The sequence below is a fragment of the Drosophila innubila genome, chromosome X, assembly GCF_004354385.1.
Source record: "Drosophila innubila isolate TH190305 chromosome X, UK_Dinn_1.0, whole genome shotgun sequence".
Classification (NCBI taxonomy): domain Eukaryota; kingdom Metazoa; phylum Arthropoda; class Insecta; order Diptera; family Drosophilidae; genus Drosophila; species Drosophila innubila.
In genome coordinates, this window is record NC_047626.1 from 35,955,467 (window position 1) to 36,099,645 (window position 144,179).

Below are 144,179 nucleotides of genomic sequence, written 5' to 3' on the forward strand. Positions count from 1 at the left end.
GCTAATTAGAAAACTATAATAGACTAGATTTTTTACCTAAGTTTCAGGGTTTTTTTTACCTAAACATGATTGCTGAAATGATCAACAGTTTTAACAGCTGCAGACTGCTGCACCTAATTTTAGTCAATTTTCACAGAAGACGATCCATGTTTTCAAATAAACTCAAATTTACTGTAGTCTACGATAGTCTCACCAAGTTTTACTCCACCAAAGGTTGCTATTTTAAAACACAAATGAATAATATAACACATATGCACAGGTCACAAAAAATTTTTTTTCTTTAAATACATACCTTTAGCTTCAATAAAAATAAAAAACAAGTTGATAACAATCCAATCTGGCAATTATTGACGACAATGTGCAAAAATCGAAACCCAAAAGAAAATGGGTACTTATTCGTACTGTCTTTGCGCGCGCCTTGCATAGAAACGTATACATGCTGTCTCGCTCGCACGTTCGATTTCCCATGCAAATGTAATTATTGAATTAAATGTAATTTCGAAATAACTTCTCTAATTATGGGTCAATCGCTTTGAAATTTTCAGGGTCGTTTAATACGCATACTTCTCAACTGATTGTTCAGTTAGGGAGTGCTACGTCGTAAATTGCGACTGTAAATCGTTTTGTGCAATTTGTGGGCGAAGGGGGCGTGGCATCCAAAATTGGAAACAAACTTGACCTGCGTATGGTATTCACAAACCTGCATTCCAAATTTGAAGTCTCTAGCACTTATAGTATCTGAGATCGACGCGTTCAAACAGACGGACAGACAGACGGACAGGGTTAGATCGACTCGGCTGTTGATCCTGATCAAGAATATATATACTTTATGGGGTCTGCCACACCTCCTTCTGCCTGTTACATACATTCTGCCAAACACATTATACCCTTTTTTGCCCATTTTCAATGGGCTCAGGGTATAAAAAAGGCGGGAAGTGCTTTTTGTCACACCTGTGTTTACATATGTTGACTTTGAAAGCTCACACCTGACCAAAAATATCGATTAAAAATGTAAAGATAACATGCTGCAGCTAATTTTGGTCAATTTTCACAGAAGACGATCCATATTTTCAGATAAACTCAAATTAACTGTAGTCTACGATAGTCTCAACAAGTTTTACTCCACCAAAATTAAGACTAACTTACAAAAAGGTTGTTACAAAGGTTGCTATTTTAAAACACAAATGAATAATATAACACATATGCACAGGTCACAAAAAATTTTTTTTTCTTTAAATACATACCTTTACGTACGTACCTTTTACAAGTTGATAACAATCCAATCTGGCAATTATTGATAACAATGTGTGCAGCTATTAAAAGGCGGGAAGTGCTTTTTGTCACAGCTGTGTTTACATATGTTGACTTTGAAAGCTCACACCTGATCAAAAATATCGATTAAAAATGTAAGGATAACATTTTTATGCTAATTGAACATTTTGCTATCGGCGGGAAATTAAATTTTGGTAGATTTCAAAAATCGAAAAATTTCATTTCGCTACGCTAGATCGGCCAAATCGCCAACTGCAACGTGGCCATTTTCACTTCAACTGTTGACATCAAGCGTTTACACTCACAATGGCGTTTTTCGTGTTGTCAATTTGCAGTCAACGCAACAGTTAACTGAGCTGACCGCTGTTTACACTAGGATTGACCACGTTGGCATCAAAATTGTCTTGTTTGTCAACTAGTTAGTTTAAATGCACCATTAGTTGTCAGCTCGAAAAGTTCTTATGCATTACGGCCTTTGAAATTTGCAAAAAAAAAAAGAGAATTATTGATTTGTGTAACTGTTTACGATGGGTTAGCCCGCGTTCAGTTTCTGTCTAGGTATCGGATTCGGTGAATGCGGTATTTGCACTAAAAACGTCAACAGCATCAATTTACAATCATGCTGTAAAACAGTGCCGAAACAAGAGGATCCTAACACATTCCGAGAAATTACTTGGCGCACTTGTCAATTTTTTCAGACCGAACCAATACATCACTAGAAAAATCGAGAAAAAAAAGACAGAAGAGCAAAAAAAGAAAACCGCCGCAGTACATAAATGGGGTGTCGAAATAATAATCAGTTGGACACCCCGCGGCGGTGCCGTTCCTCTGATCTTGAGCCGCATGTCCTACTGTGCGTTGTTGCGGCGTTTGCCTCGCATCAAAACGGATTTCACTATTTGACATAAAAAGTGAACAAACGAGGGCGGCAGATCAAGTGAAACAAGGCCACAAAACCAAAAGCAAACATGCACACAAAAGGTCATAGATAATGGGACATTAATTAGTCCAACTATGAATTTAATATTGTTATTGTTGTTGGAAACATTTGCCTTAATACATCCTTGGTAGCTTAGGGAAGTTCTTGGGTGATTGTTTTACTCACAGTAGACTGGCTTGATTACAATCGTCGTATTGGCGTATTATACTTATATATTCAATATAAGTCAATTTAAGTCAATGCACAGGGAATCCTATTGTCGAGTATGCTCGACTGTGGACGCACCTCACGGTGAGCGAAGCAAGCCGGAGCAGGGCACCTGGTGTTTGTTTTATAAATTTGTTATTTGTTTGACAAGAAAAAATCTAGGGCTCGTAACTGTTATACATAAGTCTTAAAATAAAAAATTGCAATTTAACAATTACTTACAAATCTTCATAAAATTCAAAGACTTTTAAATATTAAAAAATATTAGTTTACTTGCCTACAGCGGCTACCTTAGGCTTAGTAGGCAAATTAACAGTAGAGCTCTCTTTCGACAGACGAAGATGACACTTTACAAGACCCTCATCATTCCAGTGCTTCTACATGGACCGTGCGGAAGCTTGGGGGGGCCAACAAAATTTGTTTTCTTAATATCACCACAAACCTCTAATTTAAATGTCATTTTAGGTATGTTTTATATAATAAATAAATTAATTTAAAATATATTTTATTAAGATTTGTAAATTTAAGAAATCGAGCTTTCAAAATAAAATCTATCTTTTATGAAGTAACATACAAATTGACCTACTTTATTATACAGGTATGTTTTACAAATTTGTTGCAGCAAACAATTCGTTGTCGAAGTCCTAGACAAGAACAATGGCTTAAAATGTCAAAAATATTAAAATTAAATTCAATTGTTTTCTTAATTTAACAAAAGGACATTAAATATATTTTTAATTAATTTTTGTTGTAGCAAATATACCAATAATGAAAATAACCCTTCTTTGTGTAACCGCAAATCACACAAAAAAAAAAAACCTCTACACGAGGTTAAGGTCTAGTGACAAAAGTATATTCTATCCCCAAAATCTCTGATATTCAATTTTTGACGAACAAAATTAAGTTTAATATACAATTTTTAAATAAAAATATAAATTATTAAAAAAAAAAAAAAACAAAAATATTCATTCTGCACTGTACATAGAAATTAATTTTTGCGCACTGCAGCATGCTATGTTTATTTTTTTTAATAATTTATATTTTTATTTCTAATAATAAAGAGAAAAAAACTCATAAATTTAATATGCGCTGCAGAAAGACACAACTAGTTTAATTCATTTAAACTAGTTCAAGCCCTCATTGTCAAAAAACAAAACTAAACTGTCTGGCAACACTGGGTGTTTCTGCAACGCAAAACAAAACAAAATGTCTGGCAAAACTGGTTGTTTGTGCAACGCTAAAGCAGTCAGCTACACTCAAGCTCTGCCTGCTACACCCGCCTTGTTAATACTGTCCTCTCTCCCTCCTGTATATATTCAGTTAACAGGCTATATTTTCCAAGCCCCTTAGCCAAAACACTTAAAACTTTACGTATTACAATGTATTGAAATTAAACAAAAATCGTTAGCGCCACTTTGTCATAAATCGCCAAAATGTAAGCTAAAAACCCTTATTTGACCTGTAAAATTTTACCTGACTACTTTACAAAAAAGTTGAAAGATACGCCGGCTTGGAAACTGTTGAATTGTAGTGGGATTTAGCGTTTTCCAGCTAAAATAGCGGTAAATAGCGGAACAAAGATTTCAAGATTTTCGAAGGGAATTAGAGAATGGATATGGTGCCCCAAACGACGAAAAACATTTTTTTTCTATGGATTTTCCGATTTTCAATAGCTTTACTTTTCCTTAAAGCTTATGAATATATCTGTAATTCATCCATACACAGTCTAAGATTTAAGCCAGCAGTTTAAGAGCTACTAATTCTTGAATTAAGAAAATGTTGTTTTTTTTTAACCTTTTTTTTAGCTTTCTTTACTTTAAAATTCAAGGAAAACTTTTATATCTATGCATGTTTTTCTTGATTTTTATGACTTCCTTGTATAGGCATGACCTTTAGTATGAACATTTTTTGTGTTTTTTTGAGATATCCTAACCAAGCTCACAAAATTTGAATTTGTTATTGTCTTACATTATGACCAAAGTTGGTTGAAATCGATCGACTATATCATATAGTTGCCATAGGAACGATCGGTCGAAAATCAAGTTTTAGTATGAAAAACTTTTTGTTTCTTGACATATTTTTACTTAACTGACAGAATATGCATTTAAGATGGTCATTTGAACTATTAAATTTTTTTCTTTATATAAAGCTATATTAATGGAAAGACGGCTAAATTATTAGGACATGAAGATGCCATGTGCTTCCATAGATTTTAACGGTAAACATACTTAACGATGGGTAATTAATATAGCTATATATATAGAAACAAATATAATAGTTCAAATGACCATCTTAAATGCATATTCTGCCAGTTTAGTTAAATATCTCAAAAAAAAAAAAGTTTTCAAACTGAAACTTGATTTTTTACCGATCGTTTCTATGGCAGCTATATTAGAAAGCTATATTTGAATCAGATTTGACACCAGAAACACAAACTGTTAGCTTGGTTGATATATCTCAAGGAATTACAACGTTATTGTAAGAAACGCTATTTCGACTTTTCCTTGAATTTTAAAGTAAAAAATTTAAAAAAAAAAGCTAAACAAAAAAACATCATAATATACTTAATTCAAAAATTGATGGCTCTAAAACTACTGGTTTAAATCTAAGACTGTGTATGAATGAATTATAGATATACCTATTTAATAGCTTTTAAAAAATGAAAAGCTTTCGATTTTTGCACTCACAAGTAATGATGACAAATGTTGGCGCACCAATTCAAATAAATTAATAAGAAAAAGAAGGCCAAATTTAGAACGAGCATACTCGGCTGTCGGAGACCCCGTACTTACTATGGCAAAAATTAATAATGGAAAAAATTAAAAAATATTTAGCTAACTTAATTTATTATTTATTATTATTCTATTATTCTATCATATTGGTAACAATGTCTCATAAAACATAAAAGATTTTCATACTTAGACTTGATTTTCGCCGGATCGGTCCTATGACAGTGATATAGTGGTCCGATTTGAACCAACTTTGGACAGGATATATAAAACCAAGTTTTATGCATATTTAATCAGTTTGGTTACGATATCTCATTAAACATAAAAGTTTTTTATACTAAGACTTAATTTTCACCCGATCGGTCATATGACAGCTATATGATATAGTTGACCGATTAGAACCAACTTCGGTAAGTATGTATAAGACTAACTTAAATGCATATTCTATAGGTTTGGTTACAATATCTCATAAAACTAAAAAGTTTTTCATGCTAAGACTTAATTTTGGCCTGATCGGTCCTATGACAGCTATATGATATAGTGGTCCGATTTGAACCAACTTTGGACAGGATATATAAAACAGTCATATACTTATTCAGTTTGATTCAGATATCTCATAAAAAAAAAGGTTTTTATACTAAAGCTTGATTCTCGAGTGATTGTTCCTATGGGCGCTATATGATATAGTGGTCCGATTCATAAGAGAAACAAACTTGACCTGCCTGCAATATAGCTTTTAAATTGTTCTTAGAATTTGAATATGAAATTTTTTTTTCGATTTGTGGGCGATAAAGGGGGCGTGGCCGAATTTTGAAACAAACTTGATCTGCTTACAATAAAAAGAAACCTACATACCAAGTTAGGTGTCTCTACCTCTTATAGTCTCTGAGATCTAGGCGCTCATACAGACGGACGGACAGACGGACATTGCTATATCGACTCGGCTATAGATGCTGGACAAGAATATAAATACTTTATAGGGTCTGCCACGCCTCCTTCTGCCTGTTACGCACATCTTCGTTAAAAAACCCAATAGACCCCAGTACTTTTTTTTTAAGTACGGGGTCTAAAATTTGAAAAAAACTCTGTCATAGAAAAAAAACATGTTTTTTGTCGTATGTGATCCCAAATCTATTTAAATAAGTGGGTTTCGTTCGTATAATAGACAAAATGTTCAAATTTGTTGGCTAGTGTAGACTGTGAGATCGATTCTCCAAAACGCAAAAGTATTCATGAAAAATTATAAAATTTGCAAGCTCACCTCTAAAAGTAAAAGTTTTAAAATAATGCCACAGACAAAAAAACAGTTGTTTTTTGCCCCATAGGTAGGAATAACCCTACACGTGCAAACCTAAAATTTACTTAACATTTGATTTAGCTTGTCCAAATACATTTGCCAGGCATATTTGCCTGCATTAATGATAAAGTTACAATGTTACAAAAAAAAACCCCTACACGAGGTAAAAGTCTAGTGACGAAAGCAATTTCTAGCCCCAAAATTTCTAATATCCAATTTTGTGACGAACAAAATTCAGTTTAACATAAAAATTTAAAATAAAAATATAAATTAATAAATAAAAAAACAAAAATTATAAGGCAATACGAGATTTATTATTTGTAAGTTTGGTACAGTTAACTTAAAAAATAAAAAAGTTTTTCATACTATAGGTTGCTTATCGACCGTTCGTATCGATCGTTCCTATGGCAGATATATGATATAGAGCTCCGATTTCAACCAAATTTGGTAAGGATGTAAAGGGTAATTAAAATACACAATTTATGAGTTTGATTGAGATATCTGCAAAAACAAAAAAAAATTTCATACTAAAAATTGATTTTGTACCGATCGACCCTATAGCAGCTATATGATATAGTGTACTGATTTGAACCAACTTCGGTAGAATGCATAAGACCAATTTATATGCATATTCTATCAATTTAGTTAAAAAAACAGAAAAGATTTTCATACTAAAACTTGATTTCACACCGATCGGACCTATGACAGATGTATGATATAGTGGACAGATTTGAACCAAAATTGGTGAAGATGTAAAGGACAATGTGAAATACACAGTTTGTGAGTTTGGTTGAAATATCTTAAAGAATAATTTTCCTACTAAAGTTAGATTTTCGACTGATCGTTCCTATGGCAGCTGTATTGAAAAGTCCACCTAATTGAATTGGATATATAAAACATTACCAGATACACAATCTGCGAGATTGGATGATATGTCTTAAGAAACAGCAGAAGTTTTCATACTAAAGGCTGATTCTGAACCGATCTCTCCAATGGCAGCTATATAATATAGTACACCGATTTGAACCAAATATGGTCAAAATGTTTAAAGTAACAACAAATTGATATTATGTGAGATTGGTTAAAATACCTCAAACAAAATGCCGCTCCACAAGGAAGTCATCAAAGTCGACAAAAACTTGCCAAGACACAAAATTATATTATATCGCCGTCTCTTAATAGATTTTAAAAAATCATATCTTAAAAGACGTGTTATTAATGCAGCTACGCAAATAAAATGTTCTGACTGACTTTTCCTTGAATTTTAAAGTAAAAAAAGCTTAAAAAAACATAATTTTCTTAATTCAAGAATTGATGTCTCTTAAAATATAGATTTAAATCTTAAACTATGTATGAATGAACTATAGATACATTCATTAGCTTTCAGAAAAAGTAATGCTTTTGAAAATCGGCATTCGGCAGTTTGGCATTCTCGAGTAATGATGATAAATGTGGGCGCACCTCTGAAAAAAATGTTAAAAAAAACCAAATTTAAAAAAAATTGAAAAAAAAATCTCACCATAGAAAAAAAAATGTTTTTCGTCGTTTGGGGCCCCATATCTCTCAAAAAATGTGGGTTTGGTTCTTGTAATAGACAAAATGTTCAAATTTGCTGCCTAGTGTAATCACCTGGATCTCAGAGACAATGAGAGCTAGAGCTACCAAATTAGTTGACAATACTGCTATGTTGCGCACGCAGATCAAGTTTGCTTTAGAATTTTGCCACGCCCCCCAACTTTCTTGTAATCGACAAAATACTAACATATCCAATTACAAGGCAAATTTTTTATAAAACCTAATTTAAAATAGGTAAAGATTTCAAATTTCGCACACGTATAGATTACCATCTTTATGATGTATGCTAAAATGCGATCGGATAATAAAAAACGATTACATTAAGCAAATAATCTTCGCTTTGCACGCCGTGGTACGCACAATCTGTTATAATAACATAATATCATTTTAGTTATACATGTTATATCAATGTTATATTAACATAGTACAATTTATGTTAGACATGTTATATGAATGTTATGTTAATTAATTTTATGTTAATATACATTTCTTCTGTTAATTCAATTATTCATTAAATTCTGTTAATCTATAAATGTTAAATTTGCATATATTTAATGTTTGTTTGATGGTAAATATGTAAAATTTTCTTTTATTTTAACATACTTAAAGTTAAAAGTGTCAGTTAAAATAAGCCTCTGTACGAATTGAAGTTTTTTAAGTATTTATTTATTTAATTAATGGTCATTGAATCTAACTGTCGCGAAGATGTAGTTAGAGAGCATATAACTGTCGATTGGGCTCGACTGTAGTCTTTTCATACACCGCGAGTGAAGCGAGCCGGGGGTAGGCGAGCGTAGCGAGCAGGGGCTCTGCAACTTCCAGCGTTGCCATACTTATGTTCATTTTATATTTAACCATGCGCACGGCAGGGGCATCTGGGAAGTTGCAACTGATGAATGAAACTCGTTACTCGGGGGTTTTTGGGGTCGCTGATTGCGAATTCGAAGTAAATTTTTAAAAATTTAAAATGGCGGATCCAATATGGCGGACTCTTTTTTGAAAACTTCATCGGATTTGTACGAAACTCATTACTCGGCGGTTTTTTGAGTTGCTGATAACGAATTTAAAATCAATCAATGAAGTTTTCAAAATAGTGGACCCCATATTGGTTTATATGAGTTATCTCGAAATCCTGATGTGCTGGGGTAAAATGGACTTTGGATTCGGATTTAGCGACCCAAAAACCATATAGCAAGCATAGTGGGACACCCAGATCAGAACAACACTTTTTTTTGTGTGGATGTGTAATCTGTAAAAAAATAAACATTTTAAATTAATTATCGTTTCTTAAAGATGCCTACTATAACTGGTGATTGGGAGAAAATAGCTAAAGTTTTTGAGGACCGTTGGAATTTTCCTCATTGCATTGACGCTCTAGACGGCAAACACGTTGCGATTCAAGCACCGGCAAATAATGGCTAGCAGTATTTTAACTATAAAAGAAACCAACAGTATAGTTTTAATGGCTATGGCTGACGGCGTATAAAAACTTACTTACATTGACTTTGGAGCATATGGTCGTTATTCGGATGGCGGTGTTTTTGCACGGCATTTGCAGAGATTATAAAAATTAATATATAATATATATTGAATATAATTATAAAATATTTATTATTTCAGTTGCTCATTATCAAAAGTCCTAGAGCAAAACACAATAAGCTTGCCTGAGCCGAAGCCACTCCGAAATGGAACCGAACCCATGACATATGTTGTTTTAGCTGATGATGCGTTTCCGCTCAAGTCATATATAATGAAGCCATTTGCATTTAGGCAGCAGGATATGAATCAAAGGGTTTTTAACTATAGACTTCCTTGCGCGCGTAGCATAATTGAAAATGTGTTTGGAATTTGCGCGGCACGATTTAGAATTCTTCACCAGCCTATTGATCTTCATCCATCGAAAGTAGCGAAGATTGTATTAGCAATTTGCGCACTTCAACATTTTCTAATGGATCGAAAGAGTGTTTATGTAAACTCCCAAGATTTTGACAGAGAACTAAATGGGCACACTACACCAGGTCAATGGCGAGCACAAGCAGACGGTAACGGTCTTATGGAGTTACAAAAAACGAATACTGGACGGACTAGCATAACCGCAACCTCTATACGAGACAACCTTAAGCAATATTTTATCTCGCAAGAAGGAGAGGTGGACTGGCAATATGCTGCGTGCGGCTATCCACAGCCAGATTTGAATACAATATAAATGGAAAACTCACATAACTTTAAGTCCGAGCGTCCGAATCCATATCTAAAATGGGTTGCAAGAACAGCAAGGAGTTGTAAAACAGATTTGGTGGCTTCAGAATAGCAGCGGACTTTTTGTCGCTTGGACTTTGTTATATGCATTCTTAATTACATAAATTGTCATTTAATAAAAATTAGAACTTATTATTAATGATTTTTAATTGCACGAAATTGTTGACGCAATAAGCTCCATTTATTAGAAACATCCTCTTTTGAAAAATCAATTTTTTTGCAATTTCTTTCCGTGCCATTTCCCGTTTGCTAAGGTTTTTATAATCTGCGTTGGTGACGTCCTACAAAATCGCCTTTCCCTCTACTCTATCAATTAATTTTAAGTCCAATTTGCAACTACTTTTCTGGATCGTCTTGTTTTTTTCGTCACCTATTAACACAGTTGATGAATCCTTGTCGTGGTCCAGCTCAGCAAAAGTATCATCGATGGAGGTGTCCAAATTTAGAATAACTTTTAAGGAAACACTTTTACTTACAAATCGCAATTTCAACAATTAAGTTAGTCTTGAATTGGAGATGGCCAAATATCGATGTGCCATTAATGGATAACTTTCGATAGTGATAGTCTTCAGCTTTTAATACCGAAAATATCTTAGTTTGCATTCTTATATATAAATTAATATATAATTAATGTATTTGACAATTGGTTTTATTAAAAATTATTATGAGCTTCAATAAAGCTGGTGGCTAAATCAATGTGCGCTACCTTTAATGTGTACACATAGTTTGTCAACGCATAACAAAAGAACTAACATGAAGTCAATTTAAATTGTCATTGTCAACGCAGAGTGAGCGATTTGGCCGATTTAGCGTAACGAATCGAATAACTCATAAACCAAAAGATTCTTATAAATTTTTTTTTTGTATGCATTTTGACCCAAGAGCCCATTAGAAAAATAATTTATTAATTTAAAAAAAAAAAACTTTTAATTTTTTTTGAAAATTTGACAAGTTTAATATGTAAGAGTCGGTGCTAAAATTCGATTCCGAATTATTGGGCTAATTAGAAAACTTTAATAGACTAGATTTTTTACCTAAGTTTCAGGGTTTTTTTTACCTAAACATGATTGCTGAAATGATCAACAGTTTTAACAGCTGCAGACTGCTGCACCTAATTTTAGTCAATTTTCACAGAAGACGATCCATATTTTCAGATAAACTCAAATTAACTGTAGTCTACGATAGTGTCAACAAGTTTTACTCCACCAAAATTAAGACTAACTTACAAAAAGGTTGTTACAAAGGTTGCTATTTTAAAACACAAATGAATAATATAACACATATGCACAGGTCACAAAAAATTTTTTTTTTCTTTAAATACATACCTTTAGCTTCAATAAAAACAAAAAATAAGTTGATAACAATCCAATCTGGCAATTATTGATGACAATGTGTGCAGCTATTAAGAGGCGGGAAGTGCTTTTTGTCACAGCTGTGTTTACATATGTTGACTTTGAAAGCTCACACCTGATCAAAAATATCGATTAAAAATGTAAAGATAACATTTTTATGCTAATTGAACATTTTGCTATCGGCGGGAAATTAAATTTTGGTAGATTTGAAAAATCGAACAATTTCATTTCGTTACGCTAGATCGGCCAAATCGCCAACTGCAACGTGGCCATTTTCACTTTAACTGTTGACATCAAGCGTTTACACTCACAATGGCGTTTTTCGTGTTGTCAATTTGCAGTCAACGCAACAGTTAACTGAGCTGACCGCTGTTTACACTAGGATTGACCACGTTGGCATCAAAATTGTCTTGTTTGTCAACTAGTTAGTTTAAATGCACCATTAGTTGTCAGCTCGAAAGGTTCTTATGCATTACGGCCTTTGAAATTTGCAAAAAAAAAAAAAGAGAATTATTGATTTGTGTAACTGTTTACGATGGGATAGAATTAAGGTTGTTAGCCCGCGTTCAGTTTCTGTCTAGGTATCGGATTCGGTGAATGCGGTATTTGCACTAAAAACGTCAACAGCATCAATTTACAATCATGCTGTAAAACAGTGCCGAAACAAGAGGATCCTAACACATTCCGAGAAGTACTTGGCGCACTTGTTAATTTTTTCAGACCGAATCAATACATTACTGGAAAAATCGAAAAAAAAGAGAGAAGAGCAAAAAAAGAAAACCGCCGCAGTGCATTTGTTAAATGGGGTGACGAAATAATAATAAGTTGGACACCCCGCGGCGGGGCCGTTCCTCTGATCTTGAGCCGCATGTCCTACTGTGCGTTATTGTGGCGTTTGCCTCGCATCAAAACGGATTTCACTATTTGACATAAAAAGTGAACAAACGAGGGCGGCAGATCAAGTGAAACAAGGCCACAAAACCAAATGCAAACATGCACACAAAAGGTCATAGATAATGGGACAGTAATTAGTCCAACTATGAATTAAATATTGTTATTGTTGTTGGAAACATTTGCCTTAATACATCCTTGGTAGCTTAGGGAAGTTCTTGGGTGATTGTTTTACTCACAGTAGACTGGCTTGATTACAATCGTCGTATTGGCGTATTATACTTATATATTCAATATAAGTCAATTTAAGTCAATGCACAGGGAATCCTATTGTCGAGTATGCTGGACTGTGGACGCACCTCACGGTGAGCGAAGCAAGCCGGAGCAGGGCACCTGGTGTTTGTTTTATAAATTTGTTATTTGTTTGACAAGAAAAAATCTAGGGTTCGTAACTGTTATACATAAGTCTTAAAATAAAAAATTGCAATTTAACAATTACTTACAAATCTTCATAAAATTCAAAGACTTTTAAATATTAAAAAATATTAGTTTACTTGCCTACAGCGGCTACCTTAGGCTTAGTAGGCAAATTAACAGTAGAGCTCTCTTTCGACAGACGAAGATGACACTTTACAAGACCCTCATCATTCCAGTGCTTCTACATGGACCGTGCGGAAGCTTGGGGGGGCCAACAAAACTTGTTTTCTTAATATCACCACAAACCTCTAATTTAAATGTCATTTTAGGTATGTTTTATATAATAAATAAATTAATTTAAAATATATTTTATTAAGATTTGTAAGTTTAAGAAATACTTTAACTTACTTCAATAAATTTAAAACCTTATTATATCTGCACAATATTTTTCTCATTTAAGAGCATTGCTTGCAGAGTTTCAGAAACAACACCTTTTGGGTTGCTTCTAGAGATTTGTAGAACACACATTCCTATAAGCAATATTATTTCTAAGTTAAATAAGTCTTTGTGGTCATTTCAATACTTTATATAGGCTAAAATTATTTCTGAGACTAACCTTTCTTGCGCACTCAGCATTCATGTTCCTTAAAAAATAAAGATTTCATTGTAGAGTGGCTCATTTTTTTAGCGACAAAACGGTTGTCAAAATCGTAATCTACGACGAATTCTAAGAAGGTTTGCCAATAAATCATCGGTCTTAAATCTAAATCGAGCTTTCAAAATAAAATCTATCTTTTTTACTTCATACAAACTGACCTACTTTATTATACAGGTATGTTTTACAAATTTGTTGCAGCAAACAATTCGTTGTCGAAGTCCTAGACAAGAACAATGGCTTTAAATGTCAAAAATATTAAAATTAAATTCAATTGTTTTTTTAATTTAACAAAAGGACATTAAATATATTTTTAATTAATTTTTGTTGTAGCAAATATACCAATAATGAAAATAACCCTTCTTTGTGTAACCGCAAATCACACAAAAAAAAAAACCTCTACACGAGGTTAAGGTCTAGTGACAAAAGTATATTCTATCCCCAAAATCTCTGATATTCAATTTTTGACGAACAAAATTAAGTTTAATATACAATTTTTAAATAAAAATATAAATTATTAAAAAAAAAAAAAACAAAAATATTCATTCTGCACTGTACATAGAAATTAATTTTTGCGCACTGCAGCATGCTATGTTTATTTTTTTTAATAATTTATATTTTTATTTCTAATAGTAAAGAGAAAAAAACTCATAAATTTAATATGCGCTGCAGAAAGACACAACTAGTTTAATTCATTTAAACTAGTTCAAGCCCTCATTGTCAAAAAACAAAACTAAACTGTCTGGCAACACTGGGTGTTTCTGCAACGCAAAACAAAACAAAATGTCTGGCAAAACTGGTTATTTGTGCAACGCTAAAGCAGTCAGCTACACTCTCAAGTTCTGCCTGCTACACCCGCCTTGTTAATACTGTCCTATCTCCCTCCTGTATATATTCAGTTAACAGGCTATATTTTGCAAGCCCCTTAGCCAAAAAACTTAAAACTTTACGTATTACAATGTATTAAAATTAAACAAAAATCGTTAGCGCCACTTTGTCATAAATCGCCAAAATGTGCAAAATGTTGCCATATTTTATTTTGATTTTATAAAATATTAAAAAAAAAAAATTAAAAAATAAAATCTTGCTGAGCTTGAACCCACGTTACCGTGTGCGTGAGTCTACGACACCATCCTCGGCACTTCCTAGGTTCTGAGCCCGCTGGCTGACCAAACACTGCTATATGTAAATCAAAATAAACGAGAACTTTGACCTCGAATTTAACGCACTTGCACTCCGTCTTAAACGCCGATTAATTTGTCATATCTGTGTTGTGTTAAAAATTCAAACTTGTAGCTTTAGCCGTTTGGCCTGTAAAATGCTCAATGAATGAGGACAAAGAACTTTATATATGTAGATAACATTTTTTTTAAAGAGAAACAAATAATTATATTCACGATGCCAGCTGCCCCTGCAATGGGACTTTGGGAAAATCGCCAGATTCGGCGAAAACAAATCAGATCTGGCGGATAAATTCTAGATTTGGCAGAAAAATTCGAGATTTGGCGTGCAAAAGCGAATCCGCGAGTTTTGGTTGAGGTAACGTAAAATACAAAAAAGGTTTTTCATACTTAAGCTTAATGTGAGCCCAATTGTTCCTATGGCAGCTATATTATACAGTAACCCGATTTTCACCAAATTGTAAAATATCGTTACATTTAAAAAAGTATTAAAAAAATTAAATTAAAAATAAATTCTTGCCTATTCTGGCTCTTGATCGTGCGCCTGCACACACCTTTGTCTAACACACCATCCTCTTCACTACCTTGTTACTGAGTCCGTCGCCTGACCAAACACTGCTATATGTAAATCAAAATTAATGCGAACTTTGACCTCGATTTTGACGTCCACAGCATGATGAAATAAGTATTATCCCACAAAAAAAACCTTTACACGAGGTGAAAGTCTAGTGACGAAAGCAATTTCTAGTCCCAAAATTTCTGATATCCAATTTTGTGAGGAACAAAATTCAGCTTAAATTAAAAATTTTAAACAAAAATATAAATTAATAAAAACAGCGAAAATTGTCATTGTGTATTTTCGCTTTTTTTTTTATTAATTTATACTTTTATTCAACATTTTTAATTTAAACTGAATTTTGTTCGTCACAAAATTGGATGTCAGAAATTTTGGGGCTAGAAATTGTCAGTTTGTTTGTCTGTTTGTTTCAAAGCGCTAAAGAAGCTTAAATGTAATGATGGGGACTTATTCCTTTTCAAAAATCTAGAAATGTTTGTTCTACGACTTTAAAAAAAAACCGCTAGTTTAGCGGGAAAACGCTAAATCCTGCTAAAATTGAAACCTCAACAGTTTTCAAACCAAAGAAGCTACAGATATGTTCTATATATATTGGAAAGGTGGGCTTTTATGTGTACCTTTAAACTTAAAACTCAAGTACTAAGGTAAAGTTTTACAGGTGAAATAAAGTTTTTTAGCTTACATTTTGGCGATTTATGACAAAAAGGCTCAAACAATTTTTATTAAATTTTAGTATGTTGTCGAACGTAAATTTCGCGTTTTTTGGTATATAAAACATAAATTTTGGTTGAGGGGTTTGGAAGATATTACCTGTTAAGTGAATAAAGACATTTTTCTATCGGTTTTAGTACGAAAAACTTTTTGGTTTTATGAGATATCTCAACCAAACTGCTACAATATGCATTTAACTTGGTTTTATATATCCAAAGTTGGATCAAATCGGACCACTATATCATATAGCTGTCATAGAACCGATCGGGTCAAAATTAGGTTTTAGTATGAAAAACTTTTTTGTTTAGTGAGATGTTTTAACCAAATTGATAGCATATGCATTTAGGTTAGTTTTAAAAATCCTGACCGAAGTTAGTTCTTATTGCACCACTACATCATATAGCTGTCATAAGACCAATCGGGCGAAAATCAAATTCTACTGTAAAAAACTTGTTTGGTTTATGAGAAATCTTACTCGTGAAAATGTGTTCTTTTTAAATAATAAAACTAGGCTAGGGGGTTTCCAACATAATAGTGTTCAAAAACATCAAAAAAAAAAAAAATTAAAAAAAAAACAACATTATTTACTTACCAAATACTCTAATAAGGGAATGGAAACCTGCTAAGACAAGTATGTATCATTTAAATACCTAAGTTTCTTCTTTCCAAAACCAGTAAAATCATTAAAATCTGTGAACATTTGACGAAGCTATGAGCGTAAATGAATACGCAAGTATTAAAAACCGTTTTTTTTTACCGTTATTTAAAATTTGATGTGAACCAAAAATTCTAGTATACAAAAAAAAAATTATTTAACTATACCTATCCAATCCCAGAAGTTTTGTTTTGATTTTTTTTGTAACCCAGTGTTATTATATCGTCGTTTCGCCATCGATTTTAATGATTCATATCTTAAACAACGCAGCTATGTAAAAAAAAATAGAAACGAAAATTTAACTATTTTTTTTTTGAGTTTTCCTTGAATTTTAAAGTAAAAAAATCTTAAAAAAAAAGCTAAGCAAAAAATCATAATTTTAGTAATTAAAAAATTGATAGATCTAATATTACTGGTTTAAATCTAAGACTGTGTATGAACGAAATATATATATATATATATATTTATTAGCTTTTATGGCCGTTGTGAACTTATGTTAAAATTTTATAAAAATTCTTATCCAAAATACCTCGATTACCCAAATTTGACAACTGGTCAAAAGTCAGTTTGTTTGCCTGTTTGTTTGTTTGTCTGTTTGCATCAAAGCGTTAAAAAAGTTTAGATTTTAAGATGAGAATTTATTTCTCTTCGAAAATCTTGAAATGTTTGCTCTACGACTTAAAAATTACCGCTATTTTAGCTGGAAAACGCTAAATCCCACTACAATTCAACAGTTTCCAAGCCATAGAAGCTACAGTTATGTCCAGTATATCGTTGGAAAGGGACTTTTCGGCGTATCTTTAAACTTTTTTGTAAAGTAGTCACGTAAAATTTTACAGGTGAAATAAGGGTTTTTAGCTTACATTTTGGCGATTTATGACAAAGTGGCGCTAACGATTTTTGTTTAATTTTAATACATTGTAATACGTAAAGTTTTAAGTTTTTTGGCTAAGGGGCTTGCAAAATATAGCCTGTTAACTGAATATATACAGGAGGGAGAGAGGACAGTATTAACAAGGCGAGTGTAGCAGGCAGAGCTTGAGAGTGTAGCTGACTGCTTTTGCGTTGCACAAACAACCAGTTTTGCCAAACATTTTTTTTGTTTTGCGTTGCAGAAACACCCAGTGTTGCCAGGCAGTTTAGTTTTGTTTTTTGACAATGAGGGCTTGAACTAGTTTAAATGAATTAAACTAGTTGTGTCTTTCTGCAGCGCATATTAAATTTATGAATTTTTTTCTCTTTACAATTAGAAATAAAAATATAAATTATTAAAAAAAATAAACAAAAATTGGCATGCGGCACTGCGCAAAAATTAATTTCTATGTACAAAGAGCTTATCCTTTTGGCTCCCAGTGCAGAATGAATATTTTTTTTTTTTTTTTTTAATAATTTATATTTTTATTTAAAAAAAACATTAGTCTATTTCATTTTATTATATGATATAGTGGATCGATTAGAACCAAATTTGGTCAGGATATATAAGTCTAATTTAAATGCATATTCTATTAGTTTGGTAAAAATATTTCATTAAACAAAAAAGTTTTTCATACTAAGACTTAATATTGGACTGATCGGTCCTATGACAGCTATATGATATACTGGTCCGATTTGAACCAACTTTGGTCAGGATATATAAAACCAAGTTAAATGCATATTGTATTAGTTTGGTTAAGATTTCTCATAAACCAAACAAGTTTTTCACAGTAGAATTTGATTTTCGCCCGATTGGTCCTATGACAGCTATATGATGTAGTGGTGCAATAAGAACTAACTTCGGTCAGGATTTTTAAAACTAACCTAAATGCATATGCTATCAATTTGGTTAAAACATCTCACTAAACAAAAAAGTTTTTCATACTAAAACCTAATTTTGACCCGATCGGTTCTATGACAGCTATATGATATAGTGGTCCGATTTGATCCAACTTTGGTCAGAATATATAAAACCAAGTTAAGTGCATATAAATTATAAAACCAAGTTAAATGCATATTGTATCAGTTTGGTTGAGATATCTCATAAAACCAAAAAGTTTTTCGTACTAAAACGTGATTTTCGACCGATAGAAAAATGTATTTATTCACTTAACAAGTAATATCTTCCAAACCCCTCAACCAAAATTTATGTTTTATATACCAAAAAACGCGAAATTTACGTTCGACAACATACTAAAATTTAATAAAAATTGTTTGAGCCTTTTTGTCTTAAATCGCCAAAATGTAAGCTAAAAAACTTTATTTCACCTGTAAAACTTTACCTTAGTACTTGAGTACTAAGTTTAAAGGTACACATAAAAGCCCACCTTTTCAATGATATATAGAACATATCTGTAGCTTCTTTGGTTTGAAAATTGTTGAGGTTTCAATTTTAGCGGGATTTAGCGTTTTCCCGCTAAACTAGCGGTTTTTTTTAAAAGTCGTAGAACAAACATTTCTAGATTTTTGAAAAGGAATAAATCCCTATCATTACATTAAAGCTTCTTTAGCGCTTTGATGCAAACAGACAAACAAACTGACTATTCATTTCATTTTGAGAAGTTCACTAAAATTTTCAAATTTATTTATCAATCGACGCGTATTTTTAAGTAGAATTTTTTAAAAATACAAAATTTTACCAAAAGGCCCCAACAGCCCCATTAGCTGCAGTCATTTAAATGTTTCCCCTCCCACTTACACCCCCATATATCATGACTCAGGTTGGTTAGAAAAAGTTTAAGTTTGCCATTTTGTAAGTTAGGACTAAACCTTTCGATCAGTATATAACTCGATCTGATCGAACAGTCGCACACTGGGGCAGGCGGCCGATATGCGTGGCAAAAATCATTTTTTTGACGAAAGCGTTTGTAAAAAGTAATAAAGGCATTCGATAGAGAAATTAGATTACAAATCCAAAAGATTTTTGAAATCAGGTAAAAATTGTGGGCGTGACAGCCTCTCAAAGTTGACCCTTATTTCAGTGCGCGCACAAATGTGGATTTTTTCCGAAAAATGCAAACTTTAAAACTGATTTGATGACAAGTTATATGACCGATCTTTATGTTTTGGTTTCATCTGAAAAGTACATTCATTTTAATTAAATGCCGTAGAATTTTGTTTCTTCACTTGTTGACCTTTCATTCCAGCGATGTTTAAAAAAGCACTAAAATTAGGCTATTTTTGACTTTGATGGAATAGAAAAAATTGGACCTGAAGGACTCGATCCCACTACCACAGGAGTCTTTGTTAATCAATTCTCTAACGAAATAACCCCGGTCTTTCATGCGTCCAGCTGCGTCTGGGAGAGTTATAGGACGAAAACTGATGCAACCTCGCAAAAAAATGGTGATAGAAGAGGAAGAGAGCAGTACAATTACATACGTTTTCGGTATGCGAGGCATCATACAAGATTTATCAAAAAAAACAAAATTTTTTTTTTTTTAAATAAACGTAATTAAACTTTTTTTTTATATTAAACGATGCTGTTTAAAGAATAAAAAAGATTGAAATTTATATTTCGAACAAAAAATAAATAATTTATTTTTTAATTTTACATGTAAAATATGCACTGAAAATATTTTTCAACTTTGACCGAAAGCCCTGAATCAACCAGTAGGCCTATTAATGAGTGAAAGCTTATAAAGTTTTCTATCAAATGCTTTTTAAATTTTTGAAATATCTTTATTGGTTCAAAAGATATGATTTTTGCAACGCAAAATGAGGATCTGCCCCACTGTGAGTCGTAGCAAATTTTCCAACTTAGCTGTATATATTGTTAGTCGCCTTTCGCACCCTTCGTGATGCTTTCGTCACTAACGCGAACTGCCGTCCGCAGTGATTAAGTATATTACTTATTTCATCATGGTCCACAGTAATAGTCAATTCACACTGAGCAACATCTACCATCTACCATCAATTTTCGTGATAATCCCATAGTTTTACCCGAGCTGAAATTTCGCCATTCGCTCCAACATCTATATATTATACTAGGCAACAAATTTGAACTTATTGGCTATTAAACGAACGAAACCCACTTTTTTGGATGGATTTGGGGCCACAAATGACGATAACATATATCCTCATTTTTGAAGCTTGATAATGATGAAGAAGAAGGAACGCCAGCCAATTATCAGATCGACTCGTTATGGATAGCAATCGATAAGCTCATTTTGGTGCTGCCCACAACTGGCGCCACCTATCGGTAGGTAGTTAACGCTAAGCCAAACAGCGTCGACCAGAACAAAGGACGGCTGTTTTTTTCATGTCCGTTTTAGAAGTCACCAGTGGACGCAATGTCTGTCGACATTTTCGTTGTATGAAATGATAACTCTATAGGTTATTTGCTTATGCCCCGGTCAGACGAGCGTTCTTTCTCCGACACTTTTTTCTGAAAAACTGTCAGGTATCGTGCGAACACACAAAATTTTACAGCGTCGGTCAAAAACCGACGCTCACCGATGGAAATAGAACACGTCCCATTTCCATCTGTTTTTCGGTGTCGGTCAAATGCCCACTATGTTAAAGCATTTTTGTATAAAATTGTTCAAAATGTTTCCAGACTCTGTGAAAACATTGACATTCGATGTGAATTGTGTGAATGGCACAATTTACTGTCGGCTAAAAAGATCCCGTCTTAACTTGGCATGAGTGATAGATCCCAAAACCGTTCCTTCAGTGAATAGATCCCAAAATAGCTCGTTCAGTGAATAGATTTCAATACATTTCGTTCGTTGACCCGAATCCAATGACATTCAGCTAGATACACAAATTAGGATTAAATAATTATCAATAAAAGGTTTGTATTACCGATTATCACTCACGATTATCACTATACCGATACCGGCTATAAAATTGTAGAATACAAGTACCTGACAAGAAACAATGGGGGGACCTTAGAATTAAAAAAGTTCACATAAATGTACTCTTAGCACAGATAAGAATTAAAAATACTTTCGAAAAGTAAAAAATTTTTGATTTAAGATCTTAGCATGGCTTAAATTTGAAACAAACTTGATCTGCGCGGGGTATATAGAAATCTGTGTGCCAAATTTGGTTACGTGCGCGAAAGGGGGCGTGTCAAAAATGTAAAACAAACTTGACCTGCTCCAACGCATTTGGAGTCTGTGGGTATCTCTTTCTTTTATAGTCTCTGAGATCTAGGCGCTCATACGGACGAACGGACGGACAGACACACATGGCTATATCGACTCGGCTGTTAATGCTGATTAAGATTATATATACTTTATACTGTTACATACATTCCAGCGACCTCAATATTCCCTTTTACTTATTTTTTAAGTAGCGGGTATAATTAATCAACCTAAAAAGTTCATTCGAACATTTGTTCAGTGGTTTAATTTTTAATAAACGAACTAATCTTTCATAGAGTTCAATAAGTGAATAGATTCCATATACTTCGTTCAGTGAATAGATACCAAGACAGCTCGTTCAGTGAATAGATCTTAATACATTACGTTTGTTGACCCGAATCCCATTACATCTCGCTAGATACACAAATTAGGATTAAATAATTATCAATTAATGGTTTTTGTTAAATCAATATGAACTTTATAATCTTATCAAAAATCAGTAGAATGTTCGATAGCAGGTATACAAATTAAAGCCTCAATAAAATTCGGTTTCATATGGTAATTTGTTATAAACAAAAAGAAATTTACTTAAAACCCATATCAATACCACAGCGTCCCTCAAACCAACTCAGTTGTGGCCTAGTCTTACGAACGAACTATATTGAGATTGAGATCTATTCACGAAACGCTCTACACGGGATCTATTCACTGAACGAAGTACAGACGTGTGCGAAATAATAAGAACAGCACATGTGAAAACTTAACTCGATAAAAAAAAAATTGCTATAAAACATTTTTAAATTAAGTCTTAGTACTATTATAATAGTACATATATTAAGCTATTTATATCCATAAGAATGCATATCATGTTATGTCTTTATCTATCCATCATATTTGTTGTGTTAGATCGCAATTCAGCTGTGCGAAAAAATAAAAACAAAGATAAATGTTAATGGATTACCGATTCCTACATCAGTTTTAACAATTTATGGGTATACACTTAGGTCCGTAGATTTAATAGGGAAGGATATCCACCATTTTTCCGGAACATTTTGACACAACTGGAGTCTATAGATCCTATAAAAGCGTGGCATATGATGATTTTAATATTTTATTAGTATTTTCTTCTTCTTGCCATTAATGGACCTTTTTTTCTGTCCTTCAATAATGTCGATTGATCCTGTACTTTAAATTCTTATAGCGCTCGACAATGTGTTTCAAATGCACTATATTCAGGGGTGACACAGAAAGCAAAACAACCCGAAAATCTCTTAAGACTCCATACATCTTCATCTAAACCAGCGAGCCGAAAAATCAACTAAACGAACTAAATTACTTGCTATGTTCATGTTTTATCGTTTTTGCCAGCTCAATGTTTTTCTTGGTGTATTTCCTTAATTACACTAGGCAACAGCCCAAAAATTAAACGACGAAACCCACTTTTTGGATAAATTTGGGGCCACAAGTAACGAAAAACATATTTTTTTTTTATGGCAGATTTTTTTAAGAATCTGTTTTTTTTTCTGACTGTTTTATCGAGGCCAGCCCACTTTTGTCATCATTACTTGTGAATTTTTAAAAGCTTTACTTTTTCTAAAAGCTAATGAATATATCTATATTTTATCCATACACAGTCTTAAATTTAAGCCAGTGGTATTAGAGCTATCAGTTTTTGAACTAAGAAAATGATGATTTTTTGTTAATCTTTTATTTTTTTTAATTTTTTTACTTTAAAATTCAAGGAAAACTCGAAAAAAAAAAACTAAGCTTTCGTTTCTATTTTATTTACATAGCTGTACTAATTATGCGTTGTTAAGATATGATTGATAAAAATCTATGGCGAAACGGCGATATAATAACACTGTGTTACAAAAAAAAAATCAAAACAAAACTTCTGGGATGGGATAGATATTGTTAAATAATTTTTTTTTGGATACTAGAAATTTTTGGTTCACATCAAACTTTATATTACGGCAAAAAAAACGGTTTTTTTCATAGTTGCGCTTACCTTTATGCTCATAGCTTCGTCACATAATCACAGATTTAAATGATTTTACTGGTTTTGGAAAGAAGAAACTTAGGCATTTAAATGATTTATACTTGACTAAGCAGGTTTCCATTCCCTTATTCGAGTATTTGGTAAGTAAAAAATTTTGTTTGTTTTTTTTTTTTTTTAATTTTTTTTTATTTTGGTGATGTTTTTGAACACTATTTTGTTATAGGCCTCCTAGCCTTGTTTTATTATTATTTAAAAAGAACACATTTTCATGAGTAAAATGAGTGTCCATTTTCTGAAATCGGTTAATAATTAGCAAAGTTTAAAATAGATTTTTGGAAACTATATGTTGAGCAATATGTTGATGAGCCATTATTACACTGTCGACTGTTGTAATATTGTTGAGCTCGTATAGTAAATTCTGTAAGCTGTAAAAATTCAAAAAAAAATATTAATCTTTTTAATTTTATTATTTTTTATTTGCTTTTAGTACACACTTAAAAAAGTTTACTCGATCCAGCATAGTTTAAAATAGATTTTCGGAAACTATATGTTGAGCATGTTGAGCATATGCTGATGAGCCATTATTACACTGTCGACTGTTGTAATATTGTTGAGACCTTAAAGCATAGTAAATTCTGTAAACTGTAAAAATTAAAAAAAAAAAAAAAATTAAGCTACTTCATTTTATTATTTTTTATTTACTTTTAGTACACACTTATAAATGTTTACTCAATCCTTTTTTAAACTGAATATCACCGGTTTATCGATCCATGCTAAGTGAGCAGCAGTAATTTGTTACAATGTTGATTTTATATTTGCCATCAGAGCGCTTTTCTTTACTAGCGATTTCTTGGTGAAACCGTTCACCTTGTTCGTCGCTGAACTGGTCCACATTAACTGGGAAGAAAATTTAATCGGAATGCAAAAAATTGATTTTTATAGACATGCTGCAGTTTATGTCATTGTACGCCCTCAAAAAATAGTTTACAACTGTAACATAGTCTGCACTCCTGTTATTGCTACCATAATTATCACATAGAGCATTATAATATTTCTAAGCTCGTTTCCCAATAATGTTTAATTTCGACTTAAAATTTTCACTTTTCATAAGTTTCAGAACTGTAAACGTAGCGAAAACGTAGCAAAAAGAACTAAAAACGATTAAAATACTGTCAGCAATTTGATGGCTTTTTTTCCTAAAAAGTTAAATAACTCAGTTAAATATTTATCGATTTTAATTAACTAAGTTGCAGAAGATGCAATTAAAAGTTTTTTGAAACTGCATACGAAAAGTTATTAGTTTTATACTAATATGACTTAGTAATTTTTGTTCAAAGTACGGTAAAAATGCAAAAATCTCCCTCAACTTTTATCCGAGTAGTGGAGTGTAATACACCGTTAGAAAGGTATTACTTTTTTCTTTCCAACGAAGTATTAAAATATATTGTAGGATGCATAGTTTAAAACATATGATTGCTTAACTCTATCAACCTAGAAAAAACGGTTTTTTTTTACCGTAATTTAAAATTTCGATGTGCAACAAAAAAAATCTAGTATGCCACAATGTTTCATTTAACAATATCTACAACCTACGCTATGTCGCATCCCAGAAAACTTTTGACTGTTACACTGTGTAATATTTTATCTGTAGGTATGTTTTTTCAATTTTTATGACTGCCCTGTGGAGCATTATGACCTTAAGTATGAACATTTTTTGTGTCTTTTAAGATACCTTAACTAATCTCACAGAATATCAATTTGTTGTTGTCTTACACATTATGACCATATTTGGTTTAAATTGGATTACTATATCATATAGCTGCCATAGGAGGAATCGGTTCAGAATCAGCCTTTAGTATAAAAACTTCTGCTGTTTCTAGTGACGAAAGCAGCAAGAAAGGTGCGAAAGGCGACTAGCAATATATACAGCTAATTTGGAAAATTTGCTACAACTGTCCGTTCAGATCGAGTTATATATCGATCGAAAGGTTTGGTCCTAACTTACAAAATAGCATACAAAAGTTTTTGCCAACTCACCTGGTTCGTGAGATAAGGGAGTGTAAGTGGGAGGTGAACAATTTTAATGATTGTAGCTAATGGGGACGTTGGGGCTTTTTGGTAAAATATATTATTTTTTAAAAATTGTTATCAAAATTAAGCGTCGATTGATACCACGACCACCCAAATCCAACAACTAGTTTAAAAGATAATTAAATTTAAAATTTTTAGTGGACTTCTCAAAATGAAATGAAAAGTCAGCTTGTTGGTATGTTTGCATCAAAGCGCTAAAATACCTAAGATGTTATGATAGGGATTTATTCCTTTTCGAAAATCTAGAAGTGTTTGTTCTACGACTTTTGGAAAAAACAGCTAGTTTAGCGGGACGCAACGCAAAATCCCGCTAATATGTAAACCCCCGCAAGCCATAGAAGCTACAGACATATCCTATATATCGTTGGGAAGGAAGTTTTGAGGACTTTTAGGCGTACCTTTAAACTTTTTATCTAAAGTACTCAGATAACATTTTACAGGTGAAATAATTTATATTAGCTTACATTTTGGCGATTTTTGAAAAATTGACACATGACATCTTTATAAAATTTCAATACGTTATAGTCAATAAAATTCCGCGATTTTTGGTATATCACACATATCTGATATTGGCTAAATATTACCAATTAAGGGTATTTATTACATATTACTAAGAGTTCAATGATGACAGCAGCAATAATAAGCATATCAGCAAACCTATGTAGCAGACGGCTTTTGCGCCACAAATATAACCAGTGTTGCCAGTGGTAGACCCCCCAAAGTATATATATATTTTTGATCAGGATCAACGGCCGAGTCGATTTAGCCATGTCCGTCTGTCTGTCCGTCCGTCCGTCTGTTTGAACACGTCGATTTCAGAGACAATTAAAGCTAGAGACTTCAAACTTGTTACGTAGGTTGCTGGATACCATAGGCAGATCAGGTTTTGTTTTTATTTTTGGATGGGACCACTATGTCACATAGTTGCCATAGGAACGATACATCGAAAATAAAGTTTAAGTATGAAAAACTTTTGTTTGTTGAGATATCGGAACCAAACTGATAGAATATGCATCTGGGCTTGTTTATACATACTGATCAAATTTGGTAAAAATCGGTTTTCTATATCTTATAGATGCTATCAATCAATCGAAAATTAAGTCTTAGTATAAAAAAGTTTTTTTTGTATTTTGAGGTATCTTAACCAAACTGATAGAATATGCATTAAACTTATATTTGTACATCCTGACTGAAGTTCGTTTACATCGGTTTACATAGCTCTCATATGATGGCACATTTAAATACCTAAAAACCGTTAAAAAATTCAAAATCAGTGGACATTTGACAAAGCTATGGGCGTACCGTAATTTAAAATTTCGATGTGATCCAAAAAATTCTAATGTGCAAAAAAATTATATTTACTAGTATATGAAATATTTAGAACTTATCTGTAAAAGGTGGAAGCACGATATTGATTTTAGAGCCATAGTTTCTTGGGCAATTCTTCTTAGAATTCATCGCTGATTGCGAGTTTCATAACCGCTTTGTGCTTTTTTTTTACTCCATACAAATTGACCCACTCTAATATATTGTATATATATATATATTCAACATTAAACATAAACCCATATCGCCCCTTAAACCAACGAGAGAGCTCTTTAGGCAGGTTAAGATAGAATTAAGTGATTATTATATACACTACATTCACATAATTACATACTCAAAACATATTTACGTTGACACCATGGACGTAGCCAGACTTTTCTCAAGGGTGGGGCAAAAAATTTTTTTAGTCCAGTAAATCAAACATAAAATTTTTTGTTAAAAAATAACAATAGCGGAAATTCACAAATTTAAGTTTTAAACTGCTTATCTCTTAACCAGGCGTCTCTAATTCAGTGCGAATATATTCTGCATGTGAACATTTACGTTGCGATGTACACTCAGCAGACATATGCCTGGTTAAGAATATAATACACGATATAAATATTTGGGTAATTTTTTAATGTCGAATTTAACATTCAAACGGTTTCAAAGTAAAAAAAACATATGTCAAAGCATTTTTTTTTTTTTAAAGGCAACACATTAGTACATCAGAATGATCGGAATTGGAGTGTTTTCTTTGCATTTTACTTCTCTATTTAATGTTGGTAGAGAGATTTCGTCAAATAATATTTATTATACATACACTCGATTTTGGAAATCAATTTCTAAGAAAAGAGGCAGTATTATAGAAAAACTGAATTTATTCAAAGATTCAGAAAAAGCTCTGGTAGGTTGAATATGGAGTGCAAGTTTCGGTGCCTTAAAGAGAAGAAAAATTTTAAAACTATTACATAGAAAACTTTCCGCCTACTTGAAACTTTACTGAATATTTACATTTAAGTAAGTACTTTTCTGAAAATGTCCCTGGAAGAAAATTTAGCAAGATTTGAGTTTTTGATCAATTTTAAGTTTTTAGCTGCGGTTGACATTTCTGTGAAATTGCCCATACATAAAAATCCATTAACCAATTCTTTACAGCACATTAAGTGCTGAACGATCGTTCAACAGTACATGGTTGTGACATATCAATCTTAAAAGCGGTTCTTATTTCAGGAAAAAACATTCTGGTCTCTTTCCACACTTGACAAAGATGTAAGTCTGTTAGGATGCAACTATTTTGTTTCCTGCTTAAACTTATAAAGCTTAAAGTTAACACTTGCAGCTTAAGTTGTTTTTAGTTGATTTCACTTCGCGGTACGAAAAATTTGTTCAAAATATTTGAGTACGTTAGTAATTTAGGAGCCTGTAAAAAGAACATAAAAATAGTTACAATGTTGTTAGAGATTAACCCGAATAGCCCTGAGCAACTTTTTTTCGAGTTTCTTCATGAGACTTTCAGGACTGATAAATTTGAGGTCGCTGAATTCGAAAAAAACATAATTTTTGTTCGTCATTGTCAGGATAATCGACGGGACCATATTTTCGACTGTTAACATATGGTTACGCTAGTACTGACAGGGTACTGGTATCTTTAGAACTACAAAATACAAATATTTGAGAAAAAGTTTTATTAACAAGGCTTTATCTCCACAGGCGGGATCTGACCAAATTAGGTTCAAATCGGCGCACCATATCATATAGCTGCCATAGGAACAATCATATTTTGTGAACAAAACAATACCGAAACGCGAATAAAATGTATAGCGTTACCATATGGTAACAAGAAAAAGAAAAGCGAAAATTTACTGAGAAAAATTATTTTTAATTCCGAATTTTTTTCATAATGAAAAAGATAGTTCTTTTACCTTTCTAATGATGTGTGCATTGCATATAATTCAGAACTAAAATTAGTTAAACGATTTAAATTTTCTTGCGACGAATTGGCAAATGCCGTTTTTTTGCACTGCAGAATGCAGTGAGCAACTTAATGCGCATTTTTCGATTAGCTAGCTTCAAGAGATTGTTTTAATCATCTTTTTATCAGTTAGAGACAACAATTTACTCTTAGAATATCATATTTAAGTAAGTCTTAAGTTAATATGTTGTCTAAAAATTTAGTTTCAGTAAATGTCTATTGCGTGTTATCATATGGTAACGCAGGGCTATTGGGGTTAAGAAATCCGAAATTATACTCACCTGAAGATGAAGATGTCCGGTTGAATTATTGATGAAGGGGGGAGGGAGATGATTTAATGGCCACCACAAGTTTAAGAAGGGTCCACTGACGGTGGTCAACATGAGGAAGATGACGGAGTGGTGTCATCTTAGGCAAGGCGGATACGCCGGAGTCCGGAACCGGGATCCTGTTTGGACGAAAGGTGGATCAGTGCTGGGTATTGTGGGTGTTAGTTTATTTAGTTACCTATTTGTTGTTAATTGCAGGTTTTGTTGTCGTCTGTTGTAGAGTTGGGTCGTTTCGTTCTGAAAAAGTTCAAATGAACGGGTCATTAAAATGAACGAATAAACTTGTTCAGTCTTTCATGAACTATATTGTTCATTTTGTTCAGTGGGTCCGTTGTGTCAATAAATTTTTTTTTATGTTTTTCAGAACTGGAGCTGTTGAAATTCGAAGAAATATTTGCTTATGATGTCAACATTTTATTTATTTTATAATGAATGAAAAAGATAGAAAGACAGGTTACTGCATGTATTGCAAGGCCAGTTTGAGTGTTGCAGGGGGCTCTCAAGGCAATTGGGTGAACCACTTAAGGCTTAAGTTCCTTTTTTGAGTAAGATCTCATCTAAGACTTGCAAACATTTGAATTATTTTCTAAATTAAAGTTTTAAATCAATTTTAATATAAAGGAATGGTTGCAATATTACCTCAATTTAACAAATTGACCGGTGTTAAAAACCGTTTTACATCTTTCATCTTTCATGACAACTGAATAGAAGCGAAATCGTTCTTAGTTCATGACAACTGACAACTAAAAAATGAACTAAATGACTGATTTAGTTCAAGGTTGAAAAATTACAGAGTGAACTTATCAGCGAATTGAACTAAAAATCCCAACTCTAGTCTGTTGTTGATTTATGTTGTCTTTTGTCGTAGTGCTGTAAAGTGCAGTAAGTCAGCAGATGTTTTGTGTATCGATGGTGTAGCCGATTGTTCAAACTGCGGGCGAAAAAATTCCGTTCGCTAAGCCAAACTCCATATAAAAAAGAAAACAGGGGCGGAACGCAAGATAAATTATCTCGCTTTAATTCCGCTGGTGCGGTTCTCACAAAAGGCATGAAAAAAGAGTTGCCATATAAGGTGAGGCGTTTTTCAGCACTCTAGTCAACAGCTGATATTTCTCTGTCGACTGACCATTTATATGTGGTGTTTAATATAAGGATAGCCATAAGAGAAATGTCAGCTGTTTGTTGTGCACACAAGAGATAATTCATTAAATTAAGAATGGCCGAATGTAAAGTGAAAAGAAGACTCTTGGACTTCTTTAAATCAGACAATAAGATAAAGTCGATATAAAAGCATTTCGATGCAATTTTTATAGATTGACCCAATATGCGCGTCGCCTTCTTTCCTCCGTCTCTTTTTCCTTCTACACAAAGGTAGGTACTCACATATAAAAATTCCGTTCGCTAAGCCAAACTCCATATACAAAAAACAGTGGCGGATCGCAAGATAAATGATCTCGCTTCAGTTCCGCTGGTGCGGTACTCACAAAAGTCATAAAAAAAAGGCTGCCAGAAAAGGTGCGGCGCTTGTCAACACTATAGGCAACAGCTGATATTTCTCAGTCGACTGACCATTTATATGGGTAGTTCAATATCCCACAAAAAAAATCTCTACACGAGGTAAACGTCTAGTGACGAAAGCAATTTCTAGCCCTAAAATTTCTGATATCCAATTTTGTGACGAGCAAAATTCAGTTTAATCAAAAAATTTTAAATAAATATAAATTAATAAAAAAAAAAAGCGAAAATTGGCATTATGCACTGTGAGTAAAAAGGGTGAGCTTCTTTGTAGATAAAAATTACTTTTTGCGCAGTGCCTATTGCCAAATTTCTTTTTTTTTTTTTATTAATTTATATTTTTATTTAAAATTTTTTGATTAAACTGAATTTTGTTCGTCACAAAATTGGATATCAGAAATGTTGGGGCTAGAAATTGCTGTCGTCACTAGACTTTTACCTCGTGTAGAGGTTTTTTTTGTGGGATATCAGAAATTTTTGCAATTTTTTAAGAGTACATTTATGTGAACTTTTTTAATTCTAAGGTCCCCCCTTGTTTCTTGTCAGGTACTTGTGTTCCACAATTTTATAACCGGTACCGGTACCTACTATTGTGCCAGGTCATTTCACAACATTTTCACACTATATTATAAAATTAATCAACCTATAAAATTAATTCAAATATTTGCCAAAAAAAACATGCCTTCTTCATTAATTGCACACATTCCAAAAGAACGTGTCCGCCTCAAATGTAACGGATTTTTACTAATTTTGATATTCTTAAAAAATCTGTAAGTCAGTTGATATGGTTTTTAGAAAGCAAACCGTTAGGGCAAACTAAGAAGAATAATATTTGTTTTTTAAATCCTTATATTTTGAGGATAAATCACAGCTATGTCGGATTTCTTGAGTTTTTGACTGAATTCTCAAAATTGATCGTCGATGCGCCAACTCAGGATGACCTCCAAAAAAATTGATTTTTCTTACAGATATTGCTTTTATATTGTATCATCCATTGACGATATAGCGTTTTCAAAAATAAAAAAAAAATCATTATTACTCCACGCTAATAAACATTTGTATGCTTGTACAAATTAAATAAATTATATTTGTTTTATTTATTACTTTTATTTATTTCTTTTTCTTATCACTGCGGACGGCAGCTCGCGCTAGTGACGAAAGTAGCACGAAGGGTGCGAAAGGCGACTATCACTGCGGACGGCAGTTCGCGTTAGTGACGAAAGTATCACGAAGGGTGCGAAAGGCGACTAACTATATATACAGCTAAGTTGGAAAATTTGCTACGACTGTCCGATCAGATCGAGTTATATACCGATCGAAAGGTTTAGTCTTAACTTACAAAATGGCATACTAAAACTTTTTCTAACCAACGGATACGGAGGTGTAAGTGGGAGGGCAAAAATTTAAATTATTGCAGCTAATGGGGCTGTTGGGGTCTTTTTGTAAAATTTTTTATTTTTTAAAAATTCTACTTAAACATACGCGTCGATTGATACCTCATTCACCCAAATCCGATAGCTGGTTCAAAAGATAAATAAATTTCAAAAGTTTAGTGGACTTCTGAAAATGAAATGAAAAGTCAGTTTGTATCAAAGCGCTAAAAAAGATTAAATGTAATGATGGGGATTTTTTCCTTTTCAAAAATCTAGATATGTTTGTTTTACGACTCTTTGAAAAAACCGCTTGTTTTGCGGGAAAACGCTAAATCCCGGTAAAATTGAAACCTCAACAGTTTCCAAACCATAGAAGCTACAGATATGTTCCATATATCATTGGAAAGGTGTGAGGGCTTTTAGGCGTACCTTTAAAATTTTTATCTAAAGTACTCAGGTAACATTTTACAGGTGAAATAAAGTTTTTTAGTTTTTTAGCGATTTTTGACAAAACGGCTCTAACGATTTCTGTTAAATTTTAATATGTTGTTATACGTACAATTTCGCGTTTTTTGGTATATGAAACATAAATTTTGGTTGAGGCGTTTGGAAGATATTACCTGTTAAGTGAATAAATAAATTTTTGTATCGGTGAAAATCACGTTTTAGTACGAAAAACTTTTTGGTTTTATGAGATATCTTAACCAAACTAATACAATATGCATTTAACTTGGTTTTATATATCCTGACCAAAGTTGGTTCAAATCGGACCACTATATCATATAGCTATTTAAAATTTTTAGATTAAACTGAATTTTGTTCGTCACAAAATTGGATATCAGAAATTTTGGGGTTAGAAATTGCTTTCGTCACTAGACTTTTACCTCGTGTAGAGGTCTTTTTTGTGGGTCTTATATACTTGTAACTTTTTTATTAGTTGGACAAATTGCTTTACTTGTTCTTGAATCAGCTATTGCTATAATTCAATCTTATGTATTTGCAGTATTAAGAACACTATATTCTAGAGAAGCTGCTTAATTATTTATTTAAAAAAATAAAATAATATAATATAATGTCTACACATTCAAATCATTCTTTTCATTAAGTTGATTATACCCCATTACCATTAACAGGAGCAATTGGAGCAATAACAACTGTTTCAGGAATAATCAAATGATTTCATCAATATGATACTTCATTATTTTTTTATGAAATTTAATTACAATTTTAACAGTTTTTCAATGATGACGTGATGTTTCTCGTGAAGAAACTTTCCAAGGATTACATACATACGCCGTTACAATTGGTTTACGATAAGGAATAATTTTATTTATTTTATCAGAAGTTTTGTTTTTTGTAAGTTTTTTTTTAGCTTTTTCCATAGAAGTTTATCCCCAGCTATTGAATTAGGAGCTTCATGACCTCCAATGGGAATTATTTCATTTAACCCATTTCAAATTCCTTTATTAAATACAGCAATTTTATTGGCTTCAGGTGTAACAGTAACTTGAGCACATCATAGTTTAATGGACAAACATCACAAGGATTATTTTTTACAGTATTATTAGGAGTTTATTTTACAATTTTACAAGCTTATGAATATATTGAAGATCCTTTTAAAATTGCTGATTCTGTTTATGGATCAACATTTTTTATAGCAACTGGATTCCATAGAATTCATGTTCTAATTGGGACAACATTTTTATAAGTTTGTTTAATTCGACATTTAAATAATAATTTTTCAAAAAATCATCATTTTGGATTTGAAGCAGCAGCATGATATTGACATTTTGTTGATGTAGTATGATTATTTTTGTATATCACAATTTACTGATGAGGAGTGTAAACATACACACAATTGTTATAATAATTTAATTTTTTGTAATAATTCTTGCTTCAATTCTTTCAAAAAAAAAAACTCTAGTAGATCGAGAAAAAAGATCCCCATTTGAATGTGGATTTGACCCAAAATCTTTATCCCGGTTACCATTTTCTTTACGGTTTTTTTAAATTACTAAATTTTTATTTTTTAAATTTTTGATGTAGAAATTGCTCTAATTCTTCCAATAATTTTAATTTTTAAATTTTCAAACTTATTTATTTGAACTTCTATTTCTCTTATTATTATCTTAATTCTTTTAATTGGTCTATATCATGAATTAAACCAAGGAATATTAAATTGATCAAATTAATTATAGGTTTGTAGTTAAATATAACATTTGATTTGCATTCAAAAAGTATTGAATTTCAATCTACCTTATAATTTGTAAAGAATATGAAGCGATAAATTGATTTTAGTTTCGACCTAATCTTAGGTAAATTACCCTTATTCTTTAATATATATATATATATATTTATATAGTTTAACTTAAAACTTAACATTTTCACTATTATTAATTCACTGTATTCAAAGATTAATTAATCTCCATAACATCTTCAGTGTCATGCTCTAAATATAAGCTATATGAAAATAAAAATAATAAAAAATTAAATAAAATTAAAACTCAAAACACAAATAATAATAAATTATTATGTATAAAAAATAAAACTTGAGAATTATTTACTAACTTTTGGTATAAATGTTGCCCCCCAAAATATTCTGATCAACCTAGACCAAATCTTTTCACAACAACTTGGCCATAATTTAAAGGAAAAAAAAATAAACCATAAGTGCTAATAAAAAATAAGTTAAATTTTAATTTTTTATAGATTTATTTATACTGTATTATTTTATAAAAGAAATTAAATAACCTATAATTCCTCCTACTTCACAAACAAATAAAATTAATAATTATATATAAAATCGTAAACAAATTGTATAAGGAGAACGAAAAATTAATCAATTTAGTATACTCTCCCCAATAATTCTTATAATTAATAAACCTAATATACCTCGAAGTATAACTCAACCTTCATCAATTAATATGTTTAATCTTCTACAATTTAATTCCCCAGTTATTGAATAATAAACTAATCGAAAAGAATAACAAACAGTTAAACCTGTGGAAAAAAAATATAAATATATATCCTTAGAATAAAATCAGGCTTTAAATGGTATCCCACATAAAGCTAAATTAGAAACATTAAAACAAGCAGAAGTTAAACGAATATCTTGAGAATTATTTATATTATAAATAATAGCCCCTGCACACATAAATAGTAGAGCTTTAAGTAAAGCATGAGTTAACAAATGAAATAATTTGTAAAATCCTATGGATAAAATTCTTATTATAAATCCCAACTGACTTAAGGTTGATAAAGTAATGATTTTTTTTTAATCCAAATTCATAATTAGCCCCTAATAATTGTCCTATTCAAGAATTAGCTAATAAAATATTAAGCCGAATTAATAAATATACCCCTGCAGTCACTAAAGTTGAAGAATGAACTAAATCAGACACTGGGGTAGGAGCTGCTATAGCACCGGGTAATCAAGAAGAAAAAGGAATTTGAGCTCTTTTTGTTATAGCAGCAAGTATAACTAATGAACCAATTATTACTATTTCAAACTCATTTTGTATAATTTCTAAATGAAATACATAATTTCATCTTCCATAATTTAATATTCAAGCTATTGCCAATAATAATGCTACATCCCCAATTCGATTTGATAAAGCAGTTAATATACCAGCATTGTAAGATTTTACATTTTAAAAATAAATAACTAAACAATCACTGCGGACGGCAGTTCGCGTCAGTGACGAAGTGTGCGATAGGCAACTAACATTATATACAGCTAAGTTGGAAAATTTGCTACGACTGTCCGATCAGATCGAGCTATATACCGATCGAAAGGTTTAGTCCTAACTTACAAAATGGCATACCAAAACTTTTTCTAACCAACCTGGGTCATGAGATACGGGGTGTAAGTGAGAGGAGAAAAATTTAAATGATTGCAGCTAATGGGGCTGTTGGGGCCTTTTGGTAAAATTTTTTACGCGTCGATAGATACCTCAATCACTCAAATCCGATAACTGGTTCAAAAGATAAATAAATTTGAAAATTTTAGTGGACTTTTCAAAATGAAATGAAAAGTCAGTTTGTTTGTCTGTTTGTCTGTTTGCATCAAAGCGCATAAGAAGCTTGAATGTAATGATGGGGATTTATTCCTTTTCGAAAATCTAGAAATGTTTGTTCTACGACTTTTTGAAAAAAACGCTAGTTTAGCGGGAAAACGCTAAGTCCCGCTTAAATTAAAACCTCAACAGTTTCCAAGCCTTAGAAGCTACAGATATGTTCTATATATCATTGGAAAGGTGTCATTGAGGGCTTTTATGCGTACCTTTTTTACTTTTTTAAAAGTTATTCTATCGGTCGAAAATCACATTTTATTACGAAAAACTTTTTGGTTTTATGAGATATCTTAACCAAACGAATACAATATGTATTTAACTTAGTTTTGTATATCCTGACCAAAGTTGGATCAAATCGGACCACTAATATCATATAGCTGACATAGAACCGGGCGAAAATCAAGATCTACTGTGAAAAACTTTTTTGTTTTATGAGATATCTCAACAAAACTAATACAATATACATTTAACTTGGTTTTGTTTATCCTGACCAAAGTTGGTTCAAATCGGACAACTATATCATATAGCTGTCATAGGACCGATCAGTCCAATATTAAGTCTTAGTATGTTTAATGAAATATTTTAGCCAAACTAATGAAATATGCATTTAAGTTAGACTTATATATCCTGACCAAAGTTGGTTCTAATAGAACCACTATATCATATAGCTGTCATAGGACCAATCGGGCGAAAATCAAGTTCTACTGTGAGAAACTTTTTTGTTTTATGAGATATCTCAACCAAACTAATACAATACGCATTAAACTTGGTTTTGTATATCCTGACCAAAGTTGGATCAAATCGGACCACTATATCATATAGCTGTCATAGAACCGATCGGGTCAAAATTAGGTTTTAGTATGAAAAACTTTTTTGTTTAGTGAGATATTTTAACCAAATTGATAGCATTTGCATTTAGGTTAGTTTTAAAAATCTTGACCGAAATTAGTTCTTATCGCACCACTACATCATATAGCTGTCATAGGACCAATCGGGCGAAAATCAAGTTCTACTGTGTAAAACTTTTTTGTTTTATGAGAAATCTTAACCAAACTAATACAATATGCATTTAACTTGGTTTTATATATCCTGACCAAAGTTGGTTCAAATCGGACAACTATATCATATAGCTGTCATAGGACCGATCAGTCCAATATTAAGTCTTAGTATGAAAAACTTTTTTGTTTAATGAAATATTTTAACCAAACTAATAAAATATGCATTTAAGTTAGACTTATATATCCTGACCAAAGTTGGTTCTAATGGAACCACTATATCATATAGGTGTCATAGGAGCGATCGGGCGAAATCCAAATCTTAGTATGAAAAACTTTTTTTTTCATAGTAAGTACGAAGTCACCGACAGTAGAGTATGCTCGGCTGTAGCAACGCGAGCAAAGCGAGCAGGGGACGGAGCCCCCTAATTTTTCTTTATAATTAAAGAAAAAAAATATATTTTAAATATTAAATACGTTCAACAACTAAATTTATATATTTTACTATTTTCCTGCATTAATGATTAAGTTACAATGTCAAAAGCAAAAGCAATTGCAAAAATTTCTGATATCCCACAAAAAAAACCTCTACACCAGGTAAAAGTCTAGTGACGAAAGCAATTTCTAGCCCCAAAATTTCCCTTCCCCTTAAAATTTGTATGTAAACTCTAATACCCTGTACAAATAAATTTTTTAATGAAGAAATTTCAAGCACAAATAAATATTTAAAATTATTAAAACAATACATCGCATTTTTTTATTATCTACATTTACAAATTTATTAGATTTACGGTGTTTTTCTATATGAAATATTAAAGCCAATGATTTTTTATAGCTAAAGGGTATTTTACAGCAAGCATGTTTTGTGTTTCGCTTGCTGTGCCAGCAACGAGCTCGGCCAGCCAACTGAATCGAAACCAAAAATAATTTCCCTCAGACGACACGTCCACCGAAAAATTACCCAGTGAACGCCCCGTCATGCTTTTAGCTGAGACACTTTCAGTTGAATGGGATGACTTCTCTATAGGTTATTTGCTTAGTGCTATGACTGTCCAGGACGACCATAAGAGGTGACAACACCAGTAATGGTAGAAAACGTAAAAAAAAAGTATACTGGATGATCGCCGAAGCGAACTGTGAGTAATTGTTAAGACCCTAAACATTTTTCGTGAGCGTGTTGAAAATGTTTTACAGGAATATTCAAAAGGGTGTACGTTTTGTTAAGATGGCTGCCGCGATTGCTCTCAGAGGACACATACGCATCGGTTGTGACCACGGTGAAATTGAGTGAATTACACTACGATATTCTTCCTCATCCCTCCCTGTTCACTAGATTTGGCAACACTGTGACTATTAGTGGGATTCCTGAAACAGATTCGGATTTGACTTCGATTTGGTTTAAGCAAATCTGAATCAGTTTCAGGAACGACCCTTATTGCACACTGATTTGATTTTGATTTCGAGAACTTAAAAAAATGGCTGGTAAACACAAATTAACAAATCAAAGTGTGAAATCTGTTTTTCTAAGACTTTTTTTTTTTGGTAAATATCTATAATACGGTTCTTATCTCAAAAAAAAAAAAAATACACAAATAGGGGGTGATTTTTGATGAATTTATTAGTAAAAATTAGATTGGGGACTCACTTGGTTTATTTTTAAAAAATCTTTGAAATTTTCATACAAAGTTAAATTTTGCATGGTTGTATTGTGCAATTTGTCACTATTTGTCCGTTTACCAACACTACTCTTGTAAGCGAATTTGGTTAAGTACCTAATTTTGACGCGCCCGATTTATAGCCGTTTACCAACACTACTTCGTACTGGTGTTTAAATGTTGCCGTTACTTTAAATTGAAAAATATTTAATTAGTGAACCGCATATTTCTTTTTAAAATATATCATCTCTAGCTTCTGCGTCATCATCATCTAGGTTGGCTTCTTAGGTATCCGCAGCATTTACGTCATCAACGTCAAAATCGTTGTCATCGTCTTCCCATGAGGAATTGAAATATATATGTCGTAATCAAAAATTAAAAAAAAAAAAAAATCGAGCGATTTGGAACGGTTGTAAAGCCTTCCAATGGCCTTAAATCCCTCATGGATCCTATCAGTGACATCTTTAAACTTCAACTTATCACTGAGTATTACGTTGTGACTCCGCAAGAAGTCTAACAACTCACTTTCACTGAGTCTAAGAAACTCTCTCGCAGTAACATCACAACCTGTGCACGACATTTTATAAAAATTAAAGCTTTCTGCACGATTCCCTTATATATAGTGTTGGAAAACGGCTATAAATCGGGCGCGTAAAAATTAGGTACTTACCCAAATTCACTTACAAAAGTAGTGTTGGTAAACGGACAAATAGTGACAAGATGCACAATACAACCATGCAAAATTTAATTTTGTATAAAAATTTCAAAGATTTTTTAAAAATAAACCAAGTGAGTCCCCAACCTAATTTTTACTGATAAATTCATCATAAATCACCCCCTATTTGTAATAAATTTTTTTTTTTTTTTTTTTGAGATAAGAACCGTATTATAGATCAGTGGTGGGCACGAAATTTGGAATCGGGAGCAATACAACAACATCTACAACAAACACAACTTCTGAAGTCATAAATTAAAGCAAAATGAACACATTTATGACTGCGCGTCGCGACGAAAAATCTGTGTGGTTGTTGTTGGTTTTAGCAAACCAAAACAATTATACACTAAAAGAAGTTACAATTAACTTCATTTGCAAGTCGAACGCTTATTATGTGGTAAAAATCAAATCGCATCAAAACCAACTTTACTTTTTCACACAGTGTACAAGACGCTGCTGAAGTCATTAATCATAGCAAAATTAACACTTTTATGACAGTACGCGTCGCAGCCGAAACTCGAGCATTTGCTGTGTGTTTGTTGCTTAGTTTTATTGGGGGCCATAAATGATTTGAGCGCAGCGTCAAAAGTTGTTGTTGTAGTCGGAGCACTGGGAGCAGCGAGAGCAAGGACTTGCCCACCGCTGTTATAGATATTTACCCTTTTTTTAATAGTTTGGTTTCAAAATAGCATAATTATAATAATACTATTTCTTTATAATGCGTAAGCTGCAGTTTTACACATTAACAGCTCGTTTTTAAGCGATTTTCGTACATTAGCTTCAATCTGACAGCCCTTTCTTAGCTGGCCATATCCATCTGGGACATCTTTCGTAATTATTCTGCATTAAATATATAGCTATTAAATTATTCATTCTTGATATTCAAGAAACTTTCAACATACTCCAAATTAAAATTACCGCAAAATGTAAACAAACACCAAGTGTGGCCAAGTAACGTTATCGAAATGCACGGTCTAACATATTATCGAAATGAAATCAATACGAAATCAGCCTCAGACCTGATTTCGTGAAATACATAACTTGGGGCTACCACATTTTCCGTATTATTTTTTTATTTTGCCTGGCAGCCCTACAAATTTTGTATGGGACAGCTGATTGGCGAAATCAAATAATTATGTTAACAAATAATAAAAAAAATTGTATTTCTGTATGCTGGCAACTTTTGATACAAAAAATTAACTGATTTTGACTGGAAAAACAGGCAAAAAAAAGCTAAAAAATTGAAGAGAAAAGCTTTAAAAATGCCGTACCTATGGGCTCATTAATTTGATGTTTTTTTACTCTGTGTCCAATTAAAAATAGGAAAAAAGGGTAGAATGTGTTTTGCAAAATATAGGTAACAGGTAGAAAGAGGCGTGGCAGACGCTATATATCTTTCTTGATCAGTATCAACAGCCGAATCGATCTAGCCATGTCCGTCTGTCTGTTCGTGTGTCCGATGTCGGAGACTATAAATGCTAGAGACTTCAAACTAAGTATGTAGGTTCAAAATCAAGCATGAGTATGAAAAACTTTTTTGTTCTTTGATATTTCTTAAGCAAATTGATAGAATATGCACTTATGTTGGTCCGGACTGCATCAGTGTGCCTGGGCACAGGGTATCATACTGCGAGCCGGCGATAAGCGAGCAAAGCGAGCAGGGGGCTTAACGTCTATTGTCATTTTGAAAAGTTTGTTACCATTGACGCCGACTTTTGATATAAAGATGATAGTCTGTCCAAAATTCATGGTGATATTGGCAAATATCAATAAAAATAATAATAAAGCTGCCACTTTTTTATACTTTTTATGTAACCGTTGGAAGCATTAAAGAAAAGGGAAATACATTTCTAAAAACGCCAGAATTCCCGCTTCCCGCTATTTTCAAATTTTTTCCGCTATTGTCCTTCAAAAAAAAGCCAGATTTGACGGGAAAAAAACGGTTTTGGCAGCACTGCTCAAGATCAACAGCCGAGTCGATCCAGCCCTGTCCGTCTGGCTGTCCGTCCGTCCGGCTGTTTGAACGCGTCGATCTCAGAGACTATAAGAGCTAGAGACTTCAAACTTGGTAGGTTTGTTGTAATTTTTGGATCGGACCCCTATCTCATACAGCTGCAATAGGAACGATAGGTCGAAAATTAGGTTTTAGTATGACAAAGTTATTGGTTTTTTGAGATATCTTAACCAAACTGATAGAATATGCATTTTAGTTAGTGTTATATATCCTGGCCAAATTTGGTTCACATTGGTTTCCAATATCATATAACTGCCAGAGGAACAATCGGTCGAAAATCAAGCTTTAGTTCAGAGTACCTGTGCACAGGGTATCCTACTGTCGAGCGTTTTCGATTGTAGCCGCACCACACCGCAAGCGAAGCCATCAGGGGGCGGATCCCTCTTGTTTATTTTGCACTACTTGAAAATAACTATTTAAGTTTTGTTGGTTCCTCATATATCTTACAAATAATATAATCGAATAGTTTTAAAATGATTCGAAAACTAGGTGGCATCTCGCTGGCTCGACAGTTTGTGCGTTATGGTGGGTTTAGATAGGGCACAATGCGACATCATATTCTGCGGCAATTTCTGACAGCCCGTGACACTAGTCAAAGTGTTCACATTGACATCACTTAAAATGTGCTTCACAGCGCTGTGCCAAGCCAAAGTGACTGCCGTCAATGTTAACACTACTTGTCATTTTCACACAGCGCCACGGCTTTAGAAAGCTCACAAAAATTGAACATTGAACAAGTTCGTGCGCAATAAGCAAGTTCCACAAAAAGAATAAAAACAAACAAGTGGCGCGCTTTTTCGTCAAGCAAGCACAATTAATTTTATGCATATTTATCAAATAATGATTATATGTCAGCTTTTCACACAACTTCGCTAGCTTCTGGCGGATCAAATTATCATTGGTAATTAGAAAATATTCATCCAATATCACCCTTTCCTTCTTTAGGGAATCAATTTCAAGATCACATTAATTTTAAAATAAAAAATTTACAATAAATCCATTTCAAAACACAAGAATTGCCAAAATAACATAGTTAGTCGTGCCACAGTGTCCCAAAAGAACCAACTTGCTTGATATGCATGGCATGGGAAAAAAGGGTTCATTTGAGCTGGGTCTACTAAAACAGCTGTCAAATTTTTTCTGTCAAATCCGTGCCAGCCTCTGGCACAAAAAATATGAGGCACGGAATGACACCGGTGTTCACATTGAAAGTGACACAAGTGATTTCTTGTGGCACTTGAATTTTATGTCACATAATTTGTGATCACATTGCTCTGCAAACCCACAATTACAAGTGAATGACATAATGCACTAGAGATTTTGTAGACATTTTGTATACTTAAAAATCATGAATTAAAACCTTTGTGATATTGAAATGTAATAACACAGATATTAATAAAATTGAATGACCTTTTTAAAACAGTAACACTTTTTATGCATAACAAGCTTTATATTAGTAGAACTTGATCAAATCTCCGGCAAAATTATGGAATTTTTAAAATCATCTTGAACTTGTGTCTGTGTCACCTAAAATCTCTTAAAGTTACTTTTTAGTTGGTTTTCAGTTGGTTTCGATTTCTGTGGCACCTGTATAAATGAAAATAATTTTTTGTGCCGTTGATTATTAATTTATAAGCGATTGTTAAATTTTATACCAGCTATAGCTTTATGATGATTTTAATTAGCTTTAGCAGCTCCTCCGACTTTAAATTTATTAGGAGAAATTTCATTTCATTAAATAGAATTGTTTCTTGGTCATGAGTTTCTACAATTATATTATCTTTTTTATCATTTTTTAGAGCCGCCTATACTCTTTATTTATATTCATTTGGACAACAAAGAAAAATTTTTTCTGGGGTCTATTTATTAAGAGGAGGTAAAATTCGTGAATATTTATTAATAATGTTACATTGATTACCTTTAAATTTGTTAATAATAAAAAGAGATATATGTTTATTATGAATATATTTAAATAGTTTAATTAAATACTACTGTGGTGTTAGTGATATGAATAATTCATTTTAGTTCGTGAAATATTTATCAATTTGTAGAATTATATTGGTTAATTTAATTTCTTTTAGATCATCTTGTTTTAATTTTTAATTTTAGTATTATATATTTTTTATTAAATTAATATAGTTTATTTTTTTAAATTGAATTGGATATTTTCTTTTGCCGAACGCCAATTTTCGCTTTTTTTTTTTTATTAATTTATATTTTTATTTAAAATTTTTAAATTAAACTGAATTTTTTTCGTCACAAATATAAATAATAATCTTATTCAATCAAACTAAAATGTTATAACAATTGATATTGAATTTAAAGAAAATACTTCCCATTCAATAAAATAAACTATATTATTTAATAAAAAATATAAACTAAAATTAAAACAAGATGATCTAAAAGAAATTAAATTAACCAATATAATTCTACAAATTGATAAATATTTCACGAACTAAAATGAATTATTCATATCACTAACACCACAGTAGTATTTTAATTAAACTATTTAAATATATTCATAATAAACATATATCTCTTTTTATTATTAACAAATTTAAAGGTAATCAATGTAACATTATTAATAAATATTCACGAATTTTACCTCCTCTTAATAAATAGACCCCAGAAAAAATTTTTCTTTGTTGTCCAAATGAATATAAATAAAGAGTATAGGCGGCTCTAAAAAATGATAAAAAAGATAATATAATTGTAGAAACTCATGACCAAGAAACAATTCTATTTAATGAAATGAAATTTCTCCTAATAAATTTAAAGTCGGAGGAGCTGCTAAAGCTAATTAAAATCATCATAAAGCTATAGCTGGTATAAAATTTAACAATCGCTTATTAATTAATAATCAACGGCACAAAAATTATTTTTTTATTTTCATTATATACAGGGGTGCCACAGAAATCGAAACCAACCGAAAACCAACCAAAAAGTAACTTTAAGAGATTTTAGGTGACACAGACACAAGTTCAAGATGATTTTAAAAATTCCATAATTTTTGCCGGAGATTTGATCAAGTTCACTAATATAAAGCTTGTTATGCATAAAAAGTGTTACTGTTTTAAAAAGGTCATTCAATTTTATTAATATCTGTGTTATTACATTTCAATATCACAAAGGTTTTAATTCATGATTTTTAAGTATACAAAATGTCTACAAAATCTCTAGTGCATTATGTCATTCACTTGTAATTGTGGGTTTGCAGAGCAATGTGATCACAAATTATGTGACATAAAATTCAAGTGCCACAAGAAATCACTTGTGTCACTTTCAATGTGAACACCGGTGTCATTCCGTGCCTCATATTTTTTGTGCCAGAGGCTGGCACGGATTTGACAGAAAAAATTTGACAGCTGTTTTAGTAGACCCAGCTCAAATGAACCCTTTTTTCCCATGCCATGCATATCAAGCAAGTTGGTTCTTTTGGGACACTGTGGCACGACTAACTATGTTATTTTGGCAATTCTTGTGTTTTGAAATGGATTTATTGTAAATTTTTTATTTTAAAATTAATGTGATCTTGAAATTGATTCCCTAAAGAAGGAAAGGGTGATATTGGATGAATATTTTCTAATTACCAATGATAATTTGATCCGCCAGAAGCTAGCGAAGTTGTGTGAAAAGCTGACATATAATCATTATTTGATAAATATGCATAAAATTAATTGTGCTTGCTTGACGAAAAAGCGCGCCACTTGTTTGTTTTTATTCTTTTTGTGGAACTTGCTTATTGCGCACGAACTTGTTCAATGTTCAATTTTTGTGAGCTTTCTAAAGCCGTGGCGCTGTGTGAAAATGACAAGTAGTGTTAACATTGACGGCAGTCACTTTGGCTTGGCACAGCGCTGTGAAGCACATTTTAAGTGATGTCAATGTGAACACTTTGACTAGTGTCACGGGCTGTCAGAAATTGCCGCAGAATATGATGTCGCATTGTGCCCCTATCTAAACCCACCATAACGCACAAAACTGTCCCGAGCCAGCGAGATGCCACCTAGTTTTCGAATCATTTTAAAACTATTCGGATTATATTATTTGTAAGATATATGAGGAACCAACAAAACTTAAATAGTTATTTTCAAGTAGTGCAAAATAAACAAGAGGGATCCGCCCCCTGATGGCTTCGCTTGCGGTGTGGTGCGGCTACAATCGAAAACGCTCGACAGTAGGATACCCTGTGCACAGGTACTCTGAACTAAAGCTTGATTTTCGACCGATTGTTCCTCTGGCAGTTATATGATATTGGAAACCAATGTGAACCAAATTTGGCCAGGATATATAACACTAACTAAAATGCATATTCTATCAGTTTGGTTAAGATATCTCAAAAAACCAATATCTTTGTCATACTAAAACCTAATTTTCGACCTATCGTTCCTATTGCAGCTGTATGAGATAGGGGTCCGATCCAAAAATTACAACAAACCTACCAAGTTTGAAGTCTCTAGCTCTTATAGTCTCTGAGATCGACGCGTTCAAACAGCCGGACGGACGGACAGCCAGACGGACAGGGCTGGATCGACTCGGCTGTTGATCTTGAGCAGTGCTGCCAAAACCGTTTTTTTCCCGTCAAATCTGGCTTTTTTTTGAAGGACAATAGCGGAAAAAGTTTGAAAATAGCGGGAAGCGGGAATTCTGGCGTTTTTAGAAATGTATTTCCCTTTTCTTTAATGCTTCCAACGGTTACATAAAAAGTATAAAAAAGTGGCAGCTTTATTATTATTTTTATTGATATTTGCCAATATCACCATGAATTTTGGACAGACTATCATCTTTATACCAAAAGTCGGCGTCAATGGTAACAAACTTTTCAAAATGACAATAGACGTTAAGCCCCCTGCTCGCTTTGCTCGCTTATCGCCGGCTCGCAGTATCGCTATAAATCGGGCGTGTCAAAATTAGGTACTTAACCAGATTCGCTTACAAAAGTAGTGTTGGTAAACGGACAAATAGTGATAAATTGCACAATACAACCATGCAAAATTTAACTTTGTATGAAAATTTCAAAGATTTTTTAAAAATAAACCAAGTGAGTCCCCAATCTAATTTTTACTGATAAATTCATCAAAAATCACCCCCTATTTGTGTTTTTTTTTTTTTTTGAGATAAGAACCGTATTATAGATATTTACCAAAAAAAAAAGTCTTAGAAAAACAGATTTCACACTTTCATTTGTTAATTTGTGTTTACCAGCCATTTTTTTAAGTTCTCGAAATCAAAATCAAATCAATGTGCAATAAGGGTCGTTCCTGAAACTGATTCAGATTTGCTTAAACCAAATCGAAGTCAAATCCGAATCTGTTTCAGGAATCCCACTAATAGTCACAGTGTTGCCAAATCTAGTGAACAGGGGGGGATGAGGAAGAATATCGTAGTGTAATTCACTCAATTTCACCGTGGTCACAACCGATGCGTATGTGTCCTCTGAGAGCAATCGCGGCAGCCATCTTAACAAAACGTACACCCTTTTGAATATTCCTGTAAAACATTTTCAACACGCTCACGAAAAATGTTTAGGGTCTTAACAATTACTCGCAGTTCGCTTCGGCGATCATCCAGTATACTTTTTTTTTTACGTTTTCTACCATTACTGGTGTTGTCACCTCTTATGGTCGTCCTGGACAGTCCTAGCACTAAGCAAATAACCTATAGAGAAGTCATCCCATTCAACTGAAAGTGTCTCAGCTAAAAGCATGACGGGGCGTTCACTGGGTAATTTTTCGGTGGACGTGTCGTCTGAGGGAAATTATTTTTGGTTTCGATTCAGTTGGCTGGCCGAGCTCGTTGCTGGCACAGCAAGCGAAACACAAAACATGCTTGCTGTAAAATACCCTTTAGCTATAAAAAATCATTGGCTTTAATATTTCATATAGAAAAACACCGTAAATCTAACAAATTTGTAAATGCACATAATAAAAAAAATGCGATGTATTGATTTAATAATTTTAAATATTTATTTGTGCTTGAAATTTCTTCATTAAAAAATTTATTTGTACAGGGTATTAGAGTTTACATACAAATTTTAAAGGGAAGCAACTAATAAAAAAAGCTATGTTGTCAATTCTCTCAGCAGCTCATACATATGCACACACTTATTGTAAGATGCATACATAGAGATGAGCCTGCACGCCCAAATACGTCTCTGTCTGTCTATCTACTTAAGGGCACGTATGTGCAAAGAGACCGAAAGATGAATATTCTCATTTTGTCTGACTTTTCGACGCGCGCTAACAGAGCACTATGGGGATTTTGAGCAGTCTTATGAAATTAATTAATAGCTTGCAAGCTGCGCAAGATAATATAATTTGTATTTTTTATTCAGTATTGCCATTTAATAACCTTTCATAAAATAAAATTATGTTAAAATTTTTCTGCATTTATGTTGGTGGTTGTTGTGGTGATATAATTCCTCTCATATTCTGCTCCAAGTGTTAAAGCTTAATTTTTTTATCTTACACCCTAGCTGTGTAAAAACTGAAAATAAAATAAGTTTTAAATTATTTAGTTTATTTATCATCATTTAATATTTAAATATATTGTATTTAATACAATAAAGCTTAAAATCAATTTTTTTGCTAAATGGCAATACTAAAAAATACAATATTAGACTATCTTGCGCAGTTTACAAGTTATTAATTAATTTCATAAAACTGCTCAAAATCCCCATAGTGCTCTGTTAGCGCGAAAGCAGCGCGCGTCGAAAAGTCATACAAAATGAGAATATTCATCTCTCGCTCCCTTTGCAAATACGTGTCCTTACGGTTTTCTTACGGTGTTTTTCTATTTGAAATATTAAAGCCAATAATTTTTTTATAGCTAAAGGGTATTTCATAGCATGCATGTTTTGTGTTTCGCTTGCTGTGCCAGCAACGAGCTCGGCCAGCCAACTGAATCGAAACCACTTTCAGTTGTATGGGATGACTTCTCTATATGTTATTTGCTTTATTGGTTGAAAACCATGGAGCTGATTCCCCATAAAAAATCTAGAAAAAGCTAGAAAATTTAAAAAAGAATCCACATAAACAGCCAATATACAGAGGTGCCACAAAAGTCTAAGCCAACCGAAAACCTATCAAAAATGTGTAGAGATTTAGGAGATTTTCGGTTGCTTCTGCTTTCTGTGGCACCACTGATAGGTTTTATTGTTTATAATGTTATTTTAGCAATGAAAAGCATTTGTAGATCTCATCATAACCATTATCTCCCCCACCTATGTAGGTTTGGGTTTGTCCCAGTATTGGAAACAGGTTTCAAACCTTTTTTCGTCAGTCAAAAATTAAAAAAACGAGCGCGCCAATTAAGAGCACAACAAAAAAGCGTTGCTTTGATGATTTTGGAAAAGTGGATAAGGTGCAGCTTATTAATGCGGATAAAATGAAGAACGCAGATATGAATAAATATAAAAAGAATAAAATAAAACTTTCTTCAATGAAAATATTAACTAAATAAAATTGAATATATGCAATTAGCATGCATAAATACAAATATTTATTACATAAATACAAATAATAAACATAATTAATTTAACGCTCTTCTGCATTTTATTTGGTTATATTAGTTTTTTTGTAATTTTGTTTTGTTTATGAACAGCTGATTTGGAATAACAGGGCTCAATAAATGCGCACGGTCGATTAAACACGTTTATCGATAACAAAAATACCAAAATTCTGTACATAATATAACAGCTGATTTTCAGCGTTTCAGTACGCTCCGAGTGTAAAATAGGCTTATGGTTGAATTTCTTTATTGAGGCATCACGCATCCAGCCCTCTCACGGTTTTTGCTTATATTGTATTTTCCGCGAAGTGGGCTTTCACTGGCAGCCAAGACCCGGCTTTTTAAGGCAATTATTTCTCCCACCCTTACTTGGGGCGTCAACATTTGGGGCACGGCCTGCAACTCCTCTCTAAAAAGGATAGAATCTTCGCGGAGCCTAATTTTACGACGGATCGTTGACTCGCCGAGATATGTAAGAGACGTTACTATTTATCGGGACCTTGGTGTTCAGTCAGTGTGCACTACAGTGAGCAACTTTGCTGAAAGGTACAGAGCGAGGCTCGTTGCCCATTCAAATTGCCTTGCAGTTGATTTTGCTAGACCTTTCAGGAGAAGGAGGCTGGCTAGGAGACACATTTCCGACAACTGGATTTTTGGTCGAACGCCTGGTGGCATGTTATTGCCCGACATCAGCTAAGACTGTCAAACCCTGTTACAGGCTTCGCCTTGTGCCTGATGGAGTAATATTCTAAACGCGATATTTACTTATTTTATCCTGCTGCAATTTTCCCTGCTTTGTTCTTCCCCATGCTCAAGATACGAAAGTGCTTTTATTAGCACGAGCGTGCTCAACCAAAATAAATTTATTATTCCTATCAAAAAAAAATATTGTATTTTAGACATCTTGAGTTAGAGCGCACGCAAATCAAAAATTGTGAAACCCTTTGCCAGTGATGAAAAAGTGTTGTAAAGATGGTAAAGCGACATTTACTGATTTTATTGCAAGAACTTTCGATTAAAAGTGATGCCATGCTTAGGTAGAAGAAGTTTTTTAAATACAAAAATAATGGGAACTTTCTCGTTACCCGCTAGATCTTAATTTTTCCCGCTTTTGGAAAAAAGCTGACTTGACAACACTGTTGGTAAATGTTTTAGGAATATGAATATGCAAGGGAATGCATACACATATTTGCGTGAAAGTTTTATCTCCATTGACATTAATCTCAGTAATGTAATGTAATTTCTTATAGTAGGTACTCACATCGAAAAAATTTCTTTCGCTGGGATAAACTCCATATATAAAAAAAACAGTGGCGAGTCAAAAGATAAATTATCTCGCTTGAGTTCGGCTAGTGTGGTATTCACAAAAGGTATAAGAAAAGAGTTGCCAGATAAGGTTTGGCGTTTTTAGGCACTGTAGGCAACAGCTGATAGATAAATATCAGCTGTTTGTTGTGGACGCACAAACAAATAAAACGAGAACGTTTGGACTTTTTTACAACGGAGGAGACATGAATAAAAATGACTTAAATTAAAATAGCATTTCGATGCAATTTTTATAGATTGATCCAATATGCGCGACGCCTGCGTTCCTCATCCTCTGCTTCCTTCAGCATAGGGCATATGCTAACAATCCCGTGTCCATATCTTAAAAACTTTTCAATTTATTTATTTTTCAAGTTTGTTGCTTAATTAAATGTAAACAAAGCACAGCTGGCGCACCAATGTGACCATTCAACATTTGATTACTTTTTGGTGTTGAGTTGGTCACACTAATTTTCGTCGCTAAGCGTCCAAATTTATCACTTTTTCTTTCGCTCCGCACAAACTTTAGTGAGTACATACCTTTAAGCTGAGTATGGGCACAAGATTTGACACTAGCGAAGGGAAAGTGCTCAATATTTAGCTGTCGGGTGTGTTGCCAATGCAATACAAAAAAAACCCAACATTTGAATAGGATCTCTGTTACGTCAGCTGTGTTTAATTTAATTTAATAAAAATTAATAATTTATATAATTCGGGCCGACAGATTGTTTCAGTTTTAGCTAATATTCTTTCAATTTTGTTTTGGTTGAAAAACTTCAGTCGTCTTTGTTTTGTTTTCAAATAAATAACGACAATTTTTAGCTTGTCAGGTGAAAAATGTTTGAACAATATTATATTTTAAGAAGGTACTCACATCGAAAAGATTTCGTTCGCTAAGCCAAACTTCATATAAAAACGAGCATACTCGACTGTCGGAGACCCCGTACTCACTATGGCAAAAACTAATAATGGAAAAGGTTAAAATATATTAAGTTAACTTAAATGCATATTCTACTATATTGGTTACAAGGTCTCATTAAACATAAAATATTTTCATACTAAGACTTGATTTTCGCCCGATCGGTCCTATGACAGCTATATGATATAGTGGCCCGATTTAAACCAACTTTGGACACGATGTATATAAGACCAAGTTTTATGCATATTCAATCAGTTTGGTTACGATATCTCATTAAACAAAAGAGTTTTTCATACTAAGACTTAATTTTCACCCGATCGGTCCTATGACAGCTATATGATATAGTTGACCGATTCGAACCAACTTCGGTAAGGATGTATAAGACTAACTAAAATGATAAGATATCTCATAAAACTAAAAAGTTTTTCATACTAAGACTTGATTTTCGCCCGATCGGTCTTATGACAACTATATGGCATAGTGCTCCGATTTGAACCAACTTCTATCAGTTTGGTTACGACATTTCATAAAACAAAAAAGTTTTTCATACTAAAACTTAATTTTCGCCGGATCGGTCCTATGATAGCTATATAATATAGTCGACCGATTTGAACCAACTTCGATAAGGATGTATAAACCAAATGAATATTCTATAAGTTTGGTTACGATATCTCACAAAACTTAAAAGTTTTTTATACTAAGACTTGATTTTCGCCCGATTGGTCCTATGACAGCTATATGATAAAGTGGTCCGATTTGAACCAGCTTTAAACAGAATATATAAAACCAAGTTTTATGTATATTCCATCAGTTTGGTTACGATATCTCAAAAACAAAAAAGTTGTTCATACTAAGACTTGATTTACACCCGATCGGTCCTATGACAGCTATATGATATAGTGGTCCGATTTGAACCAACTTTGGACAGGATATATAAAACTAAGTCATATACTTTTTGTATCAGTTTGCTTTAGATATCTCACAAAACAAAAAAGTTTTTAATACTAAAACTTGATTTTTGACCGATTGTTCCTATGGGCGCTATATGATATAGTGGTCCGATTCAAAAAAGGAACAAACTTGACCTGCCTGCAATATAGAGGAATCTACATACCAAATTTGGTGTCTCTAGCTTTTAAATTGTTCTTATAATTTGGATACGATTTTTTTTTTTTCGATTTGTGGGCGACAAAGGGGGCGTGGCCGATTTTTGAAACAAACTTGATCTGCTTGCAATAAAGAGGAACCGACATACCAAGTTTGGTGTCTCTATCTCTTATAGACTCTGAGATCTAGGCGCTCATACAGACGGACAGACAGACGGACGGACAGGCGGACATTGATATATCGACTCGGCTATTGATGCTGATCAAGAATATATATACCTTATAGGGTCTGCCACGCCTCCTTCTGCCTGCTACTCACATTTTCATTAAAGTAAACCCAATAGACCACTGTAATTTTTTTAAGTACGGGGTCTAAAAACAGTGGCGGAACGCAAGTTCCGTTCAGTTCCGCTGGTGCGGTACTCACAAAAGGCATGAAAAAAGAGTTGCCAGATAAGGTGCGGCGCTTGTCAACACTATGGGCAACATTTATATATTTCTCAGTCGACTGACCATTTATATGTGTTGTTCAATATAAGGACAGCCGTTAGAGAAATAGCTGTTTGTTGTGCACACAAGAGATAATACATTGAATTAAAAATACCTAAATTTGCAGTGAAAAGAAGACGCTTGGACTTCTTTTAATCAGACGATAAGATGAAGTGGAAAAGAAGTGGAGAAGTACACCATTTTATATGACTTGGATGAAAAAAGCATTTCGATGCAATTCTTACAGATTTGTTAGACCGGATAACGCAGAGTTGCCAGATCAAGAAATTGTCGTTTTTCAACACTGCTAGCTCTTAGCTCGGGTGGCTGCGAAAATATGGAATTGTTCAAACATTTTACGCCTGACAAGCTAAAAATGGCCGTTATTCATTTAAAAACAAAACAAAGACGTCTAGTGCTTTTCAGCAAGGACAAAATTGTAAGAATATTAGCTAAAACTAAAACAATCTGTCAGCCCAAATTATATAAATTATTAATTTTTGTTAATAAAATAGAGAAATACGCACATAACTTTTATGTGTCTTTGCATATTCGTCCTACTAAATATCCTACATTTTCGGACTTTTCCATTTCCTATGCCTCCCCAATGTAATCTATTCAGTTGTGCGTTTTTAAAAAGGTAAACAAAACACAACTGACTCAACAGAGTTACCAACATAATTTTTGTTATTTTTATGTGTTGCGTTGGCAACACTGCTTTCGCTCGCCGACAGCTAAATATTGTCCATACTCAGCTTTATGGATTATGTCCATACCTAGCTTTAATCTTTATTTATTGCTGAACTCAGTTCACATTTAAAATGTGCGCCGTTCAATTTAGATACTGTGTAAACAGTGCTAACAACGTTTGAGACTTTAGTGGAAAAGATATGTAGGTGTTTCTGGCTGGAAATCAGTTTTGTATGCCCAGTTGCATAGTTTTAGATGAAATACTTATAGCAAAACGTAGCTAAATATTTATTAAAAAGGGTTTTATTTCCGGCTAATAGCAATTTTGGCATTTTTCCAGCAATCGAACTTTGAAAGTAGTCAGAACTAGCTATTTTTATTTTATTTTATTTTTTTTTTTTCTATTTTGCATTTTATTAAAGTTTAACTATTCATAAAAATAGAAAACAAGTATGTGCATATACATACATATATGTATGTGCGTTTATCTTTTGTAAAAACAAATAATAGACATGCTGTTTATGTGTATATACATATATACATATACAGTATGTATGTAGGTACATAAATGCGAAGTTGTATGCAGATTTGCCGGCTTACAATATTCAAACAAATACTAACCACAGAGTTACAAAAAAAACACACACAAATTTGCTAAATAAATATGAAAATGCTACAGCATACAAACATATGTATGTTGAGTCGGCTGAATCGACGCATCGCCAATTTCTTAATTAAATGAATTTCATGCTATTACTACAACATCAGCAACGTTGCAATGGTGCGTCTCGCTAAGAGCTGTAAGTGTCACATTAACCGTCCCACTCTCACGCTTTGCAACTTGGCAATGGTGTGTAAAGGTTTTCTACATCTATCTCTGTTACATCTGTGCAGCATATGTATATCATTTTATGTGAGTGAGTGTATAGGATGCAACAATAGCGAGCAGCAGCAGCAATAAACGGTCACAATTGTCCACAGGTAGATAATTTTTGAATAAAAAATTGTATTCACACACAATTATTTATGAATAACTGGTATAAGCAGTTGCTGGTGCGCACAGCGCTGCCAGACAGGGACAGCGATAATTCAACGTCATGGTACGATACGACACTAAATTTTTGTTTTGGGAATCCACATAGCGTTTAACGTTGCCGCCACGGCTGAAATCGTACACATTCACCTCACTATACAACACTGTAAAAACTCGCTACTTTGTTATCTAGCGAATTCACTCTCCGACACACAAACGCATACACACACGCAAAGTGCACACTGTCTAAAATTGTTGGACATTTCAGCCATGATGAAATTATAACAAGGTGATTGCTTCATTCGACGCTGCCTCTTTTTCGGGGCCACGATTGCTCAGTACGAATGCAAACATCGTCGTGATGAGCTTTAATTAATAAAAATAAAAAATACATGCCAGCGCTTTATTTTTTTTTTTTATTTTTATTTCACAGCATACAAAACTAAAATAAGTTAACAGTATACAAAACCAAACGAATGCAAAATCGTGGCCCCGAAAGAGAGCGAAGCCATCACCTTGTTATAATTTCATCATGATTTCAGCATTTGCTTTGCATGACTTTTTTCAGATCTCTCTCTGACTCTGACTCTCTGTGAGCGAACGTGCGCCCTCGCTCTCCGTCGAGTACGCTCACTCGTCACTGTTTGGTTTGTTACTGGTCGCTGTCGCTGTCATCGTCTAGCACTAAGATTGAGACAACACAGTCGAGTCGCAGTCGTTTCAGCTTCGGTCTTTCTTTCTAGTTCTGTTGCTACTCGTTCGCGAAATCAGTTGACTTTCTGCTGCAACACAAGCGGACTGAAAATTTTTGTTTTAGTGTTGCGAAAAAATTTGTAAAAATTGCCTAAAATCAACAAAAAATGTGAAAAATACATGGTAAAAATGCGAAATTCAATTAAAATCTAACAAATAATACAAAATTTAGTGCGGTGTAAAAAATTAAATATTTCCAAGTTAAACAACATGATCAAATTTGCTGAAATTTTTTAGTAATTTTTTTTACTATTTTTCTTAATTTTGTATTTTGTGCAACAAATTTAATGTTTTTTTTTCAATATCCAAAAACGACTCCAACACAATAATTTTTGCAATAGAAAACTTTGATACGACATGAAGAAAACGGACGAGCAACGCCACAAAAAAAAAAAAAGAAATATATTTTCTGCCGTCTGTTTTTCTTTCTTTTTTCAATGCTGCTCGCACTCGTTGGCAGCGCCAGTTCTGTGTGTATGCACACCAGTGTGAAAATACCAATACCAATGCAAGCATTTTTTGTGCTCACGCTCTCGCTCTCCACTTGCTCTCTACTCGCTATTATTGTTTCGTTGTCATGTTGACGTGTGTGCAGTGAAAGAGACGGTGCTTCCCGAGCGAGACACATAATAAACGTTTATATGTACATATCTATACAAGTACATGTGCGCTGGGCGCACGCCTGTTGTGTCAAAGTGTACGTTCGTGTGTGTATGTGTGTGTGTGTGCGAGTGTGTATTGCGGTGTACTCGCCAAAAAGTCAGCCAACAAGCATTGCGAAAAAGCTTTAAAAAAGCTTCAGTTGCCGCGGTTGTCTAAACTCGTCACTCGTCTTTGGCTCTAAAAGCAGCCGGATTCGCCATACATATGTACATTGTACATGTATATGTACATGTGTATATGTGTGGTGGAGGAGGCGCCGTTAAAATGCGGAAGCAAAATAAATGCAAACTTCGATTTTTACCAAATCTTTTTAATCCAGTTTAGTTTTAAAAGCATAGTTCACTGTCTTTTACAAATCTCTTATAAGATTATTCGTTTTCTTTTCTTTTCTTGCTTACAAGAAATTGCGCGCAATTTGAAAAGTGGAGCCGCACTTGTGCACGTTGTTGGCACATTTTGTGCGCGCTTGTTGGCCAAGTAAAGGTGCGCACACACACACACATTCTCTCACTCGACACACACACATGAAATTATGAGTGTGAAACACGTTGACGAATGAGTGGCGGAGACAGACGGAGCAGAAACATCAGCGAGTTGGCGAATACTATGAGCAACAAACAAGAGACGAACGAAATACACACTAAAATAGCGAGTTGTCTTCAATCAGCAGGCGGCAGCGGCAGCCGCAATTTGGATAAAAATGAATCGCTTTTGCAATATGTTGTTATGTTTTTATTGTTTTGTCTTTTTTTTTTTTGTTTCTTATGTGCGTGAAAATTGTGAATCCTGTGTGTGTGACTTAGTGCTCTAATCAAAAGAATTGTTATTTTTTTTTTTTTTTTTTACAGTTTTTTTTGATGTTAAATATAAAGCGAATGTAAACACAACAACAGCAAGCAACATCAATCATAAGAATATACAAATAAAAATAAAAACACTTAAAATATGTGAATGCGCTTTAGAAGAGCAAAAGAAAATAATCGTAAACTTTAAAAGTAAAAAAGATATTCATAATAATAATTTGAAAGCAAAAGTAAAGAAATATGTTAAAGAAACAATAGAAACTGAGCAACAACAACAAGAACGACAACAACAACAAAAGCAGCACCAAATGCAACATTGCGCGCATTTGTCAGTTGCCATTGACAGCTTCTTCTTCTCCTACTTTCGTCGAGTTCCTCATCTTCCAATTGCGTTACTTGCATCGGCGACATTGGCAAATAAAGGCTACAGCAGCAACAACAAAAACGAATCCTAACCAAGGCCGATTTGATTAAACTCGGCCAATTTGGAGGATTTTGGCGCGCTTATCCACAAAATGCACTCGAGAGCACGCTGTTGTATGACAAACAACAACAACAACAACAATATTGGAACAATAAACAACATTATTGAACATCAGCAGGAAAAGGAGCAACAGCAGAAAAAACTAGAGTGGGAGCAACGGTGCACACGAGTGACAGCAACAACAACAACACCATTCAGAAGCACCGCATGGGACGCCAAAAATTTCAGAAGTTGCAGTTACAACAACAACAGCAACAACGATCTCAACTGCGAACCGACAGAATCAGCGACGTGCTCAGCTGGCACGGTCGCGGTGACGAAAGCGTTGACGCCAACGCCGACGTCATCTTCGTTGCGGCGGCACAGGACAACAACAACAAAAGCAACAGCAACAACAACCATAACAAAGGAGTTGATTTTGTCAAGAGCTCCCACAAATTTATGCAAAACAAATTTACTAGGACAATTTACTAAGCAAGTGTGGATTACCAAGATTTGAGGCTGAAGCATAAGATATATATATATATATATATCTTATATATATATATACATATATATATCTTATATATGTATATATATATATGTCTTATATATACACATATATATATATATATACAACAACAACAAACTTCGTGCGAAAACTGTCAAATCGTGCAGCACATACACACATACATGCACGCACGCCAAAAGCAAAAGAAATCAAAAAATAAAGTTTTTTTGTCATACTGTCACACTGTCAACTCTCACAACTCGTGTCAAATCGTCGTCAGTCCGATACTTTATCTTTTATATATATCTTTACGGACTTACGTACAACCACAAGAAGCAGCAATCATCGCATACAAAACATATATATATATATATATATAAATATATATATATTTATATATATATATATATATATATGTATATTTATATATATATATATATATATATATATATATATATATATTTACACTAGGACGTGTTTTGCTGCCTAGGCAAGCAACCAATAAATATATATGATGGCCGATCATTTGGATGAACCGCCTCAGAAGCGTGTCAAAATGGATCCATGTAAGTAGACTTGAATTCTTGGATAACTATTTGAGTCTCTATCTTAGTCTTGGCCTTGGTCTTAAAATAGGATAGGAATTAATTACACAGAAATGGAAAAAATCTCTACTCTTTGAGATACAGACAATATTCTTGTTAGCTGGCTTTATCTTTTAATGGCAGGAAGACAAAAATTCAACTTTAACGCAAATCTGATCATTTCATTTATTTATTTTTTATTTTTATTATTCAAGTCTGCTAACCGGTTCTAAACGGAGGCTCGCATATCTGGTTCGGTACGGGTTTTTAAGCAGCCCGAACCGGATCATGTACCGAGCGCGTGAAATTATTTACACCGCCGACTCGAACCTGAACCGAACCACTTTCTTAAAGAAAAGATTCGACTGCAAAATCTTTATTTACAACAAAAGAATAAAGAACAAATTGAAACAATAAAAATATTTTGCAGTCTTGATATTATTACATATGAAATATTTTAATTATGATAAAAATGTAGTCATTTTACGTAATTTTTGTATATATAGCAGTGACCGTAAATAATTATTTTTTTAAAATGATTCACACCGAAATCCTTATTATTGATCAATCTCTGCATTTCCGCTATGTTTCTTAAATTTCTGATTTTTTACGCTTTTCTTAAATGATAATCATTAGTTTTGGGTAATTTAATATTAATATAACTTGATTTTTATTTATGAAAAAAAAAAAAATTATTTTTCAAGAAGAAAAAAATTAAACAATATTTTATGAGTTTTAATTTTTGATCATAATTATTGATATTGGTCAAGTTTTATTAAATTCTTCAAAACTAATGATTATTTAATATAATGTAATTATATGATCACGGACTCGGATATTCAGTTTTCTATATATTTACGCATCCATATCTTCAGTTTGTGATTTAACTTATTTATAATTTTTACGTATTTTTAACACAGCGGATCTATTCTTTTTGGAAGACAATTTGCCCGATGAGTTGGTGTCCTCAAACAGCGGCTGGTCAGATCAGTTAAACACTGGCGGTGGCGGAGTTAGTGTTGTTACATCAGCTGCTACCGCCGGCGTCGGTGGACCAAATAAACCACCTGCACAGGGACCTGGTCCTGGTGCTGGCGGCGTGGTGCCAGCTCAAATGAATGGCGGCAACGGCGGCAGTGATGATGGCAGCGGTGGTAATGGTGGAGGCGGTAGCGGCGGCGTCGCTGCTGGTAATCAGCTGCGTCAAATGCAACATCATCAGCATTTGCAGCATCTTTTACAACAGCAACAGGGCAACAAGGGCACCGGCGGAGGAGGAGGAGGCGGCGGCGGCATGGTAGTGCCCGGCATGAATCAATTGGGCAGTAAGTCACCAAATTTACAATCGCCTAACACGGCTGGCCTGCAGCAGGTGGCAACACAAATGGGCATGGTCAATTCAATGCCAATGTCCATATCGAATAATGGCAACAATGGAATGAACGTTATACCAGGTAGGTCAACTTATCTCTTACATTATTCAAGAGACCCATTCTCATTTACATTCTGTTTTCTGGCAGGCATGAACACCATAGCACAGGGCAATCTTGGCAACATGGTTATCACGAATAGCAGCGGCAGCGTGGGTAGCTTAAGTGGTGCCGGCATGGTTAACACTTTGAAGCAGCAATCAGGCTCGGCATCCATGATAAATGCTGTGCCCGGAGGAGCGGTGGGTGTGGGCTCTGTGACTGGGTCAGTGCCCAATCAGGGCATGCATATGCAGAATGGGCCAATGATGGGACGTATGGTCGGACAACAGCATATGCTACGTGGTCCGCCTTTAATTGGTGCCGGTCCTGGCGGTGGCAATGGACCAGGTAGTGTTGGCGCCGGTGGTGGTGGTCCACGAATGCAAAATCCAAATTTGCAACTAGGTATGTTTACAATTCCATTGCAATTCCGAATGAACAATGCATCAACTGCATTAAATTTGCAACATGCTAATCAATTATTTTTTAATCTTAAAGGCCAAATAAATAACATGCCTTATGGAGTCGGTAACTATGGAGCACCCGGCGGTAATAATCAGCAGCAACAGCTATTGGCGCAACAAATGTCACAGCGCAATGTAGCTCCTAATATGAGCGCAGGGATGCCCCAGGGAAATCGACCAATTGGTACAGTGGTGCCTATGTCCAGTTTGGGTGATGGAACGCCAACTGGTGCCGGAGGTCTTGTTGTCAATCCCCAGCAGCAACAACAACAGCAACAATTGGCAGCAGCAAATGCACAAATGAATCCACAACAACAACCGGTTGTGCAACAAGGTGCATTGGGACCACGTGCGCCGCAGCCCAATCAACTATTGAGTCATTCCCAGCAGCAACAACAGCAGCCAGGCACATCACAACAGCAGCAGACAGGAGTAGTAACTTCTGTAGGCGGCGGCGGTGGCGTTGCTGCTCCAGCGGCCGGCAGTATGTCGGATGAACGTAAAAAACAAATACAGCAGCAATTAATGCTGCTGCTCCATGCGCACAAGTGTAATAGACGCGAGAACCTCAATCCCAATCGTGAGGTGTGTAGTGTCAACTATTGCAAGGCAATGAAGGCGGTTTTGGCACACATGGCAACCTGCAAGCAAAGTAAAGATTGCAATATGCAACATTGCACCTCGTCGCGACAGATATTGCTTCATTACAAGACCTGCCAGCGTTCTGATTGCATCATATGTCTCCCATTTCGACAGAATCACTCACTCTTTCAGAATGCTGGTGGAGCTGGTGCGACTGGAGCACCAAACGCAGCTCCTCTGCAGCAGCAGCAACAACAGCAAGGTCAACAGCAGCAGCAACAAGTTCAACAAAATCCGTCCGGCGTCGGAGTTGGTGCCGTTGATAGCAAACAGGTGGCACAAAACTCTGGTAATGGAAGCTCACAGAACACTGCAATTGTTTTACCGCAACAACAACAAACATCTGGTAACTCCAATGTTGCCAAGAGTAATACGGATATGGCACAGCAGCAACTGACACAGCAACAACAGCATCAGCAGCAGGTACAACAACAACAAGAACTACGTCGATTCGAGGGCGTTGGCAGCATTGGACAAGTTGGTCCTGTGGTCACGGGTGGAATGCTAGGAGCACAAGGCATGCCATCTGGTATTCGTATGCAAGGTGGTGCTCCATCGGCTCGTGTGCTTGGCGTGCAACCAGGAGGACCAGGTAGCGCAATAACAGGCGGAGTTGCAGTGCCTATGCCTGGATCGGTGCCTGGATCGGTGCCCGGACCAAATATTCTGCCGGGTGCGAATGAAGTCAACAGCATTCAGCAGCAGCAGGCACAAGCAGCTCAGCAAGGTGGTCAACTGATGCTGCAGGGTTGCAATGCAGCCGGAGCACGAAGACGCGCGCTGACAAACATGGTTGAGCAGTCTAGTGCACAACAGAATCCACAGCAACAACAACAATTGGGCAACATTCCAACGCCGCTGTCCGTCAATGTTGGCTTCAATAATGCCAATTTTGTAGGCGCCGGAGACAAGCAACAACAACTGGTGGGTCAAACGGATCAATTAACAAAGATCAAATTGTTGCAGGCACAAGCGCAAGCACAGGTGCAAGCCCATGGCAATAATGCAGTGTCGTCTGGAGGTACATCAGGTGCTAGCAATAGTGCTAGTGGTGGCAACAGTGTGCTAATGCCTGCTGATAACACAGGAGGCGTCGCCAATAATTCATCTACAGTTTCGAATGCAGCGGGCGTTGGTGGAGCAGGAGGAGGAGGCGGCTCTGGAGGTCAAGGCCAGCCCTCAGCTTTTGGACCCGACAGCGAGAAAGATTGGCGTGAATCGGTGACAGCAGATTTACGTAATCATTTGGTTCACAAATTGGTTCAAGCCATCTTTCCAACATCGGATCCAACAACAATGCAGGACAAGCGCATGCATAATCTCGTCTCGTATGCTGAAAAAGTGGAGAAGGATATGTATGAGATGGCCAAGTCACGATCCGAGTATTATCATCTGTTGGCTGAAAAGATTTATAAGATACAAAAAGAACTCGAGGAGAAACGGCTTAAGCGTAAGGAGCAGCATCAGCAGCAAATGCTGATAATGCAACAAACCGGACCAACTGGTGGTGCTGGTAGTGGTGTCATCAATCCCGCGTCTTTACCCAGCAATACTCTTCAGCAACCAGGTCAAGGCGTGCGTCCTATTATCAGTCCAATGGGAGGTGGCCCAACAGGTATGGTACAACAGCAGCTTCGCCCTCAAGCCCCTGGCATGGGGAGTACCAGTGGAAACCAACAGCAGCCAACGGCTGCTGGACAACAACCCAGTATGATAGCTGTGGGGGCGAGTATGCGAAGTCATTCGCCTGGCGGTAATATGCTAGCCATTCAGCAACAACAGCGCATGCAATTCCCTCAACAACAACAACAGCAGCCTGGCAACATGCTAGCTGGACCGCCCGGTCCCAGTCCTGGAGGAATGGTGGCCAATCCAGTGCTATCTCCGTTCAACACGCAACCGACCGGTCCAGGTGTGTTAACGAGTCCGGTTCCCAGCCAGCAACAGCAACAATTCATCAATGCTAATGGAGGAGTTACTGGCGGCGCACAGAATCAGCAACTTAGTGAGATTATGAAGCAGCGATTACTGCAGCAGCATCAACAGCAAACATCTGCAGCGATGCTAATGCCGCAATCACCCTTCAGCAATGCTACAACAATTCCACAACAACAGCCCCAGCAGCAGCAGCAACAAACGAATGTTTCGTTCAGTTCACCAATGCAGCAAAAAGCACAGCAACCATCTGGTGCTGGTGGTGTCTTAAACAATATGCCACCCACACCCACAAGCGTTGATGCACTCAATTCAGGAGGTGTAGGAGGGAGCGGAGCGAGTGCTAGTGGTGTTAGTGGTAGCAGTAGCAGCAACAGCACAGTACCCGCTCCCAGTCCATCGCCCAGTTTCATGTCAAATGGACCAATTGGAACGCCATCGAATAATCCGCCCTCTGTTAGCAGTCTTATGCAACCGTTGAGCAATCGAGCAGCAACACCGCCATATAATATACCTACTTCGCCAGTGCCAGCAACTAGTGCCTCCGGATTGGCAACGAGCAGTACGCCCGCCGCTTCAGCAGCGGCTACATGCGCCAACAGCAACAGCAGCAGCGGAAATAGCAGCAGCAGTACGACCAGCACGGTAATCACAACAACAACGACTACAACGGCAACAGTCTGTACACCTCTCAGCTGTGCATCATCGTCGGTTGCAACACCAACTTCATCATCGACGACTGCATCTAGCGGAGGCAATGGAAATGGAACCAATGCCGCAGCACCTGCATGTAGCAACCTATTGTTGATGGCACGCAGCAAAAGTGATTCTAGTGCTGTCACTAGTGGTGGTGGCCTTGGTCGTATGATGAATAGCTCGAGCAGTTTATCGTCCCAGATGGCGGCACTGGAGGCGGCAGCGCGTGATAATGACGATGAGACACCATCTCCGGCGGGTGCCAATGATACCAACGGAAGTAACGGTGGTAGTGGTGGAGGCGGAATGTCATCAAAGGGCAAACTCGACTCTATAAAACAGGAGGATGAAATCAAAAAAGAGTTTATGGATGATAGTTGCGGTGGCAACGGCGACAGCTCGCATATGGATTGTTCCACAGGAGGCAAAGGAAAAAATGTTAACAATGATGGCACTAGTATAATCAAAATGGACATCAAGTCGGAGGATGGCGAAGATGGCGACATCAAGATCAAATCGGAACCAATGGATGTTGATGATTCAGTGGCTGGCAGTGGCAGCGGCATTGCTTCTGGCATCACACATTGCGATGGTGCGACTGGCGGCGGCGGGGTCGATGGCAAAGATGATTTAAACGGTGCTATCGATGGCAATGGGGCGGGCAGTGCGACGGACATCAAGATTAAAATTGAGACAAAACCTGTTGTGCCGGAACCATTGGCGCCAAATGCTGGTGACAAGAAGAAAAAATGCCGTAAGCTTTATTTTAATTTTTTTCATTTACATAAACTTAAAATTGATTAATAACACATCTTCTGAAGTCTTCTACACATTAATTAACTTATTAGGATGAGCATTAATTTGGAGTGAAAAACACTTTTGTTTAGTTTTGAAATTTCTGTATGGATGATACGATATAAAAACAATATCTGTGCAAAAAATCAAATTTGTTGGAAGTCATCCTGAGTTGGCTTATCGACGATCTAGTTGGAGAAATCAGTCAAAAAACTCAACAATTTAGACATAATTGTGATTTAACCCCAAAAAATAATAATTTAGTGGTTTAAAAAGTAATTTAAATTTTCCATTGTTAGCCTTTACTGTTTGCTTTTAAAAGCGCTATCTTTAAATAAGATCGGGGAAAAACTCGGACTTATAGAATTTTTAAGAATGCCAAAATCGACAAAAAAAAAATCCGTCTGTATACTGCAGCACGTTTTGTTTTTTTTTCATGTGTGCAATATATGAAGAGGCACGTTATTTTTGGCAAGTATTTAGATATTTTAGTTTTTTTTCGAATAGTGGGGCTGAGGTGGGAAGGGGGGCGACACAAAAAACTTGATCTGCTTGCACAACATAGAAGTATTGTCATCAAATTTGGTAGATGTAAATTTTATCGTCTCTGAGATTCACGTGTTTATATGGACAGCAATATATTTCCTTAAATATCTTCTCTGCTTATTAACAATCGTCCCCTCAGCCGCAAAAGTGTTTCTTTAAAATTGGTCTTAATATTCGATTTTTTTCAATTACGTGGACGTATCTGAATTCTTAAACAAACTTTATATAGTGCAACAGATAAGTTAAATTTTGGTAAAGGCTAAAGAACACAACCTTAAGAAATAACAATCATCGGTTAAATTATGTATACACAGAATCGAGTCACGCTTGCGATTCGACCGGCTTTAAAGTTAAAAAAAAATAACCAAAAATGAAATTTTAATTTGTGTTATTTTAATTTTTAGATAGAAATGGATTAGTTTAATTTTAAGTGCAAAAGGTCGATTTGAGGCTTCCAAAACTTATGCAACAAACATCAGAATTAGATAGCGTCAAAAAATAAAAATTGTTTTTAACATACAAAATAACAAATGTAAAATTCCATTTAATAATGGAGTTTATTTGTTTGTTATCTAATAAAAATGAAAAGTCTGCGAATTGCAACAAAATATTTATATATTTTACATCGACTTAAAGCAGTTGATAAAGAAGAAATATAATTAATTTCGGAATATATGTATAAAATATGAATCTAAAGCTAACAAATTCAAAATTTAAATAAAGACATAAAGAAATTAAATTAAAGCTTAAACTAAGCGATTAGACTAAATCGAAAAAATTTGTCGAGATTGAACTATTCTCATAAAATTTTAATTTTTGATTCTGCAAGAGAAATTTTTGTCACAAAATCATTTCAAAGCAACAACCTTTTTCGATCTCGCTGAAAAGCTAGCGAGAATAGGGTCAGAAAATCCCCTTATTAGTCGTAAATCGTTTTGTGGACTAGGCAGACATACATTCCGAGAGCATCTCAGAATAGGAAAACGCTCCTAAAGCAGTCACAGTGGGAGCAGACCCAAGGTCAACTACAATCGGAAACGTTTCGATGTACCGATACCCATGGGAAAGAATAGACTCAGAATACTGACCGGTCTCCTGACTGGGCACTGAAAACTGAGAAATCACCTACATAAATTAGGTATAGTTAGTAACGGAACATGTCGCATGTCATAATGCACACTGTGCATTGCACAGATTTGACTAGATTTAGACGAAGTATCCGAGGCAACATGTCATTCAGCAGGGCTGGGAATACTTTGAATTACTTTGAAATTTGCTTCAATTCTGCCATAACAACTTTTTGGATCAATTGTACTTTTAGTTTAAATTTTCTAGTTTACATTTAAAATGCTTTAAGCTGACAGTAAATTATTACTGGTACTGGTTTATGCTCCTGCACCAGTAATTATTTATTTATTTATTTCCCTTCCAGTATAATTTTACTTGACATTTTAGTAATAGTCTATTTTGCTGGGCCAACTCCAAATCAATCAAAAGTTGCACGAAACAACAACAAAAATAGGCAATTTTGTATGAAAACTTCAAAGATTAAAAAAAAACTAGTTGAGTCTCCAATCTAATTTTTTTGGCTTAATTCATGATAAATTGCCCTCTATTTGGAGGGTTTTTTTTTATTTTATAGAGTTGGCCAAGCAAAATAGACCTTTACCGACATTTTTTCCAATCATTGTAAATTTACTTGGGATTTTTCTTACCAGCACATTTTTAATTGGGATATATCTATCCACTATTTTTTTCGGGATAAAATACTTCAGCATATTTTTACCTTAGATTTTATACTCCAGCAAATATTTTTTTTAGGATTTTTCGTTAACTACATTTTTTATAATCAAGCATATTTTTACTTGACATTTTTCATCTCCAGCATATTTTTAATTTAATGCTGTAATATTGTAAAAAACTCCATTGATCATCACTTTATCTTGGGAACAATAATGACGAAGAAAGTCCGTCACAAACAAAAATGCGAAACGTTACATCCGACCTTCTATTTGGTCATTTAAAAACTCGTCACCAAGATCAGTATGATATTTGCTGGAGTACAAATTGATGAAAAATCAAAAATAAATATTTGCTGGAGTATAAGATCTTAAGTAAAAATATGCTGAAGCTTTATATCCCGAAAAAAAATTGATAGAATGGTCCCAATTAAAAATGTGCTGGTAGGAAAAATTCCAAGTAAATTTTTAATGGTAGGAAAAAATGTCAAGTAAAATTGTACTGAAAGGGAAATAAATAAATAAATATTTACTGGTGCTGGAACATGGAGCTGGGACTTTCCGATTTTTTTTCGAATCGATTCAATTCGATTTTTTAAGAAGATAAAATCGATTTTAAATAATTTTTTTTTATTTTTAGAGAAAAAGTCTTAAATTGGTTGTTTTCAGTTTTCTTATTATCTTAATTGAAATATTTTAGTTTAAATTCATCATTTACAACAACAACAAAATAAAAGAAAGGAAAATAATAACATAATTATAAATAAAGAAAACACATGAGATCCAAATTAAATGACTACAAAATTAAAGCTAGCTTAATCCGAATGACAAGAATATAGAGAAATCGATGAATAAATCTAGTTCAGCCTATAGAGTTTTATTTCCATACACCCACTAAGCAAATAACCTATAGAGAAGTCATTTCATTCAACGAAAGTGTACCAAGACATTGCGTCCACCGTTGAAAAGTTCTATCGACCTGAAAAAAAGAACCGGTTCTTTTTTCAAGTTCCATAAAAAATTTCACCGGTGAACGCAATGTCTGGGTGCATTTTCATTGTATGTAATGACTTTTCTATCGGTTATTTGCTTAATGATGCAACGAAAATACACCCGTGAACGCTTGTTTTTTTGATGTCCATGGTGAAATTCACCCGTGGACGCAACGTTTGTAGACATTTTCGTTGTATGAAATCCAAACTATATAGGTTACTTGCTTAGTGTAAAAACATATTTTACCCCAACAAAGAATTAAAAATCGATTTAAATTCGGTCCTAGCACTACTGGAACATAAACCAGTACCAGTAATTAATTGCTGTCAGCTTGATTTTTCAGGCATTTTAAATGTCAACTGTAAAATTTCAACTAAAAGCAAAATTGATCCAAAAAGTTGTTAAGGCAGAATTGAAGCAATTTCAAAGTAATTTACTGCAGACTGGAATATTCAACTAAGTTTATTAAATAATTATTTTTTGCTGGAAAAACTCCAGTACTTAATTATTTATTTATTTATTAGTTAACAGGTGCTGATTAAAAAATGTAATCAGTATTCCCAGCCCTGTCATTCAGGTAAGGGACATAGTAGACATCGGCCAAATCAAGATACTCGTATTCGTTCAGAAGATAGGGTTGATGGAACAGATTAAATTAATTTAATAATCAAATTGACAAGAAAATAATGATAAATTAATAAATGTATAAATTTTAATATTTAGCAATATTAATGTGTTTTTAAAAAATATAATTTTTCATTTGATTACTTTTAATTTTGTGGCTTCGGTTTTGACATTCACCTGGAAACTAGTTGTTTGCAATCAATATAAAACAAATTTTCTTTTTATTTAAATGTAGAATTTAATCCTGAGGAGCTGCGCACAGCTCTACTACCAACTCTGGAAAAACTGTATCGTCAAGAGCCGGAGTCCGTCCCATTTCGTTATCCAGTCGATCCTCAAGCTCTGGGAATACCCGACTATTTTGAGATTGTTAAGAAGCCGATGGATCTCGGGACAATACGAAATAACATACTTACTGGCAAATATAGTGATCCATGGGAATATGTGGATGATGTGTGGCTAATGTTTGATAATGCCTGGCTGTATAACCGTAAAACATCGCGCGTATATCGCTATTGTACTAAGGTAAAATTTTTTTTTCATGTTTCCGGAAATTCTATATCTATACACATATCTTAAAACAATACAAATAAGAAATTAATACAAGATAATGATAAATAATACAAATGCAGCAAATTGTATTTCTACCTTTGCACATCGTCTGATCGAGTGCCTTACAAATATACTAAATTTAAAATATGTATCTCTTTTAAAACAGCTTTCGGAGGTCTTTGAGGCTGAAATAGATCCCGTTATGCAGGCGCTGGGATACTGCTGTGGTCGAAAATACACTTTTAATCCACAGGTGCTATGCTGTTATGGCAAACAACTGTGCACAATACCGCGCGATGCAAAGTATTATAGCTACCAAAACAGGTAAGTTTTATTTTCAATCGGTCCAATTTAACTAAATATACTTGCATTTCTGACATTAAGTTGATTTGATCGGAAATTATACTGAAATGTCAGTTGTGGATACTATTGGTTAAATGCCTAATTGGATATTCCTAATTACTATAGAAATGCATCTTCTCTACGAGTCATTAATTGATTACTCAAATATTATTTTAAAGCAAGGTTATCAAAACGTTAGAACTAGTTAGAGAAATCTTTTGATAGGAGTGTCTGAGATAAGCTTAGTACACAATGAATCGGAACTGCTTACCAGCAAAAAGTGTTCAATAATTTGCTGATGGCTATTGCTTTGTATGGTATATGGGTATTTTCACAGCGACGTTACAGCTGGACGTAAAAAAAAACACCAAACAAAAAAATTGTTTTTTAAGTTTGTCAATACGTTGCGGAACGTAGCATGACGTCTAAGCCAAATTTCAAGCAACGAATCGTAAAAATTTTTTTCGTTTAGTTTTTCAATACCCGGTTATCTCGCTACGGGGGTAAATTGGCGTTAAAGGTCATGGTCGATATTTCTCTGGAAATGTCCATTTAATTTATGTTCAAAGCTTTTGTTAATTTCAGCTTGCATTCTAGCAATTTTGACCTCGTCGTTGAAAAACTCCAGACGGTTGAAGTTCATTTCAAGGCCAGTAAAAACTTCCAACAGTTTGATGTTTCTGAAAAAGGTGTCCGAAACTTCCAAACCCCTCAGCCAAAATTTATGTTTCATATAACAAAAAAAAAAAATGGAAGCTAAAAAACTTTATTTACCTGTAAAATGTTACCTGAGTATTTCAGATAAAAAGTTTAAAGGTACGCCTTAAAGCCCTCTAAAAAACCTTTCAAATGATATATAGGACATATCTGTAGTTTCTAAGGTTTGAAAACTGTTTAATTTTAGCGGGACTTAGCGTTTTCCCGCTAAACTAGCGGTTTTTTCAAAAAGTCGTAGAACAAACATTTCTAGATTTTTAAAATGGAATAGATCACCATCACTACATCTAAGCTTTTTTAGCGCTTTGATACAAACAGACAAACAAACAAACTGACTTTTCATTTCATTTTGAGAAGTCCACTAAAAATTTCAAATTTAATTTTTTTTTGAACCAGTTATCGGATTTGGGTGATTGAGGTATTAATCGACGCGTATTTCTATTTAAAATTTTTAAAAAATAAAATATTTTACCAAAAGGCCCCAACAGCCCCATTAGCTGCAATCATTGAAATTTTTCCCCTCCCACTTACTCGCCCGTATCTCATGACCCAAGTTTTAGTATGCCATTTTGTAAGTTAGGACTAAACCTTTCGATCAGTATATAACTCGATCTCATCGGACAATCATAGCAAATTTTCCAAATCAGCAGTATATATTGCTAGTCGCCTTCCGCACCCTTCGTGCCTGTTTCGTCACTAGCGCAAACTGCCGTCTGCAGTGATTAGTATGACGATTGTTGTTGTTTCTGGAGATATCTTCATCAAACTCGCAGACTGTGAAATTTATTTAGTCTTTTACTTCTTGCACTAAGTTGGTTCAAATCTTATGTCAAGTGCATTTAAATACAAAAATTTCAAATAAATAAATAATAAATATGATTAAATTCAAGATGCAATTTGTTTTTATGTATTAATATGTATGTGTGGATTATAGAAACAATTGTATCTAACTTACATAATATAAAAATGACACAAGCACACTTAATGAGTACATTAAAAAAAAAAATCTTTTTGTTTTTAAAAATTCATTAGTTGTGTTATCGCTTAGTGCAAGACATCGGTTAGGTTCGTGAATTGGGTTCGAACTTTGGTTCAATTTAATACAAAAAAATATTTGTATTGTTAAAAATTGTTCTCTACATTTTGAAATAATTAAATTTTTTTTTTAAAGAAATAAACTTTTGATGATAATTTAAATTTATTTGAAGATTTAAATATGACTTATTTTAATGCGACGTCTCAAATAATTGCGTAATATTAGAAAACTATAAAATTCATGTAAATATTTTGTTTTTCGAACCGAACCTTTTATTTTAGAAAGCGGTTCGGTTTAGGTTCGGGCTCGCAAAGTAAATAGTTTCAAGGGTTCGGTTCATGATCCGATTCGGGCTGCTTAAAAACCGCTTCTACGAGGTTCGGTTCCGAACTGGTTTTCAGCCTTGAAAGGTTCTAATGCAAAAGTCTTTTGTTTTCTTAATTTATTATTATATATTTTTGTTTCTTTTTCATTATCATGTTTCATTGATTTATTTTACTCGTCTTTAAACAAACAACAAAACTTGTTGTCTTTAACATAAAAAAAAAAAAATAATTTTTATTTTACCTGATAAAATTAAACACATGTAAATTACTCTACAAAAAATCGTAAAAATTTCTGTATAATACTTTTGTACATATTTTTATTTTTTTTATTTTGCACATACATGTATAATACGTTTGTCCTTGTTTTTACTGCTTTTAAATATTATATATATAATGTGTGTTGTTTATCGTTAATTGTCTAATTGTCATCGTTCATCGCCTTCAACTTGTAATTTTTCACATGGAAATCACTACAGTCTGAAGGAATACGGTGTTGCATCAAATAGATACACGTTCTGCCAGAAGTGCTTTAATGACATACAGGGAGATACTGTGACTCTAGGAGATGACCCGCTGCAGTCCCAAACGTAAGTTAAGTTAATAATAATTACAAATATTAAAAATATTATATAAATACATTTATATATTTGCATAAATTTTATCAGCCAAATCAAAAAGGACCAATTCAAGGAAATGAAAAACGATCATTTGGAGCTGGAGCCCTTTGTTGATTGCCAAGAGTGCGGTCGTAAGCAGCATCAGATATGTGTGCTTTGGTTAGATTCCATCTGGCCGGGTGGCTTTGTGTGTGATAATTGCCTAAAGAAGAAAAACTCGAAGCGAAAGGAAAACAAATTTAATGCCAAGCGATTACCCACAACAAAACTAGGCGTGTATATTGAGACGCGAGTAAACAACTTTCTGAAGAAGAAGGAAGCTGGCGCTGGTGAAGTACATATACGTGTGGTATCCTCATCGGACAAATGCGTCGAGGTTAAACCGGGTATGCGACGTCGCTTTGTTGAGGGCGGCGAAATGATGCAAGAGTTCCCTTATCGGGCAAAGGCTTTATTTGCCTTCGAGGAGGTAGATGGTATTGATGTCTGTTTTTTTGGCATGCACGTGCAAGAATATGGATCTGAGTGCCCAGCTCCCAATACGCGTCGTGTCTATATTGCATATCTGGATTCTGTGCACTTTTTTCGACCACGACAATATCGCACGGCTGTCTATCATGAGATATTGCTGGGATACATGGACTATGTAAAACAGCTTGGCTACACTATGGCGCATATATGGGCGTGCCCGCCTTCTGAAGGCGATGACTATATATTTCACTGTCATCCGACTGATCAGAAAATACCCAAGCCTAAGCGTTTGCAAGAATGGTATAAGAAAATGCTCGACAAGGGAATGATTGAGCGTATAATTCAAGACTATAAAGACATACTCAAGCAGGCCATGGAGGATAAACTGGGTTCGGCCGCTGAATTGCCCTATTTTGAAGGTGATTTCTGGCCCAATGTGCTGGAGGAGAGCATTAAAGAACTTGACCAAGAGGAGGAGGAAAAACGAAAACAGGCAGAGGCTGCTGAAGCGGCTGCTGCTGCCAATGTACGTGTTTTTTCCATTTAATTGTTTATTATTATTATATTGTCTAAATTTTGACAATACTCAATACTATATTTCAACTGTATTTGCAGCTATTTTCCATTGAGGACAATGAAGTTAGTGGCGATGGTAAAAAGAAGGGTCAGAAAAAGGCCAAGAAATCAAATAAATCGAAAGCAGCACAACGCAAAAACAGCAAAAAGTCTAACGAGCATCAGTCTGGCAATGATTTATCTGCTAAAATATATGCCACAATGGAGAAACACAAAGAAGTTTTTTTTGTTATACGCTTACATTCAGCCCAGTCGGCAGCAAGTCTGGCGGTAAGTGTTTGACTTTTTAATTTGTTTTCTTAACTTCAGGCTAATATAATAACTTTTACCATTCTTACTCAGCCCATTCAAGATCCCGATCCGTTGTTAACCTGCGATCTGATGGACGGACGCGATGCCTTCCTGACATTGGCTCGTGACAAACACTATGAATTCTCATCGTTGCGGCGTGCACAGTTCTCCACGCTATCAATGTTGTACGAGCTACACAATCAGGGTCAGGACAAGTTCGTGTACACTTGCAATAACTGCAAAACAGCTGTTGAGACACGTTATCACTGCACCGTTTGTGATGTAAGATCCACTGCCATAATTTTCGTAAAAACATTATTTGTTTTTTTTTTTTGAGTTTTCAAATTTAACTTTCAACTTTCATATATATTATTTTCTCTTTTTTTGAAACATAGGACTTTGATCTATGCACAGTGTGCAAGGAAAAGGTTGGACATCCGCATAAAATGGAAAAGTTGGGCTTCGATCTGGACGACGGCTCGGCGCCAGCCGATCTCAAGCAAGCAAACCCACAGGAAGCCAGAAAACAGTCCATCCAACGGTGCATTCAATCTTTGGTACATGCGTGCCAGTGCCGTGATGCCAATTGCCGTTTGCCCTCGTGTCAGAAAATGAAGCGGGTTGTTCAACACACAAAGAATTGCAAGCGAAAGACAAACGGCGGCTGTCCCATATGTAAGCAGCTGATAGCCCTATGTTGTTACCACGCCAAACACTGTCAGGAGCAAAAGTGTCCGGTACCCTTCTGTCCCAACATTAAGCACAAGCTGAAGCAGCAACAACTACAGCAAAAGTGAGTAACAGAAAGCAAGATAACTATTATTTATTTTGTCATTCGTTAAATTTTATGCTTTTCTAAGGGAGCCAGTGGAGAAATCCATAAGTGTTATTATCCAGCAATCTGTAGAAGAATGAACTCTGGTTTATTTTGACATTCGGCACATTGCGCAAAAATGTCGACATTCCTTATACCCAAAAATAGCTTTTTAGTGCAGTGCCGAACGCTTAAATTTTTTTTTAAAGAATACTTTAAATTAAATATGGATTCGTTTGCCACAAAATTTGAAATTTTGGGGCTTGGAAAGACTCGTCACTAGACTTTTACCTCGTATTTTTTTTTTCATGATATCAGAAGTTTTTAAGTTTCATATGCTTCAGACTCTGTTATTCTGCTTGAAGGTTATCAATATGCATATTTAAAATTAAAAAAAAAAAAAATAATAACAATGAAAATTAAATTAAAAACTGTTGCAGGAGGACTCTAACAATTTAATTCATTTTAACTAATAAATGTCGACATTGAAACAAGCAAACTTTCTGGGAGCACTGGTTATTTCTGCAACGCAAAAGCTATTGTCTCATAGAGATATTAAAAAAAATTGATATTGATTTTTAACATGCAATATATTAGGGCGGGTCAATTTATATGGAAGAGATAAACGGTGGTAATCGTACCTCAAAATCGGAAAATTCGATGAATTCGATTAATATTTCACCAAGAAACTATGTGTCTAAAATGAATTCTTAAATCCCGCTGAAAAGCATAAAGATTTCAGTATGAGGTTCATTGTAGAAAATCACACAAATTTGTGTATCGTGTGCTATGAACCTTATTTACCACAAAAAAGACCTCTACACGAGGTAAAAGTCTAGTGACGAAAGCAATTTCTAGCCCCAAAATTTCTGATATACAATTTTGTGACAAACAAAATTCAGTTTAATATAAAATTTTGAAATACTATAAATTAATAAAAAAAAAAAAAAAAAAATTAAAATTGCATTGTGCACTGTGCGCAAAAAGGGTCAGCTTCTTTGTACATAAAAATTACTTTTTGCGAATGCCAATTTTCTATTTTATTTAAAAAATTTTTTTTTTATATAAAATTTTCATATTAATCTGAATTTGGTTCGTCACAAACTTGGATATCAGAAATTTTGGGGCTAGCAATTGCTTTCGTCACTAGACTTTTACCTCGTGTAGAGGTCTTTTTTGTGGTAAATCAGGTTCATAGCACACGATACACAAATTTGTGTGAGGTGTAGAGGTTTTTTTTTTGTGGGATATCAGAAATTTTTGCAATTGCTTTTGCTTTTGGCATTGTAACTTTATCATTAATGCAGGCAGATAGTAAAATATATAATTTAAGTTGTTGAATTTCTTTCATATTTGCTACAGGCGAGCATACTCTACTGTCAGAGACCCCGTACTTACTATGAAAAAAAAAAAGTTTTTCATACTAAGACTTGAATTTCGCCCGATCGGTCCTATGACAGCTGTATGATATATTGGGCTGATTTGAACCAACTTCGGTCAGGATTAAATGCATATTCTATTAGTTTGGTTACAATATCTCGTAAAACAAAAAAGTTTTTCATACTAAGACTTAATATTGGACCGATCGGTCCTATGACAGCTGTATGATACACTGGGCCGATTTGAACCAACTTATTTCTCATAAAACAAAAAAGTTGTTCACAGTAGAACTTGATTTTCGACCGATTGGTCCTATGACAGCTATATGATATAGTGGTCCGATAAAAACTAACCTCGGTCAGGATTTTTAAAACTAACCTAAATGCATATTCTATCAATTTGGTTAAAATATCTTATAAAACAAAACAAAAAAACAAAACAAATTTTCATGCTAAAATCTAATTTTGACCCGAATGTTCCTATGACAGCTATATGATATAGTGGTCCGATTTGAACCAACTTTGGTTAGGATATATAAAACCAAGCTAACTGCATATTGTATCAGTTTGGTTGAGATATCTCATAAAACCAAAAAGTTTTTGGTACCAAAACGTGATTTTCGACCGATAGTAAAATGTATATATTTAGTTAACAGGTAATATCTTCTAAACCCCTCAGCCAAAATTTATGTATCACATACCAAAAAACGCATATACCAAATTTTACGTACTTCAACATAGTTAAATTTAATAAAAATCGTTAGAGCCGTTTAGAAAAAAAGTTTTAAGGTACGTCTAAAAGCCTTCAAACACACCTTTCCAATGATATATTGAACATATATGTAGCTTCTATGGTTTGGAAACTGTTGAGTCTGTTCAATAAACTAGCACTTTTTTCAAAATATCGTAGAGCAAACATGTATAGACTTTCGAAAAAAATAAATCCCCATCATTACATCGAAACTTTTTTAGCGCTTTGATACAAACAGACAAACAAACAAACTGACTTTTCATCTCATTTTGAGAAGTCCACTAAAGATTTTAAATATGATTATCTTTGGGTGGATTTGGGTGATCGAGGTATCAATCGACGCGTATTTTTGATAAGAATTTAAAAAATAAAAAATTGTACTAAAAGGCCCCAACGGCCCCATTAGCTGCAATCGTTAAATTTTTCCACTCCCACTTACACCCCCTCATCTCATAATCCAGGTGAGTTAGCAAAAGTTTGAGAACGCCATTTTGTAAGTTAGGACTAACTCGGACAGTCGTAGCAAATTTTCCAAATTAGCTGTATATATTGCTAGTCGCCTTTCGCACCCTTCGTGCCTGTTTCGTCACTAGCGCGAACTGCTGTCCGCAGTGATATGTATAAACATATGTTAAACTTAGGCTATTGAAAGCTGAATACGGATAGTTAGTTACTAAATAATTATCGCTGCATCCTTTTTTCAGATTGCAACAGCAACAGTTGCTGCGTCGTCGCGTCGCTTTAATGTCCAGAACAGCCGCGCCGGCTGTTCTTCCCGGACCAGCTGTTAGTGGTTCTGTGGTAGCAGCTGGTGGAGTTGGTGTTGGTGTGCCTGTAGTGGGCATGCCCGGTGTGGCGGTTAGTCAACAGGTGATATCCGGTCAGTCAACAATTTTGCCAGCCGGTGCTGGTGGAATGAGTCCATCAACGGCGACTGTACCGTCGCCGGTTTCTGTTGCTGGCATGGGCGGAATGGCTTCACCACATCCACATCAGCCGGGCATTGGCATGAAGCCAAGTAGTGGCCACTCACCGTCTCCGAACGTTCTGCAGGTCGTTAAACAGGTGCAAGAGGAGGCCGCTCGTCAACAAGTGCCACATAGTTTTGGCAAAGGTGTGCCAATGGCTCCGCCTGTAATGCAAAGGCCCATGGGCGTGGGCATACCTAATCAGGGCTCAATGGGTGGCATGGTTGGTAATGTGGGCGTCAATCAGCTAGCTGGTAATGTGGGCGTTGGACCAGGGGCTGGACCGCTGTCCGGTGGAGGTAACTGCAATAATGTCCTGAACACTAACAACTTGTTGCCGATGGAACAGTGGGGCAGCGGTGGTGGTGTTGGAGGCGCCGCACAACAACGCTATGCAAACAACGCTTCGAACCAACAAGGAATGCGTCAATCTAACCAGCTAATGCAACAGAACCTACAGCAACAGCAGCAACAACAGATGATGAGCATGGCACCCAATCAGATGGGTAGTGGTGTAGGCGTAGGAGTTGGCGTTAGCGCTGCTGGTCAGATTCCCGTTATAAGCACTGGCATTTCTATGGGTGTGAGTGGTACACCTCATGGTATAGGCATGGGAGGGCCTATGGCCGCTACAGCCGCTGGTAGCAGTGTACGTCCACCGGGTGCTCAAGGTGTAGGTGGCGGTGCTTCCAATGCTGGCAACGCAGGACCCAACATGGTGAATGGACCACCACTTAACACACAGACGCTAGCGCAGATAATGCAAAAGATTAAAAATAATCCAACAAACGAGAGCAACCAGCATATACTTAGCATTCTAAAGCAGAATCCGCAAATAATGGCGGCCATCATCAAACAACGTCAGCAGAGTCAAATTAATGCTGCTGCCGGTGGAACTGGTGGGGGATCACTTCAAGCTGGCAACGGTCCACAAACAACGCAACATCAGCAACAACAGCAGCAGCAACAACAACAGCAGCAACAACAACAACAACAGGTGATGCAACAGCAACAAATGCAGCACATGATAAACCAACAGCAGCAAGGACCTGTACCGGGGCCACCACAAATGGGACCTGGCCAACAGCAACAAGTTAGCCTAATGCAGGTAGCACAGCAGCAGCAACAGGGACCACCGCATCAACGCATGGCCAATATGCAGAATGCGGCTATGATGCTTCCCAATCTGCCACCTGGTGTCACTGCTCAAGGAAGTATGGTAAGTTCGATTAACATTCAATTAAAATTATATTTCGCATGCATGAGTTTTTTTTAATTAAATAGAGCGTTTTTTTGTAAATAAATAGAACAAGAGGCTTAGATTGTCGATGTGGGAGCCACAACATATATAAAGGACGATATTTTTTTCAACATATCAACAACCAATGTTATGTTGTCTTCCAAGGCAGCAATAGTTGCTGGCTTATCCGTATAGACGAGACTCATATCCCCCCTAGGCAGCCAACTTTCAGGTCTAAGACGTGAGAGGAATTGCTCACCAAATGCGCCTTCCAATATGTCAATGGATTCGCGTGCTGTGGGCCAAGTTGCTATTGTACTGTTGAAGTCACATGTCGACAAAACCCACCTCCCTTATTATTCTTACAAAACATGTCATTCGGCATTTTGCGCAAAAAGGTCTTGATTATTAGCACCAGATTTTTCGATTAAGGGTCATACCGTCCAAGATTTGATGGTAGCATAATCAAAAAATTACTTAATTTATTAAAAGTAGATATTTCAGTTCGATTTTTTGGTTCGGCGGCAATCCTTTTTTTGTAGCAGCTCAGCGAAGTCAGCTGATTTTATAATACGTGCTTGTGAAGTTTGGCGCCCAATGTAAACTTTGGTGCAAATACATAGCCGCACCCAGTTTTTTCAGTTTACGCATAGAAAGAGTTGAGCTAGAAAAATTTTGAGAAAGAGCATTAAAAATAAGGGAAAAGAGATAATAAACATCATCACTCTCCATGGAAACTTTTACAAATGAAATAATATGCTAAAAAATGTTAACTAATTTATTTATTTTTATTAAGATTAATGTTGAATAAAACCTTTCTTAGCAATAAATAATTAGCAGATCCTATTCGCCGCACAATTTACCAGACCTTTTAAATCGCTTAGGGACAGATCTTCCACTGACTTACTGCCAATTTCAGGGCCTTAGGATTATCTTACTTGGTGTTTTTAGCGTAAATCATTTAGATCATCAACGCCCACAAGTTATTCACTGGATTTCAGTCCAGAAATCATACGGACCACTCCAAAAATCGAATTCAAGCCAAGAACACGTCTCACAGCTAACGTGCGTTTATGAGATGCTCTGCTCAAATATGAATCTTTTGCGACTTTGATCGCGATGCAAATGCAATACGTTCATTTTCAATTTGTCAACTCACTTCCTGGAGTTCATTTGGGTGCTTGGAAAAACCAGCAGCTAAAATTCAGACTCGTCGAACTCACACACAAACTGGCTCAAATTTTTTTTTTTAAAAGAGCACCTCGTTCATGCACGTTAGCTGTGTAACATGTTCTTGGCTTAAATTTTATTTTTGGAGTGGTCTGTATGATTTCTGGACAGAAAACCAATGAATAACTTGTGGGCGTTGCTGACCTAAAGGATTTATGCCAAAAACACCAAGAAGGATAATCCTATGACGCTGAAATTGGCAGTAAGTAAGTCAGGGGAAGATCTGTCCCTAAGCGATATAAAAAGTCTGGTAGACTGTGTGGCGGTAAAAGTTTCCATGATGCTCATTATCTCTTTTCCCTTATTTTTAATGCTCTTTCAAACGGTAATCTCCACTCTTTCTATGCGTTAACTGAAAGAACTGGGTGCGGCTATGTATTTGCACCAAAGTTCATGGGGACCTTAAAATTCTAATAAACAAGCAAAACTTATAAAATTAAATAAGTTTGATGGGGTAAAATATTTTTGGGGGGTTTAAAATGTATATCTAATGCCATAAGTAAATATATATGTGTTGTGTTGCTGTTGTCCACTGATATTTTGACTATACTTTTTATGAAAAATCGAACGAAAGTAGTGTTCCGTGGACTATTACTTTTGTGCTGCACGGTCGTGCGAGCAACTTAAGATGACAATTTATTTGTTTAAGTCCATAGTCTATAATGTAATTATCCCTTTTTGCTCCTTTTCGAATAAATTACATTAAAAAATTTAATTTTGGTTGTACAAAATCAGGTGCGGGAAGTTAAGGCGTGGCCCAATTGACAAATTTTTTTTTTTTACCAAAATCTTGTTTAATATTGCTAAAAATGCCTATTTTAGCCACTTTTTCCTCCTTTTCATACAAAAGCTTTCTGAGATCATCCCATACACAAAATTATAAAAAATGAAAAATTATTTTTGTAGTCACCATTAGAATTGTTTTTGCATCAAAACATTTTTTGTTTAAGCCCGAGAAAAAAAGTTTTAAAATTTGACTAAATTCTACGTCGACATAAATTCAAAATTTTCAATGGGTACTTAATGGGTTAAGGAAAAACTTGTATCATTAAAACAGGATTTAAATGACCTTTTCATTGATGCTTAAACTTCATAAAGTAAGTTCAAATTATAAGTAGATTTAACTTTACGTTTTGTCAAAATAAATATGCCGACCACTGTATAATGTTTAATCAAGTATAAAATTCAACTATCTTGTTAACATGTAATTATTGTTTTTTAAAATAAATTTGATTTTTATGTTTAATTTGAATAATAATCACATTAAATAGATCTATATGATATAGTGGTTCGATTTGAACCAACTGTGGTCAGGATATATAAAACCAAGTTAAATGCATATTGTATCAGTTTGGTTGAGATATCTCATAAAACCAAAAAGTTGTTCGTACTAAAACGTGATTTTCGACCGATAGAAATATGTATTTATTCACTTAACAGGTAATACCTTCCAAACCACTCAACCAAAATTAATGTTTCATATACCAAAAAACGCTAAATTGTACGTATTACAACATATTAAAATTTAACAGAAATCGTTAGAGCCGTTTTGTCAGAAATAGCCAAAATGTAAGCTAAAAAACTTTACTTCACCTGTAAAATTTTACCTGAGTACTTTAGAAATAAAGTCTAAAGGTACACATAAGAGCCCTCAATCACACCTTTTCAATGATATATAGAACATATCGGTAGCTTTTATGGTTTGGAATCTGTTGAGGATTTAGCGTTTTCCCGCTAAACTAGCGGTTTTTTCAAAAAGTCGTAGAACAAACATTTCTAGATTTCCGAAAAGGAATAAATCCCCATCATTACATTTTAGCTTCTTTAGCGCTTTGATGCAAACAGACAAACAGACAAACAAACTGACTTTTCATTTCATTTTGAGAAGTCCACTAAATTTTTCAAATTTATTTATCTTTTGAACCAGTTATCGGATTTGGGTGATTGAGGTATCAATCGACGCGTATTTTTAAGTAGAATTTTAAAAAAATAAAAAATTTTACCAAAAAGCTTCAACAGCCCCATAAGCTGCAATTATCAAAATTTTTCCCCTCCCACTTACACCCCCGTATCTCATGACCCAGGTTGGTTAGAAAAAGTTTTAGTACGCCATTTTGTAAGTTAGAACTAAACCTGTCGATCGGTATATAACTCGATCTGATCGGACAGTCGTAGCAAATTTTCCAACTTAGCTGTATATATAGTTAGTCGCCTTTCGCACCCTTCGTGCTGCTTTCGTCACTAACGCGAACTGCCGTCCGCAGTGATCATATCGAGCAATATTTGCATAAATAAAGTAAGCGCCAAAAAGCAAATTTTACAGGAGAGTTTTTTTTTTTTGAGTTATCATGTGTCGTGTTTCGTATGCCGTCTGTCGCTTACGTTATAATTGACAGGCCAATATCTCCGTAAATATATAAAATTAAAATTTAATATTTTTGGTTCAGATGCGGTTGGTAATTATGAACTAGTAATGTAAGTCCAAACTTGAGATCGATTTTTATATCGAAATAGAAAATCGCCAAAAATAAGTATCGAGTTATCGATATATCGGAAAATAGTAGATCCAGTTGTAAACATCGAGTTTTTTAAAAAAAAAAATTTTAATTTGAAAACGGAATTGTAATCACAAAATACACGCGTACTTTTATTAGAAATCTTATTTTTCTTGCATCGTTTTCATGTTTTGTTCAAACTTTGGCAATTTGGTAGGTTATTTATTACGGTCGTTCAACAAAAATTGAACGACCAAACTCAATTCTACAAATTAACTACGTTGAACAATCCCCAGAGTGTTGTCGATTTTTCATGGAAATCGATTTAACCAACTCGATAGATCGTCAATAAAATCATCGAGTTGTAGTACTCTATAATCGCTTAAGCGAAAATTGAGTTGTCGATATTTCGCTATATTTTTACATCACTATTATGAACACAAATGCATCAAAAACAAATTTTGGAAAAATGGCGCTAACGTTATTTATGCAAATAGATCTCGAACAGGAAAATTTTACAATGGCCAGAGCAAACTACCTTCCTCGATCCGATTGAAAATCTTTGGTCAAACGTGAAACGACGGCTTAAACAGTATAAATCAACTCCATCCGACATGGTCGACCTGTGAAGTCGGGTACAAGCGGTATGGAATCGAATTCTAAAAGAGATAATTGAGAATATGGTAGAGAGTGTGCCAAACTGTATAAATAATGTTATATCAAATATTTTTCTATGAACAAAAAATTTAAAATATTTTATTAGGTTGGGAAAATAGTTATCCATTTTGTATGCCCTATTTTCAAAGTTATTTTATAACGATTTAACTCAAATATGTCCCGTTTTGTTAGATGACTTGTTGCCATTTTAAGAATAGTTTTAGAATTCCACTCTTAAAGAAGCTTTGACCTTTGCTGTTAAAAATCTGGACCAATATAGTTTCACAGTCCTCAATTTCTAATAGTGACTGCAAAAATATTTTTTTTTTAAAAATCTCTTTGCTTATATTTTTTATGATTTCTTGAATGAGATATTCTCAAAAAAAATTTGTATGAAAAAGAGGTAAAAGTGGCTAAAATAGTAATTTTCAGTCATTTTAAGCAATTTAAAAAAAATATAAACAAAGAGATTTTTCAAAAATTCATCTTGTTGTAACTATTAGAATTGTTTGAAGAAACTTTTTGCATCAAAACACTTTTTTTTTAAATCCGAGAAAAAAAAGTTTCTAAATTTGACTACATTCTACGTCGACATAAGCTCAACATTTTCAATGGGTACTTAATGGGTTAAGGAAAATTTTGTATCATTAAAAGAGGATTTAAATGTTCATAAAGTTAGTTCAAATTATGAGTAGATTTAATTTAAGTTTTGTCAAAATTAATATGCCGACCAGTGTAGTGGATGCATTAAGCTTCCTCCCTAAGCTCCCTAAGTTTGGTGCTTGTCATTATAGATGTGTATGGTTTAGCGTTGTCCTGATGGAACGCTATACCTTTTCTGTTGGCCAATTCTGGTCGCTTCCGGTCAATTGCGGTCTAATTGTTGACAATTGTTTATTAAATGGATCAATTTCATTCATTTTATGTAAGAATTCGCAGATGGAAATTTCGACCATTTTACGTTTTTTGGGCAGTTCGTGAGGTACCCTTACTTCGAGCTCCTTTTCAAATCCAGCTTCTTGTAAATGGCTTAAAACTGTTTTGTGGTCAAGGTTAAACTCTTAGGCGATGCTATGACTACTGACATGCTGGTCTGCTTCAGGTGTCTCCACGATCTTATTGCAATTATCTACCGGTCGAGGGCCATCTTCAACGTCGTAATTTTCAGAATGGAACCATCGAAACCAAATTTGCGCATTTTTAGCCGAGACAGTATCGGGACGATAAACATCGTTATAAATATCAGTCGCCTTGCTTGCATTTTCGCCTTTATTTTCTTTGGTGGTCTCCATGTTTAACAAAATATATCTCTCGCTAGAATCGACCTATTAAAATACGGAATACAGTTTGGATAATCCCACCTTTCCAAAAAGCCCAAGCCCAAATTAGTGTGACCAATAAAAATTTCATAAAAAGTGCTAGAAGAAAATACATGTGAGTTGTTTTGTTAGTATTTTGAGATGTCTCTCTCTAGCCACTCAAGCAAAATCACATTTTGGTTTCCGATTCTCTGTTTTACCACCCTTGCAGTGTGAATTGAGACGTTGTTTTTTCCAAAATATTCTACTAACAGTCTGATTGTAACTCTCACCAGGTCATGATGAGAAAAAAAAACACTTATTCTATCAGGCCTGTTCCGGTTTTCACTTTCGGCAAGATTTATCGCAAGTAAAAATCTTTAATAATCTTTCATATCGGCGAAAAGTTTAACAGAGAAGCCATAAACTATTGTTGAGTTTTGTTTTGAGCGAAAAAAATATAAATCATTTATAATCATTATTTTTGAGTTTTTTTTGGATCAAATATAATGATTATTTGTGAAGCAAATCGTAAAAATCAATTTATAATAATTAAATTTTAAATTATAAAATAAAACTTGTAATGATTACGGTCCCTGTTAAATACAAACTTGTTCAATAAAATCATTCTATTTTATCTACATTATGTAAGTGAAGAAAATTATGATTTTTTGTTATAATGAAAATTTTATTTACTTTAAAATTCCGAGAAATATCTAACAAAATTGAAACTTGTCCATACCTCTGTATTTACTAATAGTAATTGTATATCATTGTGTATAACTTTTTACACAGATATATCTTATTGCAATGCTTTGACATGCAAAAGTAGTGATCTACCTGCGCTAACATTATTCTTAAAATACCAGGGTATCAACCTGAAACGAATATCGGTTTCAGTTACGATTTCGGTTATGTTTGCATTTTGGTTTTCGGTTATATGTTACTCAAAATCTTTGAATATCGCTCTCTTAACGGTTACAGGTTTTATATATAATTCCGTTTTAAAAAACCGGTATAATTTCGCTTCACAAAAAAAAAAAAAAAAAACCAATTCTATATACATAACCTTCGTCCTAACTCACTTATTCACTGACAGACTCACTGATCATTGCACAGCCCAAACCATAAGACCTAGGCGGATGAAAGTATCACACAACTTAGCTGATACAATTTTATTGTGCAACAAATTGCAAGGCGGTCAAATTCAGGGTCTCTGATAGTTAAAGGGTCGGTTTTTCAATGTCTATTTAAGGGGTTTGATAACTATAGCAGAGATATTGTAATCTAAAATGTATAGAATTTAATGTCAAACTTTATTATATCTATTTAATACAATTTAAGGAGACATTAGGTGCGTTCACCAGGCAACATGCTCTCGGATCAAGTATCACAAAAATTTTATACTTGTGATACTTCCTGGTGAACGCTTTGATACATATTTCTGGCAACAGCTGATAAACGAGTTATCGATAATATAAGTAATGAACAGCGCAGTTAGGAAATTAAATTAAAACGATCTGATAAATTAATATTGATTGTATGTTATTGAAAAACTGCTGCTGCGGTTGCACATTGATAGCAAAGAAAACTTTCGATAAACATTTCATGTATTGCTGACCGGAGCAGAAAAGTAGCACAAGTAGCAGAATTTTTTTATGATACATGCTCAGGTATCATGATACACAAAATTTGGTATCATGATACGGTATCAGTCCCGTTCACCAGAAGTATCAGAGGTATCACAAAAATGATCAGGGAGCAAACGTACCTGGTGAAGGCATCCATTGAAAAACCGGCTCCTACAGTTTTAGCTTTCTCAGGCTAGGGTGAAGTCATCGCTTCCAAATTTAGAAATACCTAATTTAAAGGGTCTTAGTTTATGGTTAAAGTCTTAATTGCTTAAATTGGTTTTATTGAAATTGCAGATGAATTGGTCAATAATTTCGATTGTGAAAGGCCATTTTTTATAAGTACCAGTACACAGCTCGTTCAAAATTTTCTTCAACCTTTTTGGTAGGGTTAAATTGGAAAATATTTTTTACATTTTAAAACCGGTATGATTAATTTCAATTCATTCGTTATGCGATGAAAACAAGTAATAGAATTGGCTGAAAATTAAACAAATGTGTTAGAGAAAATGAGCCAAAAAAGTTAACATTCATCTTTGGTCTTCAAAATAAATTTTCTGTATATTTTGTATGGAACATACGATAATTTTCTGCTTATTCGAAAAAAAGACTCACATACGATAAAATTAAATTAAATTTCCGCTATAATATTTTACCATGCGATGAGATTGGAGTTTTTAAACAAAATTGCATCAAAAAGTGGATTTTGGACAAAATCTAACATACGATACTTTCGCAAAAAGAAGTCGATATGATGTTTACTGTATTTAACATGCTGGCCACATTTGGTTAAAATCGGTTTACTATATCATATAGCTGTCATAGGAACAATCGGGTTCAAATTAACTTTTCGTTTGAAGAACTATTTTGTTTTTTTGAGCTATCTCAACCAAACTCATAAAATATGTCTTATTTACAATTTGTTACACTCTGACAAAATTTTCTTAAAATGTGATGACTATATATATTGCTGTCATAGGAAAAATCGGGTCTAAATTAACCTTTAGTATGAAAAACTTTTTTGTTTTTTGAGCTATCTCAACAAAATTCACATAATATGTCTTTTTATGCCTTTTCCCGCCAAATTTGGCTTTTATTCGACCAAATCTAGCTTTAATCCTTCGCCAACTATGGCGATTTTCCCAAAGTCCATTTACAACAGCGGTCAGCGGAAATATAATATTTTTGTTATTTTACAAAAAATGTTTTTTACAATCATGTTCAACCTGTTCTAATTTCCGAAAGTATTTGTGAAAATAAATGGGTAATTTAGTAGAGCTGCCCTTGTATGTGCAGAAACGAGTAAATCTTTCGATACATATTTTGAACAACATTTTGAGTGCTTTCACTATAGCGTAATACAAAATACAATTCTACACTTTTTAAAGGCTAATTTGGACAAAATTGGGTTTAATTAAATGGAAACAAAATATATCAGTTTTGTAATCAAACATTGTATCGGAGCTGACAACTCTGTAAAAAAAATTTCTGAACCCTAAAATTAGGCAACATTATTGTTTGCCATACGAAGCTTAAAAATCAGTGCTAATACTTTCAGATAATTTTAAAATTTTTCTGATACTAGGGGGAATGGTTTTTAAATTGTAACCATTGTAAATTCTATCTCTAAATTTTGATCAAATAGTATGAAACCTGATAATAATTGTTTGCTAAAAAACGGTAGTAGGCTGATTTGTATAATAAGGTATCAAGTCAATGGCCAGGTACTAATTTCTGATCCATCACGAGTAAAGAAGTGGTAACTGATTTAAAAAACCTGCCAATGTTGAAATAACGACCCATGCCTGTTCCGGTTTTCATTTATATTTTACGAAATTCATTCCGATAATTTGACCCAAATTTCCCTGAAATTTTTTAGCCCGATTTAGTGCTGCATATTTTTCGGCAGAGCAGTGATGGAAAATTTTCAGAGCAAATGAGCTTATTGTTGAAATTACATTGTTGCAATTTAAAATCCATTCCCTCCAGTATATGAAACATTTAAAAATGATTTTGAAGCATTAGCACTGGTTTTTAAGCTTTGTGTGGCAAACAATAATGTTGACTAATTTTAGGGTATAGAATTTTTTTGTTACATAGTTGTCAGCTCCGATACAATGTTTGATTACAAAACTAATATGTTTTGGTTCCATTTAATTAATCCCAATTTTGTCCAAATAAGCCTTTTAAAAAGTGTCAATTGCTTCATTTTGTATTACGCTATTGTGAAAGCACTTAAATTGTTGTTCAAAATATGTACCGAAAAATGTACTCGTTTCTGCACATATAAGGCAGCCCTACTGAATTACCCATATGTTTTCACAAATTCTTTCGGAAATTAGAACAGGATAAGCAAATCTGACAAATGTATTAGGTTAGAATTGAGGTGTGATTACTTTTAGTTAATTTAAAAATGAAATAAAAATTGTATAATTTATCCGATGATGCAAAATTGTACCGAATATACTCAAGTATTTTATTAACATTTTGGTTTCACTTTAATTTTATTCTAAGCATGCCAAATTCATCCATTTGTCTCTACCGAATTAGAACTCAGTGGCTCAATGTGAAGTAAACTCATTCCGCAAAATCTGGCCGAAAGTGAAAACCCGAAGAGGTAAAGGAAATTCATTTCCGCAAAACCTAGCCGAAAGTAAAAACAGGAACAAGCCTGATAGTTCTCAAAAGAATGAAAAATGCAGTTAAAGTGCCTTCCCTTGCACATACTCTTGCTACTTTTATTCTTTTCTTACGTACAAAAACTTTAATGTGACCGGATTTCAGAAACAACAAATTTGTGTCCGGGTTTCAGAATATTTCATATTTGAAGAAGTTTACTCATTAAATATTTGAACAAAAGTGTCTTGAATTTTAAAAAGGATCTGTTTAATTTTACAAAAACAGTCGTAATCAAATAACAACCTAACGTTTTCCATAGTACAACTAACCACTTTTCTATTCACTTATGCCAAACCACAAAATTAAAGCTTGCAATGTTTCCCACCAATTTCACAATAAAAGTATCTGGTATAAAATCGGTTGATTTGATCACTTTTGGACTCTTAGGTCGGTCCGGTACACAATATTATATAGCTGCTATAGGAACAATTGGTCGAAAAATCCACAGTTCTTATGCTTCTCAGCAGTTGCTAGGAAATAATTTTAGAAACATAGTTCATTGCCGAAATATTCTTATAATTCTTCGTATTTTAAGATTTTTTTTGTATTGGTGTATTGTATTGGTGACAATCGCATGTAAATACGTAGCTTTGCATGTGTTTAGATATGTACATATGTGCTCGATCTGGCACAGACCAAATTTATATCTGCACACTGGGTCAAATCACGAAATATTTGGCATAAAGTAAAAAATTTCATGGTAATAAAACAAAATTTTAGTATAACATAATCAAAGTAAATACTTTATCTATGAACAATTGATAATTATTTTCGGTATTACTGCAACCGTACAGGTGTTTTCTTCAAAGTCAGGTGTTTAGTCAGCTGTTTGCATTGATAAAATTGGCGTGAAAATAGAGATGTCATCAATTAATTTCTCATAAAATCTGGCAGCACTCATCATTTCTGTATGCATATAAGTGGCTTGAGTTGACCGACGAAAAAACCGATGGAATAGGACTATTTCCATCGGTGAGCGTCGGGTTTAAACCGACCCTTTACAATGTTGTGTGTCCACACGACACCGACGGCTTTTTAGTAAAAAGTGTCGGTGAAAAAATCCTCGTCTGACGCTCGCTTTAACAATTGCTATTTGTCATTTTCTGTGGAGTAAAAACTAGCTTTCTGCGGGTTTCTGCGATCTGTAATGTATGTTAAAATAAAGTACAGTGTCTTTTAATTAATGTTTGCAATGCGTTTTGCGGCTTTTTTGGTACTTTCAATTTGCATATAAGCTTGAGTTCTCTCATGCAACGACTCTCATCGTTTAATCGACAATACCCGAATATATATGTAGTTTTGACCACCTAAAAATTAGTCATAATTCACTTAATATTTATATGTTTTCATATTTATGACTATTTTACGTTAACAGAATTAATTAAAACCTCAATTTCCATGGCAATTTTCTTTTTACATTAAGATTACGTATTCTTAATGTGATCTTATATGGGCGGTCAGGGTAGGAGTGGTCAAATTAACTCCAAATTTTGTTTACATATTTTGCTTACTTTATTTATTAAATATGCCAAGATTCAACTTGATATCTGCATTTTTCGACTTTATGAAAAAATTTCGCGGTTTGAACCAGTGTGCTTTGTTAGTTACTTGCTCCCTTTTTAAATAATGCTTTTTTTATAATGTGCTGTCTCTTTCGAATAGGTGACCAATCAAAACTGGAATAAGATGCGCTACATGCCATTGAATCAATATCCACCACCGTATCCTCAACGTCAACGTGGCCCACACATCGGCGGCCCCGGTCAGCAGTTCCCGGGCGGTACAACTGGCAACTTTAATCCCGGCGGCGCTGGATCTGTTAGTGGTGTACCTGTAGCCGGCACTGCTGTCGGTGGCAATGGTACGGCGGGATCCGGCTCTGAACAGTACTCCATGGCAAATGCTGCAGCATCCAACATGCTGCAACAGCAACAGGCCGGAAGTGGTGCTGGTATCAAGCCCGGATCGCAACAACAGATGGGTGTTATGCAACCAGGCATGCAGCAGCAACAACCTTTGCAGCAACAGCAACAAATGATGCAGGTTGTGGCCACTGGTGGTGGAGGCGTAAATAATGCCAACTCACAGAACACACTGCCAGGTGTCGGTGGTGGACCGGGCGCCAATATGATGGGCCCGCCAACACCGCATGCACTGCAGCAGCAGCTGATGCAATCGGCGCGGTCCTCACCACCGATACGGTCTCCGCAGCCAACTCCCTCACCGCGATCTGCGCCATCTCCACGCGGTCCGTCTGCATCGCCGCGCGCTCAGCCTTCACCACATCATGTGATGAGCAGCCATTCACCAGCGCCGCAGGCACCACATGATGGCATGCACAATCACGGCCTCCATCATCAGTCGCCATTACCTGGTGTGCCGCAGGATGTGGGAGTTGGCGGTGTTGGTGTGGGTGTAGGTGTTGGTGTTAGCGTAAATCCTGGTAACATGGGCAATGCCGGCGGCGCCATGCCTGATGCTTCTGATCAACTAACCAAGTTTGTGGAGCGGCTTTAGTGCAACAACAACAACATCAATGCAAACGTCAATGATTGTATCAAGATCTTTCGCAACATTGGAAAACAACCTCAACCGTACATCTACAATCACAATTACCTAACAACTTTTGATGACCGGCGTTAGTATTAATGCTTCTCCGGTTGGTTTGCGCTAAGGATTCTAGGCTGAGAAGATGTAGCCACTGCGTTGTGATTAAATATCCAAAGTTTGGCGGAAAGCCCATGTGTTTATCATTATGTACTTTTCTTATATATAGAAAGATATGTTTACTGTTTTCGGATCTGCACCTCAGATTATGTTATCAAAATCTTTATATTGTCTTGCTGGAGGACTGCATGCATTATATACATAAATATATACACTATAAGTTAAGGATTTGAACAAAGCTCAGACAGCAATTGATTTTGATAATTATTATTATGTATCACATACCATATGCTTATAATATTCATATATATTTATATATATATATTTTTTTCTTTCTATCACTTTTAATCCAAATCATATTTATCAATATTTAGTGCAATCGATTAGGTCACACTCACACATACATACAGCATTCGAAACAGTAAGAACTAGAAATATTACAGATTTTATAAACGTAAAACGTTAAATTTTATTTTTCCTTTATTATACGAAACAAATGTAAACAAAATATTAGAAGCAATGATAAAGATGCTGCGATTACAAAAAAATAAAACATAACTAAGCCAAACAAATACAACAAATTTAGAAAAACAGAAATTTGTTTATGGTATTATAGTATCTGTATGTGTAATACACTTTATTTAATTTAATGCATCTAAAATGTATGCAATTTTACCTAGACTTTTTAAATCAAAAATTTCAATGACCGAATGGTTTATAGAAGTATATTTATTATAATTTTAAAAATGAATTTTTTGTACCTAATTTTAAGCCTAAAAAATATCATTCTTAAACAAGAGACACACAGCAAACGAAACAGAAAAAGAATAATAAAATAATGTATTGAGACTATCAGAACTATCAAATGCATATAGACTATATATGTTGAAGAATGTGTATAGTGTTTTATGGCTAGCAATTTTTAAGCTAAGTTGTTGTCAGTTAATTACCTGCTCCTTATAGGAGCTTGAATTGGGAACACACATGGAAATATTTTTGTATTGATATCACGATCGGCATACATGATTCATATATATATTCAATAAATATGTGTACAATGTTTGTATGCATGCTTCACAAACTAACAACATCACGATAACGCTCCATTTTTTGGTAACTTCCAATTGACAAACAACAATAACAATATATACCAGAAATAGGTAGATATAGTTAAAAAAAAATCAATGACAAACAATTAGAACACCAACAAACTCCACAATTTAAGCAATAGTCAAAATGATTTGTAAACAATAAGATCTATTTGGATATCTAATTACATAGAAATAGCTTGCATACATATGTTTAGTAATTTGTTTTTATTTTAAGCTAGTTGTATTTGCGTAACATTTCTTAAGATATTTTTTAAACTTATAAATTTTTGCCACCAACTGTAAATACATACATTACATAATTTACTTAGTATTTCATTTTGTGATAGCTGGAGAGAAAAACAAACAAGAATCATATTTAAAGAACAAGGGTTTTTAGTTAATTTTTCACCATGTGCTGCGTTCACATTTGTCTTAAAATATCAAGACAAACACACATAATGTTAATTTTATTAATTGCTATTTATAAACACATATAACTTATAAATACATACATATATATATATACATATATAAATAACAATTTATTGGTAGGGAGTTAGCTGTAAGTCAAACACTATTATTAGGTTGTAAGTAGTTTACTTGTAGTCGATGATTTTGATAAGCATTGCAGAATCTGCACATTCTTTTTTTTTAAACAAAAGTTGCTGCCGCCCAAGATTCGTGTACAGACCATGAGATGGAGAGAGAAAGATGTACAGAAGCTTGAAAGAAGAGCAGAGAGAAAAATAATGAAAAAAAGAGAGAAATCGCGTTGAACATTTTGTAAATTATCTATACATACTATACATACATACCAAATTATAAACCGCGCATAAAATGCCTTCAAAATGCGTTAACAGGAAAAGCAACTTTAATTGTAAATTTTCATATGTATGATAATATATTATATGTAGTGACACACTTTGTTATATAGTAAGTCAAATCCAACAGTTTAGATCCTAAGCATTGCAAAAACTTGCATAAAGAAAGTATAGTATATACATTATACGGTTGATGTGTTTTTAAATTGCCCAGTTTGTTATCTTTATAGAGACAAACAACATTAAAACGAAAAAGAGAAAACCACTTACTATAACAATATGGTGTCTGCGTCTGTGCCACCAGCTAGGCGCCCGTACGGCGCCGCACAATCAAAAAAAAAACAAAAAAAACAAAAAAAAAAAAAATAGGATACATTAAAAATCATTTGAGGCCAAGGCGCTGCCGTCGTTGCCTTAGGCTCTTTGCTTGTAAAAATATCGAAACAAACGAAACAGAAACATGACGCTGCCTTTTAATAGTGGCTGTAACGATGAGTTCATCGTGTGCGCACTGCACATGTGCAGTCCTCAAAAAAAAAAAAAAACAACAAAATAAGCAACCGCGTTAACCAAATAGCTACTTCTTTTGCATCTCTTCTGACTTTTGTAATCAGCAGCAATGAACAATGTTTTTATGGAGTGTATGTGTATGGAGAGTGGGTGGGTGGAATGATGGTAATTCATTTTTTAAGACATTTTTTTCTGTTAATTTGTGTGAGCGAGCGAGCACGATAGATGGGAGATAGATAGAGCAAGGGAGAGAGAAAGAGCATATTCCAAAACTATTTGTGATTACAATTATATGTAAATGAAAAGAGAAAGCAACACAAACGCATTAATTATTACGCTAAATGGGGAGTTAAATCATAGTCTATAAGCCTTAGTCTAAAAACAAGCCGGATAACTGGCCACAGATATAAATAGATTTACTTATGTACATACATATACAATTCATAACTGTGTATGTGTGTGTGTGTATATATACATATGGTAAACCGATTCGATCAGTAAAGAAAGGATTGTAAATTATAATGCAAATGATCATTTATTCTAAATACAAGTGGACATAATGCCTACGTTGCTGATATGTTTATTATTATGCGTAAAAATTTAGTTTCTTAAAAGCAAACGACAAAACAAAAACAAATATGTAAATGAAGTAAACAAACAACAAAAGAACAACATAAGTTAAGTTAAGTGTAAACCAAGCCTTAGTAAAAACTAGTTTTAATAACAAAACAAAGCAACCAACACATAAAATATAAACCAACATACGGATAAAATAATAATAAAAACTAATAATCTACACAAAGTTTACAATAATACTTGTAATATAGTGCGAAGTGTATGTTTGAAGAAAAGCGAATTTGTTACTTTTCTATTAATTATTTTAATTATTATTTTTTTCATTGTTTATCGTTTTTTTTTTATAGGAATTAATTAATTTTTTATGAAAAAAAAAGTTAAAAAATGAAACAATCATGAAACACAGAAACAAGAACCACACTGTAATTAACAAAATAATTTGCTTGAAAGTGTAAAATAAATTAATTTAAATAAAAATATGAAATTTAAAAATGTTTTGTATACATTTTTAAACGGTTATTTTAAATGGGTATGGATAACATTATGGGGAAAATACAATATAAAATTGTTGAAATGGTCTTCACAGCTGGTTGGAGGTCAACAATTCGAAAGTATGTAAATTATTTAATGACAAGTATCGTTATGATATTAGTTATATATTAGATATACCATATATGAGAGTCTGTCGCTTGTGACTCCTGTTGGATCTTCAGATCTGTCTTAATTTAAATAAGCTAAGCAAAATTTAATAAGAAAAATTTATCGAAATCGTTTCCAGCAGCGTTTAATCATTCAATTTGACTGCGAGTTTAGTAATATTTATTATCGAAATACTTTTTATGCAGAAACTAAATAGTACAGGTTTTCATGATGTCGCGTGAAAATATATTCTTTCAACATGTAAGCTATAGCACTTTGGGGCGTTTGACCAGTTTTTGTGGTATTTATGACACAAATGTTAATTATAAACATATTTTAGTGACTAGCGCAGTAACTCAAAAGTTTATACTTGCAGAGCTAGGATAAGACAATAAATTAAATTATATAATTATAATTCATAAATCGCGCTTGCATTCAACCGCGCTTGAAACAACCATAAGGCCTCGCGCTGACTATAGCTGAAAACGGAGCTGAAAGATGAGCAAAAAAAAAAAAAACAAACATCCTGCACTCATGCAAGTGCACACATTGCAGAGCTCAGCTCAGCTCTATTTTATCAACCAAAAATGTTTAATTTTATCATCTCCGCTTTCAGTTCCTCTTTTTCAGCTATAGTGGGCGCGTAGCCTTACTGCATTGCTATTATCCCGACCTTGCGTCTATCACGATGAAAGACATTTAAAATAGATTTCGTTAATTACAAAAACAAGTATTATCTTAAAAGATGTGGGTGTGGTGGTTTTCGTCCATTGATGCTGATTAAGAAAATAGGTAAAAGAGTATACTGTATTCGTTTAATTGTACATACATAATTGTATGTAAAAGGAGTAGAAGGCATCTCCGATCCTATAAAGCAGTGGTGTCCAAACTCATACATTCAAACAATGCGCTTGTATGCGAAGCAAAGAAACACGAAGAAACACGAATGTGACGAATCAAGCTGCGCGTTTGACTTTCGATCTTCATCCGAACACATGCGTCGTGAGAGCAAAAGCAGCCGAACATTTGCATCGTAACAGAACAAGCTGCCGAGCGTGCTATTTATAGAATACACAAGTTAACACCAAACATTACAAAACCAATAACAGCAACATGAAATCGGCCAAGAACCAGCCACGGCCCTAGTGCATGCAACGTATCCAACACGTGCGTCCAAGCTTCTTAAGCACCCAAACTGTCCACTTTAATTTAGTTCTAATTTGACATCAATAAAGGTCAGTTGGCTTATTTTTTTAATTAAATTCTTAACGGAATATATTAATTGGCGCCCGAGCAGGGACCGGTAAATTGAGTCCTTAGCTAAGGATCACGCGTTGCATAAGAGTAGCTAAAATAGCTACAAGCAACAAATTACAACAAAGTGTTGAAGTGAAAACAAGACAAAGTTCGCTTCGCGTAAAAGTGCCTTTAAAATAAAAGCCACAGCGTCGACGTAAAAGTGCCTTTAAAATAAAAAGCCACAACGTCAGTGAACAAGTGCAAAAGATCCAAAAGCGGGTCAGCTTAACCGGTTCAAAAAAACTATCGCCGACTTTCCTGTAGTGCCCGTCCGCAGGGGCCTTCGAAAGTAACTCAGTGCCACCAAGGATCCCGAGTCACCCACGCCTTACCGCCGTTACGTCGCTGGTCACCGTGGGACAAAAAGGATCAAACCCAGGGGGTCATCGAGGGAACATCGCCGAACATGTTATTTATCGCGTAATAGTCTTTTTACACTGAGACCGGTATGACGCCGTAACGAAAAAAAACGATATAGAGCCCTTAAGTAGGCCCTTACCATACAAAAATTGGACAGTTAGGTTCAAATATAAAGGCTTTTAGGCGAGCCCGTATCATCAACGGCGTCATTAACGACGATTTTTTTGACAAAAGTTGGCAGCCCTGGCTTAAAATTGATTAAAGATCGATTTACCACCACAAAAAAAGGCCAGTTAATATTTGAAATATTTTTTGTAAACCGTCAATTTCTCATTAATTCAATTATGCATTCAACTAGTCGTCGGACATACATGATGGATCCGTTATATACATTTAAATACAAACTTTATGTACAATTTATAATAAATTTAGTAATAAGCAATTTACAATTTGACAATTAGACTTCAAAATATCGGCCTTTTCATTAGTGTAAACGACTTTCGCCGTAAGCTAAGGCTTTTTGCTTACCGGCCTCAGTGTACAGTGATCACATGTGCCAGACGTCACCACAACAACTTGTACTGAAAAATTTCCTGCCATGGTGCTAGACCCAGACCCTTGACTACGAAAAGTCAGGCACATATGCCCATGTAAAGATGATAAAAAAAAACGATTAAGAGTCGATAATTTCAATCGAAAGTTTGTATATTTGGCATATTTTAGCGTGAAAGTTTTGACAACACTTGTTTAGTGACGTCACGAAACAAGAGCATTTGTTTAACTGCAGGAAAATTTAAAAATGCAACCTACAACATTTTTTGCAAGTCGAAACAACAAACAATTAACGGTATTTTCATATTATATAAATATATCAATTGTTAATAATGGGCGCATCGAATGAAAGAGATTCCAGATGTGAACCCGACTGAAATGTAAAGGGATGTTCACGATTTTAGTAATGCACATTTGCCCGCTGCCATGCTGCCACTGTGAAGTCAACATCCTAATTATGTATATTGAAAAAATATCATACAGCCAAAAGCAACAAATCATAAAATTTTTCCTAAGAATTCAAATCAAATACAAAGTAGCATTAATAAAGGCTGTTTTTTTTAGAGGCACAGAACTTCGAATTAAAATAAAACACAGGGAAGGATAATTTCATGCCATTCATGTTAAAATATGATTTTCGGCATGTGGTCGCCGCGGCTGGCTCACATATAGCCAAGTCTAGTGGTCCAATTTTTAAGCACTTTTCCAGCATTTGGGGTATGTCGGCAACAACGCGACGAATGTTGGCTTCCAAGTCCTCTAACGTTTGTCGCTTGTTGGCGTAGACGAGCCCAATGAAAATAATCCAATGATGTCAAAAAACACGATCTTGGTGCCCAATAGACAGATCCATTCCGCGAAATTATGCGATCATTGAATGTTTCCTTCAATAAATCGGTTGTGACGTGCGGTGTGTTGCATGTAGCGCCGTCTTTTTGGAACCATATCTCATCCACATTCATGCCATCCAATTCGGGAACAAAATAGTCGAATATCATGGCTCTATACCGGTTTTCATTAACGGTAACTGACTCTCCAGCATTATTTCGGAAAAAGTATGGCCCAATGCCTACACCAGCCCATAGAGCACACCAAACAGTCAGTTTTTGTGGATGTAATGGCGTCTAAAGGGTCTCATGTCTCTTATTAAAAATGCGACAATTTCGTAGCCATTCAACCAAAAATCAGCCTCATCACTAAACAAAATTTTGCGATGAAAATCAGCATCGAGATCAATCTCATTTTCGGCCCATACACCAAAATCACGACGCATTGCATGGTCTCGCAACTTTTATTCTTGAACAAGCTGGATCTTGTAAGGTCATTAGCCAAAATCTTTGGGCAGAATCTTCCATAAAGTTGAAGTCCTCTTCAACACTTTGCTCTACAGCGGCAATTGTTTCTTCGGTGCGCACTGTTCGACGTCTCTGCGGATGCGTATCTATGGTTGGCCGAATTAATTGCTCTGATGGACGATTATGTCGACCATAAAATAGACGGAGCTTACGGTAAACTTCACGAACTGAACTATTATTATCAACCTGTTCATGATAAAATGGCAACCAAACTGAACATAAATAACATTAGTGTTGCCAGATTTAAAAAAATAATGCAGCTTTATCTGTTCTCGAAAAACCAACCTCTAAAAAAACCCTTTACCAGCAAAGATAAAATTTTTTAAAATAACAATTTTTAAGAGATATATACTTTTTTCGTTTCAATAAATAAAAGTAAATGAAGTAAAATACTAAACAAATCTGCAAGACATAAATAAAAAATATAAGTAATCAAATTTTTAAATAAAAATTCGTAACGTTAGAAGATAAGAAAAACCTAATAACCCAAGCCATCTATAAGACTAAAAAATTCGTAATAAATTTTACTTTTGTGGTTCGAAGTGAATTAAATATTTTTTGCATTTACCATGGTCAACGACAAAGACTTAACGGACGCACTAGCTGCCCTTAAATTAAGCGGTGATTGCATGCAAATCTGTACTTGAACTTTGTCGCAATGTTAGTCGCAACGTCAGAACTAGTATGTAAGCACGCTTGCCAATCCCTAAGTAAAAACACTCACGCGTTTTTTAATTTGTATGGGGTTTTATAGGTTATCTTATGTACTAAAGGATAGAGATCACTATCTATATTATAACACATATTCTTTACTCTTTTCTTCTCATTGAGTAAATTAGTCTTATGTGACGGAGTTATTTCTTATCTATTATGTATTTAGTTTTGCTTATGTTGCCCTTGCCCATCTATTTCTGAGCGCCAGGATCGCTTCCCATGTGGTAATCCAACGCCTTGGTGACCTTTTCAAGTGGTTTGTCGCACATCTGGCAGCGCACTCCGAGGGTTTGCTTGAATAGCATGTTCATTTATGAAAATATTGCGGGGGCTATAATTATGTGGTCGTTGGTGATGATCGTAATTTTATGTATTGATCGTTCTTGAAGTATTAATAAGTACTTTCCATTTGCCGAAGGTGTGTTCTCATTCTTGATGTTTGATTGATTTTACTCCAGATTCCCACATTTCTCCAAAGTGGGGACTTGCCGGCGGAATAAATTATCATTGTATTTATTTTCAATATTGGACCAATGTTGTTACTTCTGCTTGTTGTTTGCTGTTGCTGCTTCCTTCTGCGTTGCCAGACCGACTGTTGTGAATGGTCTGGTTGTTGTAGTTTTCGCAGATTGGCTGTTGATATAAAACCGACTTCGGTTTTACCAGGTGGGACTCAACCAAGTTCCTTTTGCGACGCCCAGATGTTGTAAGGATCTGGGTGCTGCTTGTTGTTTGCCGACTGATATTAGTTTTTTTGGACTTTCTACGCAACGTTCAGATGTTGTAAGGATCCGGTTGTTGCTTGTCTTTGTAGTTGCTCATAACCACTTTTCGTGCGTAGTACTTTGCTTCTCCTAGGTAACTAGAACCATACTCGCGTTGATAAATTCCACGTCACGCCTTTAAGCGATGCTTAGTGTTAGTTCTCCCACCGCTCTTCCTTCTGCGACGCTTGGTTTCATTTCCCGCGCCGCATCTTCCTTTTGTTTTTGAGTTACTGTGGCTCAATTTTTACCACTTACTAACGCTTTTCCGCAGATTTTCGATGCAGGATTCCCACGTCGCCTTCTTCAGCGATCGTTGCCAGGATCCCGCGTCGCCCGTTTTCGTTTTTGCGTTACGGTGGCCCAATTTTTACCACTGCTAACGCTTGCCGCCGATTTTCGGTACAGGATTCCCACGTTTTTTTTTTATGCGATCGTTGCCAGGTTTCCGCCTTTTTATACCCTGAGCCCATTGAAAATGGGCAAAAAAGGGTATAATGTGTTTGGCAAAATGTATGTAACAGGCAGAAGGAGGGGTGGCGGACCCCATAAAGTATATATATTCTTGATCAGGATCAACAGCCGAGTCGATCTAGCCCTGTCCGTCTGTCTGTCCGTCTGTCCGTCTGCTGTCCGTCTTTTTGAACGCGTCGATCTCAGATACTATAAGTGCTAGAGACTTCAAATTCGGAGTGCAGGTTTGTGAGTACCAGGTGAAGTTTGTTCCCAATTTTGATAACACGCCCCCTTCGCCCACAAATTGCACAAAACGATTTACAGGCGCAATTTTTGACATAGCACTCCCTAACTGAACAATCAGTTGAGAAGTATGCGTATTAAACGACCCTGAAAATTTCAAAGCGATTGACCCATATAAATAGAGAAGTTATTTCGGAATTACATTTAATTCAATAATTACATTTGCATGGCAAATCAAACGTGCGGGCGAGACAGCATGTATAAGTTTGTTTGCAAGGCGCGCACAAAGACAGTACGAATAAGTACCCATTTTTTTTTTGGAGCCAAATAAGAATTAACCGATAAGCAAAAATATTATCGATATCATGTAATGAAAATGTTAATGTATAATTTATGGATATACAAATATACCATTTGATTAAAATATAATTGTGTTAATATATAAATATGTATTTTTGCATGGCAAAAATCAGCAGAAGCTGATAGCTATGTATGAAATTGCATGAGAGAAATAGCGATCATTTTGCAGCACTACTCTTGCATCTTTGCCGAGCACTGAAAGCTGCAAAATAATAATTTTAATTATTAATATTTTCGATTCCTTACACATATATATAATAAGTATCTGCTTATTATCGTTGTAAAAAAAAACTTAGCATTTTCCGCTTTAAGAATCTCATAAAATTAGACATTGCCTTTTATTTCAAATTTCGCGCGCACTGCAGCAGCCTTTGGCAGGCTTGAATTTGTTGCGTAAGAGGGCGAGAGTGAGAGAGGAAAATGGGTGCTGCCAGATTGCAGGCTGAGCAAAGTTGTAGTTTGTGGCTACTCTTGACACACGCTACATCGATTGCAAGCGATTACGATTACGACTTACGATTTACCAATTTATCAATTTCTAATTAATTTTAAATAAGTGTATTATATTAAAGTTTATTATATTAAACTTATTTGAAATTAATTAGAAATTGATAAATTGGTAAATCGCAAGTCGTAATCGTAATCGAGTGATGTATTAGTTCAGTGAGGCATTAATAACGTAGTCTGCAGTGATAAGCACAGTGATTTAAGAAAACCGAAAGTTGTTCTTAGTTTCGCGTGTGTAATTTTTGATACCCTGAGCCCATTGAAAATGGGCAACAATCAACTTTTATAAAAGAGTACATGGGCTCAGGGTATCCTACTGTCGTGCGTGCTCGACTGTAGCCGCACCTCACCGCGAGCGAAGCGAGCCGGGAGTAGGCGAGCGAAGCGAGCAGCGGGCGGAGCCCCCTTGTTTGTTGTTCAGCTCTGACTTTTGCGCCGCTCTTTCCTTTGCGTCGCTCAGCGCTGATTCCCCCGCCGCTCTATTTGTGCGTCGCTTTGTTCGTTGCTCAGCTGCCTTACGTCCACGGCTGCGCAGTTTATCCTTTTCTTTTTTAAAAGATAACTGTGCCACGATGCACCATAAGTGCGATCTGTGGACTTGATTTCATGATACCGATTAAGGTATCTACTGGAAGTGGCAGTCACTAAGCAAAATTGCTCGAAGGACCATATGCATGCAAATCTGTACTTGAACTTTGTCGTGATGTTAGTCGCAACGTCAGAACTAGTATGTAAGCACGCTTGCCAATCCCTAAGTAAAAACACTCACGCGTTTGTTTAAGAACTGTCTCGTTTATTGGGTTTGTATGAGGTTTTATAGGATATCTTATGTACTAATGAGACAGAGCTCAATATAGTGTTCACCATATTCTTGGCTTACTTCTACTCATCGAATCTATGTGATCTTATGTATTATTAGGATATGGTTGACATGATGTTAGAGTATGTTTTACTCTTTTCTACTTATTGTTCTATGTTATCTAATCTAATATTTAGAGTGAGTTAACCATAGGGTTAAAGTGTACTTGGCTCCTTTTTACTTATTGTATATATTAGCGTTGTAATATATTTGACTCCTTTCTTTGCATTCTTGTATTACATGATCTTATGTACTAGCGTGAATTTCTTATCTATTTTGAGCATACAGGTTCACACATTAGTGTATTATTTCTGAGCGCCAGGATTGCGACCCATGTGATAATTTTACACTGTAGTGACCCTTTCAAGTGGTTTGTGTCCCAAATCAGTCACGCATCGCGAGGGCTGTTCAAACCGTATGTTCATTTATGAACATTTTGCGGGAGGCCTTTATTAGTAGTTGTTGGTGGTAACCCGAAATCTATATTAATTTTTTGCTTATCTGTCTTACATTTTTTTATTACATATATTATACCTATAACTATAATTCCAATTATTATCAGTGTTAAAGATGTGTGTCCAGTTACATTGTGAAATTCTATGTTTCTTAGCTGAAATGTATCATGTTTTTGTTCTTCTATTAATATCTTAATTTTATCAATTTCTTCTGTGTTGTTTATCAACTTATTTGCTAGTGGTCTTATTTGAGTTAGTGGGATGTTATTTGCTTATTTAATTAAAGGTGCTGCCAGATATTCTACGTCATCGTCTGTTGTAATTTCTTGAGATGCGGCTAGCAGATGTTTTTCTTGACGGGCTGTACATCCTTCTTCTAGTCGCCTTGTCCTGCGATGTGTTTCACTTTGTTGTGCTGAGTTCCACAGGTCCATTCCAGAACTGGCTCAGTGAAAATTTTAAATAGCCATGTGTTTCGAGGTTGTAGCTGTGTCCACATATCTTCCGTTGTAATTTGTTGGAATTCACAATCTGGATCCAGACTTTGCTTTAACGTTGATACTTCGCATGAGTTATCGGTTGCGCTCTTCTAGGGCAAATTTCCCCTGCATAGTAGATGTTTATTGGATTGCAGGTTACATGACGCTAACTGGGTTTCTGATATCAACCTGTAGATATCCTGGTTGAAGTTATAAACTAGATATTCAGCCTTGATTTGAACTATGACTGTCCTTTTGTGTTTGACGATTGGAATCGGGACTAGTCGGTACACAGTTGCAGATTCCTGGTTGAATAACGGAATTTCGGAATGTATTACTAGTCGATTATCCATGATCATGGCTTGAGCTTCCATTAAGTTATATATTTCCTTCAGCTCTGTACCTGTCGATGCTCCTGAAAGTCTTTGTTTGGCTGGTAGCCTTTCTTTGATGACATTGATTTCCGTTTTCAGTTGGGACGGTTTAAGTAGCTGCGGATTGATTCTTCCATGATTCAGGTCGATAGATAAGTTAGTGATTGCTGATTGTATATTTTCGCAGTTTTCTATTAGTTGAATTATTTGTGACAACATGAGTCATCGAACTCATTGCTGGAGTCTATCGGATATAATGGTCGTGAGTTCATTATAGCTTCAATCTGTGCTAGTAGAGTGCTCATTTCCTCGTATGTTAAAGTGTTGTCTCCAATTATTCTTTTTAAGGGATATTTCACCGATTTTACTCCAGCTTCCCGAATTCCTCCAAAGTGAGGACTTGCCGGCGAAATAAAATGCCATTCTATCCTTTCCTTTTCCAATTTTGAAGCGTTGCTGTTCTGTTAAATAGCTTGAATAAATTCGGAATTCAACTTTTTTTCTGCTCCTACGAAGTTCGTCCCATTGTCTGAATACAGATGTTGACATTTTCCTTTCCTTGATGTAAATCTTTTAAGTGCTGCTATAAATGCCTCTGTTGTTAGGTCACTCACAGCTTCTAGATGGACAGACTTTGTGCTCATACATACAAAAAGCGCTATGTATCCTTTGTACAACTTTTGTCCCCTTTATTTAGAGACTCTTATATTTATTGGACCTGCATAGTCGATTCCTGTGTGACTGAATGGTTGTGATATGGTGACTCTAGGCTCTGGAGTCTGACCCATTAATTGTTCTGTGTTTGATTGACGATATCTCGTACATTTTGTACATCGATAAATGATCCGCTTTACTGCATTTTTAATCCGTTGAACCAAAATTCCCGCTTTATTGTTCTTCGGTTATTCTATTCCCTCCGTGAAGAGTTTCTAAGTATGCCTTCTCAATTATAAGGTCTGCCACATGTGATTTATTTATTATTAGTGGATGCTTTTGATTGTATTGTAGCTCTGCGAATTGTAATCTTCCGCCTACTCTCAAAACTCCACTATCGTCGAGGAATGGATGTAGAGGCGCAATTTTACTTTTGTATCTTTTTGTTGTGTATTCTCTATATTGGTGATGTATTACTTTCACTTGTTTGGCTTCTCTTAGTTCGTTTGCTGATAGTCTTCCTTGGTTGCCCTTTTTCTTGCAAAGGCTTAAAAATCGTCTGACGTACGCAATGACTCTAATCAATTTTTCAAAAACTACTGAACTTGGTTTTTAACAAGTTTGGAAAGTTTTTTCCGTCTTACGTTTGAAGATTAATTTTCGCAGCGTTTTCTTTTTCTGTTGGCCACTCTATTAAATCCTTTGTAAACCAGTCTGGGCCATTCCACCATTTCTTAGACATTGTTAATTTGTCTGGTGTAATTCCCCTTGTTCCTAAGTCCGCTGGATTCACTTTGGTTCCTACGTGTCTCCATGTTGCTGTTGGCGCCAATTCTTTGATTTGCTCTACTCTCATGCTCACGAATTTGTCCTTATTTCTGTTGTTCCTGATCCATCCTAAAGTAATTGTAGAGTCACTCCAAGCGTGTATCTCTGCATTTACTTGTATTGTAGCTGTTACGACACTTAGTAATTTCGCTAATAGATGTGCTGCACACAATTCCAGTTTTTGCAACGTCTTTCGATTTTTAATTGGGTTCACCCTCGTATTACTGGTAATTATAGCTATACCTGTCGGTGTCTTTCCGTAAATAACTGCAGCATAAACCATTCTTCGGAAAGCGTCGTACTCATTGTCTCATCCCAACAAATTTCTGACATCCAAAGTTTTTGAATGAACAATTTGGCTACAATTGTTATTGGTGATAGCCATCCCATTGGGTCGAATATTCTTGCTAATGTTGATAGAATTTTTCGTTTTGTTAATTCGTTGTCTGTTTAACTGCAAATATTAAAGCTGAAGTGATCATCCTGTGGATTCCATTTCAGCCCAAGTGTTTTTATAGTTTTTTCATCATTAATTTCAAATAATTTTTCGGTGACTTGGCCAGATAACGTTGTCGTAACTGATTTGTCATTCGATGTCCATTTTCGCAGGTGAAATCCATAGTTTTCTACTTTGATATGTTTTTATAAATGTCGACACATTCTTCTTTACTTTCAGCTCCTTTCATAAGGTCATCCATGTAGAAATTGTTTTTTATGATATTCTTTATGATTGGTGTTGTACATCTTTCTGATATTTCTAGCAAGCATCTTGTTGCTAAAAACGGCGCTGATGTTGTCCCATATGTTACTGTTGTCAACTTGAATTCCTTAACTCGTTCTTTCGGGTCGTTTCTTCATAGGATTTTCAGATACTCTTGATCTTCTTCTGCTACTTTTATTTGCCTGTACATTTTCTCAACGTCAGCGGTCATCACATATTTCCAGTTTCTCCATTTCAGAATTTTTTCAAAAATGGTTCTTTGAATATGGGGTCCGGTGAGTTGAACGTCATTTAAACTTTTCCCATTAGTTGTTTTCGATGAAGCATCGAACACAACACGAAGTTTGGTTGTCAAGCTTTCTTCTCTAATCACTAGTTGATGTGGTATATAATACTTTCCGTGTCCAATTTTCTTTGTTTCTCTCATGTGATTGTTTTCCTGATACTCTTTCATAAATTGGGTGTACTGTATCCTTAGATTTCTTTCTTTCAGTAATCTTTTCTCCATATTTATGAAACGTGCCAATGCTTGGCTCCTGGATTCTCCTAATTCTTTGTCTACAATAAATGGCATTTTAACCAAGAATCTGCCATCTTTATCAATCTGCGTTGATTCCTTAAAAAGTTCCATGCACTTTTCTTCTTCATTATATGTTTTTTTTTGTGGAACTTCTTCAATTTCCCAAAACTTTTCTAAATTAACTGCCGCTTGAAATCGCTTCCTTCCGGGTATCTTTACTGCTCCAGATAGCATCCATCCGAGTTTGGTGCATTGTCCTATTACCGTGTCATCTTGTTTCAGTCCTTTTGTTAAAATTGCTGCTAGCAGCTCGCCTCCAATCAGAATATCAATCCGACTTCTCTTATTAAATGTGGGATCCGCCAACACTTCATTCTTCCAAATGCTTTTATCATACTCGAATGATTTTGGAGGTTGCGGACTAACAACTTTTGTCAGGACTACTGCGTCGGCTTCGAACTTGTCGTCGCTTGAGAATCTTGATCTGATTCTAAATTTTACTACGGCCTTAGAAACTCCAACTAGATTTTCTCCAAGTCCATACAATTCTGTTCGCTTCTTTTGTTTTCGTAAATTAAGAGTTTGTGCTGATTTTGGAAATAACTGAGATCCTGTGATCCTTGGTCCACTAATGCCCGACAAATGATCCATTCTCCCGTGAGTGATTGCACCTCAACTTGACCTGTAGCCAGTAACGTAGCTTTTGCTGCTCTTGTTGTCATTGTCGTCCTTGTTTCGTTTTCGAGATGCAGTAACTCGTGATGTCTCTCTCCGCATTTCCTTCATTTTTCTTGACAATATTTTTTTTTAATGTATTTGTGATTGAGGCATCTGAAACATATCCTTTCAGATCGAGCGAACTGCCATTTTTCACTTGTTTCTATTCTCTTGAATTTGTCGCAGTCTATGATGTTGTGGCCTGTTATCTTACAGTAGTTGCAGGCGTTATCCACCGTTGTACTCATTATTTTTGGGTTTTCCTTGTGTCTCCTTGGTCTTTCCGCCTGGATCGTTTGTAAGTGTCTTTCCAGGAATTGTATGACGTCCTCTACTGTCTGAATTTCCTTCGTCTTATTGGAGGCGATTTCATACTGCTGAAGTCCTTGCCGATCAAACTTTCTGATTAAAATGCCTGCAATGAATGGCTCTGCATCCTTGACTTCAATAACCCTTCCTTTTATTGCGTGCAGACTCCTGTTTGTTGTATCTAGCATGTTCTGAACACTCTTGCCAGATTCACTGTTCATGTTTGGCAGGTCTAAAATGTGGTTCCTGTGGCTTGAAAATAGTTTTCTCGAATTTTTGTATCTATTCCTTAGGATACTTAACGCTGCGTCGTAGTTTTCTGTGCTGATGTGTAAGTGCCTTATTAATTGCGCTGCTTCTCCTCTTATCAGTTCTTTTAGTCGTATGAATTTTGACTTGATATCTAACTCGCCATTTGTGTCTACCATTTGAGTAAAGGTATCCGAAAAGCTTGACCATGCCGTAATATCTCCAAAAAAACGCCGGTATTTCCACGGGTTTCAGTTTAATTCATTTTCTGACGGCTTGTTCTCTGGGAGCCATCTTTTTTTCTCTTTTTTCTTAGTTTAGATATTCATTATGATCCCGTATCGAATTAGTTGCTTGACCATGTTTTCTCAATTCCTTAAATAGCTCTGTCAGTCTTTCGAAATCTTCTTTGATATCGTCATAATCATTTTGGTGCTGTTTATGGTTTTGTCCAGCACGATGATTCATTGTTCTTTGTAAGGTGCGAGCTACTCGGTGAAATTCTTCTGCTCGTATTTCATTTACTTCAATGTCGTTTATCATAATCCTATTTTCGATAACTTGAGTTTTTTCGTATGCTTCTTTTTCGAAGTATTCGCCTGCCAAAATCGCTTCATGTGCTTTTAAAATATGATATTGTGTTTAGAGCAGCTCCCACTGCTCTTGAACTTTTGTCGCCTAATTTAGACTAGGCTGCTCATCTTTGTCCAATTCCGCTTCCCAGCGTTTTAGCTGCGCATATATTGCAGACTGACTTGCCCCTAATGCGTTCAGCTGTTCCCGTGTATAAAACATTATTATTAATTTTCTTTATACATAAACCAAACCCGAAATAATATTTTTTTTTTTCAAATATTTTTGACTTTCAAATTTCTTGAGGTCTCGAATAAGAATTTTTCTTGCTTCTCCACTAGTAATTACAATTAATGTAAGCAATTCCTTACGTCTCTTATTCCTTTGGACCTTTTTCCCGTCTCGTTTCGCCTTCTTCCTCGGCTGCTTTTGTGCTGCTTTTTCACGCCTTAGATTGAAGTCCTCTATCGTCAAGAGTAATGGGCCGGCACCTTCTGCAGCGTCCTTTAAAAACTCTTTCCGTTTCTGGATTGAGTCTTCTAATTTCATGATTTCGCGTTTCTTGTAATCGGCAATACTTAAGCGTCTTGAAGTATTTTTAATCACCTGTCGCTGAGTTTTCTCCAGTAGTTCTTCAAATTTTTTTCGGAACTCTTCCATACTCTGCCTCCTTTAGTTTATGTTGCAGGATTCCCACGTTGCGCCTTCCTCAGCGATCGTACACAGTTTCCATCGCCTTTTTTTTTTTTTTAATTTGTTGTGTTCTCTGTGGTTATGCAAACCGTATATAGAGTTGACGCCGCAGTTTTTTCGGTACAGGATTCCCACGTCGTCTATTTTTAGTGATCGTTGCTAGGTTCCCGCGCCGCCGTGTGTTATTTTTTTTTTTTTTCGCTGGTGTGGCTTGAAATTTTGCACTATTCCAGTGTTTTGCTCGTGTTTCCTGTGGTTTCGCCGAACCGTACTCAGGGTTGGAGCCGTAGATTTTCGATGCAGGATTCCCACGTCGCCTTTTTCAGCGATCGTTGTCAGGTTCGTGCGCCGCCCGTTTTAGTTTTTTGCGTTGCTGTGGCTTAATTTTTACCACTTTGCCAACGCTTGCTCTTGTTCTCTGTGGTTACGCCGAACCGTACTCAGAGTTGAAACCGTAGATTTTCAATGCAAGATTCCCACGTCGCCTTCTTCAGCGATCGTTGACAGGCTCTCGCGTCGCCGTTTTTTCGCTGCTGTGGTTCAAAATTTTCCACTTTTCCAGCGTTTGCTCTTGTTCTCTGTGGTTACGCCGAACCGTACTCAGAGTAGGAGCCGTAGATTTTCGGAACAGGATTCCCACGTCGCCTTTTTCAGCGATCGTTACCAGGTTCCCGCGCCGCCGCCTTTTTTCAGATCTGATTCCCACGACGCTCTTTTCCTGAGTCGCTTTGTGCAAATTCCTTCGCAGATCTGACTTCTGCGCCACTTGTTGTTGCTCTGCTGCCTTCCGTCCAGTCCCACGCTGCAGTCGCACGTAGTTCGCCGGAGAATTATGTTTGTTTTCTTTTTTCTAGCTGCGCCACGATACACGACAGGTGCTATCTATGGACTTTTTTTCCGTGATACCAACTAAAGTATCAACTGGAAGTGGCAGTCATTAAGCAAAACTGCTCGAAGGACCATATGCATGCAAATCTGTACTTGAACTTTGTCGTGATGTTAGTCGCAACGTTAGAACTAGTATGTAAGAACGCTTGCCAATCCCTAAGTAAAAACACTCACGCGTTTGCTTCAGAACTGTCTTCGTTTATTGATTTGTATGAAGTTTTATAGGTTATCTTATGTACTAAAGGATAGAGATCACTATTGTGTTATAATATTCTTTACTCTTTTCTTCTCATTGAGTAAATTAGTCTTATGTGACGGAGTTATTTCTTATCTATTATGTATTCAGTTTTGTTTATGTTGCCCTTGCCCATCTATTTCTGAGCGCCAGGATCGCTTCCCATGTGGTAATCCAACGCCTTGGTGACCTTTTCAAGTGGTTTGTCGCACATCTGGCAGCGCACTCCGAGGGTTGCACAGAATTCGCTCAAGAATTCCTGTGAAGAGGCGATCAGTCGGAAATGCTCACTGACGTCCCACTAATAGCGCCACGACTTGGCGAGCCAGAATAATTGCCAGAGGTCGTGAAATTAATTAGGGAGTTTTCAGGAAATCGTACGGAATTCGGCTCGTGGAATACAAATGTATCCCGAATAATGAGTTTGTACGAAGGTAGGGAGAACACCCATGCCTATTACTTGATCACATTGGGAATCAGAAATAAGATAACAGGCGAAGCCGATGCGGTACGAGAGGCGTACAACACCCCATTGAACTGGAGGGCAACTTCCAAATGCTTAACAGATTCATTCGCCGTATCAGCTCTTCTCGTTGGCCCAGGGTCGACTGACAATATCCGTGTTTAACCAAGTGGTTTACTATCAGTTGTCATTGATCCTCAACCAAATCAGTGTACAAGAGCTCAAGCCCGACAGTATCAATGCTTTGAAGCACAGTTACCGGAAGAAAGCATTGGACACCTTTATTCGCGGGTTGAACGGAGACTTGCCCAGACTCCTGGCTATTAAGGAGCCCAGAGATGTCAGCCACACACTACATCTGTGAGAGTTATTTGAGAATCAATAACGAAGGAATGCTTTCACACCAAAATTCAAATAGCTTGTCCCACCTTTGCCTCCTAGATAATTTTAGTCTCTTTCTTTTAGTAGACCAACATCGTGGAAATCTTTCATGGGTGAGCCCACGGGAAATTGGAAAACCTTCAATTCCAGGCTCTATAACAGCCCAAGTTCACAATATAAAATAGCCGATCCACGCCCCACTGGGAATTCACAGGTTCCTCAGACAGGATCGGTTGACCCTTCTAGATTAGTTCAAAGACCACAATATCCCATAGCTCAAAACTATCAACCTGGTAGACTATATCAACCACCTCCGCTACCAACGGCTGCAAAGCCACAACCAAGACCAGTTACAATGGACGTCAACGGTTCCATACGCTCTGGCCACGTTAACTACATGAACAGACCCAATGCCAACGATTTTTCGGAAAAACGACCTGCCCCAACGGATAGACATCCGCCTAAATTTCAGATGCAGTTCCATATGGCTAGGGGTTCCTGAAAAAGCATTTGAAGATGAGACTGGCGAACTCTATTACCTCGATCCAGAAGAGGCAGCCTACTTCGCCAGCGCTGGCCTAGAGGGAGCCACTGGTATGCAGGACCAGCACGCCGAAGAAAACGAACCAGAAAATGAGTCGACTCGGAAGATGGCACTTATCTAAATTTTCTCATAGACACCGGCTCAAATCAAAATAATATCCAACCTCATTTGGTCCCATATCCTAGAAGAAACGAGAAAATTTTTTTCGCAAATTCTATAGGTGGCCAAACTCCGATAACACACCATACTCACCTTGCTTTTTTCAGTCGCAGGGATTGATGTTAAAAACAATTTACTAATACTGGACGGTAACTACAGCATCTACATAAGACAGCTAGCGACATAAACATTAGTATAAACATTAGAATGGAACATATGTCAAACACACAGGAAAGTCACATCAGCTCGCTTGCACAGAAACATTCTCATTTATTCGCAGAGCCGGACGAAAGGCTAACATACACTACTAGGGTAAAAGGAGAAATTAAACCATCATAGGATACACAGGACAGCAAACATTACCCTTACCCAGCTTCATTAAGACTCGAGGTAGAAAAACAAATGGAACAATTGCTACACGATAGCATAATTCGACTTTTACGGTCACCATCACTGCGGACAGCAGTTCACGCTAGTGACGAAAGCAGCACGAAGAGTGCGAAAGGTGACTAGCTATATATACAGCTAATTTGGAAAATTTGCTAGGTCTGTCCGATCAGATCGAGTTATATACTGATCGAAAGGTTTAGTCCTAACCTGGGTCATGAGATGCGGGGGTGTAAGTGGGAGGGGAAAAATTTCTATGATTGCAGCTAAGGGTGCTGTTGGGGCCTTTTGGTAAAATTTTTTATTTTTTAAAAACTTTTGATTGATACCTCGATCACCCAAATCCGATATCAGGTTAAAAAAATAAATAAATTTAAAATTTTTAGTGGACTTCTCAAAATGAAATGAAAAGTCAGTTTGTTTGCTTGTCTGTTTGTATCAATGCGCTAAAAAAGCTTAGATGTACCCTGTGGTTCTGAATGTCCCTTTGCTTGAATGACCCCAACGTTGTCCATGATGTTGTTGTCATATCTTGACGTTTTGTTGTTAGTTTTGTAATAATTCTGCCAGCGTCAACTGACCGTTGCTCGTTCGCACTTTAAAATCTAAGTCAATTGGTACATTATTGTTAGGCGAGAAATTTTAGGCCGAGTGGCGTAATGGTTAAAGTCGCCGACTTGCTGCCACAAGCCGACATTCAGTTTGGGTTATAAATATAATTAAATTATTACATGTACGCTCGTCGTCAAAGTATCAAACATGTAGTTTTAAATTCTAAAATAAAAAATTAAAAAAGCGATAAAAAAAAATTTATAATAAGCAAAAAGTTAAAAATATGTTTTTTTTGGGGATTTCTCGGCTGAGTTCCACGAGGAGTCCCTAATGTTTTATATTAACCTTAGGGAATACCTAGGGTGGCTTCCTCTGTCCTCGTTCCTAGGAACTTACAATGTTAAAGTCCACAACGTTTTTCATACAATGTCTACAAGGTTTCCCTATCGATTAGGGACAACTCCACATGGATTTCACAACATTTCCTTAAGGTCTAGAACTGCTGGGTAATGATGGACGGCAGTTCGCGTTAGTGACGAAAGCAGCACGAAGGGTGCGAAAGGCGACTAACTATATATACAGCTAAGTTGGAAAATTTGCGCCGACTGTCCGATCAGATCAAGTTATATACCGATCGAAAGGTTTAGTCCTAACTTACAAAATGGCATACTAAAACTTTTCTAATTCACCTGGGTAATGAGATACGGGGTGTAAGTGGGGGAAAAATTTTTATGATCGCAGCTTGGAGCCGTTGGGGCTTTTGGTAAAATTATTTATTTTTTTAAAATTCTTATCAAAAATACGCGTCGATTGATACCTTGATGACCCAAATCCGTTAACTGGTTCAAAAGATAAATTAATTTGAAATTTTTTATGGACTTTTCAAAATGAAATGAAAAGTTAGTTTCTTTGTTTGTCTGTTTGTATCAAAGCGCTAGAAAAGCTAAGATGTAATGATAGGGATTTATTCCTCTTTGAAAATCTAGAAATGTTTGTTTTACGACTTTTTCAATTTTCCGCTAGTTTAGCGGGAAAACGCTAAATCCCGCTAAAATTGAAGCTCCAACAGTTTCCAAACCATAGAAGCTACAGATATGTTCTATATATCATTGGAAAGGTATGTTTGAGGGCTTTTATGCGTACCTTTTTGAAAATCTAGAAATGTTTGTTTTACGACTTTTTCAGTTTCCCGCTAGTTTAGCGGGAAAACGCTAATTCCCGCTAAAATTGAAACTCCAACAGTTTCCAAACCATAGAAGCTACAGATATGTTCTATATATCATTGGAAAGGAATGTTTGAGGGCTTTTATGCGTACCTTAAAACTTTTTTTCTAAAGTATTCAGGTAACATTTTACAGGTGATATAATGTTTTTAAGCTTACATTTTGGCGATTTTTGACAATACGGCTCTAACGATTTCTGTTAAATTTTATTATGTTGTAAGACGTTCAATTTCGCGTTTTTTGGTATATGGAAAGGGGTTTGGAAGATATTACCTGTTAAGTGAATAAATACATTTTTCTATCGGTCGAAAATCAAGTTTTAGTACGAAAAACTTTTTGGTTTTATGAGATATCTCAACCAAACCGATACAATATGCATTTAACTTGGTTTTATATATCCTGACCAAAGTTGGTTCAAATCAGACTACTATATCATATAGCTGTCATAAGACCGATCGGGTCAAAATAAGGTTTTAGTATGAAAAACTTGTTTGTTTAGTGAGATATTTTAACCAAATTGATAGCATTTGCATTTAAGTCAGTTTTAAAAATCCTGACCGAAGTTAGTTCTTATCAGACCACTATATCATATAGCCAATCGGTCCAATATTAAGTCTTCGTATGAAAAACTTTTTTGTTTTACGAGATATCGTAACCAAATTAATAGAATATGCATTAAAATTAGACTTATATATTCTGACCAAAGTTGGTTCTAATCGAACCACTATATCTTATAGCTGTCATAGGACCGATCGGGTCAAAATTATGTTTTAGACTGAACAACTTTTTTGTTTCATGAAATATTTTGACCAAATTGATAGAATATGCAGTTAAGGTAGTTTTATACATCCTGACTTAAGTTGGTTCAGGTCGGACCACTATATCATAAACCTGTCATAGGACCAATCGTTCGAAAATCAAGTTCTACTGTGGACCTTTTTTGTTTTAGGAGAAATCTTAACCAAACTAATACAATATGCGTTTAACTTGGTTTTATATATCCTGAACAAAGTTGGTTCAAATCGGACCACTATATCATAGTAAGTACGGGGACTTTGACAGTAGAGTACGCTCGACTGTAGCAACTTGAGCGAAACACACAGGGGGCGGAGCCCCCTAGTTTTCTTTCACTGCGGACGGCAGTTCGCGTTAGTGACGAAAGCAGCACGAAGGGTGCGAAAGGCGACTAACTATATATACAGCTAAGTTGGAAAATTTGCTACGACTGTCTGATCAGATCGAGTTATATACCGATCGACAGGTTTAGTTCTAACTTACAAAATGGCGTACTAAAACTTTTTCTAACCAACCTGGGTCATGAGATACGGGGGTGTAAGTGGGAGGGGAAAAATTTTGATAATTGCAGCTTATGGGGCCGTTGGGGCTTTTTGGTAAAATTTTTTATTTTTTAAAAATTCTACTTAAAAATACGCGTCGATTGATACCTCAATCACCCAAATCCGATAACTGGTTCAAAGGATAATTAAATTTGAAAATTTTAGTGGACTTCTCAAAATGAAATGAAGTCAGTTTGTTTGTCTGTTTGTCTGTTTGTCTGTTTGCATCAAAGCGCTAAAGAAGCTTAAATGTAATGATGGGGATTGATTCCTTTTCAAAAATCTAGAAATGTTTGTTCTACGACTTTTTCAATTTCCCGCTAGTTTAGCGGGAAAACGCTAAATCCCGCCAAAATTGAAACCTCAACAGTTTCCAAACCATAGAAGCTACAGATATGTCCTATATATCATTAGAAAGGTGTGTTTGAGGGCTTTAAACTTTTTTTCTAAAGTACTCAGGTAACATTTAACAGGTGAAATCAAGTTTTTTAGCTTACATTTTGGCGATTTCTGACAAAACGGCTCTAACGATTTTTGTTAAATTTTAAAATGTTGTAATACGTACAATTTCGCGTTTTTTGGTATATGAAACATTAATTTTGGTTGAGGGGTTCGGAAGATATTACCTGTTAAGTGAATAAATACATTTATCTATCGGTCGAAAATCACGTTTTAGTACGAAAAACTTTTTGGTTTTATGAGATATCTCAACTAAAATAATACAATATGCATTTAACTTGGTTTTATATATTCTGACCAAAGTTGGTTAAAATCGGACCACTATATCATATAGCTGTCATAGGACCGATCGGGTAAAAATTAGGTTTTAGTATGAAAAACTTTTTTGTTTAATGAGAAATCTTAACCAAACTAATACAATATGCATTTAACTTGGTTTTATATATCCTGACCAAAGTTGGTTCAAATCGGACCACTATATCATATAGCTGTCATAGGACCGATCGGTCCAATATTAAGTCTTAGTATAAAAAACTTTTTTATTTTACTAGATATCGTAACCAAACTAATAGAATATGCATTTATTTAAGACTTATATATCCTGAACAAAGTTGGTTCTAATCGGAACCACTATATCATATAGTTGTCATAGGACCGATCGGGTGAAATCCAAGTCTTAGTATGAAAAACTTTTTTTTTCATAGTAAGTACGAGGTCTCCGACAGTATAGTATGCTCAGCTGTAGCAACGCGAGCAAAGCGAGCAGGGGGCGGGGCCCCCTAGTTTTTCTTTATAATTAAAGAAAAAAAATTTTTTAAATATGAAATACGTTCAACAACTAAATTTTTATATTTTACTATTTGCCTGCATTAATGATAAAGTTACAATGTCAAAAGCGAAAGCAATTGCAAAAATTTCTGATATCCCACAAAAAAAACCTCTAAACGAGGTAAAAGTCTAGAGACGAAAGCAATTTCTAGACCCAAAATTTCTGATATCCAATTTTGTGACGAACAAAATTCAGTTTAATCTAAAAATTTTAAATGAAAATATAAATTAATATAAAAAAACGAAAATTGGCATTCGGCACTGCGCAAAAAGTTATTTTTATGTACAAAGAAGATCACCCTTTTTACTCACAGTGCCGAATGTGTCTGTGTTTTACAAAGGTGCGACAGAGCGCGCAATAGCGAGCACGCGCGGTGTTTACTTTAACACTAAAATGTGTATATAAAAGAAATAGTATGTATGGTGCAGGTGTAAGAAAATATAAAATTTTACTTTTAAGATAATAAGTTTTTTGTGGTAATTACTGTTGTATATTAATATTATCTATTATCCCTCTGAATCGCTTGAAGATCGCACAAGTAGAACAACAGTTATGGCGAAATAATGTTATCAAAGTAATACTATTAATTTTTTTAAAGTACTTTTATATATATTGAAATAAGTTACGGGTATCCTATGGTCGGGATCTCAACTATAACCTTTCCGACTAGTTTTTAATTGTGTTGTTAGCATGTGTACGTGACCGTAGGTACACAGAGAGAAAAATGCAGTACTAAAATTAAGTTCAAATGACCTCGAAGTAAGTATTTTCCATGCATAAAATCCATACTTGATTTAAGTACGAAATACTCAAAGTGAGAGTAAAACTTCTAAAACAAAGTACAATCAATCTTAATGTAAGAGAAAAAAGTCTTCAATCAAGTAAAACCCTAGATTTAATTGAGCGCGAAAATTCTTTATATAAATTCGGCACCCGGGTTCTAAGCCCACTATAGGCATTAATACAAAAAAAATTTCATTTTGATTTTTTCCGCTTTGTTTAAAGAAAAATAATTTTTTTTAATTTTACTTGCTCAAATTTATTTATTTTTTAAGCATTTCTATATACATAAATCTCTTTGTCCAACTGACTCACTGACTGACTTAGCATTGTACAGACCGCCAAACGGTTTGACGTACGACCTTGAAACTTGGCCACAATATTCTTAAGATAATTTCATCGGGAGATAAGGCTGCAAATTTCAAAATTCGAAGTGGAAGTGCCTTAAATTAAAGTTCAAAGTTCCCATGTATTTTCTGTTTGCATGTGCTTGTAGTGTAGTAGAGTTTGGTCAGGCGCGCTATTCAGTGGTAAAGTGTTGCAGAGGATGGTCTGTTAGATTCAGAAGCAGAAGCTCCGGGCTTGAATCTCGCATGATAATGGCTTTTTTTTAAAATCAATTTGACAAAACAAAGACATACATTTTTTTAATTAACATATAGCAGTGTTTGGTCAGCTGGCGAGTTCAGTACCTAAGTAAGTAGTGTAGAGGATGGTGGGTTAGACCCAGGTGCAGGGAGGCGCGTGTTCATTTCCCACAACAGGCAGGATTTTAATTTAATTTTATTAACATACTTTTAAATTTTAGGATATCTTACAATTTGTTCAAAATCGTGATACTATATCATATAGCTGCAACAGGAACAATCGGGTTCAGTTAAATCTTTAGTATGGAGAACGTTTTTGTTTTTTTTTAAGTTATCTCCATCAAACTCACAGATTGTGTTTTTTACCATATTTTACACCCTGACCAATTTTTGTCAAAATCGGATGACTGTATCATATAGCTGTCATAGGTACAATCAAGCTCAAAATAACCTTTAGTATGAAAACCTTTTTTGGTTCCTAAGACATGTCAACCAAAATCACAGATTGTGTATTTGAGACTGCCTGTTACACCCTGACCAAATTTGGTGTACATCGGGTAACTGTATCATATAGCTGCCATTGGAACAATTGAATGGAAATTAACTCTTGGTATGAAAATTATTGTTTTTTGAGCTATCTTAACCAAACTCACAAAATATGTCTTTTTTACTAAGTGTTACACCCTGTTCAAATTTGGTCTAAATCGGATGACTATATAAAATAGCTGCCATATGAACGTCGGTTTCAAATTAACCTTTAATGTGAAAAACTTTTTTAATTTTTGCAATTTCTTAACAAAATTCACAGATTCGCTTTTGCACGCCAAATATCGAAGTTTTCTGCCAAATCTAGCCGAGTGCATACAATTATACGTTTCTTTTACAAAAAATGTTATATTATGTAAATTTGTTGCTACTTATTGCATTCAGCATGATATTTCCAACGACAAAATTTTTTTTAATTTTTTTCAACAATTGCATCGTACAAACGGTGAAAAACGTAGTAGTCTTATTTGTATAAGAAAGTATCATGTCATTTAGCAGGTATTAATTACTTTTTGCGCAGTGCCGGATGCCAATTTTTTTTTTTTGTATACCTTATATCTATATATTCTATATATAGTATATAAAGTTGTTTATCCAACTGACTGTCTGATTTAGCATTGTACAGGCCAAGCTGTTTGACGTGCGACCTTGAAACTTGGCCAGAAGCAGAAGCTCCGGGTTCGAATCTCGCATGATCATGGCTTTTTTAAATCAATTTGACAAAACAAAGATATACATTTATCACTGCGGACGGCAGTTCGCGCTAGTGACGAAAGCAGCAGGAAGGGTGCGAGAGGCGACTAACAATATATACAGCTAAGTTGGAAAATTTGCTACGACTGTCCGATCATATCGAGTTATGTAAAAATCGAAAGGTTTAGACCTTACTTTCAAAATGGAGTACTAAAACTTTTGCTAACTCACCTGGTTCACGATGTATGGGGGTGTAAGTGGGAGGGAAAAAATTTTAATGATTGCAGCTAATGGGGCCGTTGGAGCCTTTTGGTAACATTTTTTATTTTTTAAAAATTCTTATCAAAAATACGCGTCGATTGATACCTCGATCATCTAAATCCGGCAACTAGCTCAAAATATAATCAAATTTGAAATTTTTAGTGGACTTTAGTGGACTCAAAATGAGATGAAAAGTCAGTTTGTTTGTTTGTCTGTTTGTATCAAAGCGCAAAAAAAGCTTCGATGTAATGATGGGGATTTATTCCTTTTCGAAAATCTATATATGTTTGCTCTACGATATTTAGAAAAACCGCTAGTTTAGCGGGAAAACGCAAGATCCCCCTAAAATTGAAACCTCAACAGTTTCCAAACCATAGAAGCTACAGATATGTCCTATATATCATTGGAAAGGTGAGATTGATGGCTTTTAGGCGTACAGCTTTATCAAGTTTTAATATGTTATAGTCGATAAAACTCGATAAAACTGCATGTAACAGGCAGAAGGGGGCATAGCAGACCCCCCAATATATATATTATTGATCAGGATCAACAACCGAGTCGATTGGGCCATGGCCGTCTGTCTGTCCGTCCGTCCGTCTGTTTGAACGCGTCGATTTCAGAGACCATATGAGCTAGAGACTTCAAACTTGGTATGTAGGTTCCTGGATACCATGAGCAAATCAAGTTTTGTTTTTACTTTTGGATCCGACCACTATATCGTATAGCTGCCATAGGAACTATGCATCGAAAATTAAATTTTAGTATGAGATATCGAAATCAAACTGATAGAATATGCATCTGGGCTTGTATTCTACATCCTGACCAAATTTGGTTAAAATCGGACTACTAGATCATAAAGCTGCAATAGAGAAGCTCAATTGAAAATTAAGTCTAAGTAGTCCAAGCTGATAGATTATGCATTGAACTTAGACTTGTACATCCTGACTGAAGTTCGTTTAAATCTGTCCACTATCTCATATAGCTGTCATAGGACCGATCGGACAAAAATCAAGTCTTAGTTTCAAAAAGTTTTTTGTTTTTTGAGATATTTTAACCAAACTGATAGAATATGCATTTATGTTGGTTTTCTACATTCTGACCAGATTTGGTTCAAATCGGTTCAGGGTATCCTACTGTCGAGCGTGCTCGACTTTAGCCGCACCTCACCGTGAGCTAAGCGAGCAGGTTGCGGAGGCCCCTTGGCCTCTTTATTATTAAAGAAAACCATTTTTTATAAAATGAAAGAAATTCAACAAATAAATTTACATATTTGATTTTCTGTCTGCATTAATGATAGTTATAATTTAATGTCAAAAAGGCAATTGCAAAAATTTCTGAAGTCCCAAAAAAAAAAACCTCTACACGAGGTAAAAGTCTAGTGACGAAAGCATATTCCTTGGCTTTTTTCTCAATTTGGCTCCTCGTCGCGCGCTTTAGTTTGCCACCCAACGGGTACTAGGTGACAATCCAGGAGGAACCACTTGGAGGTAGTGTGTCGACTTGAGAATAGCAGGGACAAGGATCATGCTGGCCTTACCCAAGTTGAGTGCAATAATTTATTGCAGTTATTTTATACCAACCCTCATGTAGCAACTGCTTATCGTTGTAAAAAAATTGTATATAGCTCAATATTTAAACCAACCTCTCTGGTCTTTAAAAAATTGTCTTGAAACCAATGACGAAAAAATTATGCAATTAAATGTTGTTTCAACTTCCTCAGGTTAACAACGGTATTTGGTTACAACTGCTTTAATTTAGCAACTGCTTCAGGTTTAAATCAAGTAGCAACTTCTTCAGTTAAAAAAAAATTCTGAATAGTTTGAAATCATATCAAACCTTTCTGGCTTACAAATTATTGTATGAGATAAATTAGGCAAAAACGAAAATTGTGTCTTTTGTTGGTTTTATTGTCGATATAACATCTCAGCAAACTACAACAACACTTGCAAAAATGCAGGGAACATGGCATGGTACATCTGATTCAAGAGATGCCAGTCCCTATCATCAGTACTACTTGGGTTGTCTCGACTAGCGATTCAAGTCGAATCTTTGCCTAGTCAGAACCAGTTGAGAATTTGAAGCATTCCAATAAGGTAAAACAATATTAAAAGTATTGCATGTTGTAAGGAGCTTATGTTGCTTTAAAAACTTTGGCACGTTACTACTGCTTTTCTACTTGTCCGATCTTGTTGCGATTAAGTAGGATAATAGATAATAATAATAGATACCGGTTATTACCAAAAAAACGTACTATCATACAAATTGAGAGTGTGGTGGTTTTTCGCGATTTGTGGGGGCGGAAGGGGGCATGGATTAGCGTGGGGTTTATAGAAATCTGTGTGCCAAATTTGGTTACTCTATCTCTTATAGTCTCTGAGATACTGTTCTTTATACAGACGAACGAACGGTTATTCGCGATTTGCGTGAGCGGAGGAGGGCTGGGCTTAAATTTGAAACAAACTTGATCTGCGTGGGGTATATAAAAATCTGTACGCCAAATTTGGTTGCTCTATTTCTTATAGTCTCTGAGATCCTTTTGTTCGTGAAATTTTAAATAATAATATAAATTAATAAAAAAACACGAAAATTGACATTTTCCGCACAGTGCAGAATATCCAATTTTGTGACGAAAAAATAAAGTTAATTATAAAAATTTGAAATAATAATATAAATAATATAATTCTGCACTGTGCGGAAAATGTCATTTTTCGTGTTTTTTTTATTAATTTATATCAGCGATGGGCAAGCCCTTGCTCACGCTACTCAGAACACTCAGACAACAACAACAACTTTTGACGCCGCGCGCAACTCATTTATGACCCCCCAATCAAAATAAACAACAAACACACAGCAAATGCTCGAGTTTCGGCTGCGACGCGTACGGTCATAAAAGTGTTCATTTTGCTATGATTTATGACTTCAGCAGCGTCTTGTATACTGTGTGAAAAAGTAGAGTTGGTTTTGATGCGTTTTGATTTTTACCACATAATAAGCGTTCGACTTGCAAATAAAATTAATTAGAACTTCTTTTAGTGTATAATTGTTTTGGTTTGTCAAAACCAACAACAACCACACAGATTTTTCGGCGCGACGCACAGAGTCATAAATGTGTTCATTTTGCTTTAATTTATGACTGCAAAAGTTGTGTTTGTTGTAGATGTTGTTGTAGTGCTCACGATTGCAAATTCTGTGCCTACCGCTGATTTATATTATTATTTCAAATTTTTATAACTAACTTAATTTTTTCGTCACATAATTGGATATCAGGAATTTTGCTGGAATATGCTTTCGTCATTTAGTAAAAAAGACATATTCTGTGAGTTTGGTTGAGATAGCTCAAAAAACAAAAATAATTTTCATACCTAGAGTAATTTCCATCCAATTCTTCCAATAGCAGCTAAATGATATAGTTACTCGATGTTCACCAAATTTAGTCAGGGTGTAACGGCAGTCTCAAATACAAAATCTGTGAGTTTGATTGACATGTCTGAAGAAACAAAACAGTTTTTCATACTAAAGGTTAATTTTATCTTGATTGTACCTATGACAGCTATGTGATATAGTCATCCGATTTTGACAAAAGTTGGGTGTAAAATATGGTAAAAAATACACAATCTGTGAGTTTGGTTGACATAACTTGAAAAACAAAAAAGTTCTCCCTACTAAAGTTGAATCTGAACCCGATTTTTCTTGTTGCAGCTTTATGATATAGTAACCCGATTTTGACCAAATTGGTAAATATCCTAAAATGTTAAAATATGTTAATAAAACTAAATAAAAAAATAAAAAAAAAAAACCTGCCTAGTGTGGGAAATGAACCCGCGCCTCCCTGTACCTGGGTCTAACACACCATCCTCTGCACTAATTACTTACTTACCAGCTGACCAAACACTGCTCTATATGTTATGTTAATTAAATAAATATGTCTTTGTTTTGTCAAATTGATTTTAACCCGGAGCTTCTGCTTCTGAATCTAATACACCATCCTCTGCACCACTTTGCCACTGAAAGCCGCGTCTGACCTGACTACACTACAATCACATGAATTAAGAATAAGAAATCTTATTGTTTCTTTAAAAAAAAATACATTTGTATTTATTGATGGTTGGATTAGAGTTGACACAATTATGCCTTATAAATATCCACTTGACCTATGCTCTGTCGGCGTCGCTGTTTATGCTGCCGCTGCTGTCAATACCGCTGCTGTCGACTTGGGCTGCCATTGGTCGTTGTTATCGCTGCTGTTTTTGGGACTGCGCTCCTTAACAGTTGGGTTTGGTTGGGTCTCGTCTTGCATTCGTTGGTCCCACGGTCCCTGAACTTAAGAGTGCGCACTAAGCGCACGTGGCCTCGTTTCTGTACCCTCTGCCGTTCGCACCTGCAGACCACTGCTGACCGAGGGTGTCCAGTTGCATCCGCCGGTCCCACGGTGAGCTGGTGTTAATATTTGGTCAGCGCTTGTTCAGCTTGGTTTGGCCTCTAATGCTTGTTGTTGCTGTCTCATCAGCCATATTGTTGTTATTGTTTGGCTGCTTTATATTATTATTCCACTTCGGCGGCCATGTTGTTGTTTTGACCAGGTTGCCTATGTACTCGTATAGTTGTTGTTGTGTTGATTTGCAGGGTGTTAACTCATTCCCCTTTAAATGGGAGCGTCCTCGGTCGCGACACAAACCCCTACTGGAGTTCTATTGTCTGGTGCATTTTCTGAACCGGTTCTTCTCTTTTCTGCGGCTGCATCTCTTATTCTTCTGGTGAGCTCAATGGCTAGTCCTACTATTACTTGCAATAGGATGCTGAACGAAGAGTAGTTGAGAGTGGCCTGTATAGTCTCTCTGGCTCCGAGTTTCTCCAGTGTCTTGGTGTTGATTACGTTTGGCTCGTTGATCATTTGAAGCGAGGGTACTTCGTCCAGCCTAGTTCTTTCCAGCTGGAACACCGGTGGTTCTGGCTCGGCGGGCTGGATCTCTTCTGTTTTGTAGCTTCTGTCGCCGATTCTCACTGTGGAGTTTCGCTATTGGATGATGTACGTTTCCCGGAGCTGCAATGTTTTCTCGTTTAATGTCACGAACCCGTCGAATCCGTTCAGCATTATGGTACCTGGGAGTATCTCCTCGAAGTCCGGAAGGTGTTGGTTATTGATTATGTTACATTCTGGTTTTTGTAGGCTAAGCAGTGCGTGTAGGCAAGTGTCGTAACTACTACATATTGTCCTGTCATTATGATTTTCGCAATTTTCTTTTATGTCATATAGTTCATTCTTACACTCTAGCAAATTATGATATTTTATATCACTAATAATTTGGGCTATCTTTACGGCTTTAACTTTAAGTGTTCTGCATTTATCTAAGCTAATGGTTGGGAGGCTTATCATGTAAATTAAGTCTTTACCGTTTATGGCAAGTTTTACTTCTGAAAATTATAAAAGTTTTCTCTGTTAAAAAATAAGTTGTTTTCTTTCTTAAAAATTTGTTCTACAATGTCAGTTTCTATTGCTGAGAAAATAAATGAATATTTGTTAATTCTTCTTTTACTAACTGTATTTCTAAAGATATTTGCTTTTTGGTTAACAATTTCCTGTGAGCTTAAATTTACTTTGATGATTGAATTATTTACATTTTTTATTTCATGGATTTTTTTATTTATTATACGATTTATAACAGTTTGTTTGTTGTAAATCTCTGGTTGATCATTTATTTGATTTATTATGACCTCATGATCGTGGTGGTATGGAGCTCCTGCCAACCATTTCCATGCTGTGCTTAAGGCTTCAATTGCTCTTTTGTTTTTAGTTAAGGGTTTAATTCTTTTTAAGTCATTTTCGACTTGCGACAGCTCAAAGGAGAGGTAAGGGTATAATGAGTTTTGCAATGATGAATATAAAATTGCATATTTTTCCAAATCAAAAAGGTTCCGACCTCTTTTGCTGCTAGTCCGGTGTGGATTGAAATAACTTGTGAGTTCGAGTAGTCGAGGACTGTCGTTATTCCCAAGTATGTTGGTAAAAGAATCCTGTAAATTAAGTTCTAATATTATTTTTGTGTACTATTCTCCCCTACCGTGCTTTGATGGTTGAGTTTCTATTTTCTGCTACTATTTCTTTTTTATACCTGAGTGTCAGTTTTGAACCCAATCTTTAGTCAATTTTGACTAATTACCTCCCCTTGCTCGTAATTCTTTACCTCGTTTTTCTCTTCGTTGTGGTATTCTAAGTCAGCTTTTTGTTTTCCTGTAAGTTTGTCGACTATTTGTTTCCTATTCTCTTCTGTTTTGTCCGGGTCGTTATGGACTGCCGGTCCGAAGAATATGTCTCTTGGGCGCTTCCCAACTACGGAGCGAATAGACGAGTTATATTCTTGAACTGCCTTAAAAAGAATATCTGTGAAGTTCATTTCGCTGTTGTCTTCTCTGAGACTTGCCATTATTTCTGATAGGGTGGAGTGAACCCTTTTGATCTGGCCATTGCTAGTTGAACTGTAAGGGTGTGTAGTAAAGACTTGAATCCCAAATTGGTCTTTTAGAAGGAATTTGATCGATGCTGAGTTCAGAGCCCTTTCATTGTCAATGGCTTTTATTATTGGAATAACGAATGCTATTAAGATTTCTCTCAATGGAATATTTATATCTTCTGCGGCTCTTGACTTCAAAACTTTCACTTGAGCATATTTTGAAAATTTATCGATGCTTGTTAATATAGTGTGTCTCTCGGTAATGTAGATGCCGACATGGATGATTTCACCTGGAGATTGAGGAATCGGTGTTGACTGAATTTCAGAGTTTGGCGAATGTCTGTCATATTTGGATTCATTACATGTCAAGCACGACTTCACAATTTCCTTAACTTTTTTACGTAACTGTGGGAAAAAATATTTTTCTCGTATATGTGCTCGTCTGTGTTCTTGGGCTATTATTTCGCTCTGTCTGTTAATGTCGGTAATGTCCTCTACTTGTCTTTGGATATATCATATTTTATAAGATGAAAAATGGACTGGGTAGAATTCTTGGATTCGTCCCATGATGTGTTTTGGGGTGTACAAACCGTTAACCAACCTTGGGTCGAGTCTTTCTTATAAAACTTGAATTAGTTCATTTTCTGTGTAGCTTGGTCGAGTTACTATGTGTCTGTGGTATGTTGGGAATGGTATTTCGAACTTGTAGTTGGTTAGTTTTGAAAACATAATTGGGTACTTCCATTGAAGGGATTAAACTATATGACGAACTTTCGTCGCTCATAACTGGCCTCTGTACTGTTTAACTCGATAAATAAGTTTCTGGATAAAGCATCTGCACTACGTTGGAGGTACCTGGTTTGTATTTTAGTTTGTGATTAAATTCTTGTATATAATTTTTCCAACGTTTTAATTTAAAGTTATGGTTTTTGTAGCTTAGGGCGAATGTAAGGGGTTGGTGGTCTGTAAAGATTACGACCTTGGCTCTACCGTATAGGTATGTTGGAAGGCTTTGCAAAACCCAAACGATTGCAAGCATCTCCTTCTAGTTTGTCGTGTAGCCCTGTTCTGTTTTTGACAGAGTGCGCGATATGAAATTAATGGGTTTGCCCTCTTGCTTGAGAACACCTCCGATTGCGAAGTTTGAAGCGTCTGTTGTTAAGTGAAACTCTTTACTAAAGTTGGGGTATTTAAGAATAACGTCTGTTGAGCTGAGCGTTTGTTTGATTTTGTCGAAAGTCTCAATTGCCTGTTTATTCATGTTTATTGGGATTTTGTCTGATATTCTGGTTGAAATTCGACCGCCTTCGCCTCTCAAAAGAGTGGTGAGCGGTTTCGCCAATTTTGCGTAGTCTCTTATGACCCTACGGTAGTAACCTGAGAGGCCTAAAAATTATCTCAGCTCTTTGAGAGATTTGGGAATAGGAAACTTAAAAATCTCCTGAACTTTTTGTGTATTGGTTTTTACGCCTTGATCTGAGATAGTGAAGCTTAAAAAGTTGACTTCTTTTTTGAAAAATTCGCACTTATCCATCTGTACTCTAATATTTGCATTTCGTAACGTCGTGAAGACTTGTTTCAAGTGATGACCATGTTCTTTTTCTGTTTTGCTAAAAACGATAATGTCATCGATGTAATCATAGCAAATTTTCCCAACATGTTCCCTTAGAATGTCATCTAGGGCTCTTTGGAAAATTGAGGGAGAGTTCTTGAGACCGAATGGTAGTCTAGTGAATTCATATTTCCCACCATTGACTGCGAATGACGTTTTTTCTATATCATTTTCTTTTAAAGGGATTTAAGGGAAACCGCTTTTTAGGTCGATTTCGGGCTTTGAGCTTTCTGTAGTCGATAACTAGTCTATAATTCTTTTTTCCTGAAGCATCGGTTTTCTTTGGTACTACCCATACTGGTGCAATATATTGCGACCTTGAAGGTCGTATTATTCCATCGTCTAACATTTCAACGATTTGGTTCTCTACTTCTTGTTTGAGGGCGATAGGATACGGATAATGTTAAGTGTAAACTGGGGTGTCTAAGGATGTTCGGATCTCGCCCACTACATTTGTAGCGTATGTCAATTTTTGCTCTGGGTCTGCGAAAAGATCCCTTAAGGTGTTCGTTAGGGTGTCTATTGTGATCAGTTCGTACCTTGATATTGTTAATAGCCTGTGCGGGTAACTGTTTGATTTGGAATCGTCTGTTTCCATTAACTACGAGGATGTCGTTTTAAACATCGATTATTACGTTAAGTTGTTTCATAGTATCATTTCCCAAGATGCCATGAAACGTTTTGAGAGTGGGTAGTATGAAAAATCTAATCGGGGTGTCATAGAGACTGAAAAGGCTTAGGAAAACGTGGTGGGTAATTGCTATTTTTCCGCCAATTGAATAAGCGTAGTAATCTTACCTTCGGGTTTTCTACTAGTGAAGGTTGTATATAATTTTGGTTGAAACTAGTGTCAATGAGGAAATTTAATACCTTGCCGTTCCTCGTTCTACATTGGAAATAAGGCAACGAGGAACGATTCAGACTAAAAAATTAAGTTCGGCCATGTCTGTTGTCTCGGCTAGGATGTCGTCGTTCGGTGATTTTTCGGTGTCGTATGGAAGTTCCATTGCAGTGAAGTAATTCTGTTCGTCCCCGTAGTGTGCATGGGCGTCAGCGTAAGCGTTAGCATATGCTTCAGCATAAGCGCTACCTTCAGTAGGCTTTGGCTAGTAAAATGAATTTGGATTAAAATTGTTTCTATTGAAAGCTTGAGAAAAAATAGATCGGAGCGGGTATTGGTTATTGAATCTTTGAGTCTGTTGGTTGTTCCTCAGTGGTAGCAAAGGAACTTTGATGGGATTAACGGCGCTTCTGATGGACTGATTTTCGATTAATCGACACAAGTGAAGGGCATGTTTCAAATCCGTTGGTTCTTTAAAGCTAAAAATCTAGGCAAATCTCCTTTAAGGCCTCTTTGTTGGGGCTGCGTTCCTTAACAGTTGGGTTTGGTTGGGTCTCGTCTTGCATCCGTTGGTCCCGTTGGCTGAACTAAAGAGTGCGCACTCAGCGTATGTCGCTTCGTTTCTGTACCCTCTGCCGTTCACCCCAGCAGACCATTGTTAAGCGAGGGTGTCTAGTGCCGGTCCCACGGTGAGCTGCTGATAAACTTTGGTCAGCGCTCGTGGCTTCTTGCGCAACCTGTGCCCGCGTGATTTGGTATTTTCTTAAGTTGTTGTTTTGGTTTGGCCGCAAATGTTTGTTGTCATATTGTTATTATTGTTTGGCTGCTTTATATTATTATTATGTTGTTGTTTTGACCAGGTTGCCTATGTACTCGTAATGTTGTTGTTGTGATGAGACTTTGACATGCAAGGTGGTAACTCATGCAAACAGAAAATACATGGGAACTTTTAACTTTAATTTAAGGCACTTGCACTTCGAATTTTGAAAAACGCAGCCTTATCTCCCGATGAAATTATCTTAAGAATATTGTGGCCAAGTTTCAAGGTCGTACGTCAAACCGTTTGGCGGCCTGTACAATGCTAAGTCAGTCAGTAAGTCAGTTGGACAAAGAGATTTATATATACAGATTAAATTTTTTTTTTATCTATCGATGTTCTCTAGTGGTGTTCGAACCGCGGTTTCCGAAGTGAAAATTTCTGCTTGTCTGCCTTACTCGGCGACTCTCACCATTGAGCCACGGAAGTTGAAATTTTTTGCTTAATTATAATGTACTAATATTTTCCAATTTTATGGTTCGAAAAAGCAGCGGCAACTTGACGCCGGTAGACAAGCAATGAAACGTCAAAAAAATGACAACAACATCAAGTAAACGTAAGGGAAAATCAAGAACAGGGTACATACATTCATACATAGATATATACATACATGCGTACATACATAGATACATACATACATACATACTTGACCATAAATATGTATGTATGTAAAAATATATTCGGGCAAGACAATTGCGATAGTAGTCTTTTAAAATTATAATAATTTAAAACAATACTTCCACATTACTATAAAGAAAGTTGAAGAACAAGAGGACAAAAAATAATTAACTTAGGAAAATGTACTAAATTACTTTGCGCTAACACGTGTGTGCGAGCGAGACAAAGTGAGCGGCACTTTCTGCTCAGCGACTTTGCGTACATTTTTTAGCAAAAAAAAAAAAAAATAAAAATTATATGCAGATTTTTATAAAAAAGTTGAGGAATAACTAATAATTAAATTTTAAGCTCGGTACCAAAAAAATGGGTACTAGAGCCTATTAGATTCGTGACAATTATGGTACACTACTTTGAACACCTTTTTCTCCGAGACTATAAGAGTTAAAGCAACTATATTTAGTGACAAAACGACTAGAATGTTGACCTATATCAATTTTATTTTAAAATTTGGCCACACCTACTTTCGCCCACGTTTATGATATAAAATCTAATAAATAGAGCAACAAGAAAATTTCATCGAGATTGGTTTATAAACAGAGAAGATATTTGAGGATAAATTATATGTATAGGACATATAATCACCTGGATCTTAGAGACTATAAGAGCTGGAGCTACCGAATTCGGTGACAATACTCCTATGTTGCGCGCGCAGATCAAGTTTGCTTTAGAATTTTGCCACGCCCCCCAATTTTCCTGTAATCGACAAAAAAATAAAGTATCCAATTACAAGTCCAATTTCATAGGTAAAGATTCAGCACACGTATAGATTACCATCTTTATGGTGTATGCTGAAAATTTCATTGCTATCGGATAATAAACAACGAACATATTAAGCAAATAAGTTTCGCTTTGCACGCCATAGTACGCACAGTCTTGAGGGGTGGGGGTAACAGCAGGTACACATGTTAAGTTAATGTTATAATAACATAATATAATTAAAGTTATACATGTTACATCAATGTTATATTAACATAGTATAATTTATGTTTGTCTTGTTATATAAATGTTATGTTAAGTAATTTTATGTTAATATACATTTCTTCTGTTAATTCAATTGTTCATTAAATTATGTTAATCTATAAATGTTTAATTTGCATATATTTATGTATGTTTGATGGTTAGTATGCTAAATATACATTTATTTTAACATTTTAAAAGATTAATGTGTCAATTAAATGAAACCTCTGTACGAATTAAAGTTTTTAAGTATTTATTTATTTAATTTATGGTCATTGAATCTAACTGCCGCGAAGATGTGGGTAGCGAGCATATTACTGTCGAGTGGGCGCGACTGTAGTCCTTCCATACATCACCGCGAGCGAAACGAGCCGGAGGTAGGCGAGCGTAGCGAGCAGGGGGCGGCGCCCCCTTGTTTATTTAATTAATGGTCATTGAATCTAACTGCCGCGAAGATGTGGGTAGCAAGCATATAACTGTCGAGTGGGCTCGACTGTAGTCCTTTTATACATCACCGCGAGCGAAACGAGCCGGGGGTAGGTGAGCGTAGCGAGCAGGAGCCGGAGCCCCCTTGTTATGACTTTCTTATGGAGCAGCATGAACTTTAGTATTAAAATTTTTTGTGTTGTTTTAGATATCTTAACCAATCTCACACAGTACCAGTTTGTTGTTATTTTACACATCTTGACTATAATTGCTTAAAATCGGTCTACTATATCATATAGCTGCCATAGGAGAGATCGGTTCTAATCAGCCTTTAGTATGAAAACTTCTGCTGTTTCTTAAGATATATCACCCAATCTCGCAGGTTGTGTATCTTTTAATGTGTTATATATCCCTACCGAATTTGGTATAAATCGGTTTCAATATAGCTGCCATAGGAACGAGTCGAAAATCCAACTTAAGTATGAAAAACTTTTTTGTTTTTTAAAATATTTCAACCAACTCACAAACTGTATTCTACATTGTCCTTTACATCTTCACCAATTTTGGTTCAAGTCTGTCCACTATATCATATAGCTGACATAGCACCGATCGGTCTAAAATCAAGTTTTAGTATGAAAAGCTTTTTTGTTTTTTGAGATATCTTAACTAAAGTGATAGAATATGCATATAAGTTAGTCTTACTCATTATTACCGAAGTTGGCTTAAATCGCTCCACTATATCATATATCTGCCATAGGGCTGATCGGTAGAAAATCAAGTATTAGTATGAAAAACTTTTTTATTTTTGGAGATATCCCAATCAAACTCATAAATTGGGTATCTTAAATTGCCCATTACATCCTAACAAACTTTGGTAGAACGGTCGATAAGCAACCTTTAGTATGAAAAACTTTTTGTATTTTTTAAGTTACCTGTACAAATCTTACAAATAGTAAACCTCGTATCATCTCATAATACCTGTCCAAATTTGGTTGGAATCGGACCACTATAACATATAGCTGCCATGGGACCAATCAGTCGAAAATCAACATTTGCGTGAAACTGGTTTTTTTGCTTATATGCTAATAACTAAGCCGTCTCTCCATAGATTTTAATGAATCATATACCAAACGACGTGTAATTAATGCACCTATGTAAATAAAATATGGCATCTATATGATTAAGTTGTCCGATTTAAACCAAATCTATCAGTTTAGTTATCAGTTTAGTGATTCTGAATCGATTCCTCCTATGGCAGCTATATGATATAACAATTCGATTTAAGCCAAATTTGGTCACAATGTAAAAGACAGCAACAAATTGATATTCTGTGAGATTGGTAAAGACATCTAAAAACTAGTCGGCCGGTGCTACAGTCGAGCATACTCGACCGTCGGAGACCCCGTACTTACTATCCAAAATCAGTCACTTCTAAAAACTAAATAATATTTAAGATTACCATAAACTCTTATATATTAAATTTGTCGCCGCTCGAATTTGCTTCTCAAAAGTTTATACTTAAAAAATATTATAATAAGATAAATTAAATTTTAAATAAAATTAAATTATTTTATTATTTATTTATTACTTATACATGCATATATACATACAAACACCCACACATGCACAAAGAAAGGCTGTCAAATGTATACGCCAAGGCAATGTATATATGTGATTTGAAATTATGTACATGCATAAATATTCATTAATTTATATGAAATATTTGTTATTACATATATACATACATACATAGAAACACACAGGTGCACAAAGCAATGCATTCAAATGTACACGCAAACGCTACGTACATATGTTATATTAAGTTATGTACGTATGTATATATATTTAATAATTTATTCAATTATTTGTTATTCTTTTAAGTAGTTATCATGAAACACACGCACACACGCACACAAAAGCAGACTGCACTGCGGAGCACCAAATTTAACAAAAACACTTTCGCACTTTAAAACATATATACTTATAGTATATATGCCTTAGAGTCTTATGTTTAACACTATTTAATAACACTAGTCACACTAATTATCTTAAAATGGACCACTTGGTAGCACAACAAAATCAAATTTCAAAATCACTTGTACACAGCGCGCACAAAAGAGTTGAAAAAGAGTCAGTTTAAAGTCAAATAGACATACATATGCATTAATCATTAGGAAGAGCAGGACATCCATATGTGCAATTCAAAGATCTGTTATGCACACATACATACATATGTTGGCACGCGCCAAAAAAAGAAGTTTCTAGCTAAGATTCATATATATAAACATGCGTTTATGCATATTTGGCTATGTTAAGCATAAGTGAAACCTTAACAGAGAATAAATTAAAACTGCATGTTAAACATGCTAAATGTTAAATCAAATAGTAAAATAATTGAAAACCAAAAAAAGACAAATTTACTAAAAACATAAATTTACACAGTAAATTTATAATAAACATGAAATTAACATAGAATTTTAACTTAACGTTTATATAAATACCAATGTTAAATTATTTAAATGAAATTTTTAAACATGTATTCAATATTAAATGTCAGTATAACATTCATAAATAACAATTTCAATAAATTGTAAAAATTAAAAAAAAAAAAGCTTAAATTCAGCTGCAAAAAAAAGTTGTTCCCGCCGGGAATCGAACCCGCGACAAAATTGCAAAAATTTTCAAAAGACAAAGGCTCAAAGTGTTAAGCCACTCTCGCACTTATGTCTTTATCCTCCTAAATGGCCATATTGCTTGTTTTAGTGCTCAATTAAAAGTAAAAGAAATAATTTATATTTTAACATTTAATGTTAATATTACATTTTAAATAAGCACTGAGTTTGTTTTAATATAAAATGAAATTGAATTCGAACATAAATAAATTAAAAATCTTTCGCCCACGGCAGGACTCGAACCCACGAGCACTGTCCGACTCCGCGACTCAGTAAACTGCGCCACCGAAGCTCACGTCTGAATGGACGCCAATTTGTTATATAATATGTTAATATAAATTTTTTGTTTTATCAAAATATTCAAGTTTTAATTACTGCCAACGCGCCATCAACGAATTTAACAGCAAAATTTATTATTTGAATATCTTCGCTATTTACTGTGCGATCAGAATGAAATTTTCAGCAATAATTTAGGACAATTATATCTTCATCTGTGCAAAATCTGGAATTTCTGGCTTTCAAAATGCTTTTATAATTTGGATATGAAATTTTCAATGTCGATTTGCAGGCGGTTAAGGGGGCGTGGCTGATTTTTGAAACAAACTTGATCTGCCTGCAGTATAGAGGAACCTACATACCAAGTTTGGTGTCTCTAGCTTTTATAGTCTCCGAGATCTAGGTGTTCATACAGACAGACAGACAGACAGACAGACGGACAGACGGACATTGCTATATCGACTCGACTATTGATGCTGATCAAGAATATATATACTTTATAGGGTCTGCCACGCCTCCTTCTACCTGTTACGCACATATTCGGTAAAACAAACCCAATACAAAAAAATTTTATACTAAAGGTCATGCTGCTCCACAAGGAAGTCATAAAAATCGAAAAAAACATCGATACAGATCAAAAAAAATTTTATCCCGTTTCGCCATAGATTGATATGATATGAATCATATCTTAAACAACGCGTAATTAATACAGCTCTGTAAATAAAATAGAAACGAAAATTTAATTAATTTTTTTTCGAATTTTTCTTGAATTCTAAAGTAAAAAAAACTGAAAAAAAAGCTAAGCAAAAAATCATCATTTTCTTAATTTAAATTTGATAGCTCTAAAACTACTGGTTTTAATCTAAGACTTTTTATAAATGAAATATAGATATATTCATTAGCTTTTAGAAAAAGCAAAGCTTTTGAAAATCGGCATTTTTGGCATTAACAAATTAGAATGACAAAAGTGGGCTTACCTCTAAAAAAATTAAGAAAAAAAGCCAGAAGATTCTAACAAAAAAAACTCTACCATAGAAAAAAAAAAAAGTTTTTCGTCGTTTGTGGCCCGAAATCTATCCAAAAAAGTGGGTTAAATTCGATTAATAGCCAAAAAGTTAAAATTTGTTGCCTACTTTTATTATTCTGGAAAAAATTAAAAGTATGTTTGTTTTGTTAATCTTAGTAACTTAAAATAAATATAATAATTCCGCTATGTTAGTTTGGAATTGATGACGAAACTCAAAGGTAAAAGCCTGGATAAGTACCTTGTCGCAGATATCGGAGAGGTCAGAGATCTCGCAGATTTCGGAGAGTTCGGAGACCTCGCAGAGCCCAGTTTTAAATAGAGTAAGTGGTCATCGTTGATTTGTTCGATTTCCTTTTTTTATACCAATTGATTGTTGAAAAGGTTTTTTATTAATTTTTGGTTTCTTGTTTTTAATCTAATTTCCCTCTTCTTTCTTTTCTACTAGAATTTAATCTCAATTTTAAAGGAATTTTTAAAAGAACGTGCAATCCTTTGGCATTAACAAATAAGAATGACAAAAGTAGGCTTACCTCTAAAAAAAATTATGAAAAAAAGCCAGAAGATTTAAAAAAAAAAACTCTGCCATGGAAAAAAAAAAGTTTTTCGTCGTTTGTGGCCCGAAATCTATCCAAAAAAGTGGGTTAAATTCGATTAATAGCCAAAAAGTTAAAATTTGTTGCCTACTTTTATTATTCTGGAAAAAATTAAAAGTATGTTTGTTTTGTTAATCTTAGTAACTTAAAATAAATATAATAATTCCGCTATGTTAGTTTGGAATTGATGACGAAACTCAAAGGTAAAAGCCTGGATAAGTACCTTGTCGCAGATATCGGAGAGGTCAGAGATCTCGCAGATTTCGGAGAGTTCGGAGACCTCAGAGCCAGTTTTAAATAGAGTAAGTGGTCATCGTTGATTTGTTCGATTTCCTTTTTTTATACCAATTGATTGTTGAAAAGGTTTTTTATTAATTTTTGGTTTCTTGTTTTTAATCTAATTTCCCTCTTCTTTCTTTTCTACTAGAATTTAATCTCAATTTTAAAGGAATTTTTAAAAGAACGTGCAATCCTTTGGCATTAACAAATAAGAATGACAAAAGTAGGCTTACCTCTAAAAAAAATTATGAAAAAAAGCCAGAAGATTTTAAAAAAAAAACTCTGCCATGGAAAAAAAAAAGTTTTTCGTCGTTCGTGGCCCGAAATCTATCCAAAAAAGTGGGTTTCACTCGATTAATAGCCAAAAAGCTAAAATTTGTTGCCTAGTGTTATTATTCTGGAAAAAATTAAAAGTATGTTTGTTCTGCCAATCTTAGTAACTTAAAATAAATATAATCATTCCGCTATGTTAGTTTGGAATTGATGACGAAACTCAAAGGTAAAAGCCTGGATAAGTACCTTGTCGCAGATATCGGAGAGGTCAGAGATCTCGCAGATTTCGGGGAGTTCGGAGACCTCGCAAAGCCCAGTTTTAAATAGAGTAAGTGGTCATCGTTGATTTGTTCGATTTACTTTTTTTATACCAATTGATTGTTGAAAAGGTTTTTTATTAATTTTTGGTTTCTTGTTTTTAATCTAATTTCCCTCTTCTTTCTTTTTTACTAGAATTTAATCTCAATTTTAAAGGAATTTTCAAAAGAACGTGCAGTCCTTATGTATGAGCAGCAGAATAAATCGCTTTTAAATTGTCACTGGGATGACTTAATTAGTATTATTGTGGAAGAGGCCATTATTAACAACAGGAAGAGGCAATTATTCAATGCAAAAAAGTTATACAGGTAATATTATTATAAGGCAAATACAAGCTTTGCCATTAATAAATTTCTATATCTAATTTTTTTCAATTTGTTCATTTTCCAGGACTTTTATTTGATTGGAGGAAGATCAAAAAAAAAACCGGCTGCAATATTATATTCCAAATACAGTAATGCGCGCTGTAAAAAGTCTAGGCTGGATACCTGATACGATGAAATTAACAATGATGAAACACTTTCCTTATTCCTGAAATAGATGAGTCAGTGGGAACGGCATTAATTACACTGAAAAAAAAGACCAAGTTCTAAAATCAAGAACATTCATCTTAAATATATTGTTCTTAAAATAAGATTATTTTAAGACCAAATTACTAAAACTAAGATTATTAATCTAAAAAATCTTAAAATCTTAATGTAAGAATAAAAATCTTAACCTGTTAGGAAAGTATAAATAGGTACTATTTCGTATCAAACAAATGGTGGCACCGTGGCGCTCTGGTTAGAGAGGCCGATTCAGTTGGGAAGCAGTAGGCGGCGGCTCGAATCCCCCTCGGAAATTAAAATAACATTTATAAAATTACTAAAACAGAAAAAAATATAAATAAATCAAAATTTAAAAATAAAAAAAAATAAATATAACAAATAATTTTCATTTATTTTATTTTTTGATTTTAATTTTAAGAACATTTATTCTTATAATAAGAACTTGGTCTTATTTAAAATGTTCTTAAAATCAAAATGTGTTCTCTTAATTCAAGAATTTGATGTTCTCGGCGCATTTTTTAGACCAAAAATCTTAGTTCTGAGACCAAAATCTTGATTTTAGAACATTTTTTTTATCAGTGTACAGCTTTAAGTCGAGACTGCGCTAACTGGGAAGAGGTTTGCCTTAAATGGAAACCTACTCATTATCTCCGTCAAACGGATTTAAAAGAATTAAGTGCAACGGCGTTTTTTTTTACAATTTTTCGAAGTTATCCAACGCAAAGGCTGCTGACTTGGTAATAAAGTATGAATTTAAGATTAAAATCTATTTTGAGCTGATGTATCCATGGAAGGATCACATGCTTTTTTAAAAAATGGAGCAGTTTAAAATCAAAATGCTTAATGCTTTTGAAAATAATCTCACAATCGATTATTGTAAACAGCTTTTAAGTAAATCCCAATCAGCCACAAACAATGGTAACTCTTCTTCTATTTTGAAATACATTTATATTGACTCTAAAATATTACAGATGCTCCAGATTATTTAGTATCTATTCTGTTTAATGCGGTTCCACAACCAACGGCTCGCTTTAAGGACGAGTGTGGAAAATAATACAAAAAGGTAACAATAACGAATGCCCATTACACATTTTAAGCATCAACGACTACGAAAGAAAATTGAATTCAGTCATTAACAAATTCTACTCATCTGGAATGACTGTTCAGCCTTTTATAACTGTGGTTGGAATATCGGAAAGCGACCTCGGAGGGTTTTATATATATTTTGATGGTAATTTACTAAAATTGAATTCTTTTATTGAGAGTCTAGGTATATGTTTTAAGATATTCCAAGCTTTGTCACTTAAATATCCCGTGGCTTGTCCACAACCTTGGTTGCTCATCCAAAAATATTTCTACCAGATTGATAACCCATTTGATACAAAGTCGTCTAATTTAACATAAATTTTGCAGTTTTTAAATAAGTAAATCAATTAACAAAATGTTTGTGTGCTTTAAATGTCTTAAAGAATTTGACAAGCCAAAAATTTTAGTATGTCATTTTGAAACTGATCACCTGATGACTACTAAATTATTAATCTTAAAATGCGCTCAAAGAAACTGTAGTCAGACTTTTACAAAGTTTTCTATTTTTTGTATACATTGAAAAAACGTCACCAACGTAATGCTTGTCATATTGAATTTAATGACCCTTTGAATATTTTGCAAAATAATTTTAGGCAACCCGACATAACGGAGTTAAATGATTCCGTTTCAACTGAAACTGAGGTACAAGCAACTCAAGATATTTGTAGCATTATGGATATGAATACTGTTATTCAAAATTTAAAACAAGCTATGATTATTTCTCTTAATTTATATGAAAAGAGTTCTATGCCAAGAAGCCATGTTACTGAATTACAAAATATGTTTTCATTGCTTACGACAGCTGTATCTTCTGCTTTAGAAAGCCAATTAAAGCAGGATAATATCGTTATAAATAACAATTTACAATGCTTATTGAATTTTTGTAGAACTCCAATCGAAGAAATCCGAACGGAACATAGAATGCGAAGTACATTAAGAGATCTTAATTTATTTGAAGAAAATAATGCTTATATAATCGATGAACAAATCTTAGAAATTGTAACGCATGGAAATCAAACGTTAGGCCCGAAGACATGTAAAATTTGTATTATGCCGTTAAAATATATGTTTAAATTCATATATGAAATTGAAGATCTTTTAGACTTAAACATACAAAATATAAAAATCGGGTTAACATCACTGCGGACGGCAAATCGCGCTAGTGACGAAAGAAGCACGAAGGGTGCGAAAGGCGACTAGCAATATATACAGCTAATATTGACAATTTGCTACGACTGTCCGATCAGATCGAGTTATATACCGATCGAAAGGACTAAGGTCCAAACTAACAAAATGGCGTACTAACACTTTTTCTAACTCACCTGGATTAAGAGATAAGGGGTGTAAGTGGGAGGGGAAAAATTTTCATAATTGCCGCTAATGGGGCCGTTGGAGCCTTTTGTTAACATTTTTTATTTTTTTAAAATTCTAATTAGAATTACTATTGATGCCTCGATCACCCGAATCCGACAACTAGCGCAAAAGATAATTAAATCTGAAATTTGTAGTGAACTTCCGAAAATGAGATGAAAATATTGTTTGTCTGTTTGTTTGTATCAAAGCGCTAAAACACCTTAGATGTTATGATGGGGATTTATTCCTTCTCGAAAATCTAAAAATGTTCTACGACTCTTTCAATTTATGATAAACGCTAGATCCCGCTAAAATTGAACCTCAACAGTTTCCAAACCATAGAAGCTACAGATATGTTTTGTATATCAATGGAAATGTGTGTTTGAGGGCTCTTAGTCTTTTTTTTCTAAAGTACTCAGGTAACATTTTACAGGTGAAATAAGGTTTTCTAGCTTACATTTTTGAGATTTCTGACCAAATCGGTTCTAACGATTTTTATTATATTTGAGTATGGTGTAGTACGTAAAATTGTGAGTTTTTTAGTATAGGATACATAAGTTTTGGCTGAGGGGTTTGGAAGATATTACTTGTTTAATTTATATACACATTTTTCTATCGGTCGAATATCACGTTTTAATACGAAAAACTTTTTGGGTTTATGAGATATCTCAGACAAACTGATACAATATGCATTTAACTTGGTTTTAAATATCCTGACCAAAGTTGGTTTAAGTCGGATAACTTATCATATGTTATAGCTGTCATAGGACTGATAGGGTCAAAACAAGGTTTTATTATGAAAAACTTTATTGTTTTATGAGTTATTTTACCCAATTGATAGAATATTCATTTTAGTTGGTTTTATACATCCTGATCGAAATTGGTTCAAATCGGACTAGTATATCATATAGCTGCCATAGGACCGATCGGTATAAAAACTTAATTATGTTTTGAGATATCGTAACCAAACTAATACAATATGTATCTTACTTAGTTTTATATATCCTGACCAAAGTTGGTTCAAATCGGACCCCTATATCAAATAGCTGTCATAGGACCGATCGGGCGAAAATCAAGTCTTAGTATAAAAAACTTTTTTGTTTTTTGAGATATCATAATCAAACTGATACAATATGTATCCTACTTGGTGTTATATATTCTGACCAAAGTTTGTTCTTATCGAACTACTATATCATATAGCTGTCATAGGACCGATCGGGTGAAGTCCAAGTCTTAGTATTTTTTTGTCATAGTAAGTACGGGGTCTCCGACAGTATAATTAAAGGAAAAATTATTTTTTAATATAAAAGAAATTCAACAAATAAATTGTATATTTTACTATCTGCCTGCGTTAATGATAAAGTGGCAATGTCAAAAACAAAAGCAATTGCAAAAACTTCTGATATATTCTGATTATTAGTCTAGTGACGAAAGCATTTTCTAGCCCCAAAATTTCTGACACCCAATTTTGTGACGAACAAAATTCAGTTTAATATACAAATTTTAAATAAAAAAATAAAAAATTATTAAAAAAAAAAGAAAGAAATTTGGCATTGGGCACTATGCGCAAAAAGGTACTTCAAAATTACTTTTTCGCATTGCCGAATGCCAATTTTCTTTTTTTTTATTATTAATTTATATTTTTATATAAAATTTTTATATTAAACTGAATTTTGTTCGTCACAAAATTTGATATCAGAAATTTTGGGGCTAGAAATTGCTTTCGTCACTAGACTTTTACCTCGTGTAGAGGTTTTTTGTGGTCAAATAATACATATAGTTTTACATCTGGAGAAATATTTAAGAAAAAATTAGAGATGTTCAATACAGACTTAGTTATTCCTTATATATTATACTTTGACGATATTCAAATTAATAACCCTTTTGGAAGTCATGTTTATTCTATTTGTGCTTCTTATATTAGCTTTCCATGTATGCCACAGCATTTTAGATCAAAATTACAGGATATTTTTCCAGTTTCATTTATTTCTACAACAAACTTAAAACAATAGGAAATGAAAAATCATTTTACCATTAAATACAAGAGTTAAAGCATTTGGAAAATGGTGTCGACATTAATGATGGAAAATGTATTTAGAAAGTTCATTTTGCTTTAGGTGTAATCGTAGGCGACAATTTAGCTGTAAATTCAATACTAGGTTTCGTTCAATGCTTTAATTCTAAGCGGTTTTGTCGGGTGTGTAAAAAATTCTAAAAAGGAAATTTATTTATTTATTTATGCACGACTAAAAGCAGTCGGCAAAGAAAAAATTACCAAGTATTAAAATTAAGTAAAAGATTACAAATACAAATAAAATTAAATATAAATTATGAACTGTAGAAAAAAAAAAAATTAAAGTTAGATCTGCGGTAAGAAAAAATTATAAATGATCCAACATGTTATGTTCATGTCTTATCGTTTGTGCCAGCTCGATGTTTATTGTTATTTGTTTTTCCTTTATTATCGGCTCTGTCGATATATTTTGTTATTTATTTAAATAGGCGGCTATCGATAGTTTTTGGCGGTTGAATTAATGTACGGTGGGGTGCAGAGAACTGCAACGGGTATGTTCGAGTATGATTGAGCACCACAGCGACAAGTTCGATCAAATCAACTCAGAGACTCGGTCGCAACGGGCTCGATCGAGTCACGGGTCTCTTTGTTTACGATCGAGTCGCGGGTATGATCTTTTTTGCTTTCGAACAATTCGGGTCGAGTGGCGTTCGAGTAATACGATCTGATTTGATTGTGATTGTTTGTGAGCGTTCGTTTCGATTCAATCACGTTCGAGTAGCAATGATCGAAATGATTTTTGAGCGTTTGTTTCGATCGAGTCACGAGTCATGATCGAACTTGCTGACTGATTTGATTTGATTGTGATTGTTCGAGTACGATCGAAAACGACACTGTTGATTTTGTATTTTTTTCCTGCTTCTTCTTCTAAGTAAATGTGCGCATATATGTAAATACATTTATATTTATGTAATTATATTATATTTATGTAAATGCATATTTATATGAACGCAATTATGTACACACATTTTATTAAAACTATTATTTATAATTTATTTATTTTTAATTAATTATTTATTTAGTTTTAAATATTTTTTTATTTATTTAATGTCAACTTAGAATAGTTTATAAAATATAAAATAAAATGTTGAAAAATGTCTCTTAAAAATTTAAATTTTAAATTTAAAGTAAAATGAAAAAATTAAATTAATTAATATGATAAAAGTATAATTTATTTTAAATAATTTAAAGCTTGATAGTTTTTCCAGTCTTTAAAAAAATTAAAATAGTATTATTTTATTATGGGCATGTGTAATTGCATGTATGTATGTATATACATATGTATGTACGTATGTATACGCAGCCCGTAAAAAATTTTACAATAAACGTCTTAAGCATAAGTACTATTGCATTTATATACATATTTACGCGCATAAAAACATATCATTGCAAGCGCAAACGCTGCCACGTGCGCGCTCTGCCTCGCACATTTTCTGAACGAGTCAACTCGAGTATGACTCGATGATTGATCCGATCGTTTGAACAAAACGGGTATGAATCAAATCAAATCAACCAGCAAGTTCGATCGTGACTCGATCGAAACGAACGCTCACAAACGCTCAAAATTATTTCGATCATTGCTACTCGAACGTGATTGGATCGAAACGAACAAACGATCAGCATGATTGCGGACGATTTGATTCGAACTGACCGTTCGAATCAAACGCTCAGTTCGAACGATCCGCTCCGATCACTTGAACAAAGTGAAAAAATCACAACGAGTACGAGTCAATGTTCGAGTCTGATCGAACATCTCTTACCCGTTGCAGTTTTTTGGTGTGGTGGCGACCCCTAAATTTCGACCAAAAGGAGGGACTGCATTTGTTGTTGCAACAACCGTTTTTTTTTTGAGGAAGCAAAAGGAAAAGAAAGAAGAGAAAGTTTTTCTGAAAAAACCACGTTGTGAGGAGTTCGATTTGATTGGCGAAGAGGAGCGGTTGCCTTTCACAGGTACACAGTTTATTTGGCGAGAAGTTTCGCGCCTTGTGCCGCAGTAGCACACGTGTGCCATCACTCGGTGCTGCCACGAAATTTGGCATTCCGCCAGAGGCTGTGCCGCGTCTGGAACCGAGGAGCACTTGCCGGCCTCTGCCCTAAGAGAAATCTTTGTGCCGTGCGAAGACTGCTTGCCGCACCAACTGCACGTCATCTTGGTCAAAGTTGCACTTATCGGCCGAAAGGTAGCCAACAAGAACGACATCCCCCGAAGTCCCGTGGAAGACCTGGGAGCAGCAGTGGGCAGAACATCGGCGGCGTTATTGTATACAAGTGAGTCCGTTCCGAGGAGCCACTTTTCATGTCAGGAACTACGCCTTTAAATAGTACACAAAGTCATAAATAAGTACACATAGTGCGTTTTGTGTAAAGCAGTCGCTGCCTTAGCTTTATTGGCATAATTAAACAAAAATTTAACAAAAAAAAAAACTTAAATTTATTATCTTAAAGGTAATGTAGAAACATAAACTTGTAAAATATTAAATCTAAAAAAAACAAAGTTAAAAGGAAGCTAAAAGAAAGAAAACAAAAACCTGAATAAAAAGGAAATAAAATATGTTAATTACTAATGATTAAATTTGAAGAAAAATCTAAAGAAAAGAAAGAAAATAA

General features: G+C 34.8%; 1 protein-coding gene, 1 long non-coding RNA gene and 1 pseudogene across 6 annotated transcripts; 1 reads left to right on the top strand and 2 right to left on the bottom strand.

Moving 5' to 3' along the window:
* Positions 1-23,953: 23,953 nt before the first annotated feature.
* LOC117781837 lies at positions 23,954-29,734 on the bottom strand. 3 transcript variants are annotated; one of them, XR_004617206.1, is made up of 5 exons: positions 29,659-29,734; positions 29,433-29,599; positions 24,496-24,677; positions 24,275-24,422; positions 23,954-24,205 (listed from the first exon to the last, which is right to left on the bottom strand). It is a non-coding gene; the product is annotated as an uncharacterized LOC117781837 (long non-coding RNA). The 3 variants fall into 3 exon arrangements; XR_004617209.1 differs by lacking the exon at positions 24,496-24,677; XR_004617208.1 differs by lacking the exons at positions 23,954-24,205; positions 24,275-24,422; positions 24,496-24,677 and adding an exon at positions 27,479-28,599 and having other exon boundaries at positions 29,659-29,732.
* Positions 29,735-35,093: 5,359 nt separating this feature from the next.
* On the bottom strand, positions 35,094-36,033 carry LOC117781828 (annotated as a pseudogene).
* A 21,327-nt stretch (positions 36,034-57,360) lies between these two features.
* Positions 57,361-94,001, top strand: LOC117793824 (histone acetyltransferase p300). 3 transcript variants are annotated; one of them, XM_034634246.1, is made up of 13 exons: positions 58,536-58,630; positions 59,569-60,102; positions 60,169-60,525; positions 60,619-64,611; positions 68,790-69,079; positions 69,273-69,430; positions 72,004-72,114; positions 72,193-73,141; positions 73,231-73,461; positions 73,534-73,764; positions 73,878-74,275; positions 77,131-78,613; positions 90,287-94,001. In XM_034634246.1, exons 1-13 carry the CDS (start codon positions 58,576-58,578, stop codon positions 91,139-91,141), a joined length of 9,645 nt encoding a protein of 3,214 aa, XP_034490137.1. In that variant the 5' UTR covers positions 58,536-58,575; the 3' UTR covers positions 91,142-94,001. The 3 variants fall into 3 exon arrangements, with proteins under 3 accessions (XP_034490139.1, XP_034490137.1, XP_034490138.1); XM_034634247.1 differs by having other exon boundaries at positions 72,034-72,114; positions 90,287-91,141; XM_034634248.1 differs by lacking the exons at positions 58,536-58,630; positions 59,569-60,102; positions 60,169-60,525 and adding an exon at positions 57,361-57,829 and having other exon boundaries at positions 60,843-64,611; positions 90,287-91,141.
* The last annotated feature ends 50,178 nt before the right edge of the window (positions 94,002-144,179 follow it).

What these genes read in the sequence shown, in the direction of transcription:
- LOC117793824 (XM_034634246.1), top strand. Translation starts at nt 58,576, where the DNA reads ATGATGGCCGATCATTTGGATGAACCGCCTCAGAAGCGTGTCAAAATG. An exon ending in GACCCGCTGCAGTCCCAAAC is followed by an intron (nt 72,115 to 72,192) that starts GTAAGTTAAGTT and finishes AAATTTTATCAG; the next exon opens with CCAAATCAAAAAGGACCAAT. An exon ending in CAGCAACAACTACAGCAAAA is followed by an intron (nt 74,276 to 77,130) that starts GTGAGTAACAGA and finishes TCCTTTTTTCAG; the next exon opens with ATTGCAACAGCAACAGTTGC.